Genomic DNA, 142,404 nt, shown 5'->3' with positions numbered 1-142,404 from the left:
GAGAGGGTCACAGCCCTCCCAGAATAATGAGGCTGCATATTATGTCATGTCTATGAAAACAAAAATTGTTCAAGGCTTTTCTGGTAAGATTTGTGCTTTGAAAAAGCAAAAGCCATGTAAAAGGCGATGGCTGAGATGTGGCAGGAGGCTTCCCCAGAGGCCTGGGAGCGCTGAGCCCACAGGCACAGCCAGAGCCTGTTCAGTGTCTGAACTTGCTGATTCACGGGGCTCATCCGTCAAGGGAGGGCCTCGCCTCCGGAGGGCGGGCAGGCGGCAGGGAGGGTGGGAAGCAAGAGGAATGGTGCCACCCAGGGGCCACCTTCCTCTCTCCGGGCTGGGGACCAGGGGAAGCAGGTTTTGGACAGAGAGAGATAAGGCTGGGTGCCTGGCTCTGGACAAGCCCAGAAATCCTGTCCTGCCCTGTTCAGTCAGCCACCAACTATGGAAATTCCAGACCCCAGGAGCAGCCAGAGCCCCGCCACCGACTTCACAGTCCAGTGTGAAGGGCGAGAGACGCACAGTCCTTTGATCTGGCGGAATTCCTCCCCTCTCCACAGTTCTCTGCTCTAGTTTCACACTGTCTCCCTTCCTTTATTCAACCGGCTCCCAGAGGGAACCTGAGAGGACAGGAAATTAACCCATTTCCAATCTGTTACTAGGCAAGGTCAGGAAAAGCGGGAAGGGGCAGGTGCCCAGCAGCGACTAAGGCACCGGCTCGGAGCAGCCCAGGACACAGCCCCTGCGAGCGCGGGCCCAGCCAGCCCACAGCAGCCACAGCAGCCAGCTTCCCAGGTGGCCATCCGTCCACGCAAGGCCGATGGAATTCCAGCATTCCTCTCTGCCCTCGTTTCCCTATTTGTAACTGAGATTCATTTAAAAACCAGAACCATGTCTCCTCATCTATGTACGTCCTGTCTCAAGACAGGGCCAGGTCAAAGGCCAGGAGCTATGAGAAGACTTCGAGGCCAGCCTGCCCCTGCGGTCAGGACAGGAAGGTAGCGCTTGACCTCTGCTGACCAATGGGCCCATTAACCCAAATAATAAACCCGGTTGCTGTGTACTCTGGGTTATACATTACCTCCTCACGGTCAGGAGATGATGGCTACATTGACTCGGGGTTCACTGTCCCTCATGAGACTGGACGTCAGGATCTAGGGCCAAGATGGCTGAGGTGTCTGGGGTGCTGTCTCAGGCTCCAGGCAAGCCTTCTGCACGTCTGCTCTATGTCACAGGTACTTGTCTCAGTCAACACAGAGGCCTTCCATCTCCAGAGCGGAGCCTTTCTGCAGAACTGACTTCGCGCTCTCTGGCCAGCGTCTCCACGCCGCCGCCCGGGAGGACTCTCGCAGATTTCACACCTAAGCAAGATCACCCCGCACTGCTCTCCACGCCTGGCTTATTTCATATGGCACAAGGTCCTCCACGTCCATGCACAGTGTCAGAAACGACAAGATCTCCTTCTATTTTAGGGCTAACAAGCATTCCACTGGAGGAGGTTTGTGCCACATTTTCTTTACCCATTCATCCACCCTGAGACGTTTGGGTTGTTTCTGTCTCTAGGCAATGGTGACTAATGCATAGCATGTTACTGATACTGGACTGTGCACCTGGGCTTTGCTAAAGATACTTGAAATGTTCTACACACACACACACACACACACACACACACACACACACACACGGTAACTGTGAGGTAACACATGTGTTCATTACTGTGTGTGGCAATCACCTGACGGATATATCAAAGCATCACACTGTATGCTTTGAATACATGTAATTTTTGTTTGTCAACTGCTGCCTCAAAAAAGCAAAAGAGAAAAAAAAAATCTATCAATCAACCAAACAATCAATAAAGACTGCATCACGGCTCCGTTACTGTGCTGGGGAATTTGATTAGCCCGAGTGACTTGGCAAATTTTCTCCATTTTCAAGATCTTCCGTGCCATTTTCATCCATGAATAATTGAGTGCTTACCATTCCCCAGGGGGAGAGATGGACGGGGAGCCAAGAGACCTCCTGAGCTGATCTTGACTTTTACCTTCAGGCACAAACATTTTAACGTGCACATTCTCATGAAGAAAACGCTAGAGACAATTCCATCTGAAATTTCAATCATGGCCTAATATATTTCTCCAATTACAGACACACGAAGGAAAACATAGGCCAGCAGGACCAGGGACACTTGCTTGCCAAGCATGCAGAGAATATGAGACATGGTTTCTTCCTCCCTAGCTGAATCCTAACCTGTGAATGGAGCTGGCTGACGTGGCCAATCTCGCCAGCAGTAGACAGATACAGAATAGTATCTTTCCTGGTTTAAAAAACTAAATGCATCCGGGCACCAGCAGCTCACACCTGTAATCCTCGATACCCAGAAGGCTAAAAGCTGAGGATCACGGTTCTGCCAGATCAGGCAGGAAAGTCCGTGTTATTCTTACCTCGAGTAAACTACTCAGAAAAAGGCAGAAGTAGAGCTGTGGTTCAAGTGGTAGAATGCTGACCTTGAGCGCAAAGAGGCTCAGAGATAGTGCTCTGGCATGAGTTCAAGCCCCACAACCAGCAAAACAGAAACAAAACCAAAAATATGTCAGATGCCTGGTGGCTCACATCTGCCATCCTACTCAGGAGCCTGAGGATCACGGCTCAAAGTCAGCTCAGGAAGTAAAGTCTCTGAGACTCTTACCTGCAATTAACCATCAGAAAGCCAGAAATGGTGCTGCAACTCCAGGTGGTAGAGTACTACCCTTGAGCAGAAAAGCCCAGGGACAGCACCCAGGCCCAGAGTTCAAGCCCCATGACTGCCTCCCCTCCAAAAAAGGAAAGAATTGAATTCCCAGAAGGATTAAAATGGAGATTTGTACCTAAGTTCATGATCTTCCTGCAATCAATCAATCATCAATCAATGAAGTGGCTTTAATGATCTCTTCCTTTTATTTTCTCCTCCTTTTTGATCTTTCTGTCCTAGAAGATGGTATTACAATGGCTGCCTAAGAAACAAAACTCCGTATTTAGTAGAATCTCTTGTAAATATACCAGAGACCCAGAGGCCACACTTACAGAACAGTGTCCTTTTGTATTTAACCTGATTTGAGCAATGGAACAGACTTCAATGGTCACTCAATAAAAGTAAATCAGTTCTGCCATCTGGGGTTCACTTCCTTATTAAAAATTAATGCAAAGGAATGAAGAAGGAACAGGGCAGTCTCCTAACCACTTCCAATTGTCTAGCTCCTCCCACCCCCCCTCACCCCTCAACAAGAGACCTGAAATCTCTGTGCCATTTCCTCAGAGAGCTTAGCATTGGTCGAAGAATTCCACCTTTTACTTATTTATCCATCTAAGGGATGGAGTTTCAGGCTTGCTTTGCCCTGGAATACTTGAATCACACTCACTGGAGTATGTGCCGTCTGGGAGTAGAGAAAGTAAATAGCATATTCCAGCTAAAATCAAGCCAGCTTTAAGGACGCCCTTAGCCCCAATTTTAGTAAGGTTTTCAGCCAACAGGCAACGCTAAAATAGAACCGCAAGGGAAACTGGCAGCCTTCTCTTGGGACTCTAATCGGGTGACTAACCATTCCAATCCCTTCCCACTGTGAGACTCCTAAGTCATGTTGGAAAGCTGAGCCCAGTGGTCCACACCTATAATCCCAGCTTCTCACAAGGCTTGCAATCTGGAGCCAGCCCAGCCAAAACAGAGCTTACGAGAACCCCAGGTCTCATGACCCAAGAAGCAAGTTAGCTGCGGCAGTTCACACCCATAAATCCCACCTGTGGAGAAGGGATGGATGGGGGAATCACGGCCCACGGCCAGGTCAGGCAAAAAGTGTGAGCTCTTATCCGGGAAATAGGAACAGGAGGAGGAGGAGGAGGAGGAGGAGGAGGAGGAGGAGGAGGAGGAGGAGGAGGAGGACGGGAGGAGGGAAGAGGAGGAGGAGGAGAAGGAGAAGGAGGAGCAGGATGAAGAGGAGGAGAAAGGGAGGAGGGAGGAGGAGGAGGAGGAGAAGGAGAAGGAGGAGCAGGAGGAAGAGGAGGAGAAAGGGAGGAGGGAGGAGGGAGGAGGGAGGAGGGAGGAGGAGGAGGAGGAGGAGGAGGAGGAGGAGGAGGAGGAGGAAGAGGCTCAAGCGGTATGTACCGATAGCAAGTCTGAGACTCTGGGTTCAAACCTAAACGAGTAGTATATAAATCCTCACACCTACATTGACAGCAGAAGGAAAGGTTCGCAGTTTAGAAAGGAGGGGAAGGCGTGTGGGGCCTGGGAGCTGAAGGAAGGAGCTGCATCACAAGCCTGGGAGCTGAATTTCCCCACAGCAGCTCCTGCGCCCTCACTGGCTCTGGGGCTGCTAGGGAAAGAACCCAATACCGAATGCCGCCCAATGCCAGCACCCAACAGGCAAAAAGGAAGAAACGTCTGAGGTTCCCATCTCCTTCTCAGAATCCAACACCACGGGGGCCTAAGAAAACACAGCCCTGACCTCCACCATCTTATACAGGGATCGCTTCGGAGTCCAGGACTTCATGAGAATGTCTTTGAGGATTCGGATTTCTGCAGAAAAAGGAAATTGTTCTAGAACAATCCCAGGGGCTTGGGCTCCCTCTAAGTCCCTGCTCTCCCCTCTTCCTCCCCCACCCCTACTTGAAAATGCCCAGAGTTCAAGGTCAAAGCCAAGTGGACATCCAGCTGACCCTGTCTCTTCCTGCTGACTCCTTGCAGGGCTCAGCCAGGAGTAGCCTATCGTCTGTCCCTGGTCCCCAGGGGGAAGCCCCTGTGGAAACGGCTGGTGGAAGCAAGGAATCTCACAGATGCAAGTGGCACATGAAAACAGCTCCTTGATCCCCAGCTTTGGGTACGTCCCCAGCTGCTGGGGAGGCCATGTCTCTCCTACCCCCCCAACCCCTCTGCACATCCCCTGAGCGACAAAGAGCTTTCACAGCCTCCGCCATCACTGCCAACACTCTCGTTTCACGTAACAATTCCTGGGTGGGTGGGTGGGTGTATATGTGAGAGTGTACTGGGGCTTGAACTTAAGGCTTTAAGCTCTTGTTTGGCTTTTTGCAAAGGGTTGGTGCTCTCCTTGAGCCACAGCTCCACTTCCAGTCTTTTGGTGGTTCACTAGAGAAGAGGCTCACAGACTCTTTGTGGCTTCAGTGATCCTCAGATCTCAGCCCCCTAAAGAGCTTGAGCATGAGACACCAAAATGCCTGCCAGATATCTTTGTGCGCTTTTGTGACAGGACTGGGACTTGAACTCAGAGCCTTGCACCCGCAGCTGACTCATCTACTGTTTGAACCACACCTCCAAAATGGTAGCACGCTCCTTGGCTACAGAGCACTCTGATTCAGGACCACTCTGACGTCGTGACACCCTCTGCACAAAGGCATAAGAGATTCCATTCCAGGATCTCCACACTGCCCCATCGGCGGAGCACAGCTCAACCCCACAGCCACGGGTGTGAGTCCATCGTCAGTGCTTGGTTACAAACCCAGCTTCCTGACATGTACAAGGCCCACGTCTGAATTACGAACTCCGAACCTCACAGCCGTGGTCTCGCGTGGCTCCTCTGGGCAAACCAGTAATGACTAAACCGCAACAGTCTGTCTGAAGACACCGTGGACGTGCCCTCTGCTTTTATTGTCTTTAAAGTCTGAGGAAGAAATAGTGCAGGAAGAAAAGGCCAGCGACATACACAGTATTTTTCTCCAACGTTTTAATCTGCGACTAGAGCCTGAAGCTGTTCCACTCCGCTAGGCCACAGACTTCCCATGACTGGGACCCCGAAACCACAACTTGTTCAATCAGAGGAGTTTGGTAGAAATCAAGTCACTTTTTGTCAATATTTATCGAGCACCCTGACATAGTGCTTGTCAATAAATAGCATCTTCACACTCCTACAAAATTTAAAAAAAAAAAATGTTCTTAGGCACTAGTGGCTCAAAGCTGTATCCTAGCTACTCAGGAGACTGAGGGCTGAAGACTAAGGTTCAAAACCAGCCAGGTTAGGAGAGTCTGTGAGACTCCAGCAGAAGACTCCGAGTTGAGCTGCGGATCAAATGGTAGCGGGCTGGTTTTGAGCAGAAAGAGCTCACAGACAGTGTCAGGCCCTGAATTCAATTCACGACCGACCAAAAATCAGGGGAGTGGGGGGTGCTCGTGGCTCTCAATCACCAGGGCGTCATCACTTCATAGGTGTAGAAGTCACCACGACCTGGACAAACCCCTGAGCGGTTCAGTCTAGAGGAGGAAAGTTCCCTGATGCCCCATGGTACCAGAGGTGCTGTCTGGAGAGTCGGTCACTGCTGTTGGGCTGAGACATGACAGAACCCCCCAGAAAGGCCAACTGGTGGTGCAAAGCTGCTCACCTTACGGCCAAGGGAAGCAGAGAGAGGAGAGGAAGAGGCGAGGGCCCAGATACACCCTTCCCAGAGGACACACTCCAGCACCCACCCTCCTGTAGCCACACCCACATCAGCCCAAGGCTGAGCACTTTCTCCAGAGCCCAGGGTCCCGGAATAGCACAGAGACCCTTCTACAGGAGGCCTCAGTCCTCAGCACTCACCCCGAGGTCAGCCCCAGGCCACCTGCATTCCCAAGGGTCCTGCTGTCCTGGTCATCACTCCTCTGGGTTGTCCTTGATCCCTGTATGCTACGTCTCAGACAGCACCATGTTATGAGGCCTGGTCTATTCTGAACTTACGTTCTGACCTTACTCCAACGTCTGTCTCGGCAGCTCCTTTCTCAGGGGACCACTGTATCCATACCTAAGGTCCATCCAGGCACCTCCTCCCCTCAACAGCCACTAAGTCCTCTATTCCGCTCTTCTTAGAGGAACATCACCCAGTGTGACTGTCACAGCCCCCGGTGGCTACCGCGGTGTACATTATTCAAATCAAGTAAGGCTGAAAATTAAGTTTCTTGGTAGCACTAGCCACACTTCCAGGGCTTAATTGCCACTTGTGGCTAGCAGTTCTTATTGCAGTAACAGCCCACTGCCGCCATGTCAGGGAACTGACAAGTCCAATATGAGACCCAGCACTGATCTGCATCAGGAACTATTGCCCTGGCCAGAGGACAGGCCAGCCCCGCACGCGGAGGCCGGAGGACAACAGTGTGACGCAGCAGGAAGGAGCCAAGAAATCCTGTAAGGGGATTGAAGTTCTGAAAGCAGAAATCTAGAGTGTTTTAAAGTGAAGAACTGATTTTTTTTAACTGGTGTGATCTCAGGTAACCGTTGATATGAAGTCATATCATATGCCCAGGAGAAAGAGCAGGTCCTAAGAAGACACGAGTTTTCTTTAAGGAAACAAATGTCTTTTTATCATGGGGGCTGTTCAGAATCGAAGTGCCGTTTTGATTTTGTCTAAGGATACTCAAGTGCTTTTATATTCATTTGTCTGGCCCCAACAAGACTGCCACACTTCACTGTACCCTGCTTTAGCCCAGACATGCACAGACCACAGCCTACTCCACAACAGAGCTTCATGGCATTTTTTTTTTCTAGAAGGACTCCCAGGCCCTGAGTTCAAGCCCCATGACTGAAAAAAAAATTAGGTTTTGGGGGAGAAAAAAATTTAGGCATGGAAGAGCAAGGCCTGTCCTTTCTGATTTCTTAATCCAAAACCCTTAGAGATTTGGAACCTCCTTGTGATGTGCCACTGTCACAGAAGTGGAATCCAGAGAAGACCGGCAAGACAGTGACATTATCACCACAGCCATTTTCTAGAGATTTCTAGAGGTTCTGAGAGCCTTCTGCAGTTAACCAGGTCCCAGCCAGCCATTCAATCACTTCCTATGCTATTAATGTCAATATCTTCCTCCAAGACAGGAACACTCCACCAGCCAAAACACAGCCAACTGAAGTGTCCCATGAGGGACGCACCAGGCCTCCATCACCAGCTCTGTTATAAAAGTAAATCTGCCTTTCTGCAATGTTCCTCCTCCTTTTCTTCCTCCTCCTTTTCTTCCTTTGCTCCTTCCCTTCTTCTCTCTTCCCCCATGAAATGGCATTCCTCGTGTTACGGTGTGGTAAGAAGGTCTTACCAAATCAGTCCCTGGACCTTAGACTCCCCGGCCTCCAGACCCAAGAGCCAAGAAAACTGCTGGCTGTTAACAAACTATCCTGTTCATAGAATATTCTGTTATAATCTCACCACATGTGCTAGATACCTCTCAAATATTTTCTACACCAGCATAAAATCCACAAGAGGAAAATTTCTGAGTCTCAAGGTTTGTTGTTGTTGTTTCCTGTTTGGTTTTGTTTTGCTTTGTTTTTGCTTAGGACCAAGGCTTGAACTCAGGGGCTCAAGTTCTCGATCTGCTTTATCATGCCTAGCTGTCTACCACTGGCGCCAAGCCTCCAGTTTCAGTCTCCCCACCCCCCCACCCCCACTTAACTGGAGGCAAGAGTCTTACAGATCTGCTCCTCAGGCTGCTTTCAAGCCCTAATCCTCACATCTCAGCCTCCTGCGTAGGTAAGAATTATAGGCATGGGCCGCCAGCTTAAATCCCTAGTTTCTCTTTGTCAAGTAATGGAACCCAGAGTGCAGGAACGGGCAAGGCACAGCCTTGGAATGTTGGAAAGGCCCACATACTCCGCGGGTGTGGTTTCTGATTTGAAAGTTGTGGGAAGCATTTATTCCACAGCCCACCGAACTTCTGGCAAGGAAGTTCTAAATAATGAGAAAAAGCAACATGGAAGCCACATCAAGCTAGAGGCAGATTTCTCAACTGGGAAGGAAGGCTCATTTTCAAAACATAGCTAAGGCCCCTGTGGAAGACGCCATGCAGGGAGACAAGCCCAGGCCGCTGGCCACACACAGACGGCCACTCAAAGAGAAACTCGGAGCAGGAGAGCTGCAGCAGGACGGGCCTCTCTGGGCCTGGTTTCTAACGAGACACAAACATCATTTTCTGCTTATTGACATCTCTGTGGGCTGATTTTTTTTTAAATGTGCTCGGTGCATCTGGTATTAGGAATAAATCTACCTCCACAAATGGTACTTGAAGAATGAATCATCCTTCGCTATACTTCTCACATTCTGTATCTCCATTTCAACAAAAACATTTACATTTTTTTAGCCTGATTTTGCTAGACTATAAAATCGGATGAGTCATCACTGGGATACACTCAGGTTAGGGAGAAGGGAGACCAGTGGAGAGAGAGAGGAAAAGGGGTGAAAGAGGAAAAGGACCAGGAAGTAAAGAAAGGGTGGAGAGGACAATGAGAAAAAAAGGAGAAAGAGGGGAAAGAAGAAGAAAGGAGGAAGAGTAAACATGAGAGGAGGAGGAAGAAGGTGAGGTAGAGGAACAAGAGGAGGAAGAGAGGGAAAGAAAATGAGGAAAAGTAAGAAGAGGGAAAAGGAGATGAGGAAGAGGAGGAGGAGGAGGAAGAGGAGGAGGAGGAGGAGGAGATGTTGGGGGGAAGAACTTACCATGTTTAAAGCCTGCAATTGAACCTACAAACAAAACAAAGGAAGCCTGACTGGCTAGGACCCTATCTTTTTGCCTGAAGCACCCCTCGTGGAAGCCGGCTGGCTTTCCCCTGAGAGGGCCCTCCTTCACACCTGTGCCACGAGACAGTTTCCACATGGCTAGGGCTGAAGATTTGAGGAACACAGCACGGCCCTCACCAGCCAGCCACTCTCACCCCAGAGCTGGAGACTCACACACACCACAGAGGCCGGCTCACCTTCGCCCTCCGGGACTGTACAAGTAACTTGTCTGTTGCTACCAGTGTCCTGTAACCACAGAACATAACTAGTGCTGCTGCCAGCCAACCTGGCTCCAGCTCTGATCGCAGGTGTGGCCCACGACCCCACCCCACACGCCTCTCCTGCCAGCAAGGTGAGCAGCAGGGGCCCCTGGGCAGGCTGGGCAGAGCCCTGGCTTGGTCACTCCATTCACGAAGCCAATTCCTTTGCCTTCCCTCCCCACTGCAGGATGAACGATAGGCAGGCGGGGATGCAGCATACAGGGGAGCCCCCAGGAAATGCCTACCTTGAGACCCTAAGGCCCAGCACCTTGGAATGGAACCGGATTTTAAGCCAGGGTATTAGAGAAGTTAAAATGAAATTATTAGCATATGGTGTCCCCAGCCCAATCTAATGACCCTCCTTCTAAGAAGAGATTAGAACATAAACCCACAGAGAGATGACTCCCGCTCCAAGCCAGGGAAAGAAGCCCACCAAGGAACCCGCCTTGGTGGTTTAACTACCAAGCAACTAAGCTTGTTCCACCAAGCCCAGACTACCTTCAGTTTCCCAAAGAACCGGCCGTGTGTTACCCTCCTGTCTGCAGCCCATGTGAGCCATAACAGGCAAGGCCTTGGCTTGCACCATGTGACATTCAGCGCCTCTGTGGCCCTACAACCCTGCCTAGAGTTCCTCCCTGGGGTTCAAACACCCCCAAGATCGCTCAGATCCAAGATGCACCCACTCTTCCCCAAGTAAAATCAAGAAACAGTGTATGTATTACAGTTTGCATGTGAAATTCTCCAAATGGCACTGAAGCCAGAATTGGATTTGTGGCTCCAATGCCCAGGGACAGGGATATTATTCAGGCCTTGAGTCCCAGAACCGGGAGAGGGAGAGGGAAAGAGACTGGGAAAGAGAGAGGGAAGGAGAGAGGGAGGAGTGGGCCAGTATTTCTCCTCCAACCCCTTTCTTCTCTTCCTCCTCTTCCTTCTCCTCCTGTCTTCCCCTTCTTTCCCTCCCTCTCTCTCCTCCCTGGTCACCATGCCTCCCCAATATGAGGCAGTAAAACCTCTGAAGTCCTGATCAAAATAAACCCTTTCTCCCTGAGGGTGTTTATGTCAAGTACTTTGTCCTTGCCAAGGGAAAGCTGGCTAATACAGTGACACACAGGTCCCCCTGGGGTCCCAGCCAGATGGGGACATAACTGCCCCCAACTCGAGTCCCCACCCCGCTGAGCTCCCTGCGAACCCCGCACACAGACGTGAGCAGTGCCACGGAGGCTGAGGAAGGAGGGACGTTCTCCGCCTGGCTGAGAAAGGAGCTTGGACCCTCCTGACCCAGGGGACACTAAGCACAGCAGATCCCAGTACCGGTGGCTGATCACAGAGGCCCCAGGACCCTGAAGCACTGCACACAAAGCCTGCAAGCTGTCGCAGAGCGCTTCAGCTGCTCCTCCTCCTACTCTCCAGCCCCCAAATAAATGAATTGTGAAAACAGCAACTGACAGCTATCTGTAATTTCTCAAGGATGACTCAGAGAAAAGCCAGACCCCTCCCCGGTGCACGCTGCAGGGCGAGGATGTGATTGTGAACGGCTGCAGGTCATTATAAGCACAAAATAGAAAGCATGCAAGTGTCGGGCACAGGTGGCTCTCTCCTCGAAACCCAGCTACTGGGAAGGCTGGGCCCTGAGGCTGGAAGCCAGCCTGGGCAGAAAATGCTCTTATCGCCAAGTAACCAGCCAAAAGTCAGAAGCATGGGCATGGTTTAAGTGGTAGAGTGCCTGCTTTCAGAGGATAAAGCCAAGTGAAAGTGCAAAGCCCTACTTCAAGCCCCAATACTGGTACACATGTACACATGCACACACACATACCCATACACATACACACACAAAGTTTGCAAGCGCTTGCAGAAGGCAATTCATCTGTCAACTTAGTAGAAACACCCAAGTCTTTATTTCATAAAAAGCTGACATCATCCAGGCTTTTGTAATTTCTCTGCTAGCAAGGGGCAGGAAGAATTCTTGTCACCGGCCCTGCAGGTGAACATGAAAATGTGTATTTCATATGGAAATTGCATAACTTAGGAACTTCCCCTATTAAACTCTCACATAAAGAACCTTACCAATAACAGGGTCCAATTTTAACATGCTTTTCATACAGAAGAGACTCAGAGTCACAAGCCCTCAGCCCACACACAAATCTGCTTCCTGGAGCCCCTGGCAGGTCAGTCTTCGGGAACTGAGATTCTGAAACACTGCAAGATTGCCTGAGGGACAGCTACCAGAGGCCACGCTCTCTGACATGGCCTCTGTCCATGGTAGTTTCTTAATTAGAGGAACAAGCTGGAGGGAGGGGTGGGGGAGCGGCTTTTAAAATCCACTAAGGTAATAGGGGCACAAAAGGCTCACCAGCAAAATCATACAAAGAAGGGCTAACAAGAACAACATTCATCCCTCATTCCTGGAATGTGAGAGTAGCCACAACTCCCCTCCCCGCTGGCTTCCTGCACAGGCGCTGAGGGAGAGCAGGCTGGCAGCTAGTGGCAGGCTCAGGCACAGGGTTTTAGTCCTGGCCTGAACAGATTGTGTGGCTTAAAGTGTCTTCGCCTCATTTGCGATGGGGCAGCCATGGTGCAAGCTGGGTTTGGAAGAAGATCCCCAAAACCCATGCACCAAGGGGTTAGCCCAGCACAGAACTAGGTGCACAGGTCACAGGTAAGCGCAGATGTTTGCTAGAACACCGATGATGCCACTTGGCAAGGGTTTTCATATTGGCATGCTCTGCCATGCACCGGAAGAAGGGAGCGGAAGCCTACCGCCTTTTCTCAAATGCAACACATCTCTAAATGCACTGGCGCTTGCAGTCTGCATCTCTGGAGGTGACAAGCCAGGAAACTTCTAGTGTTCTCTCCCCACTGTGCTTCCTACCCATTGGTGCACGGATGAAACAAAAGCAAAAGAAAACCACCCTGAGACTCTTGTCCCTCCCTGCCCAGGGCACCTGGGCCCAGCTCATGCCGTCCTGTCTCTCCTCTCTCATCCTCATGCCGTCCTGTCTCTCCTCTCTCATCCTCATGCCGTCCTGTCTCTCCTCTCTCATCCTCATGCCGTCCTGTCTCTCCTCTCTCATCCCCTCTGCCTGTCAACTGACTGCCAGGAGCCCCCTGGGAACAAACCGACCTGAGAGCCACACAGTTTCCCACAGAGTCCACAGACTGCATGTCCCACAGCTTCCTCCACACTGGAGAGCGGCTGCCACCGATGGTGAGCAGAGCCAGGGGACATGTGGAATACAAGAGGAAACCAGCAAGTAAGGCGACATAAACACAACCTGTCCAGCCGTGGCCCCACAGCTAAGTGGACAAGGAGGTGAGGTTAAAACGCCACCACTTCATTATAACGTGATAAACAGCAGCAAAGAATGTCCGTTTAGGAGGAGGAAAATAGAAACAACATTTATTAAATTCACAGCACATGGTCGATGCATTTTATTTCCAATATTAGGAGTCTTTTGTAAAAATTGAACTATTAAAATTCCTAAACACAAAAAAAAAACTTAAATGTAAGTTCCAAGTGTCCTCCACTTAGTATTACAGTCAAGAAAAAAAATGAAGGTGCACATGTTCCTTGAGAAAGCCAGAGTCTCTGGGTGCTGATGGCTCACTCCAGTAATCCCAGCTACCCAGCTACTCAGGAGGCTGAGATCCAAGGATTGTGGTTCAAAGCCAGCCCAGACAAAGAAAGTCTGTGAGACTCAACTCCAGTTAACCACCAAAAAAAAGCCAGAAGTGGAGCTGTGGCTCAAATGATAGAGTGCCAGCATGGAACACAGAAAAGCTAGGAGACAATGCCAAGTCTCTGGAGTTCAAGCCTCAGGACCAGCATGGGGAAAAAAAATCCAAGTAAAAAAACTTTGGAAATAAAATGACACTTAAAAAAATACCTGACACTAACATGGAAATTCTTTTTACATCCTTTACCAGCGTTATGAGAGGAACCAACTATTTCACTTGGACTTGCAAAACAAAATTATGGGAGGAGATGCTACACATTGCTGATAAAAAGAACATGATCAAGCACTTTCCTGGGGACTCTTTCTCTCTTAAGTGTTATATAAACACTCCTGATTTTCGTGGGCTTCTTTTAGTCAATCTAGATGACAGGCTTTAATAACGAAGTCAGTGCAAAAGTCCTCTCTGTACCCTTTGTATAAGCTATAAATGTCCAACTTGCAGTGCCTGTTTTGAAATAAATTACTTATGCTAGATACAAATAAAGCTAAAAATCATTCCATTCCCTAAAGAAGTCCATTTTATGTCAGAGTGCACACTTTAAAATCATGCCCTTTAATTTCCCTGCAGTCAGTTTCAGTACTACTTCACCTCCTCATTACAAATGTAGCCACATTATCAATAAATGGCTTGCAACCAAGACAAGCTACCATTTATAACACGGATTTTTCTGGGACCTCGAATCCAGAGCATGCCAGGAAAACCCAGAACAATCCGGGAAGAATGGATTACAAGTCCATGTTTTAAAATTATTACAAATCAGCCGGGTGCCCGGGGCTCACACCTATAATCCTAGCTCTGAGGATCACGGTTTGGAGCCAGCTGGGACAGGAAAGTACATAAGACTCTTCGCTCCAATTAATCACCAAAAAGCCACAAGTGGAGCTGTGGCTCAAATAGTAGAGCACTAGCCCTGAGCATAAAAGCTCAACAACAGGGCCCAGGCCCTGAGCTCAAGCCCCAGAAATCACAATGACAACGACAACGACAGGGGGTAGAGGAGGACAGACCCAAGGCAGGTGAGACTAAATTAACTAATGGGAAGTGGCTGTTCTTCGCCAAGAAGAGAGGCTTCCATCCACGAAAGCATGGTCCTGCAGACCATGACAAAGACTCTGTCTACATCTGTGAACTCTGGAAGGGACAGGGAGCCACCTATCACCACACTCTCACCTATCACCGTGAAAGTTACAAGACCATGGTGGACCCCGGCAATGCCTCCTGCTCTTGAGTCATGCTGAGAGGTCATGGCTCATAAAACAAACATTTTTGCTGAAGCACCAGTTTTGTCTGTTGGTGAGTCTGGGACAAGACGGTGAAACCCTCAGTGCCTGCTCTCTCCAGGTAAGCTCTGCCTCCATCACCTCCCAGCTGTGTCATCCATTAGCTTCCAATGGCTGCCAGGACACCAGTGAGGTCAAAGTTCCATCCCTTTAGGTCTCTCAGCCTCTACGGTCTCTCTGTGCATACCTGTTTATGAAAAGAGGGAAAGGAGCGCAGCTTATGATAGAGCTTTGTTGCTTAGTGTGTGCTAAACCAATACGCCTTGTCTCAAACATGCCCTTCTAGGCAATGGCTCTAGAAAGAAAGCCACCAACTGCAAGTGGCATGATAAGCAAGTAGAGAGGTGCAACAACAGACCAAGTCCTTTACTAACAATGTCAGAGCTTTGACTAAATGAAGGCATGGGATGCTGGCGTGCTTGATGAGCTGGATGTACACTCATCAATGGTTGACATGGCCAGTTACACCCCAACCTTCACTTTCACCCTGCAACGGATTATCCTAGGCAAGATCAAATATTTTAAAATTAACAAGCACGTTAACAGTCAAAAAGATTTAAAAGGGGGCCAGGAACGTGGCCTAGTGGTAGAGTGTTTGCCTAGCATACGTGAAGAACTGGGTTTAATTCCTCGGTACCACATACACAGAAAAAGCTGAAAGTGGTGCTGTGGCTCAAGTCATAGTCGTGAGCTGAAGAGCTCAGGGACAGCATCCAGGCCCCGAGTTCAAGCCCCATAACTAACGACAAAAAAAGAAAGAGAGAGAGAGAGAGGGGGGGGGAGGGAGGAGAGAGAGAGAGAGAGAGAGAGAGAGAGAGAGAGAGAGAGAGAGAGAGAGAGAAAGCAAGCAAGCCAGCCTTGAGCACAGAGAGACTCAGGAACAGTGCCCAGGCCCTGAGTTCAACCCCAGGACTGGCAAAAAAAAAAAAAATGAGCCCAGAATAGACCATTGGTTTAAACGTAAAACATAAAACGACAAAACCTTCAGAAGAAACAGCAAGGGCCCAGGGCTTGGCAAAGGTTCCCACGCAGCAGACCAAAACCACAACCAACAAGAGAAAAATAGCAACACATTGTACTTTCACTGAGATTTAAAACAGGAGTTCTGCAAAAGATCCTCTTAGGAGAAAAAGGAAGATGAGCTCCAGACGGGGAAAACGTATGTGTGAACAGCATACCTGATAAAGCTCTAGCACTAGGATTAGTGAGGAACTCTCAAAAATCAACAGGGAGGGGAGAAGGGAAATATGAAAGAAAGGAGAGGAAGGAAAGAAGAGAGGAAGGGAAGAAGAGAGGAAGGGAAGGAGAGAGGGAGGGATAAAGAGAGGGAGGGAGGGAGGGAAATAAAGGAGATAAAGAAAAGAAGGGAGAGAGGGAGGTATCAGGTAGAGAAAGAGAATACATCTAAGGAGAACTGAGCATGCACGGAGCTGATGGCGTCATCCACGCCTCATGAATTCCTGGAGACTATGAATTAGTACCAGAATAAAAAGCCTTCATCCCCATAATTCACAGCAGTTTTTACCCATTGGGAGAAGAAAAAAAAAACTGTTATGTTCTCCGTACTTCAATTCACAGCAGGGAAGGATCTTATCAAAATATCAAAAACACTTCAGCAAGAACCTTTCCTTGCCCATTGTGGGGGAAAAAAAAGTAGACTGAGGGCTGGGAGTGTGGCCTAGAGGGAGAGTGCTTCTCTAGCATGCACCAAGCCCTGGGTTCCATTCCTAGGTACCACGTACATAGAAAAGGCCAGAAGTGGGGCTGTGGCTCATGTGGCAGAGTGCTAACCTTGAGAAAACCCAAGGACAGTGAGCTTGCAGGCCTTGAATCCAAGCCCCAGGACTGGCAAAAAAAAAAAGGGACTGAATTTAGCCTTAAAAATAGATTGTTTATCCCCACCATATCAGGGGGCCCTACTGGGTAGCTGAGTTAGCAAACTAGGCAGAGTTCCTCCTCCTGATGGTACCACCAGCAAGCCAAAGACGGTACACAGTCCATCTTCTCTTACGTGACGATGTGTGTGCCAGATTCTGCCCTTGTCAGGTTTTCGCTCACTCCATTACTAATGCTCGAACACAATGCCATGACACGCGAACGCCGAGGTCTTAACATCTGTGGCACCATCCTAGCAGATCATACTGTATGATCCCCCCTTACCAAACTCTAGGTACCCACCAAACTGGCAACAGAGCCCCAGGCCCTGCCTCCCGCTCCTCCCCACAGCGTGGCTGCAGGAAGCTGCCGTGGAAACCACAGATATACCATGTTCTACTCACATTCAAAGCCCTAGTTGAGGTCTCTCCTGAATGTCTGTTGTGGTATTTGCCATATTTCTTGTTCTGTTAACCACGTGACATCCCCGTGGGATATTTGCTTCTGTAGGAAGATGTCCTGGACAGGACTGACCCCAGAAAAATCTTCTATGAATCACAGACACAGAAGTTCCTTATTATAATAACAAAATGCCAAGTGGCTCTCTCTCACCTTCTAACTGGCACCCAAGCCTCAGCTCACTGCCCATCTTCCTTCCCCAGAGCATTGTACCCAGGCCAAAAGATGGCCGGGGCTCCATAGCGGGCAAGAAAAGGCTGCAGAACCATTCCATCCCCCCTCCATCTTCCTCGTGGTCAGTAGTGTGTACTTAGAAAGACTGAGGCCCATTCTTAACATGGAAATGCAGAATCTTTGACCTTCACATTTTGAGGGTCTCTGGGTGTCTGGCAAAGTGCTCGTCCCTCTGGATATGCCAGGCACCAAGGGGAGGACAAGTGTCTTACCCATTCGTTGCCAGTCAAAGGGAGATCTAAAAACAAAAAAAACCCTACAGGACATCACGGGATTCTGCCCAGTGACTCACATCTGTAATCCAGCAACTTAGAAGCCTTTGATCTGAGGATCAGAGTTCAAAGGCAGCCCAGGAAGACAAATCCAGAAAACCCTTATCTCCAACTAAATGGTAAAAAGCTGGAAATGGAGATATGGCTCAAGCAGTAAAGCACCAACCATGGGTGTTTTCTTGCCAAGAACGGGGCCAAAAGTTCAAGCCCTGGTATGGAGGAAATAAATGTTCCAGGATGTGTAACTTTGATGTTTGCACAGCCATATCCACGTGAACACTGGGTAGACAGACGGTCAGGTGTCTGTGTCTGCTCTGATGGGTAGACAGCACCCAGTCATGTCTTTGATCCACGGGTACACGCGGTTTGGCTGCTTTTTGCACACGTCCTCTGAAAATTATTATTTCTAAGGAAGGCTCCTTTTATGAGAGTGGAGTGGGCACTGGTTCAGGGCCCTGAGGAAATGAGAACACACACTTTGCCATTCGGGGCAAACACTTATGGACAGCCTTTTCTTTTAAATCACTGGACTTGAGCACGAAACGCTGTGAATCTGCACTGGCAAGCACTGGATACCTTTACTGCTTCCATTTAGTTTTCACAACAGTGTATTATAAGCCATAAACCCTACATGCCACATAATGCCAATTAAACAAAAACAGTGAGGCACTCGCTATCTCTGAAAACACCATTGCTTCGTTTCTTAAAAAAATGCCTGACATTTGGTTAGGCAGCTAAACCATTCACCACAGAAGGAAAGCCCAGGGTGGCTGCCATTCCCAAGAGTATTTTGTTCCCTGTGGATTTCAGCATTGTCCCCTGCGCTGAGGGATGGGGAGGCCTGGCTCGCTCCAGACCCTCGTGGTGAGGGAACTGGCTCTACCTTCACTGCCTCCCCAGCACCTCCTGAACAAGGCTGCCAGCCAAGGCACCTTCCCGTCACGCCACCCACCTCTGGCCCCACATTATCCAGTACCAACCCCACACCAACTATCTCCTAAAAGTCCCCCCATCTCTCTGCAACCCCATTCATCTTCTAAATCGCTGCCACATTAATCTTCGGTGTAGACAGGTCTGACACATTTCCCTGCTGTGAGAAGAAAGAAAAGGTGGAATCTGATGGCAAGAATGCCCATCTAGTGACCAGCGCTGTGGGGACCCCAGCAGCCCCTGGATAACCAAGGGGAGGGCACGGAAGCCCAGAGCCTATGGTCCACTGGACAGAAAGCAAGGAAGGCAGCACTTTGGGGAGGAGAGATGGGAAAGAGCACACACTCACCCCCTCTCCACTGCTTTTACTCAACATCTCTTCCTCCTCAGCCATGCCCACCACAGCCCACACTCGTCTACACTATGGTAAATCCATTACCTAAACAAATAAAATGAGACACCTCTGCAGCAGGATGGAAGGCGTGTACAGACACAGGAACCCAAGGGCTTACAAGATCAAGGCTTGTCCAGGACAGGACAGCAGAGACCTGCCCAGCATTCCACCAGACGCAATCACAGCTGTCTAAGAGGAGGAAGCGAAGCCTCCAGAATGTCACCACACCTTAGCAAGAGGTGAAAAGCAGATCAAACACACATCAAAGGCAGAGATGACCCCAAAGAATGAGTTGGACAGGCAGGCCAGCCACACAGCTCGACTTTTTCTGACAAAGGACAGGAAGAGGGAAGCAGAGAAGGAAGAGGGGGGTTGAGTCACGATTCAGTTGGTAGAACGCCAGCCCATGATTGAAAACATCCAGTACCAAGTTCGAGTCCTGGTCTCAGACCAAAAAGGAAAAGAGAAGAGAAAGAAGGGAAGGAGAGATGGAGGGAAAAGGAAAGGAAGAAGGGGAGAGGGAGAGAGGGAAGGAACAAAGGGAGGGAAGGCAAGGGCCCTGGCGTGTGGAAGGGCCTAGCTTGCCAGCAAGTTCGCTTACTCATAAATTGTCCTTGAACAAGTCATTTCACCTCCCTACAGCTCAGTTTCCTGATCTGTAGAAGTGCAATTAGATGCTTTATAGACTAAATGAATTGTTCCAGGAATCACATGAATTATGGCGCTCCATCTGAGCTGAAGAAATGTACCTCTTCCTTTCCCTTCACTGTAAAGCCACAGGGCTGGACTGTGATTCTTGGAGCTCCTTTGCAGCCTGCAAATTCTTGCCTATAAATTCCCATCCTCCCCACAGCCTGGGCAGCAGAGCTATACACACCGCTGTGGCGGCCTTCTTGAACAGCCTGCCCCAGGTCAGTCCCTGCCTCCTCTGTCCAAGTGGAGATGAGATATTCAAGAGGATAAGGAAGGTGCATGCTGGGAGCTGTGTGTCCACTCTGGAAGCTGGGCCTTTCTCTGAGGGCATGGTTAGGGAGCGGGTGATGAAGCAGAGCCTCAGTTCCCGTCCCAGGAGGAAGTGGCCCCACAGGCTCTGCACCCACTCAACCCACTCTGCATTTCCTATCCAAACTATGGTCGCACAGAACCAGGCCAACTCCACCAACACCGCCCATGGAGCACGGCACCTGCCCTTCTAGAATTACAGAGGATGTGCTGGCAGATTGGCCATCACACAGTCGGTGACCCATGGCACCAGCGCGGGGCGTGAGTTCCTCTGGGTCTTGAGTTTTAGAATCCTGATCTCCAAACTCGGTTAGGTGGAGACGGGCATGGCTGGGCCATGGGTGGGGCATAGCTGGGCATGGCTGGGTATGGCTGGGCATGGCGGGGTATGGCTGGTCATGGCGGGGTATGACTGGACATGGCTAGGGTATGGCTGGGCATGGCTGGGTATGGCTGGGTATGGCTGGGCATGGCTGGGTATGGCTGGAGCATGGCTGGGCATGGCTGGGCATGGCTGGGCATGGCTGGAGCATGGCTGGGCATGGCTGGGTATGGCTGGGCATGGCTGGGCATGGCTGGGGCATGGCTGGGCATGGCTGGGCATGGCTGGGTATGGCTGGGCATGGCTGGGCATGGCTGGGCATGGCTGGGCATGGCTTGGCATGGCTGGACATGGTTGGCATGGCTGGCATGGGTCCTCCAAGCCTCACATTAAAGATCCCATGCATGGCCTCCTACTGCTGGCCTCCCACGCTGGCCTTCACTTGCAATGAGCACTGCAACACTATGCCACTCATTCTGATTCTCAACACCTGATCACATACCATGTGTACATAAAGGCTCAATGAATACTTTCCTAATAAGCTAAATACCCATGGTGCGGGGGTACCTGGACCCAAACGCGTAATATCTGAACCCTCTCCCCCCAGATCCATCTTGGGGCTGCTAAAGTCCTTCCTTGAAAAATTCAGCCTTCGTTAAGAAAAAAAATGTACCATAGGCCAGGAGTTTGGCCTACTGATAGAGTGTTTGCCTAGCATGCACGAAGACCCGGGTTCCATTCCTTGTACCACATACATAGCAAAAAGCCGGAAGTGGCGCTGAGGCTCAAGCGGTAGAGCGCTAGCCTTGAGAAAGTCCAAGGACAGTGCTCAGGCCTGAGCCCAAGCCTAGGACTGCCCCCCCCCAAAAAAAAGTATCTAAAGCCAAAATACAAATAAGACTGAATGTCACATCAATTAGTGCCCCAAGTAGTTTAAACCCCATAATCCCTGACAAATGTACACACCAATTTCTACATTAAAAGGGGGAGGGGGCCTAGTGAAGTGCTGGCCTAGCATGCACAAAGACCCAGGCTCCATTCCTCAGTGCCATATACACAGAAAAAGCCAGAAGTGGTGCTGTGGCTCAAGTGGCAGGGTGATAGCCTTGAGAAAGCCCAAGGACAGTGCTCAGGCCTTGAGTTCAAGCCCTAGGACAAGTTGGAGAGAGAGACAGAGAGAGAGAGACAGAGAGAGAGAGAGAGAGACAGAGAGAGAGAGAGAGAGAGAGAGAGAGAGAGAGGGAGGGAGGGAGGGAGGGAGGGAGGGAGGGAGGGAGGGAGGGAGGGAGGGAGGGAGGGAGGGAGGGAGGGAGAAGGAGGAGGAGGAAGAGGAAGAGGAGGAGGACAGGGGGCCATTCCCCAGGGCTCCCCTAGGAAAAGTGCGACAGGGTACAGATCTCTATCTCCCTGTGGCCTCACCAAGAGCAACAGGGGCATTTGAGTCAGTCCCCTCCTGGGTCCTCTCCTCCAGACCCATGGCATGCCTTGGCTGAGAAGAGAAACAGGGAATGGGTTTGCTGTAAGCCCACCATTGCTTCCAGCCCATCTCTTCCTGCACCTCCTCCACACAGGGCCCAGCACGGAGCAGAGAGCACTGCGCTGCCTGCTGCCCGCTGCCCTGGCTGGGTGAGTGGATTCCAGCTGAGCAGTCAACACCCTGTGCTTACCCACAAGGTGCACAGGCTCGCCGGGAGAGGGAGCCACGGGAAAACGCTTCCTATGCAAGGAGAGGCCGGGCAAGGCTGGAAAGCTTGTGGCCTGCGTGTAAATTACACAATCACCATACCCATATGCCGCAGGAGAAACTCCACTGGACCCATCTCAACACCCCAACTGCAGCCCTCAACCAAGGTCATCTCGTATCGTGGCTTTCTTTTTTTTGTGCACCGTTCCTGGAGGTACTGCAAGACCAGGTCGACGTGCGGAGCGGACAGAGCAAGCCTCTATTCCAAAAATCCATTTCATATATCGTCCTCGGATAGAGGACATATTAAACTGATAAGAACAGATACTACACTTGATCTTAGCCAAAAGGCCGAGAAGCGATACATCATGGCTCTCTTGAAGAGACACACTTTATACCTTCACTGAAAGTCTATAAGATTGCTTGAAAATTTAAAAGAAGAAAGCCTTTGCTGAAAAGACTCATGTTTTTAAGTAGCAAATGGTGTTTTCATTGCTACGTTGGCGAGTTCATAAAACCTTCTAAATAAAATAAACCACACATTTCAGCTCACATGTGTGTGGACAGGAACAAGTCACAAGGCGCTATTTTCAGGTGGAATCCACCGTGCACCCAGCAAGTCCAGAATCTCTCTGAAGATAAACAGGTTGGAGAAGGAAAGTGACCGTGTCCCCAGCTGCTAGAGAAGCCATACATCCCTCACTCACATAACCCCTGGGAAGGACGGTTGCAAGGCTGCCAGCAAAAGCACCATGGAACGGAGAAGGTGGGAGGACTGGTAGGCTAAATAGGGACAAAAGTCCCCAGAGATAAAGACCTCATTCATTCACAGCAGCGGACACAGCTCATGGAAACCATCCATCAAAATTTCACCTTTCCAGGCACCTGTAGCTCACACCTGTCATCTGAGCTACTCAGGAGGCTGAGATCTGAAGGCAGAAACGGTCTAAAGACTCTCATTTCCAGTTAACCACCAAAAAGCTGGAAGTGGGGCTGAAGCTCAAATGGGAGACTGCCAGCCTTATCAAAACAGTGAAGGGACAATGCCCAGGCCCTAAGTTCAAGCCCCAGGACTCACGTGTATGTGTGTGTACACAAAAATTTCATCTCTACTTCCTAAAACAGTAATCTAAGCCCTCATGCAGAAAAAGAGAGAAAAAAAAAACAAACAAATACAAAAGCTATAGTCACTGGATAGAAAGATGTCTCAGTGTGCTGAAAGGCTGATACACAGCCAACAAAATCTACTCAGGATTGTAACGAGAGGCTTTGATCAGAACACTGCCATACCCAGCTAACTACACGCTGACAGCATCCTCACAACTAACTCGTTCCCTTTTGCCATGTGCAGTGGCTTCCACTGTAAGCTGAAACCCCAAGTTTTCAACTTACGATTAGTTAAGATGCACAGAGTCTTGATAAATGATAAAATAACTCAAACTGACAAGGCTTGCACATACAAAGAAATAGTGCATGTGGAGAAATTAAAAATTAAACAAAAAAGAGCTGGAGGCAATGGCATGCCTGGTTCCTAACACCATGGATGCGTGTGAATTATCAACATTCTCAAGTTAAGAGAATAAAAGGAAAGTGGGTACCAATAGCTCACACCTGAAATCCCAGCCAATCAGGAGGCTGAGATCTGAGGATGGCTGTTGGAAGCCAGCCCAGCAAGGCTCATCTCCAATTAACCAGCAAAAAAATGAACCACTGAAAAGTCAGAAGTGATCCTGTGACTCAAGTGAGTGAGAAGTGACAGCACCCAGGCCCTGAGTTCAAGCCCCAGTACCAGCATCCATCCAGCCATCCATTCATCCATCCGTACGTACACACACACACACACACACACACACACACACACACACACACAGAATAACATGAAAGAATGGAGGCAGCAGACACAGGGACTGAACAAGGATGTGAGAATTTCCCCGTTACAATTACACATGCTGACAGAATGGCATATTCTCCTTTTAGATACTAATGTAAATTTAAAAAAAAAAAACCACCTTCCTCCACAGTGCCGCTTCCTCCAAGGTCATTTATCATCTGCACAACAACCTGCAGATGTTTTATAAAAAGAAAACTCGCAGCCCAGGCCTGCCAGTTCTTACTCGAGCCCCACTTATCAAAGGTGCTGCTTCAGAAGACAGGCAGCTGCCAGAGACACCCCGGCAACATGACTTTATATGTCCACAGGCCCATCCAGAGCCCCGGCCTGCGAGCAAGCGTTCCAGATAACAGTGCTCCGTGCGGATGAAGCTAGCCAGGACTGCATAGCTAATTTTAACCCTGTGGGGTCCGATAAGGAATTGAATGTCCAAGCCAAACATCAGCTGCATAGTTCCTCTGTCAGAAGATCCCTTGGTTCTGAGAAAAGTCTAATGGGGCTGTAATTGTTTTTTTCTCTAAGAAAAATAATAAATGGTATTCCTTTGAAGGTTTAAAATTCTTCCCCTGAGCCAGTAATTAGCCAAGATGGTCTGGAAGCCCTCGGACATGGGAAGCAAGGGTGTAGACGCCCTCGAGTCAGACCACTGCCCACCTGCCCTGTCTGCCCCGTATTTTGTCCTTCCGGAAGCTCCACACACACACACCATGCACCAATTATCCCAAGAATGAGGAGACAGAGCAAAAGAGAAGGATAACCCTAATAATTCTGTGCCGTGTGCTCAAGGAAATCACCCAAATGCCTCATCCAGGCTATTCCACACGGGAAAGTTGCTGTCTGGTTAGCATTTGAAAGCTCAGCCCTCTCCAGGGTCTTCGGGGATGTGTGAGGACGTCTGGACCGGGAGCTGCTGCCGCGGGGGGCCTAAGGCAGAGCCCAGGGGTCGGGGGCTGCGGTGGAGAGCCGAGGGCAGAGCCCGGGGTCGGGGTGGAGAGCCGAGGGCAGAGCCCGGGCGTCGGGGTCGGGGCCGGCGTGGGCCAGGCTCCAGCAGGGCCTCGGGGCCTCCGCAGCGCCCCCCCCCCGCCCGGCCGGCCCGCGGGGCCTCCCCACGCGCGCAGGCGTGGACACGCGCACGGACACACGCTGACGCGCGTCTGGCCATGCAGACAGACACGGAGCGGGCTGCGCTGGGGGTTCAGCGAACCTGCAGCGTGTGGAGAAGGAGGCGTTGTGGATGCCGGGCCCGCCAGCGCGCACTCCCACCCCACCACCCACACCCACATCCCACCACCCACACCCACACCCCACCACTCACACCCACATCCCACCACCCAGACCCCACCACCCACACCCACACCCCACCACTCACACCCACATCCCACCACCCACTCCCACATCCCACCACTCACACCCACATCCCACCACCCACTCCCACATCCCACCACCCACTCCCACATCCCACCACCCACACCCACACCCCACCACCCACACCCACACCCCACCACTCACACGGCACACACACAGCACCATAGACACATTCACTCACACACACACACTCCACCACTCACACCCCACCACCCACACTCACACTCACGGCGCACACACACCACCATAGACACATTCCCACACACACACACACACACGGCGCACACACACTCCACACTCACACTCACACACATTCCCACACACACACCCCACCATGCACACACACACACACTCGGTGCACTCGGGCGCACGGCGCGCACACACACGTGTGTCCACACACACCCTTCACACACCCACGGGCACACGCACGAGACCCACAGCACACATACGACTCGCAGGCAGCACCCACACACACGACCTGCAGCACACGCGTCGCCGCACACCCGGGACACGCGCACACGCGCGCGCACAGCCCCGGGACCCGCAGCTCCGCCCGCCGCGACCCGGCCTCCCCGCCCGGGGCGCCGCCCCGCCGGAGCGACCCCGGCCCGACCCCGGCCCCGGCCCCGGCCCCGGCCCCGCGCGCCCTCAGGGAGGCCCGGCGCCCCGCGACCCCGGCCCCGCGCGGCCCGCGGAGCGGCACCCTGGGCGGGCGGGCGCGGGCTCACCGTGCGCAGGAACTGGATCTCGTCCTCGCCTTCGCCCCCGTCGGCCATGGCTCCGCCGGGCTACCGGGGCCGGCGGCGGCCGCCCGTGCGCTGCCGAGCGCGGCCGAGCGGCTGCGGGTGGCGGCGTGGAGGAGGCGCGCGGCCCCGCGCCGCCCCGGGCACCGTGCAGCGTGCGGGAGGAGGACGAGGGCGGCCGGGGACGCGGCGGCGCCGCAGCCCAGCGCTCGGCCCGGGCCCTGCCAGCGAGTGCGCCCTGCGCGCCCGGCCGGGAGTGCGGCGCGGCGGCGGCGGCGGCGGCGGCGGCGGCCGGGGGCGGTCGGGGCGGCCGGGGGCGGGCGCGGGGCGGAGCTGCGGGATCGGCTGCGGCAGGTAATCCGCAGCCCGCGGCCAGCCCGGCGCGGGGCCCAGCGCCGCTTACTGGCCGCGCTGGGTATCGGGGCGCCAGCCTTTCCACGGGTTCCGGCTGGGCGCGGGGCGCACACGCCCGCCCGCCCTGACCCTTCTGGGTGCGGGGCGCCCGCTCCTTCCTCCTGACTCCTGCCAGGGCTCTACCCAGGCGCGGGGTGCCCAGCCCGCAGCGGTGGGAAGGAGGCTCGCGCGCGCTGCGGCGCCCGGCCCGTGGCGGCTGTGCCGGTTGCCGCCCGCAGCCATCCCCTCGCCAAGCGCACGGCTCTCGCTGGGTCCCGCGCCGCCGGGCCAGGGGGCCGCAAACCCCACCGAGCCACGGCCTGGCAGGGAGAGCGAGGCCATCGCCACAAGAAATCGTGGATTCCCCGTTCAGGGTCCACACCTGCGTCATCTGCGGGGGTCAAACCCGAAGGAAAATAAAGAAGAAACACAAGGCTGCAGCGCAGGGGGTTCTAACTCCAAGCTGGGGGGGGGGGGGGGGAACTGAACCCGGGCTGGCGAGGGCTCCACAGTGAGACCTTGTCCCAGAAGAAAAATATCTTCAAGAAAAAGAATTTCGGGCCGGGAGTTTGGCCTAGTGGTTAAAGTGCTTGCCTAGCAAGCACGAAGACCCGGGTTCGATTCCTCGGTACCACATACATAGAAAAAAGCCAGAAGTGGTGCTGAGGCTCAAGTGGTAGAGCTCTAGCCTTGAGAAAGTCCAAGGACAGTGCTCAGGCCCTGAGCTCAAGCCCAGGACTGGCAAAAAAAAAAAAAAAAAAAAAAAAAAAAAAGAATTTCAAAGGCTATTTAAGTATATGTAAATAAAAAAGGATATAAAAGACCCTGTCTCCGAAGGAAAAATGAAAATAAAAAAGTCAAGGACCAAGAGAAGTTTCCAACCCTGGAAGTATGCAGAAGCTAGGGCTGGATATATCGTAGAAAAATAAGAGCCTAGCGAGACTCAGGTCCTGAGTTCAAGACTCGGTGCCACCAAACCAACAAGGAAGATGCAGGAACTGCAAGCGAGCGTTGCCCGCATCCCCGTAGCTCCAGCATCCACGTCAACCTGAAAACTCACGAGTAAGCTCTGCGGGGCTGGTGTTTTATTTCTGGCACTCCTTGCCCTCGTCGTTGGTGGGCAGCGTGTGTGCATTTCCTGGGACGTGGCCAGCGCACCACACGGCGTGAGTGTTCTGCCCAGCCCCGCGCTGGAGTGCGCAGTCATCTCACGGAATCGGCGCCATCCTGTTCCGTGGCAGCTCTTACAGGTGGTTCACAGACCTGAGGTTTCACGTGCGGGTGCTTCTCCGTGAGAAACAAGAGATAAGATGGAAAGCATCCACAAGGGATGACTTCTGAACTGGGCTCATGCTTTAATATTACACCATTCCATCTTCCAGGCTTGAAACAAGTAAGAGCTGACCTGCTGGCCTTCTCTAGAGTTTTACAGAGAACTAAAAACCAGTTTCTTAACAACAACAAAAGCAAGCACTGACTCTGTATTCTGGAACTACCCTTTTCTCCCTCTATGCGATGTAAACACACTAGTCTTTCATATTGGTGTTTTAACAAGACGGAAACTTCCTAATACGAGTTGTGAGCTCTAAAACTCAGAAATATGATAATGCTTTAGATTTCTAAGCTGTACTAGGAGTACACAGGCAGGTTTGAGAATGAGATATAGTTTATTTTTAAAAGAACTGGCCAGGACAAGAAAGTCACTCATTTCCCCCACCACCACATACACCCCAGAAGTGGGGCTGTGGCACAAATGGCGGAGCACTTGTCTTGAGGTCAAGAAAAAATGCTCAGGGATGGTGCCCAGACCCTGAGTTCAAGCCCCAGGTCTAGCTTGTGCACACACACACAGAATTGAAACAAATACAAGGGTTGGTTTAAAGGTGGTGGCTGTCCAAGGCTCCGCCCTATGTTAGAGAAGGAATCGTGTTTTACTACTTTTGTGTTTTACTTCATAATTATAAATTTAGGTCGCAGTTATAAGAACCTGTATCAGTGAAAGTTATAGAAATAGCTTTTTTGTTTTTAGAAATGTGTGTTTATGGTACTTGATGGTATTTGATTGTCAGGGTGACGTATAGAGGGGTCATGATTACTTTGGTCAGGTAGTGGGTACATTACTTCTTGAACATTGATACCCCAGCTAGTAATATATTGTTTTTTTGTGATTATTTTTGCCAGTCCTGGGGCTTAAACTCAGGGCACTCTCCTTAAGGTTTCTCAAAACTAGCTCTCTACTACTTGAGCCACAGCACCACTTCTACCGTTTTCTGTCTATGTGGTACCGAGGAATGGAACCCAGGGCTTCATGTATGCTAGGCAAGCACTCTACCACTAGACCACACTCCAGGCCTCTTATGTGGTTTAACTTTTAGATTACTTAAGTTACAATTCTCTTATCTTTTTCAATTGACAATTGTAAGAAGAACTAGTCTTGAAGATGGAAATCCTAGAACTGCAATCGTAGAAGCAATTTCAAGTTTAACTATAATTTTAAGAGGAGTATGATGTTACAGATGTGTGTGAAGATGTAACAACAAAACCCTATCTTCCATAATGGACACAAGCTAATCAAAAAGCACAAAACAGCAATATCCTCCGGATATGAGACAAAATTTACACTCAGCGTCTTTCATTCCCAATGAGTTAAGCTATAATAAACTAGCAAGTGGACATTTTCATAGACACCAAAATACAGTTCACCAAATGGAGGGGGGTATTTAAGAGTTTTCATGAGCACCAGCACTTGTCATCTGAGGGTTGCCATTTTTTTATTCAACTTGAGCCACAGCTCCACTTCCAGCTTGTTGTTGGTTAATTGGAGCTAAACAGTCTCCCAAAACCATGACCCTCGGAGCTGTCTCCTGAGCAGCTAGGATTACAGGCCTGAGCCACTGGCGCCAGGCTCAGGGACCTTAGTTCAATTGTTTTTCTCCTCTCAACAATGCCAATTTTGAAAGAAGAAGCAAGGCTTAGAAAGTTCCTGGCTTGAAGACTACACAGACAGCCGGGCAGTGAGGCTGCACTCAGGATTGTACATTCTAATCCTGACTCTCTGCTGCTTGCCGACCGGGACCCTAGCGGGAAAGGCTGGAGGCGTCCAGGCCAGCACAGACCATAAAAGGCTCTGGCATCCCTGGAGATCCGTCCCTGGGTGCCAGCCCAGCCAGGGTCCAGCTCGCTCATGGAATGCCAAGTGAAATCTGGAAAGAGAGGCTGCTTTCTGTGCTCAGAAGTCAAGCCTGGCTTCTGCCTCGCCTTTGCAGGTTAGATTCCCAGCCAGAGACTTGATGGTTAGGATTCAGGCTTGGAGGTTAGGAGTCGCTGTGATACTGAGAAGGGCTGAGTGTGGCCTGAGGAGTAGAGCACCTGCCTGGGAAGCACAAGGCCCTGAGTTCAAATCCTGGCATCATTTTTTTTAATACATTCAATTTTCTAGAAAGCCCAGCTTGGGGTATTATACTTATTGTGACACTTAGAATTCCTTTAAATGCAGGAACTCTTCACTTAGAATTTCTGGACAAGTTACCATGGTAAAAAAGAAAAAAGAAAAAAAACTTGGCAGAGATTTAATAAGCAGGCAAGCAGACAGACAGACAAAAAGCAGACAAGCAGAAGGGCAGGGGCTCATGCTACAAGAGAGACACACACAGCTCTTTGGCTGCTGGGATATTTCATTGGTAAATAAAGGCAGGGGGTCTGGCTTCAAAGTTAGCAAAGATAGATACTTTGTCACTGCTGTTGTTACTTTCTGAGTTTCTGGATGTCTGGGCATTCCTTCCAGGTATGAGTGCCTCCTGACCGAACAGACCCTTAGCCCAGAGATAAGGAAGGCGCCCTACTATCTGCATTTTGGATGGGAGGCTGCTTAAGTTTGGGGAGGCGCATGTTTCTCAAGAGGCCTACATCCTGTCAGACCAGTGTTAATTCTTAGAGTGAGGAATGCATCCCTCTCTTTGAAGCAAAGAGAGTGCTTCTGTGTTTCTAAATATGTCTCTGAGCCACCCTTACCAGGCCTCATTTTCCCCTGGTCTATCCAGCTTCAAGCTCACATGCTTCCAGACCCTCCCAGCTACCGAGCTGTCTAACCCACAGCATCTCCGTGTATAACATGGAGGAAGTGAAGAGGACTTCCCCACACCAAGCCCAGTCAAGTGGTGTGCAAGCCCAGCGGTCGAATCCCAATTCATCTAACCACCCATCCATTCAGTAGGCACGTAGCATCAGTATGTGCCTGGCACTGGGGTACAGAAGGAGTAAGAAAGACACGTGGCACATGAGTGCTGCAGCCAGGACGTGGTGGGGATGGGACAGCCGGTGGAGTCAGAGTCTCCTTGGAACCAGGGACCTCTAAGAAGTTGCCGTCCAGCATTTGAGGAGCGGGGGAGTCTAGAAACAGCAAAAGTCCTGACAAAGGACACAGGTTTGGCCAACGCAGAGGGAGACGTTTCAGGGCTAAACCCAAGAGGTGGAGAAGAGATGGCACCATCCAGGCTATTCCACTTTAATTCAGAGGGCAGAGATGGGTGAAACAATCTGGAATTGCTCTATGTGTACATGTGTATATGTATATACGTGTGTGTGTGTGTGTGTGTGTGTGTGTGTGTGTGTGTGTGTGTCCGTCTAAGGGAAGCTAGAATTTAACAGACATTCTGTTTCCTTAAATCCCATCTCGGCATCGTCTGGGGAGTCTGCAGACTTGTCTTTCCCAGGCTAGACTTTGACACCCTCCATTGGGAGACGCCATCTTCTTTTCCTAGGGAAGCTTCTTCTTAAATTGTGTTTAAAAAAAAAAAAAAAAAAAAAAACTGCTACTGAGCCAGGGAGGAGTGGCTCACAGCTTTAGTCCTGGCTTCTCAAAATGCTAAGGTCCAAAGGACTGCAGATCAGAGCCACTCCTGACAGGTTCTTTTATCTTTAAAATAGCCAGCAAAAAGGAAATGGGACCAGAGGTGTGGCTCAAGGAACAGTGCGCCAGGCGAACAAACAAGCCAAGCAAGACCGGAGCCTCAAGTTCAAACCCGAGAACTGACAAAAAAAAAAAGGGTGGGGGGGACTCAATATCTACTGAAGTACTACCAAAAACTGGCAAAAAAAAAAAAAAAGAAGAAAAAACCCAGAAGTTCTGGAATGAGATAGTGAGATGGGAAGTGCCCCCCCTGCCTGCTTTAGCTAAGGCTCCCCAAGCCCCAAACCAAAGTGGTGACAGGACCCCACATTCCAAAGGGAAATTCTGGAAGGCCAGTGGACGACTGGCAGGGAAGGCTGGAAACAGACTTGGATCTAGGAAACCGTAGAAGCAGGAACAGATCCCGTGCTGTGATCATCGTCTTTGCATAGACCTAACGGGTTTATGCTGGACCCTCCTACCCCCTTCTCCATGCCCAGGTGAATGGACCGAGACGTGCTCAGACACAGCATTTCCCAGGCAGGGCCCCAGCCCCAAAGCCCTGTTCTGAAGTCTTCCCCTGGATCCAGCCACAAGGACAGAGAATGGGCTAGCCAGGACACGCCAAGGCCTCCAGCAGCAGGGATGGCAAAGGTGGCTGAGCAGCCAGGGAAAGGCCAGGGGGGCTCAGACACCCAGGCTCTCAGAGGAGCGGCCAGGAGCTGAACCCAAGCTGGCCCTGTCCCTGTCCGACCTTGAACTGGATGTTTACTCAGTCTGCCTGGCCCTGGCTGCTGGGGGCTCGAGCTTGGCAGTCAGATGGATGTGGAAACCCCGGGATGAGGCAGAAGCTCGTGAGGTTTCTCCAGTCATTGGCTTTTAGCAGGCATTGTTGTGGGGCACCTTTCTGTGCATGGAAACGAAGATTCGTTTTGTTTTTTTTCTCCTACTTTAAGATATCCTACAAACTGGAGACATCAAGGCTGAGGAGCAGATAAAGATATGCAAACTGAGTTAGTCGAAACTAAAAAAGGAAGCCGGAGGAGGAACACTGAATATGCTTATTTACATTCCATTAAGAACAGAAGTGACTTCCATATATGGAAAAAAAAGGGACAAATAGTAAATAAAAATGAACTACTAGGCCAGGTGCTACTGGCTCACACCTGTAATCCTAGCTACCAGGAAGCCAAGATCTGAGGATCGTGGTTCAAAGCCAGACCAGGCAGAAAAGCCCAATTAGACCTCCAATTAGAAAAAGCCAGGTGCTGTGACTCAAGGGGTAGAGCACTAGTCGAGCAAAAAAAGCGAAAAGAGCCCTCCCAAGATCCCTGGCATGCTAATAAAGACTCCCAATTTGACCTCTCAAAACGTGGCTTCTCAGTTTTCCCACCATATAGCCTCCTCTCTCCCATTTACCTTTTCCAGGGGAAGGGGTGGGAGTGCAAGGGTCCCCAGGCACCCATTCAGATTAACTGGCACCTCTGTTTGGTATATAAAATACGTTCAGATGGAAATCTCATCACTAATGGCACCGTTTCTTAAGAGCTTTTCGTGAAAGAAGCATGAAACTAGCAGCTTCAAAATGTGATGACATGTTCCCTCCCCTTAGCTAGTTTAAACTTGTGGGACATGTTAAATACCAAATTAATTCAAACTGTAACAAAAAGCTGTCAAAATGTTTTCTGCAAGGAGGAAACATGATCCCATTTTTCATGTAATAGGAGCATTTTTCTTATTTTTCTCATTTTTTAAAATTTCTTTCAAATAGTTGACTGTGTAAAGCAAAAGTAACAACAAGGGTTGTAGAGCCTCTAACATTCTAGAGTGTTCTCCTTCTAGTAAGAGTTTGGAAGGAAGGGAAGAGAAGCTGAAGCACTTATACACAGCTGTGCCATCCTTGAGCTGTGTGTGAAATGGAATACTGCTGTGTGACAGCTTAACTATGAGAAGAGGCAACAACATCCAGCAATTTGATTTTAAAATCTATGTGTGTGCAAGCTCACATACACACATACACACCCATACACATCAATGCACATAGGCATGCCTAAATTTCTCAGTAAAGTCATTTACTTATTGAACTGGCCTTTCTTATGTGCCATCGTGTTCCAGGCAGGAATCGGGCTCTTGAGTAAATGGAAGGATTGTTACAATTCTGAACTTCTGCACAGTCCTTGTGTCTCTCTCCTTCCCAAAGCAAGTCTCAGCCACAAAGGGAACTGCTTCCAGCCTTGGAATTCTTTTCACACGTTCGTTTTTAACATTAAAACACTAGTAAAGCGTGTTGACATTTCGTGCTGGGAGCGTGTGCAGTCGTATTTTTCTGGTTCCTCTGGTAACCTCAGAGTCCAGGGAGGGAGCAGGGCGGGAGCAGGGCAGGGGCGGCAGGCTGGCACGGGCTTCTGGGAGGTGAAGGAGCGATGGCCTCTCTGGCAAGCTGGCTCAGGTCCTAACTGCAGGGGCCTGAAGTCCCACCAGGGCCCAGCACATGGTCTGGGCCTGAGCCTTGGGCCGGGGATTATTTTCTCAAGAAACGAATGATAAAGCCAGCGGGTTAGGAATTAGGGACTCGTTCTAAAAAAGAACTGTTTACAGAGGCCCGGCCATCCCGCCAGCCCATACAGGGCGCTGGCTGGAGCACTATTTGTGGACACCCAGGGCCTCTGCCAAGTCCACCATTGCCAGTGTGCTGTGAAGGGGCCGTCGATGCGGAGGTGCGGAGCTGGGCACCGTGCCGAGTCCCAAGGCCTCTCCTGTCCCCTGTCTGTCCTAGTCCCCTCCACCCCGCCCTCAGCACGGCCTGCAGACTGAGCCAGGGGTGTCAGAGAGATTGAAGTGTGCAGATAAGACAAGCAATGGGGGGCCCCACAGCTCCCTTGAGGCCTAAAAAGCAAAAGGTAGCTGGGAGAAGAAAAGAAAACCCAAAATCCTATTGATAGTGCTGAGGGCTTGGCTTCCTGGGGCCCCTGGGCCTGATCCTCAGCTTGAACTTCGTGTGTGTGTGTGTGTGTGTGTGTGTGTGTGTGTGTGTGTGTGTGTGTGTGTGTGTGTATGTGTGTGTGTCTGCCAATCATGCTCTCACTCGGCGCTGTCGTTCAAGGCGGATGCTCTGCCTCTCGAATCACAGCTTCACCTCTGGCTTTCTGCTGGTTAACGATAGTCTCCCTTCCCGCCCAGGCTGGCTTCAAACTACAGTCCTCAGATCCGAGCCTCTGAGCAGCCAGGATGGGGGTGTGAGCCACCACGGCTGGCTCTTGGGTTGCTGACATTGCCCACAGGTTTTTCATGCATTGAAAGAAGGTGACAGGCTTCAGGGGTAGCAGGCCTGCCTAGCAATTGCGGGTTCTATCTCCAGGAAGAAGGAAGAAGAGAACGGGGGAGAGAATTCATGGTGAGAATTAGAGTTGATGTGCGACTCGCATTGCCTGCAATATCGAGATGTGGACACACGACCACGGTCACCGTTGCTGTCACTCAAATCCTCTCACCCTGGTGGGAAAGTGGGGGGGCTGGGCATGGGGTAGGGGAGCCACTGAGTGGACCCATGTGCAATCGCCAGGGAACCCAGAGTGCCAGGGCCAGCGGCAGCACCGTGGCCCGGCCATGGAAGACGGGAATGAGCCAGCTCTCCTGGCTCCCAGCAACCCGGCCACCCTGAGACCCTCACCACGGGAGGCCTGGGGAAGCTGGAGCCTGAGGCACCGGCAGGCAGGCGGGACGATGGCCCAGGGGTGGGAAGGACTTCTGTCCCTCTCTACCCAGCCACTCTGCAATGTAGTGAAATCAACTTGAATAAGAGTTGTTGGGCCCCTCTGTTAGATTAGTCACCCAATGAAAACTATTTTTTAAGATGGTGCTCTATTTTTACACACAAGAGCTAGATATGGAGCAGTGTGAGTCTACAAACACTCCAAAATTCTCCACGAATGTTGCAAAAAAATCATGAATAGTAAAATCAAGCCGGACCACATCCCTACCATGCCCAGATGGCGGAATACGGGTGCAGACGATACTGACATTTCCACGTTCCTGATGATGGACAGCACCACAGGAAGGAGTTTCTGTGTACTGATTGCTTTTTTAAAAAAAATGCTGAACACAGTTGGCTCACGTTTGTAATCCTAGCTACGCAGGAGGCTGCGATCTGAGGATCTCCTTTCCTTGGTAGGAAAGTCTGTGAATCCAATTAGCCATTAATAAGGAGCTGGAGGTGGAGCTGCAGCTCAAGTGGTAGAGTTCTAGCCTTGAGCAAAAACGCTCAGGAACAGCACCCAGGCCCTAAGTTCAAGCTCCCAGGACTCACATTAGTACGTAACTAAATAAACTACTCCAAATCATCGTCAGTGGATGAAGTCATTTCAAATATAAATGATCACTTTTTGGCAAATGTGATCTGATTTGTTGTAAGAACTGGAATTGCCTGGTTTTGTTTGGTTTCCAGTGAGAGAACATAACTCAGACTTCCCTTGACTAATGGAACTGTCACGTTGTCTGCTAAACATAGAAACCATCATAGAATTAGGACATGGGGTGCTGTGGCTTCTGGAACAATCGTGTTGTGGGGAGCAAGGCTTGGTTAGGTCCTGGGCTCTGGCTGTGGATCCCTGTGCCAACAGGACTCTGAGTACTAACGGGGCTGCTCTCGGCCTCAGGTGATGTAGCCTCTGGTTTGGGTCCAGCCCACAGTGGCGTCCCATGTGGACAAGCAAACAAACCAGAGAAAGAGGAAATGGGCGATGGGGCCTGGGGGGTAGGAAAGGCGGAAGCCGGACTCATGTAGGGGGGTAGGGAAACTGAGGCACACAGGGCCTGGGATGGAGCATCCCCATCAGTGGGAAAGGGGATGCCTTCCTGCTGAGGCTCAGGGAGGCTGGAGCAACGCGGCAGATGGGGAAGTTGAGGCCGACTCATCATAAATGCCTCTTCCCAAAGGCTGATTTCACCCTCCCTGCGTGCCAAGCAGGGCAGGGACATCCAGGAATGACAGAGACTGCAGAAAGAAGGACACGAATGAGCCATGGAGAACAGAGACTCGGCCCCTCTCCCTGCCTGTGCCACCGCTAAGTGACCTGGCTTCCCAGGTCCCCTGGGTTCTCGGGGGAGCTGAGGGCATGGAGGTGTGGGAGGCTGCTGGCCAGGGAGGGGACGAGGGCTGAGTGGCGAGTCAGCCTGCCCGTTGCTTTGTCAGGGCTGTCACCAGGCCCAGGCGAGGGAGGACGAGGGACAGCCGGCTGGCGGCCAGTGCCTCTCCAGGACACTCACCCCCGCCCCCCCCCAGCTTCCTCCCTTCCTCCTGGTGTCGTCTGCTCTTCCTCTTCTAACCCCAGTCCTCTCCCAGCCTCAGGACTTGGTGGCCAGCAGGACAGCACCCCTCCTCCAACTCTGACCAGAAACAAGTAGGAGACTGCTCCCAAAAGATAACTAAAGCGGAAAGGGGGCTGGAGTCGCGCTCCGTGGTGAAACACCGGCCTGCCGTGCGTGAGGCCCTGAGTTCAATTAATAGCTGACCGCGCGGCCGGTGCTTTCCCTCCCCTTAGCTATCCGCTTGCTAGTTCCGATCCTCTTCCGTTCGCGGGGGCTTTTGTTGTTGGTTTTGCAGTGCTGTTTATGAACTCGGGGCCTCGTGCGTGCTAGGCCAGGGCTCTACCACTTGAGCCACGACTCCAGCCGCCACGCCATTTGGCCATACATTTCCAAATTGCTTTTCCAAAGGAAAACGTTCCGCCTACATAGTGACAGCTGTCCCCGCGATCTGATCCTTCTGCAGCTGCTGGACAGGGTGGTCAACAAGCCTGGGGAACCAGACTACACAGCCTCCTGCTGCCGGCCTCCCCCAGCCCTGTGTTCTGGGGGCTCCGTGGAGCCCTCACAAACCTCTAACCGGGTCTAGATTGTTCAGGTCGCTGGTGGCTGGAGGCCACCCACGAGCCCCCTGCCAGCCGCTTTCTGCACGAGGGCTGTGAGCAGCCTTCACACACTGCAGCCTCCATCTGCTCCTGGCTGGCAGGACAGCCTCCGCTGCCCAGCATGGCCGGTGCACCGACGTGTCTGTAAACACGTGGCCTCGCCCCCCACCCCTGCGCAGCTGTCTGTGCCCCCAGCACGCGCCATCTGCTGGGCGCACAGGGTGCTGGCCCTGGAAGGAAGGACTCCAAGCCTGACCTTCCAGCTCAGTGTCATCAGAGGAGCTGTCACCATGCCGCTGGGCCCGCTGGATGGGCACTGCTGGCAGAAGTCCTCCCTTCTACTGCCAGTCCTTGCCAGCAGATCCCAGCTGGACTCCACGTCCAGCACCCAGGATGGAGCGTCCACCCTCCTTTCCTCCTAGGCAGGCATGGCGCCCCCATCAATTCAGCAAGGTGTCTATGGGAGCATGGCGGCCAAAACCCCACAAAGACCTGCTGCGAGCCCCCGGTCGGGAGCCCTCCCAGCTCCTTCCTGCTGCCCTGGTGTGTGGAAGGACACCCCCGACCCCTGCTCCAGAGCCTGACCATCAGCAGCTCCAAACCTGGCCACCTCCAGCTGGCCCAGCCCCTGGGGCTGACATCCGACAGTCTCCAGAGGAAAGGCCCCAGTGGCTCGTCGCCCGGCCATGGCTCTGTCCCTTTTGGTGACCTGGGGTGGGGGGAGAGTCCTGAGAGCAGTCCTGTGTATTATCTTCCTGTGCACAGGCTGGCAGTGCTCTTGGCTATTTATCTAGAAGTGGAATTTGAGCTAGTCAAAAAGCCAGCTAGCCAGCCTGCTGTCTCAGTACGTCCCAAAGGCCTGGCGCTCAGGCAGGTCCCTCCAGCAGCGCAGGGATCCCGCAGGCGTTTTCCCTCCGAGACGTGGTGGTGTTCCCCATCTCTAGTTTGCAGCCCTGGAGGTGGGAAGCAGTGTCTGGTGATGTTCGAGGGTCCCCACCGCGAGGTTCACCCTCGCTGGGGTGCGGGGCTTGATTACATGCATCTACATGGTTTCTGTCCTGGGAAATGTACTTTTCTGGGTTTGCTCTTTTTTCTATATGGAGCGGTCTTTTTTTTTTTCTTTCATTTCTCTGTAGGAATTTTTTTATTGTTATGGAATAATCTTTATGGCTATTTGTGGCCCAAATTTCCTGCCCTCTTCTCTGCCTCTCTCAAGAATGCACAATTGCTCTCACAAATAATCCGTACCCGTTAAGAAAGACAAAGAGAGATCTGGGAAGCCAGGCGCCAGGACTCACGCCTGCCATCCAGGCTACTCAGGAGGTTGAACGTCAAGATCATGGTTCAAAGCCAACTGAGGCAGGAAAGCTTCCGTGAGACTTTTCATCTCCAACTGACCACCAAAAAGCCAGAGTGGAGCTGTGGCTCCAGTCTGCGGGCATAGGCAGGAAAGCAATAACAAGCCAGGTGCTTTCATGAAAGAAGACAGGGCTGTCTGAATTAAAGGAGCATGACTGCTCTGCCAGTTGATTTTCTTTTCAGTTGTATATTAATTCACTCCCCCCCCTTTTTTTTCAGTACCGGGTTTAAACTTGGGGCCTTGAAACTGCTAAGCTGGGGCTCTATTACCTGAACCTTAGTCCTTTCGCTTTTAGTTTTCAGGCAGGGTCTCACTTTCCCCTGGGTAGCCTCCAGCCATGATTCTCCCACCTCTATCTCCTGTGTAGCTAGGGCTACAGGCATGGCCAGCTCCTTGCTTCTTTTTTTGAGACTTTTTATTTTCCTCGTGCTAGGACTCAAACGCAGGGCCTTGTTCATGCTGAGCGCTACCCAAGCCCTAAACCATAGCTTTCAGCTTTATAGAAAACCCGAGACATGAACACGGAGAGCTAATTTCTCACGTGTTCCTCAAAATAACAGCACAGGAGGTAGGTCGAAGGGACATCTGAGAAAGTAATTTCGGAGAAAGAGCATCTTGGATAAATCCCCCTTTTCAAAAATAATTTAGGAAAACCCACTCTCAAAAGAAGCACAGCAGAGCTGATGCCACAATTACAGAAACAAGCAAGAATGGGGAACTCTCTGGAAATTTATATTAAAAGGATTACTTCAGCCTTAGAACAAAAATCTTTGTTTAGAAAATGTAGCATGGTCACCCAGCAGTTTAAAGCACATAAAGAGCCAGGAGTGTCTCATTTTTAGGAGATAAAATGGAAATTCCATTTACTTATCATTAGATAGGCCAGCAATGCATGACTACTGCCAGCTAAAATCTAATTTATCTCAGCAAAGTAGGGCGTGGCTGCCACTGACAAAATGAAGTTATATTTGGGTCAAAATAGAGTTTGATCTCAATTTTCTAGGTCATTTAGATAGAGATTGGGCCACTGAATGATTCAGTAGCTTCTTTATGTCTGTTGCCTAGGATAGGAGATAATTACACATAAAAGCACAGGCTGAACTGAAAACAATGATGAGCATAGATTAGTTATTCATTCATTCATTTAATCGACAAAATTTTACTAGATACTACAGTGAATCCTGTAAAGGAAAGAAGCTCAGGAAGGAGGCAGAGATTGGAGGCCCCGTTTTGGAGGCCCGTTTCACCTGACATGGGGAAGGAAAACTTGCCTTTTGATGACCTGGGACCACATGTGACCCTAAAGGAAAGGTGCCTGAAGAAAGATGTTCCTGAGATTGGGGGGGTGAGGGAAGACAAGAACAAAGACAGAAGCACCTCAGAGTCCCTGAGGCTAGAAGAGGGGGGGAGATGGGTGGACATACAGAGATGGAGTTAGAGTGGAGTTATAGAATATATATCAACACTCTGCGCTCCTGGAGAGGACCCAAGAGAGGGAATGGTCCTAGAATAGGTAGGTATCTGGTCTAAGATAGAGAGATTAAACAGATGGATAGATGACAAAGGTAGATACTGAATAGATATGAAATCTGGTGGTGCCAGTGGCTCACGCCTGTAATCCCAGCCACTCAGGAGGCTGAGATCTGAGGATAGCGGCTCAAAGCCAGCCTGGGCACTAAAAAGTCCAGTTAATCACCAGAAAACCAGACCTGGCTCTATGGCTCAAGGGTAGAGCACTAACCTTGAGCCGAAGAGCTCAGGGACAACACCCAGACCCAGAGTTCTAGTCCTATGACCAACAATAATGATGATGATGAAATCAAATTGTTCTGATTTCAGAATGAATGGTTAGGCTTCTATTGTATTATGAAATAAACCAGACCCAGAGAGGCCTCCTACAGAAGAACCAGATAGCTTTGAATCTTCACAAGTTAAAAGCTTTTTCAACTGCTGCTTTGGCTTTGTGTGTCTTCGGCAATCCTGACGAGCTCTGTGTTTGCCAGGTGGGCTGCAGCCCCAAGCACGCCGCCAGCCTCTCTGCTCTACTTGTTTGTGCAGGAGGGTCTCACGTGGAAGAAACATCCTTCATTCCCATCCGCGGGGTGCTCCCCACAGCCCCGTGAGGCCCGCAAATGACCAGAGGCCAGGCACGCCACACTCAGAACCCGCCAGCCAGCCCTCACCAGCACAGCCCACCGGCCAGCACCCTGGCAAAGGCTGCAGTGGGCCTGGGTGCCTCACCCCTGGTTTAGTGAGCCTCGGTTGCCTGTCTGTGTGAACAAGGCCAGGCCTGGAGCCGAGGTCCCCAGCTCCACGTGCAAAATCAGCCGCAGGAGAGCGCGTGGAGATAGGGCAGCCAGATAAATGGCTGCGTGCTCCTTATTTTTGTCTCTAGGAGCTCCAGCTGTGCCTGAAGTCAAACATCTGTGCACTCACACAGCATATTTGCTAGGGAAAGGAGCTGGCAAGGCCCTGAGCTTTCGAGGCAGGGCCTGGGTCATGGCTGTCCTTTGAAGAGGTCAGGTGCGGCCCCTCTGTCCGCGGCCACTGCCCACTGGGCACAGCTGCTTCCTGCCAACCACAAAGTCCACATTCCAGCCAGGAGCCCTGCCCTTTTCACAGAAAGCCAAAAGGCTCCTCTCCCCTTCTCTCCCTCTCTTTCCACCCCCACTCCACTCCCCCCATGAAAACACAGCGAGTCGTTTCTCTCTCCACAGTTCCCCGCTTAGCTACTCAGCTCGAAGAAGCCTCAAGGCTCTGGCTTCCTAGGGGACCCAGATTCGTGGGGCTGAGCACAAGCTAAGTCTTCCAGGCAGAACAAAAGCCCTGTCCATGCCAGGAATCATTCCTGTCCTTCCAGGAGAAAGGGGGGGGGTGGCCTAGTGGTAGAGCGCTTGCCTAGCGTGCACAAGACCCCGATTCGATTCCTCGGCACCGCAGGTGGCGTGGGCTCCTCCTAAATGCTGTCACATGGCGAGTCTGAGTGGCAGTCCACGGTGTCTCGTGAGTAGAGAGGGTACCAGGGTCCTCGAGAAGCTGCGTGAACTGTCCACCGCCCCCCTCGGGGCCTCCACGGAATCTCGCCTCTGAGGCTGCGGGGTCAGCTGGAGCTTCTTCCAAACAAAAGCCCAGGTCTCCCTGCCAAAGGCTAGCCACCACAACCGGGGCCAGGACCCTGTCCTGTCCCGTCCTCCGGCCCCCAGCCCTGGCAGCCCGGCCCCACCAAGCTCGATGCACGCACACTGCTCCTGCAGGGCCCTGCCTCTACTTCCCCGGTGTGGCAGCCAGCCCGTCCATCGGCAGCACTGCCGGCTTTTCTCCTAGACCCTCCCTCCCTCCAGCCTGAGATCCTGCTGGGTCCTCTGTCCAGGCCCCAGCCCAGCCCTCCAGCTAGACACCCCAAGATCTCCTTCACCCCCCCTAGGCCAGGACAGCTTCCCCTTAAACAGGCAACGGAGGTCCAGGGGTGGGCTTCCACCACCACGGCGCCCGAGGTCCCACACACGATTACATCACTGTCCTTCAGTGGCCGCTACTGCTCGCACCACAGAGGCGCCCCACATGGGTTAGACCCAGAGAGAGGATCACCAACCTGAGCGAGCATATCCTGGAAAGCTGGCTGCAACCATGCAGGGTGGGAGTGAGGGGCCCAGAGGACCTGCGGGCAGTGGCTGGAGGAGGCGGTAGAACCCAGGCCCCTCCCCTGGTCCCCCAGGGAGCGGCCAGCATCGCAGGTGACCGCTGGAGCAGGTGAAAGGTTTTATGCCAGCTCGAGAATTGGTAGTAGTTTGCTTTGCTGTGGCTGTGGGGTGTGTGTGTGTGTGTGTGTGTGTGTTGGTGATACTGGGGCTTGAACTCAAGGCCTCACACCCTGTCTTAGCTTTTCACCCAAGGAATGGTACTCCACCACTTGAGCCAGGCCTCTTCCTCAAGAGTGTTGCTGGTTAACTGAATATGAGCCTCAAGGCGTTTTCTGACTTAGGGCTTCCTCTAAACCACAGCCCTCAGTGCTCAGCCGCCTGATTAGCTAAGACTCCAGACATGAAACACCACACCTAGCTAGCACCTGGCTTTTAAGTTTTGTTGAAATCCTAGAATTTAAGATGCGATTCATCATCAATGTTGTACTTAGATTTCTTCCTGTTAGAGTTAACAGGTCTCCCCACTCTCCTCCTCCCCCTCCTCTCTGTCCTTTCTCTTCCCTCTCTTCCAATTTCCATCTTTTCACCCTCTCAGTCCTCTGTGTCTTGCCCTGGATTTGGCAGGCTGGTGGTGGTGGGCAAGCCTCGGTCTCCCACAGAATCTAGTGGAAATAACTATAAACCAGGTGCATGAAAGTTCTGCCTCAAGAACTATCTGGGGTCTAAAGCCCATAATCCCTGCAGGCAGAGCAATGTGTGTGGATGAGCTCATCAGAAGACTGAAACTAGACCCCCAAACGGTGCTTTCCCCTCCTACGGCTGCTTCACAGTGCCCTTCAGGACACAGACACAACCCCTGACCTGAAATGACCTTGAGGAAGAGAACAGGGCCTTGTGGGAGACAAGAGAAGAGAGGAGGAGAAGAGGGGAAGGAGGAAGGGAGGAGAAGAGGAGAGGACACTGGACTGGAACAGCTGGCTGGCAGTAGCCCAACTGCACCTGTGAGTGTACACCTCCCCCTGGTGGTCATTGTAGGGTACTACAAGTGCAGAGGGTAATTCTCCTTTCTGATGAGCTTCTGTACAGGGCAGGCAGAACCCACTGCCTCAGGCACAGCCAAGTCTGGAATAGGAGAGGCACGTGAGTCGTCTGTACATGCATGCTTGTGTGGGGACGTGTGTGTAGGCATAACTGCATCCTTTGGGGTAGAAAAGTCCATGACTCTTATCTCCAATTACAACCAGGAAGCCAGAAGTGGAGCTGTGGGCTCAAGTAGTAGAGCCCTAGCCTAGGCTAAAAAATCCAATGAGAACACGAGGCCATGAGTTCACACCCCAGCACCTGCACCAAAAAGTGACGAAAGGAATAGGGAGAGAAGGAAAGGAGGGAGGAATGAAAAGCCATTTGCAACTTTCTTGTTTTGAGTCTCTGGGCACATTTCTGGCCACCCACCAGCTGTTGGAAGTATTTGGGAGCCGGCAGCAGGTGGACACCCAGTGAGCCAACCAAATCCTGCCCCTCGGCAGAGCTGCCAAAGGGAGCTGTTTCCACAGAGGCTTCACCTGGGAGCAGCCAGGCGCAAACCACAGGAGCCGCTGGCAAGCAGCTGCATCCCCAGCGCTGACAACGCTGCCCCTCCTCCCGCCTCCAGAATGTTCTGGAGAAAGACACGAGGACACCAGAGACCCCGCACCCCTCTCGTGCTTACCAGCCAGCCACAGAAGCAAGATAGAGGCCTGCCTCCATGTTTCTGCAGGCTGGCAAGGTCCTGGGGACAGGAGGCAGCGGAAGTCCTGCCCTGGAGCACAGTAGGGCAACATGCCAAAGCCCAGAGCACACAGCCAGCACATAAGGAGAAGAGTGGGAGCAGCTCTACTCACAAGAATACATTTATATAACAAATACAAATACTGAAGTCGGTCTCAGATTTTTTTTAACCAGCAATGTAAGAATTTTATTTTCATTATGTTTGCTTTGAAAAGTCAGAATTCACTTTCCCATGAAACAAATGGTATAAATAAATAAATATCAAAGACCATGGATGTGTTTACAATTGTTGATCCCCCTGGAATCCACTTCAGGGAATGTGGCCCCAGAGACCAGTTCAGTGGGGGGAGAGGGAGAGCGAAAATATTCAGTGATTTGTTGTTTTAAATGCAAGAAAAATGGTTTTGAGAAATGAGTATGTTGTGACATCAAGCAAATAGCAGACTGGTCACAATGTCAATTGTGCAAGGGGCAAAGAAGACCCAAAGCTACATCTGCTTTGTTCACGGGAATCTTATTCACACAGGAGTGCCCGGAGGACAGAAGAGACCAAGGAAACTTATTGTATTAAAATAGCAGGGATAGCTGTTGACCCAGTCACCTCCATCTGGGGACTCCTGGTGAGAGCCTGTGTGACCCCAGAGGCAACTGGACAGACATCCCTCCAGAAGTCAGGCTTCTGCTGGCTTCTCACTACTCCTTTGCAGTTAAGATTCAGTCACCATTTTTTTTTGCTAGTGTTTACTAAGGAACCATTCTGTGCCAGGTATTTTGCCCCAGAATGCAATGTAAGACCTATCCTTATCCACTGTGAGTTTGCAACATAACTTACTAAATTTTAATGACTCCAAATTCAAGAAAATAGCACCTCTCCACTACAGGTTCATTAATTCTTCCGTAATAGGTTCCCTTTGGGGGGCTACTATCAGGGTATGATACTTTACCACTCGAGCCACACATCCAGTCCGGCTTTTTGCTGGCTCTTTTGGAGATGAAGTTCTCACAGATTTTTCTGCCTGGGCTTCAAATCACAAGCTTCCAGATCTCTGCTTCCTGAGTAGCTAGGAACTGGGGCTTGAACTCAGGGCCTGGGCACTGTCCTTGGACACTTTTTACTCAAGGCTAGCTCTCTGCCATTTGAGCCATAGCTCCACTTCCAGCTTTTTCTGAGTATGTGATACTGAGGAATCGAACCCAAGGCTTTGTGCATGCTAGGTGAGCACCACTGGGCTACTCTCCCAGCCCCCATAACCATTCATTGATGAGAAGTTGCAGGCTAGCAGAAATAAAGGCCTAAGTAGGTGATTAAACAGGATCATGTTTCAGATTCATCCTTCTTAAGGCAAGGAGCCAAGAAAACCTTATAGAGGTACTAAGGCAGGACCCAAAGTGTAAAACACTTTCAGGTCTCCTTATTGGGGGGGGTGGGGGGAGACTGGAAATTATCCAGAACTTCCTGATGTGGTTCAAGGCAGACTCCCGAGCACCATAGCACACGTGCAATTCCTCCTAACCACTCCACAGGCAAGGCTAAGGAGAGGTCTGCTACCCCACATCAATGGCTTGAACCGATTCAACTGTAATTAGCACATTTAGGAGCTTAATATGAATCCATGCTTCTAAAGCCCCTGAAGAGAATTTAATTTCCACGATAAATTAAGCCCTCCCTATTACCTCCTTCAACCCATTAACATGACTACGTTTGGCTTCTTGGTATAAATCACAGGCATTTTGTGTAAAATAACTTCACAGCAGGCCTCCAAGAGGTAGGCTAAACGTGATCAGGCTTCATTGTAAATCATTCTCCGAGATTTCCTGCACACCAAGGGCGGGTGAGACCCAATTCTGGTGGACGGGGCTGAGGGAGCCGGGGTTTTTGGTGAGGCAACCACCTGCCGGCCTGGTGTAGCAGGCAGCAGGCAGAAGGCCAGGCGTAGCCCATGTGAACTCCTCGCAGGAGTTCTCAGGGTGACCGCTCCCGGTCTTTCATGTGATGGATACATCACACTGCCTGAACTGGGCGCTGAGAAGCTGCTTTACGTTACACATTTGATGCGTTACCATCTTCTACCAGATAAAAACGTTCCTACAAAGCTAGAGGAATTACTTTTCTGAGATCTGCTCTTGCTCTATAGAAACAGAAAAAAAAATATGTTTAAGAGGCTGAAGGCAGAAACGGGAAGACAATGCAGGCTTTACCTGTGGCCTACTGCCGCAGAATTCCCAGGTTCTGTACATATATTTTGAAAAGCATTATTTCTTTTTGGCAGGGAACATTTTTAAAAGGCACTCCTTAGAAGCTCAAATCTATTAAACACCTAGAATATGGTCTTAGAAAAAAACCCTAAGTGCGACACATTTCAAAGATGTAACTACCAAGTTTCCAGTGCCTTTTCCAATTTATCCAAAGTGTTTCTGATTTAATTCAGATTTAAATAACAGGATACTAAAGAATATTGGTTTGCGAGTTGCCTTTCATCCTTCCTAGATTTCTAACGACTTTCTCCCATGGCAAAAAGCAGATGTAATAAGAACAGTTTGAGTTGCTAATCGAAGGCTGGCGATATAGCTTTAGTGCTAGAGCTTGCTTGGTATACACAAGGTGTTGTGTTCAATCCTCAGTACCACACATGCACATAAATAAAATTTGTAACTTAAATTTACAAAAGGCAAATTTAATTCCTACAGTTCAATATTCTCCCTGGAGGTAAATTCTGCATAAAATACCATGCAGAGAGCTTGATGAATATGGAACCCACAGAATCTTCACTCCAGTAAGGGTACAGAAAAATACTCCATCACCCTAGAAATTGTTCTGTGTCTATTCCAGCCACTCCCAGCCCCCTCCACCCTCTACTCTGACTTCTTTTACCATGGACAAGTACAGACTGCCCTTGAATTCACATGAATAGAATCATATAAGCCCTACTTATAAATGCTTTCATAGCTTTGGCTTAACAGAATGAGTTGGTTTTTTGTCATTATTTATGCTGCTGAGTCTATGAGCACTTTGTTCCTTTTATTGAAGAATAATATTCCACAATCATTTGTGTGTGTATTTTATTCCTGCCAGTTGCAAGTGGTTTCATTTTGCCTTCCCTTGTAGAAAGGATGCTGGGTGTGAGGTCTACCTTTACCACAAGGCTTTAGTGTAGAATTCACGCGTTAGCCATGGGCACACAATACTGCAGAGCAGACCTGGGTCGCTCACCAAGATGCCTGTGGAATATCGGCCACCGTCTTCCCCTCTGCTCCCGGGACCACCATTCTGCTCGCCGCCCCTGCGAGTTTCATGCCTTCAGATTCCTCATGCAAGCCTATCTTGGAGGTATTGTGGATTGGGTTCTAAACCACTGTGAAATATGACAATCAAGTGAATCCTAAGAATACTTTTGTTTCTGTTTTGTTTACACTAACGTAACTGCAATCGCTCTGTCTAAAAAAGTACATTAATAAGTATAAAGCACTACTTTTCTATGTGGCTATAGCTATTAGGATGGCTGCCATCAAGATATCAAGAAAGCAGAACTGCTGCTTAAGATACAGAAAACTGGGACTTTTGTGCACTGACGGTGCATAAAATGTAAATGATTCCGTGTCTCAATGCCTCAAAAACTTTCAAGACAGAATTTCCCTACATTCTTTTTAAGTAAAAATTTATTGGTGACATTCAAAACCAAACCTCTTTTCACTTGCTGAAACGCAGTAATTACTGTGCTTTCTAAAGTCAGATAGTCTCACTGATCTGATGTAAACATCTAAAATTAGCACTTGCTCCCCCTCCATGCCAGCAGCTTCAAGTGAGTCAGCTGTGCCCTGCATCGGCCCCCTGGGCTTCCAGGGCTGTGCTGACGCCCCTGTCACTGTCCTGTCACGACACGCCCCCTCCCCCAATGTCAGACAAGCCATCCTCTGCTTTCCAGCTTAAACAGTCAGACCTGGCTCTTCTGCTAATCTGGTGTTACAAGAAAGAACTTAATCTACTTTGCAGCTAAAGAACCAACTCTGTGCTTATCAAGCTTGGTAGCTAAACTGCAAGTCACATGGCAAAATGTACTTAATAGTGAAGTGAAATTGAATTTTAACAAAGCTTGGATGACTCACAAAGTACTGCAAGAATACTGCGATACCTAGGATTCGCATTAACACACAGCCACCCTTGTTCCCTGATGAATGGCCCAGGTTTGTTTTCCTTGCACAGGGTGGGTCCTCTATGATCTTGCACCATGCGCCGTGATGTGGTTTGAGTGTCACATCACAGGCAGTGAGCCCCAGGCCTCTCTGGCTGTAAGGGTCTTGTCTGTGGGTCTTGTCCACAGGGTCCTTCTCTGGAGGAGAAATCAGATGGCTAGGAAAAGAAGTTTCCTGCTAGACCAGCCATTAAGACCTCTTGCAGATAACCATCCCTTTCTACAGAGTGGCATTAATTAAAAAAATAGCCAAGAATTTTGACACCATGATGTCCCCTGCAACCTTTCACTGTCTTCATGTTTGTTCATCTCTACAGATTTTTTTTTTTTTTTGCCAGTCCTGGGCTTGAGCTCAGGGCCTGAGCACTGTCCTTGGACTTTCTCAAGGCTAGAGTTGTACCACTTGAGCCTCAGCACCACTTCCGGCTTTTTTCTATGTATGTGGTACCAAGGAATCGAACCTGGGTCTTCATGCATGCTAGGCAACCACTTTAACCATAAGGTCAAACTCCCAGCCCCTACAGATTTTTTTTTTAAACAAGTGCTTGTTTTTATTTTTAGTAGTGCTGAGGATTTAATTGGGAGTCTTGGGTATATTAGCATACACACATACTACAAACAAGTGTGATACACATATGTAATATACACACTTACTTGTGTGTGTATATATTGATATATGTATCATACTTGTTTACCTAAAATTTCCCTTTATTAAAAAATGTATTTAATGTATACAAACATATTCAAAATAATCATAACAAACTCTGGATTATTTCATTTTGCCTTTATTTTTTGCAATATACTTGACACACTAAATACAGCATACGGAACTATTAAAAAGCAAAATACAGTATACAGAAAACACCATAACCCTTTACCCAAGGACTAGAATTTTCTCCCAACCTTCACTCACTCTCTCCAGCTCCTTTTCTTCTTTCCATGGGCAACCACCAAGATAAACTTTGGTTTGTCATTCAACTTTTTTCTTTCAACTGTTTTGAATCATATTCTTTAGTTTTTTTTGCTTTTATGCTCAAAATAAATAGTATCGCATATGTAGTCTCACTAAACTTGCATTTTCTAAATTCTCTCTCCTCCTCTTCCCTTCCCCCTTCTGGAGCTGAACCCAGAGCCTCACATTTTCTAGGCAAACACTCTGCCATTTGAGCCAGGCTTCCAGTTTTTGAGACAGTTTCTGGCTGACTTCTCCTTGGCTGGCCTCAAGCAATCCTTCTGCCTCTGCCTCTCACGTATGTGGGATTAGAGAAGCGAACCGCCACACCTGGCCGTGTCGCTCACCTTCTTGCAGGTAGGTGCAGCCGTAGCTCACTCACTTGCAACACAGGACGTACTTCAGACGAACGTGGATAGTACCCAAGCCGTCGCCCTGCAGACAGGCGTTTCACTTTCCCAGTCGTTGGCCATCACAAGGCACTTCACTGGGCACACCCCGCATACCCTGCACGCCCTGCACATCCCAACGCGTGAGGCTTGGCTACACAATGGCTGGGAGAGCGGCACATCCTGCAGTCTGAGGTGATGCATGCCTGGGAGGTGTGGCCGCGCTAAAGCAGGGGGCAGCGGACCCCCTTGTGTGGGGCTCAAATCTAATGGGTGTAAGGCAGAACCCCACTGTGCCTTCCTCAGTGCCAGGCAACACCAGTTTACCAGCCCTGGGTGAAATGTCTTCTCTTTTCTTCTAAGAACAAAGCAGACTTTCAATGAATTCTGATTACCACCCCTTGACAGTTCCATGGCTGAAAATGTCTTCTCCAGTTGGCACATCTTCTCATTTAAATTGTTCATTTGCTTCACATATGTCCTTTCATTTTGATAGAGCTGGTGCAGCCATCCTTTATGATTAGTGCTTTGGGTCTCACAACACCCTCTCCCGCCCTGTCGTTTCCCCTGAGAATGTTTGCAGTCGCTGCAGATGCAGAGGAGTGGCTTAAGTGTGGCCTGAGGTCGACTTCGTTTCCCAGTGGCTAAGCACTGTGCTGGCGTTATTCACGGGTCTTCCTGTCCTTCCACCCCCGTCTGCCTCAAACATCAACACGGGCATTCACAGGTCTCTTAGGCTGTTCTGTTCCACTGTATTCCACTGTATGTCACTATCTCTTCAGAGCCCACAGTCCTAGCCACTCCCCAGACAGACCCACACAACAGGCCCCTGCACAGTCTTCCAAAGCAAGGCCGGAGCCGGGCTGCCACAGAAAAGGAAGTGACCAGCAGGGGCGCACAGGCATGCACACACACGCATGTACGTGTGCACACACATGTACGCGAGTACATATGCACACACACAGGCACACACAGGCGCACACATAGCTTGAAGAACATGACTACTTGGTTTGCCACACCAGGGAACCAAACGAGAGATTTCTGACAGGCTAGTGGTGAGATCCTGCTTTTTGCCCAGAGAATTTCTGCAACTGTGTACCCTGGCCTTGGAAAATGAGGTTTCCAGAAACAGAGAGAGGGAGAGAGAGGCTCCCTGTCGGAGTGTACTATTGGAACCATTAGGGTTAGAAGGCCCAGTTCTCACAGTGAGTGGCACTCTGCCACATTTCTGTACCTTTCTCTGATGGATGGAGTTTCAGCTTTTTTTGGGGGGGGGGCGGGGAGGGATGCCCATCTAGATCCAAGGCTGAAAGGGAACAAAGCTAAAACTAGTCAGCCTGCTCTGAAACACACATCTGTCTCCAGGGAGCCTTGCAGTCATTCTAGCTCCAGCAGGGCCCTGCAGCCTCCAGAAGCAGCAGAGGCAGGGAGAGGCCCTGCTCTTAGCTGTCTTTCTAAGGCACTGTGGCTCAGACCTCCTTGAGCTCAGCAAGTATAAAGAAGGTAAAAAGACGTTAGTCTGTGTCATATCCCAAGATGGGAGCCAGCCACCTCTCCACCTCCTCCTCAGGCATGTTCTTCCTCAGAGCATAATCTGCGGTCTGCAAGAGATAGAGTATTGCTAAGTCCTTGCCAAGTGCTAAGTCCTTCTCCACGGAAGCTGCCACGAAGCTGCCACAGCTACAAAGGAACATGAAGTACCTCATGTTTCTTGTCTTAATAGCCTTCCACTGAGTTCAGTGGAGGTGAGCATTTTCTCTCTACCCCCATCTCATCTCTGGGCTGAAAACAACTTGCAGTAAATATGTGCTGTGTGTGCACATGGGTACTGGAGGGCCAGAGCAGTGGAGAAATAACATGAGGACAGTAACTGGAGCCCATTTCCTCCTGCTCACCCTTCACTTGATTTCCATTTGAAAATCAAAATGGGGGCTAGGAGCGTGGCCAAGTGGTAGAGTGCTTGCCTAGCATGCATGAAGACCGAGGCTTTATTCCTCAGTACCACATACACACAAACCAGAAGTGGTGCTGTGGCTCAAGTGGTAGAGCGCTAGCCTTGAGGAAGGCCCAAGGACAGTGCCCAGGCCCTGAGTTCAAGCCGGTTTCCATTTAAAATAAGGCAGGCGTCCGCCACAGACTTACCTGGTCCTTGGAAATCTTCCCCACGGCGAAGTATCTGGACTTGGGGTTGGAGAAGTAGAGGCCAGACACAGCTGCGGCGGGGGACATCGCCAAGGACTCCGTCAACTTAATGCCTACAGGGAGCACAGGCAGCACTCAGTCATCTGCGCCTGTGGAACCAGGGGGGCCGAGCAAGCGCTGCCAGGGACCCAGAGGCGGGACATCGGGATTTCACCAGCAGACAGGTCCAGAAGGGCCCATCTATCCTCTCCTTCCTGCACAGCTGAGGTCAGAGGCCCGTGGTGTCCCGGAGACTAGGCCGGCGGAGAAGAGCCAACGGCAGCCTCTCCACAGTGAAGTGAGAGCTGACCGCCAGCTGCTGCCACAGGCCCGCTTGACAGCACCGCACAGCACGTGTTATGCACGAGCCAACTCCACTACGGGAGACGTATGGCACAGGGACTCCTGACTCCCGCCCAGCCAGCCTCGGCTGACCTGGCTTCCACACGGCTCCCATTCCCCTCCTCGGCTAGCTTCCTTCCATGCTGTCACCAGCTGACCGCAGGCTTTGGCTCACTGCACTTAGCCTGAGTCATCTCCACAGCACGCATCATGCCTAGAATGCCCGTCAGAACCTGATCCCCTAGGCCCGGACCCGCGTGCGGAGGCTGGGCAAGGCTGGGCGACCAGGCCTCCGTCCTGGAGGATAGGTGCCAGTGCCAGCTCTTCCTGTCCTCCTAGGAGTCGGCATGAGATAGCGTGAGAACTATGACTGCAGAGAAGCACAAGCACGAGCAACGGAGCAGAGCACACAGCAGCAAGCCGGCTGTGAGGCCGAGCGGAGAGCACGCACACACGCACACACGCACACACGCACGCACGCACGCACGCACACACACGCACGCTCACACGCACCTGTGGCCTGCTCGATCCTGGCCAGGCGCCACATGGTGAGCTTCTCCGTGTGGTCGGGCTGGCTGGGATAGCCGGGGGCTGGGCGGATGCCCTGGTACCGGAGCCTGCGCAGGTCCTCGGTGCCCAGCTGCTCATCACTGCTGTAGGCCCACAGCTCACGGCGCACACGCTCATGCAGCTCCTCGGCGAAGGCCTGCACCCCGAGCAGAGGCAGGCTCAGGCGAGGCGGGACCCCGCGGATGCCCTGCCAGGGACGGGCTCGCCCGTGTCCTACCTCGGCCAGCCGGTCCCCCAGCGCCTTGACCATGATGCTGCAGTAGTCGTCGCCCTGGTCCTCGTGGGCCTTGCTCAGCTCCTCCACCCCGAAGCAGGCGACGGCGAACAGGCCCAGGTAGTCCTGGACGCCCGAGTGCAGGGGTGCGACGAAGTCCGAGAGGCAGAGGTGCGGGTCTGTGCCAGTGGAGTCCTTCTCGGCCTGGAAACCAAGCAGCAGGCGGAGCTGTGAGCGTGCACCGGGTGCCATCACGGAGGGAAGCCTCGGCTCGGGGCGGCCGCCTGCTGTCCACGGCCTCAGCCCTCGGCCAAGTGGCTGACCGTAAACCCTCCTGACAAGCAGACCCCAGTGGTGGGAGTGCCCGGAAGCAGGTGCTGGCCCTGGGTGGCTCTGGGTGCCGAGCTCCCTCTGCGGGACAGGCGCCCCACTGTGCTGCACACGCTCTCCCTGTTAGAGGGAAGCACCTAGCCCTCAGCATTTTGGACTTCCCAACCCCCAGGATTTCTTTCTAAGTGACTCAGTCTCCAATATTGTTGAAACAACAGAAGATGGACTAAGATGAAATGAAGTTGAACCCAGGGCCTGGGAACTGTCCCTGAGCTCTTTTATTCAGTGCTCTACCACTCTGAGCCACAGTTTTCTAAGTGTTAACTGGAAATAAAAATCTCATAGACTTTCCTGCCCAAGCTGGCTTCAAACCTCAATCCTCAGATCTCAGCTTCCTGAGTAGCTAAGATGGCACAAGTGTGAGCCACCCGAGCACGAGGATCCCTGAAACTCGCAACAGCCCCGTGACATAAACCACCCCATCAGCACCATTCTAAAGGCAGGAATCTTAGCACTGTCTGAGCGGTGGGTCCCTTTGGTTCTGACGGCAACAGGGCAGAGCAGGCCTTCATCTGGACTCCTCAGTCAGTTGAGGAGTGGCTGCCCACTCCTGACAGCCTGACCTGGGCAGAGGAGTGCAGAGCTGCTGTGGCAGGATGTCTGATGAAGTCACACAGATGTCCTACAGAACTCAGTGGTGCCCGGTGCCCTGCAGCCAGGGCAGGTGGTTCAGAAGGGATGGCAAGCAGAACAGAAGGCCCTGAGCCCGTGACTGTCAGTATACTGCGGAGAACACCTCAGTAGAAACACTGATCAAGGCCAGAAATGGACAGGGTGTGTGAGGCTGTTTCCCTTTCCAGGCGCTATGTGAGGATAGATGCTGCAGGCACCCTACACAGCACAGCCACCACACAGGAGAGAGCAGAGGACACAGAGGACGGCTCGGGGGTAAAAGACTGGACTAGACAGAAGCAACGTGACCCTGGCCAGATCTGTCACAGCGGAGTCTCTGATTTCCCAGTGAGGAAGGGCCAGAGCTTAACATTAAAAAGCCCTGCTCCGTGCCCTGGGCTTTCCCAGCCTGCGCCTCAGTGCACGTTGTAAGAGCACAGGGATCCTCGCTAATTTTTTACGGCATTGCTAAAAGCCCCCATCAAATAACCAGTTGGAGTCAAATGCTTCATGAGTGGCCCATGCCTGCAATCCTAGCTCCTCCGGAGGCTGAGATCTGAGGATCAAAGCTTGCAGCCAGTCCGAGAAACAAAGTCTGTGAGGCTCTTATCTCCAATTAACCATCAGCAAACCTAAGTAAACCTGTGGCTCAAAGTGGTACAGCACCAGCCTTCAGCAAAACAGCTCATGAGTTCAAGCCCATAACTGACTAAATAAAGAAAGAAAGAAATAACCAGTCAGATGTTCTGGTCAAAAAAACAAACTCACTGTGAATAATGTCACACACAGCTGTGATCAAAGGCAACACAATCACTTTTAAATGACTAAAAATGGTGGTAAAGCTAAAGAGTAATTTACTACAAATGAATCAGGACAAGTACCAGAGCAGCTATCGGCGTAAGACGCCTGTCTGCATCCCACGGGGCAGGGGAGTCGGGGAGTGGGAGGCAGTGCTTAGGAGCCCTTCCGGCACACCAAAGGGGGCCTAGAGAAAAGAACCAACAGCCAGCGGGTGCATCCTGGGGCTTAGCACCCTGCCTTCTGTTCAGATGGAAACACAAGCTACTGCCCACACAGCGCCCCCGCAGCTGGCACCCAAGGACGCTGCACGAATGCATGCTTGCCTGTCTTCCCTATGACAAACGGAGGCCCCGTCCACAGGGCAAGCCAGTGCCTCAGTGGAGGCGCCTGGGGCAGCGGCGGGCCCCCACACGCTTCTCACTCCCCTCTCCATTTCCTCCCCAGTGCCCAGGTCTGGCCCTGTGGCTTGCCAGTGCGATGAGGTAGAAGAGACTCCACCACTTACAGAGAGCCAGGCCTCTTTTTTAATCCTCACAGACATCACATTAAGCTCAGTGCCCGCAACCCTGCACGCACCTGCTGCCTCAGCCCATAGAAGGTGGCTATGGGCGCCGAGGCCTGGGGCTCCGCCCCCTCTGCGTACAGGTGGATGTCGTCCTGGATACTCTGTGCTGGCCAGAAGCCAACCAATCCCCTGGCCTGGAGTTTCTTCTCACTAATCAAGACATCCAGCATAGCCCGGGCATCGCTGTACACCTTTCTGGCCTCTTCACCTATAGGGAAAATAAGAAATCTGCTGAGAGTGCAAAGAAAGGGTCTTTATAAAACCCCTGCCCCTCCTCAGTCTTTGTCTCAGCCTCTGTCCTGGGCTTAGTGTCAGGGAAAAAGAGTCAGGGGCTACGGGCTCCTGGGAACCCCAACAGCCACTTCAAAGCTCATGTCAGCCATCTCCCGCACACTTGCACGCAGCCCGGGAGCACAGCGGCCTCTGCGGGTGGCACGGGGCGGGCAGGGAAGGGTGGGCAGGGAAGGGCGGCCCCTGGTTGTCCTATGAGGATGCAGCATCACTTCTGCCACATGGGCACTAAGCTCCAGTCACCTCCTTGGTTTCCACATCTGACCCACTGAGAGCCTGACTGTTCACCAATGGAGACACGGGAGGGAGGAGCCCTTGACCACCTGGGAGCACTGGGTGGGCTCTTCTCCAGTGCACCCCCAGACTTCTAGGGGTGAACCCTCCACCTGCCGTGTTCTGGCCATCTGAATGACTTCACTGTGAGTCTGTCTCTGGGGTGGGGTCAGGGATGAGCTGGATGTGAGAATGACTCACGTGTGTGCTCTGAGTGTAACAGATCATCTATCCCAGCCCAGCCTCAGGATCCCCCAGGATCTCCAAAGGCAGCTCACCACCACTCCTCGGGGAAGCCTGAGTGCCCCCACTCGCGCCTGCAGCCACCCCGGGGACAGGCAAGAATTTCCCTACCTCAGTTTGTGCCTAGTGTCCACCACAGAGCCCAGCATGGAACCAACACCAATACACACAGAGTCAAAGAATCAACGGACAAAGCGCTGGTTAGTGGCTTGATAAGGACCAGCCCAGTGTAAAAGCCATCTGGAAGCTGGCAGTGACCAGGAGGGCCAGCTCTGTCCACGTGACCTGAACACCGGTCATCCCAGCAGGCCCGCCACACGGACGTACCTACTGTCTTGTCCTGAAATATCTTGGGGAAGCCTCGGTTGGGGTACCTGCCCCGCAGCTGCCACACGTCAAAGAAAGGCTTCCAGTCGATGTAGTCCACCAGCTTCTGCAGGTCATAGTCCTTGAAGACACGGGTGCCCAGGAAGGCGGGCTTCACTGGGGAGACAACGGCAGCCATCAGCATGGGCCTGGAGCACCGAGCCCCACCCCGGGCAAGGGTCACAGACGCCCGCAGGCCTTCGGTCAGCACCGCTATCTTATACAGGGAGCAAAGGAGTGATTCCACACTGCAGGTGGAACAAAACGTCTTTCACACCTCAATGGCACAGGAAAATGGCCAGCCGTAACCTCATCTCCCAATCACCACCTACTCGGCTCCTCCCCACTAAAATGGCGACAGTGGCCATGAGGAGGGCTTGGCAAGCTCTGGTGGGTGTGTCTCAGCAGTGCATGGCCCACAACAGGCCCTCCTGCAAAGAGCAGGGCTTGTCTATTCCCTCTCAGTTATTATACTGAGAGTTGCTTTCATGGTAGTCAGGTAACTGCAAACATCTCCTAGCACATAGTTGGTTGCTGTCTCCAGCAACAGCCACAGACCTGGATGAGGTTCAGACAGCCAATCAATGTGGAAGCCATTTTTTCTGGCTTGACTTAATGATAAGTATTTCCTCTCCTGTTGAGGGGGGGGGAGAAAGTCATTTAGTTTTCCTCCTCTAGAAAGCTATTACAGAAGCTCTGTAAATAATTACAATAAATGTTCTTCAATAAAAGTCCTTATCCTATAAAGCTTTCTCTCTTCATTCAATATGCCCTCCCACTGGTAGTAGCCCAGGAGATAGTGCCTGCTGGTAAGCAGGCACCAGCCCCAGTGTGCGGCCCTAACAGTAGACACAACACACATGCCCTGCTGTTCCCTGGCCTGCCACCCATCTCCCTGAGCTCCAGTGCGCAGAGCTAGAGAAAGGGGGGAAGCATCTGGGGCCCACAAGCATCTTATACAAGACCAGTTCCTCTTCAAGTCCCCAGTAATGCCCCAAATCACCCCCACAACAGCCCAGGAGGCAGGTAACTGTAAGGAAATACCCCACTGACTTCCAGAGCAAACTGGAAGGAAATACCCCGCTGACATCCAGAGCAAACTGGAAGGAAATACCCCGCTGACATCCACAGGAAGCTGGAAGGAAATACCCGCTGACATCCAGAGGAAGCTGGAAGGAAATACCCCGCTGACATCCACAGGAAGCTGGAAGGAAATACCCCGCTGACATCCACAGGAAGCTGGAAGGAAATACCCCGCTGACATCCAGAGGAAGCTGGAAGGAAATACCCCGCTGACATCCACAGGAAGCTGGAAGGAAATACCCGCTGACATCCACAGGAAGCTGGAAGGAAATACCCCGCTGACATCCACAGGAAGCTGGAAGGAAATACCCCGCTGACATCCAGAGGAAGCTGGAAGGAAATACCCGCTGACATCCACAGGAAGCTGGAAGGAAATACCCGCTGACATCCACAGGAAGCTGGAAGGAAATACCCGCTGACATCCACAGGAAGCTGGAAGGAAATACCCCGCTGACATCCACAGGAAGCTGGAAGGAAATACCCGCTGACATCCACAGGAAGCTGGAAGGAAATACCCGCTGACATCCAGAGGGTGATCATGGAGTCCCTGACTACAGCATCTGGAAGGTTTTTCCGCACAGCAGGCAGGTTAGGCCTTTGGGAAGAGAGGCTCACACCGTCCTGCTCGCAGGACAACATTCAGCTCTTCATCCTGTTTTGTTCATTCTCGTACCTCTGGTATCACAGTAGCCGAGACCTGTGGAAGCCCCTTGTGTTTAGAGGAATGCATTCTGTTTCATTATGCAGCTAGGCAGACCTGGAGCTCCTACCTTCCTGCCCCAGCCTTTGCAGCCCTGGGATACGCACAATCATGTCTATATTGAACTTCATTTTAATAGAACCCCAAAAAGTGTGCGCGATTTGAACTAGGAAACATGTTTCCTCTGAAACGACCACCTCAAAACAGCTACTGACGTCACACAATATGTGGATCACTTTATCTCCCAATCAATCAACCCTGCCTGGTTCTGTCACTTACCTTGAGAGATTCGTAATGATCCTGTCTGATATCTTCATATTCTTCCATGATTTCCTCAAAGTACTCATCCTTCAGATTCTCATCTAACAGCTGAGAACACTGAAACATACCAAGTTCAATCACCAACGGAAGATAAAATCATGCTGTAGCCAGGCACCAGTGGCTCACACCTGTAATCCTATCTACTCAGGAAGCTGACATATGAGGATCCTGGTTCAAAGCCAGCCTGGGGAACTCTTGTCTCCAATTACCTACAAAAAGCCCTAAGTGGAAATGTCATTCAAGTGGTAGAGCACAAAAGCTCAGGCAGGAACAGCACCCAGCCCGAGTTCAGCACCATACAAATCTATGCTGTACCAGGCCTCTCTGGTACACCTTCCGGCAGGAAGCCCACCCCCACATCTGCTCCCACTTCAACCACTCCTGCTAGGGGTCAACAACAGGTAAACTTGGGGCTTGGGGTTCAACAACAAAAGCCTGGGCTAAAAGCGTGAGGAGAACACCCTCGCCTGCCACACTCCTCCTGACTGATCTGTCATCGCCACCTGTGCTCCCCTGTGCACACCACGGCCTCTGCCGGACGTCAAATTGTGTATTCTCACTGTAAGAAGCTGATGACGAGGACACAGTGCTCCTGACCTCTATGAGTCCATCCCGCAAACTCCAAGGCCTAGAAGACTGGGAACCCTACCCGGTCCCTGCCCCACTGCACCCACCACTGTGTGCTCACACATCTACTGCCCTAGAGAGCTCGGACCACGTGAACCCCTGGGGATGCAGAGCCTGCCTTGGTGTAGGCACACACCCAGTGGAGGGGGTCTCCACCACCTACACGAATCCCCATGGTCAGCTGCGAGCTTTTACTACAACATGGAAGGAAACTGGGATGAGCTAGAGGATGTGATGTATCAAGCTGGTAGAGAACTAGCTATTATCAACACAAAACTCAGAAGAAAGAAGAAAAGAGACAGCTGCATTGATCACAGAGGGCACAGAGAGGAGGGCACAGAGAATGCTGTGGCACTATTTCAGCCCACATCACACCCCTGGACATCTCAGATCAGACTCCCTGCAGCTCTTCTCTCCAGGGAAGTGCAGAAGTTGGGCGGTACTGGCTTTCCAGAAGAGGCAGGATGGGGTGGGGAGAGTCTCCATGTCCCCAGATGCGGTGCCATACTTTCTCAGCACAAACAATAGAACGCTAACCAGCTAGGACGTCACCAGCCTCACTGTGGAGAAAAGCAGGAAGGACAAGCAGAATCTGCTACTGGCTGGGCGCATGGCCCATTGTGATGGGAAGGCTCTGCCTAAACCCTGCCCTGTTTAACCTCCGCAGGGGCCTAGGGCATGCGGCTGTGCTCATGAAGGGCAGATATCCGTCTGGGTAGCTGTCCAGGTGGAAGGTGTCGGGGTGACCCCTGCTGCTGCCCGGGAGGTGCGCGTGGTGGCACCCCAGAACCCTAGGGCTGCTGTTCCTCTTGTCAGTAGAATGGAGCAAGATAAGTAGATCCTGGTGACGCCTTGCTTTCGACGCAGGCAGGCTTTGTTCTGAGAGAAGAATCGGGAACCTCGGAACGAGGGCCACACTTACCACCACCACACTCTTGGACGCATCCAGCACGTGGACGACAGGAGCACTGTACCGGGGAGCTATCTTCACTGCCGTGTGTGTTCTGGGAAGAAAGGCCGGGAGGAGCGCGTCTCCACCAGCTCGTGCACAACCCCTCTTAGAACCAGGACCAATCCAGTGTTTCCACAGACTCCCATGTTCCTCCTTACACAACACTCAATTTCCCTTGAAAAGCAACGTTTTCCATCCCAGAGTGGTAAACGAGGTGCCATGACCTGAGTTCACCGTCTGGGTGAGCAGACCTTGTCTCGGGCCCTCTGCCCACAGGGGTGAGCTCCGTGCAGCTGGGCCCCTGAGGGAGGAAGGAGCCCGGGCACCCGCACTCTGCCACCTACAAGCCCTGCTGGGCTCCTTCATGTCAACTGGGGGCGGGGGGTGGAGGAGGAACAACGACCACACAGTGCTCGTTCCCAGCTGCTGCTCCCTCGTTGTGGGGGGGCATAACCCGATCTAGTACTTGTAGCAAGAATCCCAGATCCAAAATGCAACACAAAACAAGACAAACAGAAGCCACAAGTCCCTACTGCCAAACCTGAAAACATTCATAGAGAACAAGCAATCTCTAATGTTTAAAATGACCAAATCAGTAAAGTATCAAACACACTGCCCTGAATCCACATGGTCACAGCAGAGGCGTGGCCCTATGTGTCTGCTGCTGCATTATGGAATATACCCGAGGGAAGAGGCACAGTGGCTCACACCTATAATCCTAGCTACTAAGGAGGCTGAGACCTGAGGATTAAGGCTCAAAGACAGCCCTGCGGGAATGTTCCTGAGACTCTTGTCTCCAATTAATCATTGGAAAATTGGCAGTTGCACTGTGGCACAAGTGGCAGAGCCTTAGCAAAAGAGCTCAGGGACAGTGCCCAGGCCCTGAGTTAGTCTCACAATCAGAGGGGAAAAAAAAAAATCAGGAAGTATTGAAAATGCAATAACATATGAATATTCTTATCAGGCCTCTCCTGTATGGCCCTAAAAAGTTTAGCCATAATGAAACAGGGGCAACAACCCTTTATCTGTTTCTGCAAAGTAATTGAAAAAAAAAAACAAAAAACTAAAGCTCAGGCCAGGACTGGACTATAAGGCCAGCCAAGCAGGAGCTGGCTGGTGCAAGACAGCGTCCAGACTGGAAGGCAAGTGCAGAGCGGCTGCAGGAAGCTGCACCAGGGCCGAGGGCCCAGGACCAGCTCCACAGGCTGCTCTGAGGCCCTGCCGCATGCCCCGCATGCCCTCGAGAAGAGGGGCTCCAACAGGAGAAGACACGTTGAAAATAGCACAGCCACACTCAACTGTCATCTTCTCCTGCAGACAGCGAGCTCCTGGGCAAATGAATCCACCTCTGGATATCCTGCCGGAAGCCATGCTCTCTGCAAGGACAGGGGACCTCCACTGTTGACTCAAGAGGGCTTCGCAGAGAACCAGGGCACTGCTTTCCATCAGTACAATTTCAAGAGAGCTAACAATTCTCAGGACTGAATTCAAGGTGTGAGGATTAAGGAAAAGATAACTGAGTGGAGGGAGTCAAAAAACAAAAACAAAATTAAGGACGGGTAGGAGTGTTCTTGCAGGGCACTCCACAGCGCTCTGGCCCAACCGAAGCCAACCAAGTTCACACACACACAAGCTCTGAGCGTCCGCAGAAAACCAAAGCAGAGCAGCTCTTATGCTGTTAGAGAACGGAAGGGGCCGGAGCTCGTGAGCGTGACACACCTGGAAGTGGTGGCACCTCCAATCAGCAACGGAACCTTCATAGCTAACCTCTCCATTTCCTTTGCAACGAAAATCATTTCATCCAAGGAAGGTGTGATGAGTCCTGACAGGCCAATTACATCTGTTGTTATTTTCAAAAAGAAAGGAGAAAAGGGACAGTGAAAAATAGGATCACAGAAAAAGTATGAAACATCATTTTAAAACTGTCAGCAAAACACAAGACCTAGCCACATACATGGCCAATTCCAAATCTAAGATGTCTTTTCTAACGGAAAGATTTCAAGTTTTTTTCTTTTTGGGGCATTCAACAAGATTTATAACTTAAGATTCCAATAACGTATCTGCAGGTGTTGGCAAGCCAGATAGTAGAAGTATCTCCAGTTCACACCTCAGACACGACCACAGCAGTGTTCAAAGGAACACAAAACCAGCAGGCACACACAGCATGAGACTGCCAGAAACCACCTGCCAGGCCCATCTCCAGCGCTCCGGAGAGCTATGAGCCACTGTGTGCCTCTTCCCAGCTCAGGAAAAGTGGTCACAAGGGCAGCCACGGGCCTGGAGTGACTGGGAAGGGACACTGGGGGACGCTGAGGGACACCTTACCTGCTTTGTGGTCAAGGGCAGCTTTCAGGATCTTATCGCAGGGGGTCATGACGCCTAAGTCAATAACTCTGAGGCACAGGAAAGAGATGGGAGAAAACTGATCAGAGTCCATCACACTCCACGCTGATTTCCACCACCAAACGCTGCTCTCACATCACTTGGAGATCACTGCAATGTTGCTGAGCGCTGGCTGTCAGCAACACACCATGTATTAGGCGCTTGTCATGTGCCAGTCACTGTGGTTAGCCCCTTCCCGGCAGCGGAATGAAATGTGTTCAAGGGGCACACCCATGGAAAGCACACAACTCCATGGTTTCTGCACCAGCCATGGACTCAGCCTCCAGGACAGTGAGCCAAGGGGCACCTTTCATCCCTGTGTGGTCATCTGTCTGAGGGCTGTGACAGACAGTGGACTAAGTAAAGCAGAAGCACTGGGGTGTGGCTTAAGCAGGGGAGGCCCTGGATTCAAACCCCAGTATCATAAACAAACAGACACCACCAACAAAAAGGAATCCTGGAGATAACACAAGTGTGGATCAACAGATGGATGAATGAATGAATGCATGGAATGCAGCGTTTCAGTCCTGGGACGAGCATCTCAGCCGAGAGGCAGAAGCCTGTGTGGCCTAGATTCCAGTGAAGAAGGTATCTTCATGCCATGCCAGGGGATCAGGCAGAGAAGAGCACCACAGAGGTCCAGCCATGAGCCAGCAGCTAGGGGGGCACAAGCAGACCCACCCCTGCCCCCGAGCCAGCTACCACTCTCCTACTTGCCCATGCCTGCACTCCACCTCCCCTCACCCCTGCTTCTTCCACATGGCCTCCTTCCTCTACTCTTCTCACCCTGAGCTATGCCCTATGTCTCTAGGTCTCTCCTTTATACAGTCTTGTATTTTGCTACATGAGTCTAAAGTGGGAAATAAAGAAAATTTACCCAGGCATGGTGGCACACACCTGTAATCTCCAAGTTTAGAAAATGAATTAAAGTTAAAATGTGTATCTATCTTCCTTCCTTTCAGGAACCTTTTAATTCGGATCCTCTTTGGTAGCAGCCTGCCTGCTGCCCCTGCAATTTACCCATCCTACCACAAGATGGCAGTGCTCAACCAACATAGGGCGCCAGCCAGTTTCTCACCTGTGGCTAAGCAGTCCTGATAGTTGGTGGCAGATTCCATTTAAAAAAATTCCTTGACAGCCTCTCTTCAAAATATAACAAATCAAACGCCTCTTAATCACCACTGTTTGCCTCTGAGAAATTAAATGTTTGCGTGGTGGCACACCTCTTTGATCTCGATACTAAGGAAGAGCAGCGGGAGCATCTTGAGTCTGATTCCAATTTGAGTCACATTGAGTTCCAAGTCAGCCTGAGCTACGCAGCAAGTCCTTGACTCCAAAACAGAAAAGGGTCAAGTGCTGGTGATGGCTCGGGCCTGTAATCCCTAGCTACTCAGAGGTGGCATATCACAGGTATACAACCAGCTACAGCAGACAGCCTAACAGGCCAAGCACATGCACAGGCAAGAAGAGACCCTACTACCTCAAGAAGAATGCCAGCAAAAACATGGCCTAGAGGCATGGCTCAGTGGTTGAGGCCCCAGTTCACTAACCTTTGAACTACGTCTCGTAAGGCCTCTGCTCTACAATTTTACCATGTACTGAGAAACCACAGGGAGCCCCATGTCCAACCACCAGCACCATTCTCAGGAAACGTCCTGCGCCTGACCTTCCCGACACATCGTCACTGACATGCTTGAAAGCTGTGTTCACAGGAGGCAGTGTAAAAACAACGGGTAAAAATAAAAGCCACCTCTGACACCCACTGCCATCCCACCCTTTCTACCATACGCTAACGGCTCAACACCCTAGCTCATGCCCGTCGTCCTCGTTATTCATCAAGCTGAGGCCTGAGAATCGAGGTTCAGCACCAGCGCAGCGGAGACTCCTATCTCCGGCCGGGAGTTTGGCCTAGTGGTTAAAGTGCTTGCCTAGCATGCATGAAGACCCGGGTTTGATTCCTCGGTACCACATACATAGAAAAAAGCCGGAAGTGGTGCTGAAGCTCAAGTGGTAGAGCTCTAGCCTTGAGAAAGTCCAAGGACAGTGCTCAGGCCCTGAGCTCAAGCCCAGGACTGGCAAAAAAAAAAAAAAACAACAAAAAAAATAGCAAACAAAAGTTTTGGCCCTGAGTTCTAGCACACAAGGACAAACAAAGCCCTGCCCTAGTGAGGCAGGGCCCAGGGAGGGGGAGCCCTGCAATCACCTGAAGTTATTGCAGCCTAGGACCACGCCCACGATGTTCTTGCCAATGTCGTGGACGTCGCCCTTCACGGTGGCCAGCACGATGGTGCCCTGGTAGGGGTCCTGGAACACAAGCACGGCGGGCACTGGTGAGGGAGGACAGCCTCATAGCCAGCAGAGGCTGCAGGCACAGGAACCCACTCGTGGACCCCACCACAGAACCAAGCCAGTGCAATGCGTGCTGAGTGCCTGCTTGAGCACACCAAGGGGCCAGCCTCAGGCAGCAGCAGTCCCTATCTAAAAAGTGACTGGACTAGAAATGGGTTAGGGACCTGGTTGAAGTGGGAGAGCGCCTCCCTCTAAACTCAGCTCAAAGCCTGCCAGAGTTTAAAAAAAAAAGTTAAGGAAAAGGAGCAGGGGAGGGGAGAGGGGGAGGGAGGGGAGCTGCAGCTAGCAGCTAGCTAGAGGATCCCTGGATTCTGGGACAGTCCTGTGTAGAGGGGGCCTAGGGTCTTCCTGTTTTATTTTCCGGCGTGGCTGTTCTACACTGTACTGCCAGCACAGACCCCTCCCCTGCCAGGCAGAGGTAAGCAGCTCAGTGTCTTCCATCCTTATGGTAAGAGCAGGAGAGGACCCGAAGCCCTGGGGCAGGGAGGGCACTGCAGTGCCCAGGAGAAGTTCCCAATAGGAGCGCTCGTCAGTCCGTCCCTCAAAGCAGGGACACAGGTGGTAGCTAGAGGGTCTGGCACAGAACGTGGCACACGCAGGAGCTTTGCAGGGGACCCATGGATGAGGAATGAACTGGTTTGGGCCTGCGGGCACAGGCTTGGAAAAACGATGACCAAATTTCCTGAAGCCACACTCAGAAGGAAGCCCCCGGGAATCCCGCCACCTGGCCCAGACGAGTGAGCTGTCGGATCCCTGCGCCATCCCTCTCAGCAGCCTCCTCGGAGGCTGCAGGCCGCGGCGCCCCTCCTGCTAGGCTGAGGCCTGGACAGAACAACTTGCCTCTTCCTCCATGGTGCCATGGAGTGCTCTGGTTTCTTCTCGTTCTTTCTCCATGAAAGGGATAAGGTGACCAACAGCCTTCTTCATCACCCTAGCAGACTTGATGACCTGTGAACACAACAGCAAGGCTTTGTCAGCAAACCACAGCGTGATGAATGGCCACCTGGTCACGCCAGCAAAATTCAATATGTGCACGGACCCTGGGCCGGGACGCCAGAGTGCGCTTTGATCACGCGCTCTCTGTGGGGAAGCCGGGGAGCACCACATGGCACGAGGAACACAAGACCTGAATGCAAGTGTGCGTCTGCCCACCAAGCTGCTGCCCGCCGTTCTGTCTGCTAGAGGCCCTTTGCTAGGTTTCTCTGTTCCGAGCAGCTTTCACGTTCCGCCCGTCTGCACCTCCACACTCCACCCCTTCAACTAAGCTCTGGCTGGCCTCAAAGCCTAGCAGACGGGCTTGGTGAGGGCTGTAATTTAAATGATGAGCTCTACTTGACTTGAGACGTGTCATTTGACAAGCCATTATTTACCAGAGCAATGCTTTTTCAAAGTACATCCTTAAATATGAACACTGGCTTGTCAAATTGAATTCTATATCAACCCCACAGTTATACTGAGTTTTATTTTATTCTTTTGAGCAATATAGGAAACAGCATGATTTTTTAGTGCATGTTAAATGTACAGGAGTTTTGTCATATGTATGATTTTTGCATACATGCATGTCATGTACATGGATCAAAGTCACCCCTTTTCTACTCTTTTCTTTCCTCCTGCTTCCTCTGATTGCACTTTTGAGGGGAAAGAGACACTGAACTAAGGGCATTACAGCCCTCAGAACTCACACACAGCTAATGAGACAAAGCATTTCTACAACACCAAAGCTCCACGCCACTCTTTATACCAATGTTTGCTACATGAGACTCCTAAACATCCTCTGTAAAGGGAAAGCCAGGTGAGGCCCCGAGCTCTTGCACAAAATGAAACCTGGGAACAACCTGAGAGAAACAGAGAATATTCAATCAAGCAAATTTCTCCCAACCTGAGGTAGAAACATTTTTCCTGCTCCAAAAAGATCACCAACAACTTTCATGCCATTCATCAGGGGTCCTTCGATGATATTCAGAGGCCGGGGGTATTTGTTCTGGTTTAGTCTGGCCTCCTCCGTATCCTCGATAATATGCTTTTCAATGCCCTTCAAAAAAAAAAACAAATACAGAGGAGGAGAAACATCAAAAACTGGCCTACATCCAAGCAGCCAATACAGAATGAAGCAGAGCAAGGCTTTTTAAAAGCATGAATTCCAAAGGGAGAGTGAGTTCAAATCCTGGTGCTAGGACTCAGTAGGTCCGTGTCCTCCCTCCCATACGAAGCCGCATCAGACAGTCCTTGGTCATCACCTTGGCTAACCTTCCGTGGTACGATGTAAACACTGAGAAAAGCAAGCTACTGCGAAGCACCCTGCTGCAGCAGGTGCTGGGCCCGGCGTCTGACCTCAGCAGCAGACCATCTGCTAATAAATGACCCCCCAACGAAGGCCGCTATGTTTTCTCATGATAACCTTACTGGGTAGAGAACAAACATCCGCTAGTGGGTCCCGTGTACAAAAGGGCGCCTGCCCTGACTCGCTGGCCTCCAGTGACAGCGTGACAGCCCTCCCCCCTCCAGCCCTGTGTGGGGCTGACCAGTGCCACAGAGTGACTGGTGCATCTCAAGTGGAGCTGAGATCTGGGGCTCTCCTGCTCCAGCTGCCATCGGCACCAACCCTCCAAGGATGGCAGGGAGCCACGCTGCGCCCCACACCCACCTTCACGAGCGCGTACTCGAGACGCTCCTCCACGGGGCCATTCCTCCACTCATCCGTCTGCAGCACCTTCTTTCCACCTTTGCCATGAGTCTATGGGAAAACCCAAACCAACACGTGAGCCTCAGTGGACTACTGCACAGCACGTGACAACCCTTCTCGTCACCTTTCACATAGTGGCGTGATTAGGAAATGTTAAAGAGAAGAAAGGAAACAGTTAAGGCTTCCACTTCCACTAGAATGGGTCAAGGTTCCTGTTTCTTTCTTCCCCTTTCTTAGAATGTAACCCTTCTGGCCTCCGGCCCTGGAAGGGGATGGCGGCCTCAGCAGCAGGGAGGTCCATGTTCTCTAGCAGAACGCACTGCCCACAGGCTGGAACAAAGCTGAGGGAGCCCCGGGCCCCAGGCCAGAGCTGACAGGCGGGCGACGTCTACCAGGCCGGGCTTCCTAGACCTGGCCCTAACAGAGGGAGGTGGAAGCCACAAAAAGGAAAGGAAGAAACGAGCAACACCTACACGGAGGACTAGGGTGGGCCACACAGACTGCACAAGCATTCTGAGGAAGAAGTACCACCACCAGCTGGGCGACGAAAATACCATCCTCCCAACCTCCAGCTCCAGCTCCTCAGCAGCTCGGATTCCAGGCTTGAGCCGCTCTCTGCCCCCTGGCATTCTGGCACCGCCAGCACTTGCCCCACTTATGCCGACACATCTCTAGTTGGGCGTGAGGGGCAGCCCAGGGGCTTGAACTCATGGCCTCGCACTTGCCAGGCGGGCGCTCCAGCTCCGCTCCACTGGTTACATTGGCAGCTCTCACTTTACCGACACAAAGCAAGCATGCAGCGGGTGGCACGCCACAACTGCTCTGAAGACTTCTCTCAGGAGGAGACAGCGATCCCTGCATAGTCTTACCTCCTTCCCGTCCCTAACCACAGCATCCAGAGTTCCCTCGGCAAATCTGCAGTGAGCCAAAACTCACGGACGTGTACTTCCATCACGCAGCAAATGTCCCCCTTGGGGTCTCCCTCAGCCCCTCGTGTACCTGGGCGTACCGCAGGAGCTTCTCGGTGGCCTCAGGGTCCTTGTTCCAGATGAGGTCTTCACAGAGCTGGAGCAGCTCCTTGTGGATGTCGTCGTATACGGGAAGGCTGCCGGCATTCACGATCCCCATGTCCATGCCACACTGCGGCAGGAGAAGCACAGTGAGCAGATCTCCATCGCGCCTGAACAGCAAGACCTGCCACGCCTTGCTCCCAGCCACACCTGTGTGGTCACAGCTCTTACACAAGGCAGGGGTGGGGCTTGGCGCTCCAGCTCCCCTGATGCCTGTGACAGACAGCGGCTGGGAGCCAATCACAGGGAAGGCTGGCTTCCACCCTACCTTGATGGCGTGGTAAAGGAAGACGCTGTGCATGGCCTCTCGAATGGCGTCCATTCCCCGGAAGGAGAAGGACAAGTTGGAAAGACCTCCACTTATTCTGGCACCCGGTAAAGTTTCCTGGAAAAAAAATTTTTAAGTAAAATATCCTATTTTCCAAAAGGTTGCACCTCTAAAACTACCTACAAGAGTAGAAAATAAAAACATGAAAGTCCAAAGTAATTCGGAGCGTGGGGTTACCAGACAGAAGAGAGCTGCCTCGTCAGCAGTTTCCCTGCTCTGTGTCTGTGCGCGTGTCCCTCTGCAGTGACAACGATGGCGTGGGTCTGTCCCTCAGCCTCACCTTGATGACCCTGGCAGCCTGGATAAAATTGACGGCGTACAGGTTGTGCTCCTCCATCCCTGTCCCGATGGTGAGGATGTTGGGGTCAAATATGATGTCATTGGGATTAAAGCCCAATTTCTTCACGAGGAGGTGGTAGGCTCGGGTACACACGTTAACTTTGATGTCTGTTTCTGTTGCCTGGGGAAAAGAGAAACCCAAAGCATTATCTACGTAACAGAGCTTGCTTACACAGCCACATCTGTCAGACTTCTTTTTCTCCAACTCCCCAGTGGAGCTGGGGCAGCAGAGATCACGCACCTGTCCTTCTTCATCAAAAGCCATGATCACCACAGCAGCTCCGAACTTCTTAATCTTCCTGGCCTTCTCCAGGAAGTCCTCCTCTCCCTCCTTCAGACTAATGCTGTTGACGATGCACTTTCCTTGGCAACACTTCAGTCCGGCTTCTATCACTCCAAAATTGGATGAGTCGATGCACAAGGGGACCTGAGAGAGAAAGGCAAGAAGACCACAGTCCGTCACCACAGGTCTCCTCCCCAGGACTCACAAACATGCTATTTCTTCTCCAGAGAAATAATAAACAAATAATCCCAGTGTGTTCAGAGATAGGATTTTAATGTACTTGCTTAAGCCTAAAGTAGGGGGAGCTTACAAGAGAATATATACGTCGGCTGACTTTCTACTCAAAGACCAGAATGCAATCAGATGGATCGGGTCAGCTTCTCTCCTGGTTTACCCTTCAGAGCACCTGAACTGCAAGGCCAACACCTCACACAGGAGTCAGACATCCCTGGGCCCAGCCAGGACTCACGTGAAGCCTCATGCTCTGCCAACAGCCCTCTACCGACTCATTCAAATCCAGTTTCCCCTTGAGAAAATCAAGTTCCTCAGTAGAAAAAGATGACTTTTATTATCAGAAAGAAATGTGGAATAACTGAAGGGCAAAACTGCAATGTGCTGACAACAGGCTCCTTTCTCATTAATACCCCTGTTCTAAGAAAGGGAAAAGGGAGGCTCTTGGTGCAAAGAAAACAGGCAGCTGGCTATGCTCCATATTTAAGGGACTGACACCATATTGGGTCCCCTTTTAGGACAATGATAAGGCGGACAGGTTACTGTCATCACTAAGCCTAAAAAGATAAATGATTCAACAAGTGACAATGTGAAGTACAGGACATGTGAGAACACTAAGCTCTCTCTGTCCATGAAGGAGGCAGGAGGAGAGGACACTGCTGATTTTGCTTTTTCTTGGCACTCTCTTAACAAGGAGATGTGCTAGGAAAAAGGTCAAATACGATGGTGCCACCTGACCGATGTTTTCAAGGGCCTGCTAATTGTTTGGTGTCCTAACCACACTGGTGGAACTGTGCTAGTAAAACTTGTTTCTTTTTAGGATTTTGCAGTATGGGGGCTAGAAGTTAGATTCTTAAGCACTCTACCACTTGATCCTCACCACAGAACTTTCCGACAGGATCTGAGGCCAGCTTTGCTCTGGATTGGGATTCTAACCATGAACCACCGTGGGCCACCACGGTTACATATTTTTATGCACTACTTCACTGGCTAACATTCGGCCTCCAGCGGATTTCAGTTATAGGTCAAAATCAGGAGATAGGAAAAAATGTTTGTGACCACTGGAACACTCAGTAATCATCTCACAAGCAACAGCACTTTCATCGTTACACGGTGCTGCAGATGTGGCCCGCCCACTGTCCCACTTGGAGAGGAGTAAGGGAACCAGATCAAAACCTTACCACATGCCTGGGCTCTGAGGAGCAGACTTCTGCCCAAAGCTGATGACTGGCTCTGCCTCTAACTCAGAACAGACCACTAAACTTGTGTGTGTGTGTGTGTGTGTGTGTGTGTGTGTGTGTGTGTGTGTGTGTGTGTGTGTGTGTGTGTTGTCTGTGTGTGCGCAAGTCCTGGGGTTTGAAGTAAGGCCCAGAGAACTCAGCTTTAGCTTTTCTGCTCAAGGCTGGTATTCTACTACTTGAGCCACACGTCCACTTCCTGCGTTTTACTAGTTAATCGGAGATAAAAAGTCTTAAGGACTTCTCTGTCCAGGTTGTTCTTAAAGCAGAATACTCAGCCGCACACCACTCCCTTGAGGAACAGAAACTTTGTCCAACCTTGGCAATATCAGGCTCAGCGGCAATGAAGTTGCAAAATCTGGTCATCGCATGCGGCCCATCCAACATGCCATCGTCCATGTTAATGTCCAGGACCTGGGCCCCCATCTCCACCTGCACCTTGGCAACGCTCAGGGCTTCCTGAGGAGGAGGAGGAGGAGGAAGAGGAGAAAGAGGAGGCAGAGAAGCCTAAGTAAGGGGCCGGGACTCTCAGCAGGCAAACAAAAGTCAACCCTCACCACCCTGGCACCAATCTCCAACTGTAACGCCCCAGCAGATCGGACTGAGTCTTGCACACCACCTCTGAGTAACCTTCCCCACACGTCGCTCCTCATGTCATTTCTACACAAGATCCACCAAGGCAGCTTTCTAACCAAGAACCTAAGCTTTCAGCGCAGTGGGCAAAACCTGAGCCGACCCCGCCTCTCACCAGCTGACTTCCCCATCTGCCCCTACATGGCACCGCTGTTGCAACGAAATCTCCTTTCCCTTCTACTCTGGTTTACACCCAGAGTAAGGTCCACCTCCTTCAAGTATGGTCCTCAGAGAAACCATCCAAAACTCATCTAACTCCTCAGCGCTCGCCAAAATGTATAAAGCATTTATTACAAGCTCTTGAGAGGAGTGACGTGAAACTGAGATAAATAAACTTCAGCACATCTTTATACTGGAAGGCTGTTCAAATCCTTGAAAACCCATGCTGTGTGTATGACCATCCAGGAACAGAATGATCTGTGTGGCCTGAAGACCTCACTGTCACGTGGTTTATCATGCTCTCACTTCCTGTTGGTTCTCCTGAGTATGCCCTAAAATAGACCTACAGTGCTTAGAAACCAAGATAGGTCTTATTAAGCTCCTACCCTCAACAATGCTGTGCAAAATATCTATACGTTCAATGATTCTTACTGTTGGACAGAGCACGTACTTTTTGTGAAATGTGAAAGTTGTCTATGAAGCAGTAGAGAAAGCCAGCTGGTGGGGTACATGGGAGGGAGCAGAGGACAAATGACATGACAGACCCAACCTAGGGTATCAGCATTCATGGAAACCCTCCACATAAGCTCAACAGACATGTCAAGAAGTCAGGGCCGGAACTGTTCGCAGGCAAGTATCTCTGCATGCAACCATGGCACCTCAGAGGATCCCCGAGTAGAGAAAGCTAGATCCACTGAGAACTACCCCCAACTCTTTCCCCTGCCCCCACCATGTCTGCCAGGCAGACTGCGGGCAGTGAAGGGTGTCAGCTTGGTCTACTAGGTTCTGTCACTTACTAGCCATGAAACAAGCTTTCATGTCCCCATTCGTACAATGAGGAATAGCAAGCAGCACCAATTCACAGGACTGCAGTAACGGGCACAGAAAAGCTCATTAAATGTATTACTTTCACCAGTCAGTTTCTCTCTAAAATGACCTGTGTCATGTCCATCAAATTGAAAGGAACCCTACAGAATGGGTTGAGGAACTCAAACAAAGTAGAAATAGCGATTGCTGAACATCATGTAACTATAAGTCATATAAGTCTGTAGACTTCATTATCACTTCAGAAGGAAGCAAATAAGCCAAGGCCTGGCAGCAAAAGTAAAACTCCAGAAAGCTTAGGTGACAGGCCTGGATGGGAAGGCTCTAGGCTGACGGGCAAAGGGCAGGATAACAGCCTCAAGACCGTAGACTGTCTCCTACATGACCAACAAGCCGCCCTACAAACTCTGAGCTGCTCCAAAAACAAACTGAATCTGCTCCGATACTGATTTCAGGAAGATGTATTTCTTAAAGATTATACAACCTTAAAGTGAGAAAAGTAGGTCCACAATAACCTTCACTAAACCTCAAACCAAATTCTTCCATTGTTAACTTGATATTTACAAAACAATAACACCTAAGGCCAGGGTGGTGGCTCCGCCTGTGATCCTGGCTACTTAGGAGGCTGAGATCTGAGGATGGGGTTTCAAGCCAAGCCGGTGGGATTCTTATCTTCATTTATCACTAGAAAATGGGAAGTGGGGCTGTGGCTCAAGGGTTAGGGTGGTAGCCTTGAGCTGAAGAGCTCAGGGACAGCACTCAGGACCAGAGTTCAAATCCCATTAACCCACAAAAAAATAAACAAACAAACAAAAAAGCAATACCATCTATTCAGATGTCTTCCTGCGGATTAAACTTGCTAAACTTGGCTCACACGCCCTACTAAGGTTAAGAATACCATGGCTGAAATGATTCCAACTTCTCAAGGCACACAAGTCTATATCTTGGTTTCAGTTTACATCGTCTAGAGTGAAGCGCTCATCAATCAGCCTTTGAGTTGGTCTGCAGGAACTCAACAGGAACTTTTTTGACTTTCCTGTTCCCTTTTCTGGGCAGCTAGGGTGTAAACCATTCTCAAGTACATAAACTTACTTCTCAGTTGATGCCCATAGCCTGGATCCCTACCTCTCCGGTGCCGGGGCTTGAACTCAGGGCCTGAGCACTGTCCTTGGACTTTCTCAAGACTAGAGTTCTACCACTTCAGCCACAGCACCACTTCTGGCCTTTTCTGTGTCTGTGGTTCTGGGAATCAAACTCAGGGCTTCACGCATGCGAGGCCACGCTCCCAGCCCCCCAGAACTTTTTGAGAAATACTGGCAAGAAGAGCTTCCGTTTCTCCAAGCGTCATCCTCCCACCAGCCCTTATCCTCACACCTGCTGCCATCTTTGCACACTCCCTAGCAGCCGTGCCAACAGCCCTGCCCAGGGCAGTGACACCACACAAACACTGCCACCCAGAGGCAGAGGGCACACGCCTCTGGGGTCTCATGAAGATGCCACTCACTTCGTAGTTTCCTGCCATGATGAGTTTAGCAAACTTCCTGGATCCTGCCACATTACAGCGCTCACCAATGTTAACGAAGTTTGTGTAGGGTCCAATCCTGAAGGGTTCGAGACCTTAAAAGGAGACGCATTTTGAAAATTTCCTGAAAAAGCATATGGATGACAGAAGACAGACACAAATCTTTTCAGTAAAAGGAAGCTGCTGAACTGGAGGCGTGGATCGAGTGGCAGAGTGCTTGCCTAGCAAGCACAGGGCCTGAGTTCTAAAATTAAAATAAAGGAGTTCCTTCTTATTTCTGTGCCAGAGCTCATCTGAGCAGAGACAAGTCTGCTAACATGGACACAAAGATGCTGCAAAAGCGCTGAGTGAGCTTGCTCCTTCTAGCCTCAGGTTGGAATCTGAGCAACAATCCTCTATTTCGTTACGACTACTACCCTCAGAGGCAAGGCTTCACTAGGTGACTCAGGCTAGACTCCCACTTGGGATACCCTGCCTTGCTTCCTGAGTTCCGGGATTCCAGGCATGTGCCAGCAGACCCTGCACTTTTGATTTTGACTCTCTTTAAGGTCTGCGTTGCTAAGTCTAAGGATAGCCCTGCGCCTTGCTAAACAACAGCATCCCAAGTAGTGCTTCTGACCTACCTATGAGTGGAAAACCACCAACACAAAGGTAGTGCCTCTCCTAAGTTTGTCATCTACTAAAAAAAAAAAAATGGTACAAACCTTGGCTCAGAAAGTGAGCTTTGGAGGGCCGGGAATTTGGCCTAGTGGTTAAAGTGCTTGCCTAGCATGCATGAAGACCCGGGTTCGATTCCTCAGTACCACATACATAGAAAAAAAGCCGGAAGTGGTGCTGAGGCTCAAGTGGTAGAGCTCTAGCCTTGAGAAAGTCCAAGGACAGTGCTGAGGCCCTGAGTTCAAGTCCAGGACTGGCAAAAAAAAAATCATTTTGCTTGAATTTATCATTTACAACTTAACTAATATGATGTGGTAAAAATATAAAAGTAAAAAGTTATTTTTCTAACAGTTGCGAAAAAGATGGATTTTAATAACATTCCTTGTTTGAATACGAAAACACATGCTGAAAAAGGAGGCTGCTCACAGAACTGTTGAGAAACAAATAGAAGTAAATACAACTCTGTGTGAAGTCCAAGACATATGGCAAACAGAAGGTGACAACAAATGAGAGGCAAACGAAATTTCCAGAAAGATGTTCCTGCCATTACCAAGCACAGGGCCTGGGCAGTTTGCAAAGTCCAGTTCACTAAATTTAACCAGACAATTCAAAACACTGAGCCCTGGCCAAGCGTGTAAGTACAGTACAGACCAGACCTGAGTCCTGCCAGCAAGCAGCCTTCCCTTGCAATCACCCACTCCTGCCCTGGGGAAACAGCACTCCCTGGCATTCAGGTAAGGGCTGAGAAACACATGCTCTCCTCTTTGATCAAGGGACCATGCCATTGGCACAAGCATTGCTTAGAATCAACCTACTAATACATTCTACAAATGGTTTCCAAAATGAAAACCACCCAGACTCTCAGACTTACCAGCCAGTAACATATGTCCTTCAAAAGCCGCAGCAGGGGGGACTCGAGGCTTACAATTTTTCACAGCTTCAGCAATTTCCCTAAGTTAAAACAGAAAACGTCATATTCATTCATTCATTCAGAATAAATAAAATAAATTTAATTCATTACCAGCTTTGAAATAAAGCCTATATTAACATTAAGCATGCACATAATTACATACCTACTTGCAAAAGTTCTGTAGCAATTACACCTTTTAGGTTTCTCAATACATGGAAAATTAATCCATAAACCTGAACTTTTAAGAGCCAGCCCCTGCTTTCCTCTCCCAAGCGGAGACCTTGACACCTAGACAACATTCTGAATGCTTTCTGTTTTTTGTAAGCACTTCAGAAGCATTTGTTAAATAAAGCAATTGGCTTTGGAGAAAGGATTTAGCCTTTTCTTGGTAGATGTGATATGCCTTGCACTGGCTGTGTTGTTTCTGTTTCTGGAGCTACAGAGGGTTTACGAAAAGCAAGCTCAAACCTCCTTACTGTAATGGAAGTCAATAGAAGCAATGCACTATCAGGTGATTCAGCAGCATGAACACGCAAGAGGAGATCAGAGCAATGTGTGATGACGCGCACTGCAGGGGATGGGGGACAGCGCAAGCTGTCCCTCGTTATGGTCTAGCACACTGACCACAATCCTACCTAAGGTCGGAGGCAGAGCTCTATCGTCTCCACGTGGAGGAGGGAACACCCAGGCAGGGGTGCTGGCATCTTTGCTCCCCCACGGCCTTGCCAGCGTGAACAATGAGTACCTGGGGCCAGGCAGAGCACGGGACTCCTCTGCACCCTGACATGCCCAACATCTCACTGCCCTGCTGCCTTGCCCTCCACTCAATGGAGGCCCATGCTGTCCACAGGACATGCAAGCTGTTAAGAAGCCTGGAGAGTTGAATTCTCCTGAGGTTGAGTTCGTCAAGGCCTCTCCTGGTGGCTAATAGACTACTGACCTCTCCCTCGTGTCCGAGTAGCCCCCTCACCGTGTGCCCTATGTCCCCGCTCTCAAGGACACCAGGCAAGCCAGAGTATGGACCGACTCACCCATATTGCCTTAAAGACCTTAGCCCAAACACAGTCACACTCTCAGCTACAGCAGGGGAAGGGAAGAGAAGATACCTGGTTTTAAAGGAAAAGGTAACACGTATTACCTGATATGCTCTGGTGTTGAACCACAACACCCCCCAACCACGTTGACCAGGCCATCCACGGCGAACTCCTGCAATTAAGAAAAATCTCAGGCAGCCAGGAGTGTGGCCTAGTGGTAGAGTGCTTGCTTAGCATGCATGAAGACCCAGGTTCAATTCCTCCATACCACATACATAGAAAAAGCCAGAAGTGGTGCTGTGGCTCAAGTGATAGAGCATTAGCCTTCAGAAAGCCCAAGGACAGTGTTCAGCCCCTGAGTTCAAGCCCCAGGACTGGCAAAAAAGAAGAAGGAGGAGGAGGAGGAGAAGAAGAGGAGAAGAGGAGGAGGAGGAGGAGGGTAAATTGTTTCTAAATACTCTAAATCTAAAATTATCTCTTACACAAGGTACAGGGATCTTAATCTTAACTACTTAAGAGGATGAGTTTCAAAAAACACTACAATTCTACCCCCCTACCCACCTACTCCCCCATACATACACACATACACACATATATACATACATACAACCCATCTACCCACCCATCCATCCACCCATCTACCCATCCACACACACACATCCATCCATCCATCCATCCATCCACCCACCCATCTACTCATCCACATATCCATCCACCCACCCATCCATCCATGTCTTAACAGCCCGAGTGAAAGGAAACGCCTGACCTTTAGGTGCTTGGCCATGATGGAAGGTGTTTCATCATAGTCACCAAACGTGTTGGGAAGACCTGAGGAAGGACAACGCAAGCACTATTCAAAAGTACCAGGACAGATGGTCGTTTGGTCTGGTTTGTAGCCTGGAGCTTGAACTCAGGACCTTATGTTTTCTAGGTAATCCTCGTGAGCTAAGTTCCAGCCCAAGATTGATTTTTTCTAAATGTTTTAAATTGAACATTTTTAAATTTTGGATTCATAATCAAACTAATTTCTTGTGAAAGCAGGTAACACACTTGGCATTGTGGCTCGTGACTGTAAGCACAGCTTCTCAGGTGGCAGAGATGGTGGGGATTATGGTGTGAGGCATTGGTAGGATTGCAAAAACAGGAGACCCTTCCTAGAAATAGTTAAAGCAGGAAGGGCAGGGGTATGGCTGTGGTGGCAGAGCACTGATAAGTCAAACCCCAATACTACCCAAGAAGAAATACAGTAACATATACAGATCTGAAGAAAAAAAAATCTCAGTCCTAAGTAGCAGACCAGTACTCACAAACATTCAACGTGGCTTCGACTGCAATCCTAGCTGCGCAGGAGAAAGTCTAAGGACTGCAGTTTGAAGTCAGCTTGGGCAGGAAATTGTGCGAGACTTATCAACAATTAACCACCAAAGAGCCAAAAGTGAAGCTCTGGCTCAAATGACAGAGTTCAAAAAGTGTCAGAGATCAAAAAGCTAAGGGCCAGCATCTAGGCCCTGAGTTCAAACACCAAGATAGGCACATGCATGTGTACAAACACACATACACACATACACACACACCTATAGCATAAAGTCTCCTAGTCAGGATCTCTTTCTCCATCTGCCACACTTATGTGCACAAATCTCTCCACACTTACGTGGCCGTGAAACACATACCTGCATTAGGATAACAGAGGACATAAGCTGTGGTACATTTTCCAATTGTTTCAATGAAAGGTCTCATTTCAGTGGCACCCAGAGCACAATTTAATCCAATGCTAGAATTGAATAAAACAGTGTAAGACGTTCATTGGAAGCAGCATCTTCCATTCACATTTTTGCATATAAAAGAAGTGGCCTAAAATAAGGCAGGCAATAATACAACTCTATTCAAAGCACACTAACTCAGCTGTAAATTAGCCCCACCACCCCCACCCTTGCAGCACCGCCTTCACTTCCAATGACCTCACAGCTAAAGGACCTTGCCAATGGGTGCAACTCCTTGCAGAGTAAATGTATTTAAACAGTCTCAGATTGGCTAATGGCTCAGACTTTCAGATATCCCCACTTCTGAATCCTAAGCCAAGACTCCTTTGAATGGCCAAGCTTTCTTCATTCTTCTGCAAAGCACTTCACATTTTATATTTTAACTGGTTTACGTATTTTCCAGTATTCCAAGGCATAGCAAGATTTCAATAAATAATAAATGAATAACAACGCAGGGTTTCATTCTGTTGTTCTTAGTTAGCATGTACATATTATGATAATCACAAATAAGTAAGCAATAGTTTCTATGCATTTACATGTTCATCTTTCACATATTTTTTGATGACTCTACCTTCCCCTTCAGCCAATCAGACTAACAAGAGATAAAAAGCTGAGTTTAGTCCATAAACGGGGATGTGCCAAGCTAAGGTGGAGGGACTCACCAGAGTGGGTCTGCATGAGACACACTGATGACAAAGGCCTCTCCAGTCTGTCCAGAAAGAGTCCGCCCACTCTTATCAACAATCGTCCCTGAAATCTGAATCAATAAAGAATACAGTAATAAAGATGACACCGGCAAGCTGACACTGTTCCTTCACCAGGAAGGAACCATGGAACTCAATCACCTGCTTTATCTCACACCTGCCATGTACTCACGTTCTGTCTTCTCCAAGCAGGCTCAGGCCACTGGGGCAGACCCGCTCACTCACAGGCCCGCTCGCTCACAGGCCCGCTAGCTCACAGGCCCGCTCGCTCACAGACCCGCTCGCTCACAGATCTGCTCACTCACAGGCCCGCTCGCTCACAGGCCCGCTCGCTCACAGATCTGCTCGCTCACAGGCCCGCTCGCTCACAGATTGGCCCGCTCACTGGGTTAATGGACGGTGTCTGGGGCCTTCCGCAATTGGTACTGGACAATCTGCAGGCAGGATCACCCTGCATGGCCCCGACAAGACCAGGCCTTCAAGCCTTTGGCTTTAGACAGGCTTTTTTTTAATAGTCTGCCTTTCATTGGAACAGTCTACCTTTGTTTCAACAATCACCTCTGGGTTCATTTTCTTGACCTACAAGTCACGTTACGAAGTTACAATAAAGGGTTTCTAGAAGGTAGTGCCAGACTACAAGTCCAGGAGCTGGGGAGGCATCTAGAGGAAAAATGATTATCCATAAGACAAAAGTTAGCATGCAACCACTTTGGAACTTACAAAAATAGGCCGGGGAGCATAACTCTCTTCAAAAAGATTTTGGAGCGCAAACAAAGCAGCCTGCCAGAGAAAAAAAGGAAGAGTATTCTGATTCCCAAGGAACTGTCCACAGTCAGTGCAACCACTCTTCTTCAATGCTTCTTCCCCAAGACACACACAGAACTCTGTGGAGAAGGAAAGCAAGTACCCCATAATGCACAACCCCAGGGCTTCTTCTCAATGATGCATATTAAAACACATGCTTGGAGCCAGGTCCTAGCAGCTCACCTGCAATCCTAGCTAATCAGGAGACTACGATACACAGATCATAGCTTGAAGCCAGCCCAGGCAGAAAGGCCCAAGAGATTTTCATCTTCAAAATAATCAGCAAATAACCAGAGCTAGAGGCGTGGCTCAGTGGTAAACTCCAACACTGGCTACAAAAAACAGAAAATGCTAACCAAGTTCACTAAGAACCAGCACTTCCTATGTGCAAGAGTTAAAGGCTAGCATTTTTTTCCTGCCTTCCTCACCTTTCCATACACACAGCAGACAGGTGAACCGGTATGTGTCACTGTCACAAAGCCACCAGCTCCACATCACTGTGCTAGTCACTCAAGGTTTTAAGCTCTGGGTAATAAACACACCTTCTCTTTTACCATTCTATTTCCTGACCCACTGGTGTGCATTTGTGTCCACAATTAATTTTCTGAAATCAGAATGCAACCTAGAATTAGTGTATACATTCCCTGAATAACTCTGCTTGTTAGGCAGTACTGAGATTTGAACTCAGGCTCAAGGCCTCAGGCTTACCAGGTAGGAGCTCTACGATTTGAGGCTCTACCCCTAAGCCCAGGTAGCAGCTTTTATTGAACGGAAACTTGTTAAACCAACAATATCAAAATTTCCTTTCGAGAATCAGAAAATTGACCTTCAAAGTCTTATGGAAAACGAACACAAAAGCATAGCCAGACACATCGAAGAAGAAAAAAGTGAAGTTAATAAAGGAACTCTGGCAGGTGCCCTGTCACCTGTCATCCTACTACTCAGGAGGCTGAGATCTGAGGGCACGGTTCAAAGCAGACCGGGCAGGGAAATGTGTGAGCCTCTCACCCCCCATTAACCACTAATGGGCTCGAATAGTAGAGCACCAGCCTTGATCAAAAAAGTTCAAGGCCAGAGCAGAGGCCCTGAGTTCAAGCCACACAACCGGCACCAAAGGAAAAGGGAAGGAAAAAAAAGGAACTACACTAAGCAGCTATATAAACATATTCTACACATGCCACGTGAACAGGACCGGAGAGCCATGCCCAGAGCCCTTGCTGAGACTAGACCACATGGCCCTTTATTCTCCCTCACTCACCTTGGCGTTGGCAGTATCAAAAATTGTTTCAACAAGCAGGACGTCAACCCCACCATCCAGAAGTCCTCTGGCCTGCTCTTGGTATGCTTCAACAAGCTCATCAAATGCTGTAAGAAAGAAATCACGCCAAGCACATCAGGACTCCGTACCTTCTATCAGTCCAGGCCACGCTGCGCATGTGCCTGGAGGCAAACACACAGAACAGAGCCCTGGTAATGGCGGACACATGGCCTCTCCTCCACGTCTGCGCTGGGAGTGAAAGGAACGTCTATGTCTTAAACCATGCACTTGACTCTCAACATACGTATCTCAATACACCACTCTTCCCATATGTCACTTTGGGGATATAAGTTTTATGCATGGAGTTGGTACCTCTCTATACACTGCTCAAGCTGGTTTTGAACCCTCGACCCTGCTGGCTCAGCCTTCCAAGTATTGGGAACAGGGGTGCACCGTGGCTGACGCCAGGCCTCACGATGCTGAGAGCCCCAGTCCTGTGCACTCAGCTCTGTCCTACACCAACTCCACCAGAGGGGACGGGGGACAGGGGACGGGAGTCCTCTCCAACAGGGGACTTCAGCCTTTACCAGAAGTGTTCATTTACTCTGATGTAAAATTTGGTCACAAATGTCTGGCTGTCCACCTGAGAAGTCAGCCTTCACCCCACTCTGTCTCCCAACGCAAAAAGACCCGCTCAGGTGTGTCCCACACAACACTAAACACAGGTGTGTGCCGGGGTGCGACCGCCCACGCGCACAGCCGAGGGGAGGCCGGCTCCCCAGCCTCATCACGCTGGAGGAGCGTGGGCTACATGCAGGGCAAAAGGAGGCTGCGCAGCACATGCGGGGAGCTCCAGAACTGAACCCCCCAGCTGCGCTGGCCAGAGCGGCTCATCTCCCTGAAGCCGCAGCACCAGCGCTCTCAGTCTTCATAGGAGAAATTAATCTAAATTCCTAGAAGCTTTGCTAGATCTCAACAAAACGTTCATACATACTAGTGTGTAATGTGTATGGTGCAAATGTGTTTAGATAGTTTGGGCTACATTGTAAAATATTAAATGAGAAATACAGTATGCTATTTTGTAGTAGACCAAGGGCTCCTATCCAAATTTATTTAACTTTTTACATTTAAACAACATTTCTTTGTTTCACATTTTTTTTGTTTCTTTTGAGACAATGTCTCACTGTGTATCTTAAGCTAGACCAAACTCCAAATCCATCTGCCTCTGCCTCCACATACTGAGATTACAGACATGCATCACATGCCCAGCATCATTTTATTTCAAGTAGGATTTGCCTGGTATCCGTGGCTCATGCCTATAATCCCAGCTGAGGGATTACAGCTGAGGGAAGCTGAGGTCTGAAGATCCTGGGCCAGGAAGTGTGTGAAGATTCTTACCTCCAATTAAGCACCAGAAAAACCCAGAAGTGGTGCTGTGGCTTAAGTGGTACGAGTACTAGCCTCAATCAGAAAAGCTCAGGGACAGAGCCCAGACCCTGAGTTCAAGCTGGTACAAAAAGAAAAGAAAAGGAAAAAAAAAAAAACCAAAGCAGCACTGCTACATCACTTCACCATAGATATCCAAAAGCAAGCTCAAGGAAAACCAGTAACGACAAAGACAATATCCCTCCGCCAGACCCTGCGGCTGGACCATAGCCCAGTCAGCTCTGCTGAGACCCATGTCCACATTCACAACTCCATGGGATAAATACTCACTGACATTCCTGTAATCTGGTCTTTCCACAGATGGAGACACAGAGAGGGTCTTATTGGTTGGACCCAAAGCACCTGCCACAAACCTCTTGATACCTTTGGGAAAAGGAGAGAAAGTATGAGATCCCCAAGGTGTTCAAGTATGTTTTGAATTAAAAAGCTTTAAGATTTTTCTGCAGAACACACAGCTATCTCAAATCCTTTGCCCACAACTCAGAAATGCAAAAGGCATTCAAAAACCCTATTTTGTTGATTCAAATGACAACATAACTTCACCTCTAATGAACTAATAAGTCTATTCATGCCTCTCTGTCATTTTGTGAGATAATTCAGATTCTGTAATATGTATTTGGTTATACAGTTCTCCCCAGGGAAATCATGTACTATGGAAGATATGCAAATATTAACTACCAAGCCAATCCAAAAAAAAGAAACTCAATTCTCCCTCCTCATCTCAATTCAAAGGGTTTTTCTGCATGCGAGTAAAAGCCTCCAGTTCCAGAATGAAGCAGACCAAAGGTTGCCTTAATAACCACAAAATCACCCTGTCTCTAGGCCAGAGTCTAGGTGCTGCAAAATGTCATGGCAAACTGAGTTCATTTGCATATAATGGCATAAACCAGGAGTAATAGTGCTAGTTAGCTACAGTGAACTTAACCCACTCAATGACCTGGGTTATACTTTATAGCAAAACTGGAGAAGACTACCAACTAGTTGGTAACTCAGTTTGTGAACAGCTTAAAGGCCCAAGTATTCTTTATCTTCCCTAAAGTTAAACAACATAGAAGGATAAGAAAAATATTCTTTCTTCCAGTCGTGGCTGGTTCACTATGCTTTCACCTGCCTCTTGGATGGATTACAGTCTACACATTTCTATGAATTTAAACTTCATCTCGCAGCAACAAAACTGTAAATTGCTTTGTCCCTCATGAGCATGCCTGGCTAACTTAACAATTTTGCTGTACGTGTTTCACACAGGCAATAATCCCATTTCCACATCTTTAAGGGGCTCCGTATTATTTATTCTGCACCTTTCCCCTCTCTCAGAATCTATCAGCCAGTGCCCAGTGTTCAGATGGCAGCCAGCCAGGATGAAAGTTATTTCAGGAAAGTTATTTTCATGTCCCAGCAAGACTCCCTCCTGTGTGGCAGAATCTTCAAGGTCACACCAAACTCACAAGGGGAAATGCTTGAAAGGCAATCTATCTGGAAGCAAGCCGCTCAAGAAGAAGAAGAGGGTAGTTTTAAAAGAATATGATCAGGGCCAGGAGTCTGGCCTAGTGGTTGAGTGCTTGCCTAGCATGCACGAAAACCCAGGTTCAATTCCTTGGTACCACATACATAGAAAAAAGCCGGACGTGGTGCTGAGGCTTAAGTGGTAGAGCTCTAGCCTTGAGAAAGTCCAAGGACAGTGCTCAGGCCCTGAGCCCTGAGCCCTGAGCCCTGGGCCCTCAAGCCCAGGACTGGCAAAAAAAAAAAAAAAAAAAAAGAATATGACCAAACACCCTAATGAGCTCCATCTGCAGCTAAATAATCACCCAATAATGTGGTTTCAAAGGGAGAGAAAAATCATTTCAGCTGTGAATACCCAGGGACGTCAGGGGCCTAACTACAAAGTCAGACGGTTTCAAGGACCAGCAGGTAAAAGACGCAGCCCTGAGTCCAAAGCCCGCAGGGACACACCACCTCGGGGAAATGAAAAACACTTCCATTATGCCACTGCCAAGCAAAAACCTGCTAACAAGTGAAATACACTATCTGCAGCAGCTCCTGAGCCGTGGGGCACGTACAGAGAGAGTGCCTACTATACACAGCAGGGGACAGGAGAGGCGTGGTTCTGTAACTCACGGCATGAGGTGTACCAATGTCCCTTACCTGTCTGGAGTGTTATCTCCTCTGCTGCTTTTCTGGCCACCTGGGCAGCGCATTTGTTCATCCGGTAAGCCTAGCACATTAACCACTAATGTTAGTTTGTCCTGCTTTTTCTCCATGCAAAATACAAAATCAACAGCCATCTAATATTTAGTTGTATTCAGCAAGGAAATGTCAAATGAATCAATCTGAAGTCTCAGTGAAATCCAGCCAGGAAGCCCTACCAGTTGCCCAACTTTGAAAGGCGGGTGAGAATGGAAATGCACCCCTGGAAACTATTTTCAGGGTCTTCTCACAAACCCTGAGGTGGCCGGCAAAGAGAACAACCTCCAGACACCTTCTAAGTCAAAGGGCAAGCCAAGGCAGTCAGACACTGCAAATTAAGAAGGAAGACAGCATAAAGTGGGGGAAGCCACAGGCTTCTGAGGCCTAGACCTGAGATCTAGTACTAGCTCCACTGCCACCTAACCAGTCAGTTCCCACCGCAACTGCAACTGCCCTGGCCTGGCTCTCCCCACTTCGCTGCACAACGCTACAGCAGCAGTTCTGAACACTCCAACAATCCTTAGTTATTAGCCTGCGCAGGAAAACCATGATACTCAACGAGAAGTAGAGGTATGACTCAAGTGGTAGATCACTGGTCTTGAGCAAAAAAAACTAAGCAAGAACGTGAGGCCCTGAGTTCAAGTCTCAGTACTGACAAAAAAAAAAACCCTACAGTTTAACAAGCTTCTGTTTTGTTTTGTTTTTGCCAGTCATAGGGCTAGAACTCAGGGCCTGGGCATTGACCTTGGACACTTCTTGCTCTTGGCTGGCTGTCACTTGAGCCACAGTGCCGTTTGAGGTTTTTCTGGTCGTTAATTAGAGATAACAGTCACCCTGACTCTAGTGCCCTGGGCTGGCTTTGAACCACAGTCCTCAGATCTCAGCTTCCTGAGTAGCTAGGATTACAGATGTGAGCCACCCACCCATCCCAACAAGTATTTTTTTACTTTGCCTATCACTTGTCCATTAAAGCCAGTTATAAAGTGAATAGGTTACTTTGCTCACAAGCAGCAAAGATTCAAAGCATCACCCTATCTCTTCATCAGCTGACTGTAGTTCTCAGAGTTTTCTCACGAGCTCCCTTCCACGCAAGAAGTGCTCGTAAGCATCCTAGAAATGGGAAAAAAGCGAATCCTCACCAAGTGTTCAAGGCCGTAGTCAGCTTGGGCAATGCTGGTACTGCTGAAAGTATTCGTTTCGATGATATCTGCTCCAGCCAACAAGTAATCCTGCAACAAGAACAGCAATACCAGCTCCTGTGCATTTGCCATCCCTCCCACTGACAATAACTTCCTTCTTTCCTCACCATCTCCGATCCCTCACCCAGTCACGCAGCACACAAAACACTGTCACAAGCTCAAGTTTGTATCTTCCTTCCTTGCACAAGACCAACAAACACGTTGGTGCATGGGACCTTAAGACCTGAAGCTGGCAGGAGGCTACGGGCCCCCTGGTCCCCCAAATCTCAGTTCCCCGGTCCGGTGTCCTTGCGGCCTGGCTCCCAGGTGCATGGTGGAGTAAGGGACACAGGGCAGCTCCAACTGTCCTTTTGTTCATTGAACTGCAGAGACTCAGCTCAGATCCTCAGGTGTGGCAATGAAATGAGGGTAGCAAGCACACAGCACCACTCCAGGAGCCAAACCCTGGAGCACAGGGGGAGGGTTGGGAGGGACTGGCTCATTACAAAGGAGGCTGGAAGGCTGTGAAGAGCTGGGTGACCTGCGGAATGAGTGGATGCCGACAAGGGAGGGTAACCTACCCTAGCCTGCCTGCCCCAACCAGGCGCATCCCCTCCAGCCCCATTCTTCTGCCACCTTCACTGGCACACCCACCTTTCCCAACCACCCCCTCCATAACCTGCACTACAGCTAGCAGCACTTATGCCTACTGCTCTTGCTAAGCCTAGGGTCGAGGAGGAAATGAAATACAGCCACTCCACCTTGGCACTCTTGGCCACTGAGCCCAGAGACAGGCCAGCATCAGCCTGCGATACAAACTTTAAAGTCTGAACATGAAAACTGGGCCTCTTTTCTAAAACTCTAAGCCAGGTGCCAGTAGCTCACGCCTGTGATCCTAGCCAGTCAGTCAGGAGGCTGGGCCCCACAGGGCTGACATTCAAACCAGCCCAGGCAGAAAAGACCAAGAGACTCCCATCTCCAACACCTACTATGTATCTGGCCTTTGTGTTAAGTGCTAGATAAAAAGGGTAGATCTGGGTTGGACGCATCTACATCCGCCATGTACATAAATTTTAAAAAGCAGTGTCAAGCCAGTGCAGTGGCTCACACATATAATCCTAGCTACTCAGGAGGCTGAGATGCGAAGATGGAGGTTCAGCCTAAGCCAGCCTAAGCACGAAAGATCATGAGACTCTTATCTCCAATTAATCACTAGAAAACTGGAAGTGGGGCTGTGGCTTCAGGGGTAGGGTGGTAGCCTTGAGCTGAAGAGCTCAGGGATAGCACCCAGGCCCAGAGTTCAAGCCCCATGATGGACCAAAAAAAAAAAAAAAAGTTAAGCAAATAAGAGCAAGAAAAACTGAAAATCTTAATGCCTGAGAATAAGATAAGGTAATAAGCATAAAATCTGAGTGTAAATGCCTTAAGGAAAGAACTCTACTTCATCATGTTTATCCCAAGCACCAAACATAGTACTTGACTTTTATTTGTCTAATACCTCCTTCCTAATAAATCATCTCTTTCTCTTGCATTCTCAGGAGCAAGCAATAGGGGGGGTGGGGGGAGCGTGGCCCATGGTAGAGTGCTTGCCTAGCATGCATGAAGCCCTACGTTTGATTCCTCTGTACCACGTACCCAGAAAAAAACAGAAGTGGTGCTGTGGCTCAAAAGGTAGAGCTCTAGCCTTGAGGAAAGCCCACAGACAGTGCTCAGCCATGAGTCCAAGACCCAGTACTGGCAAAGAAAGAAAGAAAGAAAGAAAGAAAGAAAGAAAGAAAGAAAGAAAGAAAGAAAGAAAGAAAGAAAGAAAGAAAGAAAGAAAGAAAGAAAGAAAGAAGGAAGGAGAAAGGAAGGAAGGAAGGAAAGAAAGAGAAGAAAACTCAGTAATGCACCTTCTATCTGGCAAATATCATGTAACCCTTCTATTAATTACAATAAAAAATATATGAAAAAAAATAAGAAAATTCAGGAGCAAGCACAGGTCACAGGTATGTGATGTGAGTACATGAAGAAACTTCAATGAAAGTTTTAGAACCTGGGAATGATTTACCTTATGGATCTGGTAAATGACATCGGGTTGAGTTATGCTTAAAATGTCGTTGTTGCCTTTCAGAGGCCTGGTATGGTCTTTAAATTCCGGACCTTGGAAGCTTTCTTCGCTCAGCTTGTACCGCTGGATCATTGTCCCCATCCCTCCATCCAGCACCATAATCCTCTTCTGAAGAATGGCTTCAATCTCATCCCGATGGGCTTCCTTCACCGCACCTTTAAACAGTGTGAAAATCTGACTTTAAAGAATGAAAAGTGAAAATGGTGTGTGGAGAGGGAATTTAGAGTCAACTATAATGGAGCATTAGAGAACTGTGGCTTCTAACACCACAAACACTAATGCCAAAAAAAAAAAAAAAAAAGAAAGAAATGCACACAGCACAAAAATCTCTGGTAAAGCATCACACCAAGGCAAAAGCAGCTTCGTGAGTTCTGTTCCTGAGAAGAGAAAAACTGGCAGCAAGGAGCCAGAGGCGAGGCCAGGCCAGCGGAAAGCCCTCGGGGCTGTCTGAAATGGCCTGTTCCTCCCCTTCTTGGCTAACCCCAGGCGGACCTCGGAATCCTGGGATCGCCACGCCCCTGGCAGACCCGGGATCTAGTAAAAGTGCAGGGCCGGGAGTGTGGCCTAGTGGTAGAGTGCTTGCCTAGCATGCTCGAAGACCGGGGTTCGATTCCTCGGCACCACCTACATAGAAAAAAAGCCAGAAGCGGTGCTGCGGCTCAAGCGGTAGAGCTCCAGCCTTGAGCAAAAGCAGCTCACGACAGTGCCCGGCCCTGAGCGGCAGCCCAGCACGGGCGGAACCGGGGCCTGGCGGGAGCAGAGGCGCGCACTCGGGGCTCCCCCGCCCTGGGCTCCCGCACCCCAGCACCCCGGCTTCCGGGGGAGCCAGTTCCCGGCAGCCCGGCCTGCCACCTCCAGTTCCCGGACCCGAGGATCCCCCGGGCCCGGCGGAGCCCCGGGCGTGGCGGGGGGACGCGGACGGACCCCGCCCGGACGACAGCCACACCCCACCCCGGGGACCCGAGGCCCCTCCGGGCCGCCCGCAGCCACAGCCGCGTTACCGGGTTGCGACAGAGCGGGCGACATGTCGCCGGAGTCCGTCTCCGGGACCGGGAGCCGGGGGTGCAACGGGGAGGACTCGATCTCCACAGACGGCCTCCACCTGGCCCTCGTGGCTCCGGCGTGCGCAACAACTTGGCCGCTGGCGCGACCGCGGCGCGACGGCCCGGCCCACGACCTGCTGGGGCGCCAGGGCTGCGCGTGCCGTTAGGTCGGCGCTCAAGCCAGCGTCTGGCGGGAGGGCCCGCCCTCCCAGACCTGTGATTGGGCCGCAAATGCACCTCGCAGGCCTATTGGCTGGAACACCAGCCAATTGCTTTATGCTTGACCCGAGGCCCTCTGGGAGATGTAGTCCTCAGCACAGTACCTAGTGTGTCCCCGCTGTCATCAGGAAGCACTGCTAGTGGTGGGTGTTGTGGAGGTGAAGATCCAGGTTCCTGGCGTCTCCGATGAAGAACGGATGAACACACACGCACACACACACACACACGCACGCACGCACGCCAAGTGGCAAAGCAAGGCGAGCAGGTCACCGCGCTAGGTTTGGGAAGTGCTGTGGCAGCTGGGGTGGGGGCTGAGCTTGGGGGAGTCCTGGGAGGGGTCTGCGCGTGGCACGAAAGTTGCACATGGTTCTATTGGACAGGTGCCCCTCGCCTGGAGAGAACTGGCTAAAGAGTCCTAGCACCAACCCACCAACCCTCAGAGCCCTGCAGATCTCTGTGTCCATCTTGTCAGGTCCTGAGGTCAACTGAGTCAGGCCTGCAACGAAACATTGCTACCTCTGGAGTCCGTCAGAGTGATGACTGGGGTTCCCAAGATGCCCCTGAGTTTGCCACAAAGGTGAGCCCCTCAAACTCGGTCATAACCTCAAGATTTGGATCTTCTTCCCAGAGTGCTCCAAGGACAGATGGGCAAAAACTGAGGCTTAAAGATATTCACAAGCCAGGCCAGGAGTTTGGCCTAGTGGTAGAGTGCTTGCCTGGCATGCACAAGGACCAGGGTTCGATTCCTTAGTATCACACAGAAAGAAAGCTGGAAGTGGTACTGTGGCTCAACTGGTAGAGCTCTAGCCTTGAGGAAAGCCCAAGGACAGTGTCTAGGTCCCGAGTTCAAACCCCACAACTGGCAAAAAAAGAAATCATAATAATAACATTAACAAGTCATGCTGGTGGCTCATGCCTATAATCCCATTTCCTCAGGAGGCTGAGATGTGAGGATTTCAGTTCAAAGCCAGCCTAAGCAGGAAAGTCCATGAGACTCTTATATCCAATGAACCACCAATATTCTGGAAGTGAAGCTATGGCGCCAGCCTTGAATGAAGAAGTTAAGAATATCTAGGTCCCTGAGTTCAAGCCCTAGCACTGAAACAATATAAAAGAAAAAAAATACAAAGGGCATAATGAGAAGGGCTCCTACAGCCTGGGTATACTGAGGGGGCTCCAGCAGCTGGATACCAGTGCCTAATTGTTATGGAGGCAAAAGTATATTTCCAAATACTGAAAACAGCAATGTTGAAAAGACAGAGGTGTGTGGGGGAGAGCGTGGTTTAAATGGAAGGATTTTGTTTTCTAGTTGCTTAAGAACTTCTGCCTACGAATGACCTTACCTCCAATCCCCTCGATCTGCGAGGTGTTATTAGAATCCCCAAGGAGCTTGATGCCCAGATCTAAACGCAGACCTTCACGACTTGAAAGCTGGACATTAGGGCTGAGTTGGCATGCAATTAAATTACATGTATCTACTGGGAATTCTGAGGTGCCATGTCAGGTAAGCCCATCTTCCTACTTCATCTATACCACTTACCTGTAATTGGGTCAATAGTACTAAAACCCATGGCAAATTCAACCACACCCAACAAACTAGTCCATCTCTCATTCTTTAAGGGATGCACATACTACACCAAAGGAGAGTTTTAAAATACAATGTGAATTTTTAATTGACAAGTTTACCTGGAGTCAAAGCATCTGGTTGTATGGAATTTTCAAAAAAACAAAACATGTTATTTTTCTTTTGCAAATTCAGTTTAATTGGTAATTCCACCTCAGAAACAAAAATAACTCCTAGAATCAGAGTCTGAACATTGTTATTCTCCAAACTTTCCTTTCTTCATTTACCAGTGAATAATATGCTCCATTCTTGTGATGGATGTTAAAATTTGGGGTAGGTGAGTTATCAAACCCAGCCTAAAACAGAAGTCCCAACCCCAATAAATATCCTCAAATGAGAAATGACTTCCTAGTTTCTCCCAAGGGTTTATGGATGGAATATATAGCACCTGCTTGAAATAAAACAAGTAAATCAACAGCTGCTACACACTACCAGAGAAGCGTGTGGCACAAAGCCATATAGTACATGAACGGCAGGAAGGTTAAATGCTCCCAGAAGGCCAGTGTTGGCATAAGTATCAGAATAAGGAACACATTACATTTCTGACTGTGTGGAAATGTAGAACAAGTGGAGAACACGCACAGGTAACAGGCACATGGGGCCGCTTCTCTAGCAACACTTTTATTGCTGCTGTTTTGCTTCCTGAAGGATCCAGGGATAAAGAGAGCTACTGATTTCTTCACTACCTGCCCCCAATGAGGTGAAAAGCTGGCTGCGTGAGGGCACACAGCACCCCAGGTGGGAAATTGAATAAATGTCCAACAGATCAAGACTCCATGTCAGGCCAGCAGTGCCATCCTGGGTCACAGTGTGGCCCATCCCAGAAGTACATCCCCAGATGCCAGCACAAGCCTCTGCCACTTCCTCCTACCCACAAAGAACCACCCCAAGCTCTGAACTTCCTTGTACCATCATTGAATTAGCGCTTAATCCTAGCTTCCACTGGACAGCTCCTAGAGCACCAGGCCTAAGCGAGTCCTGCTCCCAGCTCTACGAGTGCGGGAGTCTCCTACCAAGAACTCCTACCCAACAATGTGCTCATTTAAAAACCGAGGGCTTCCCTACTAGACAGAGCAGGAGAATCTGCAATTGGCAGATGATCCTACAAAACTCACTTTGCTTTCAACTCCACTTTTGTGTCTGGCATGAGCTGTATGTTTCCTCAGGTCCCTTCCCTGGGGCACACAAGTAAGGCATCAAAACTCACTAATCAGACAAGCCTTTCCTAAATAATAAAGAGCTGCCTGTAGGCTCTATTTAAAATGAATATTGCTTTTCAGGTAGGCTCTCACTACACAGCCCAGAATAGCCTCAAACTTATCAAAAATTGTGATTACTAAAATCCAGACACGGGAGTATAACTCTGTAATCCCGGCACTCAAGAAACTGAGGCAGGAGGATCACGGAGATAAGTCTGAGCTACAGAGAGATTAGGAAGAGAATGTGCGCCTTCAATGCCTTGCACTCCCTTTTGAGTGTTCTGTTTCTTTTCTTGGCAAATCCACCTCTTAATGTTTAATTCCATGAAGACACACAGTGATATTTATATACGAATCAAGCTAATCTTTGGACAACCAAGGAAATAAAGCACTAGAATCCCAAATATTTCTCCTAGACAAAAGCACACAAGCATATTAGATATAAAGACTATTTCATTTGAAAAGAAAAATCAAACCTTAACCTGTGATTCTAGCCACTCACATGAATCCTGGGTATTTGGGATCTTTCACAGTTTCCACTTTTCTTCTGTTCTTAAATCTTCCTAATTGCATAGTATTCAAGTAATTTGATCTGTTTAGCCAAGGAAATAAACTGACCTGATGCTCTATTCCATTTAGCTGTAAAAATCAGAATTGAAGAATGCATCTGTGTTTCAAGCCTGCCATGTCAGACACTAGGGAACTAATTTAGGTCATGTGACTTCTCTGGCAAAAAAAAAAAAAATTTAATGGGCTGCTACAGAATCTTTTTTCCTTTCTGAACTCAGCAAAGCTTGTCAAAGTTTCCAGAAACCACCGTGACTTCAGCTTTTATTGGTTTGGATGGGATCAAGGATTACAGATCGCTCTCTCCATACAGGGCGGAGGAGAAGGCGGTGTAATCCAGGGCTCCGGGCACACTTCCGGGGCCAGAGTACGCTGGCATCCTCTTAATGCAGTACTGGGCCTGATCAGGAGGCAGCTCTCGACGCAGCTCATCCGCCAGGATGTAGGGCTAAAAAATAAAAACATACACCACACACATACATGCGTGTACAAAGTTAGTCTCAGAACACACTGAAACACCAAGAGTACATTTTTTACATATTTGCTGCATTTGCTTAGTTTATGAAAAGGTCTAAAGGCAGGGAGAGTGTCCCTGGGAACGGGAGATTGAATATGCATCACAAAGAAAAGTGGGGAATTATTATCACTGTGTAGGTGTTACTTCATGACCTAAAATCCTGCCACACAAGAACAGTTAGTTGGTTTATGTCATATACTCATGAGGACACAGTGATACTCCATTCACCATATTTTTTGAAACCTAGATGTTTCATATGCTTGTAGACAATAAAGACCTTTCTTTCCCTACCTATTTTTTAAATCTAGAAATACATTGCCATTGGAGAGAAACATCCTCAAAAAGAAATAAGAATGCATTCAAAGATGGAGATGAAGCTGGGCCCAGTGGCTCACACCTGTAATCCTAGCTAGTCAGGAGACTGAGATCTGAGGATCCTGGTTCAAAGCCAGCCGGGGCACGAAAGTCCATGAGACGCTCATGTCCAATTAACCACCAGAAAACCAGAAGTGGGTCTATGGCTCCAAAGGTAGGGTGGTAGCCTTGAGCTGAAGAGCTCAAGGACAGCACCCAGGCCCAGAGTTCAAGCACCACGACCGACAAAAAAAAAAAAAAAAAAAAAGATGAAGATTAAAAATAAATAAATGAAAAGCCAAGGGCTAGGGATGGCTCATTTATCTAACAAGCACAAGGTCTTAGGTTCAAATCCACGTATAGAAAAAAAGTAAATTACCAATAATAAACACTTTTAGCCTGGTGTGTGTTGGGGGGAGAGGGGGAGTGGCTGTTGAAATGATGCAGTGGACCACAGCTAAGAGTGAGACCTGTCGATGCAGACCTTATCAGAGGCCAGGATCCGGAAGGACGCGATGACCTGCTCGGCAGTGTCCGTGTCCGCTGTCTCTCTAGTCATGAAGTCAATGAAGGACTGGAAGGTGACCGTCCCCTGTCCATTGGGGTCAACCAGGGTCATGATGCGGGCAAATTCAGCTTCACCCTGAGGCAAAGTGACAAGGAGACACTGAGTTCCTTTGGGTTTGAAAACTTTATTCCTAAAATGGGTGATTTAGAACCTTCATCTCTGGGACCCACAGAGCCTTCCTGGGTCCCGAGCATTGTAATGGTAGCTTCTCTCGGGCTACCGTGTAACGCCAACACTGCGAAGCAGTAAGGCAGCTTGGAGACAACACATGATCTACTGTATACCCGCACATGAGTTCACTGCAGGGCCTGCCCATGATAGGTGATAAAGTGTCCCCAGCCACTATCATAGCCACAGCCAATGTCAGCTCTTCTTAGAAAACCCATTACTAAAAACACATGTTTGCCTTCTAAATTTCTGCAGGAAAAATGACCTTAAAAATCCTTAGGCAGGAGCATGGCCTAGTGGTAGAGTGCTTGCCTGGCATCCACGAAGCCCTGGGTTCAATTTCTTTGTAGCACATACACAGAAAAGACCAGAAGTGGTGCTGTGGCTCAAGTGGTAGAGTGCTACCCTTGAGAAAGCCCAAGGACAGTGCCCAGATCCTGAGTTCAAGACCCAGGACTTGCAAAAATAACTCAATCAAGACAGCTGCTGGGAACTGGTAGCTCAGGTCTGTAAGTCTTAGCTATTCAAGAGGCTGAGATCTGAGGATCAAAGTTCAGAGCCAACCCAGGCAGGAAAGCCCAAGAGACTCATATTTCTAACTAACCACTAAAAGAAGCTGGAAGTTACCAGATACCAGTGGCTCACACCTGTAATCCCAGCTACTCAAGAGACTGAGATCTGAGGCCCAAGGTTCAAAGCCAGCCCAGGCATACAAGTCCTTAAGACTCTTATCTCCAATTAACCATCAGAAAAAAAACAGAAAACAAAAAAACATGGTCCAGGAGTTTGGCCTAGTGGTAGAGTGCTTGCCTAGCATGCATGAAGACCCAAGTTTGATTCCTCAGTACCACATACATAGAAAAAGCTGGAAGTGGTGCTGTGGCTTAAGCAGTAGAGCTCTAGCCTTGAGAAAGCCCAAGAACTGGCAAAAAAAAAATGGCACTGTGGCTCAAGTGGTAGGGTGCCAGCCTTAAGCACAGAAGCTCAAGGATCAGTACTCGGCCCTAAGTTCAAGCCCCAGGACTGGCACATAAATAAATAAATAAGCTGAATGCCATTCAAGTGTACATCTTAAATGGGTGAAATGTAGTATAAGAATCATAGCAATACAGCTGTCAAAAATTACCAGGGCAGCGCATGTTCTTGATTCCTTACTAGAAAAATATCTGACTAAACCCCAAATAAAAATACATGTTTCAACCCTTCAGACTTAGTTTTACATAGTGAAAGACAGATCTTTAAGGAAGGAAAAAATCTCCCTTATGATGTACAGGAAGCAGCCTTTCCTGAAAACCTCAGCCCAGTGAAGGATCCCAGCTTAGTCACAACCTCAGCTTGCGTCTCACCAGATCATAGCCCATGGAGATGAGGCAGGCTCGGAAGTCCTCGTGGTCCATCAGGCCATTCTTCCTCTATTGCAGATGCAAAGAACAGAAAGGAGTTAGGGGCCAGCTGAGCGATGCGGCTTGATAAAGCAGGCCAAGTCTGCTTGATAAAGAAGGGCCATACTGAGCAATCCCAAAATCAAAGAGGAGACAGAGCCACCAACACCACAGTGTTTATACTTTCCTTGAAAGGAAAAAGGGGCTAGGAGCTCTGAAGACTAGACAAAAATGAAAAAGACCTGAATTCTGGAAAGTGACAAACCCAACGCTGGTGGTCCCCACCTGCAATCATGGTTACCAAGGAAGCTAAGAACGGAGGGTCATCGTCCAAAGTCAGTGGGGACGGGAGAGCCCACGAGACTTGGTGATTGGCCAGAAGTGGAGGTGTATAAAAGCTCAGGGACAATGCCCTGGCCCTGAGTCCAAGCACCAGTACTGGCATTAAAAAAAAAAAAGTTACAAAGGGAGGTAGGCTTACTACTGCCACCTACTCGTTAGAGAAGGTACTGCAAACGTCCCGGAAACCAAGCTCTCCTGGGTCTCAGCTAGTCACCCAATGAACAATTCCAAACAAACCTAACTAGAGAGCCTCAGGCCAGAGGACAGAGTGCCTCTCCCCACCCCACCACGCGTGGCAAGCTCAGCCGCTCCGAAACACCCGGGGTCTCCAGGGAGAAAAGTTCCAAGTAAGAACAGAAATTTAACCAACTGTTAAAATGGGAGGCAAGTTCTGAGTGGTTTTGTTCACTCAGTAAGAGAGCGAGGTGGGGAGGGAGCGGGGGGCATGGCAGAGCATTTGCCCACAATACTCCAGGACCTTGCTCTGGGAGGCGGGGAGAGGAGGCTAACTTTCCATCCGGGTTTACTCTAAACATTACTGGAAAAGTTCAGCAGAGTTCCATCCTGGAGTGTCGGAAGTGACCTAGAGGGAACACGCAGGCGTGCTCAGGGCCTGCTCTGCTGTGCACGGTGAGGGAGAGGGCGGTACCCTGTCGAAGTGGTTGAAGGAGGCTCTGAACTCGTTCATCTGCTCCTGGGTGATGCCCTTGGCGTCCCTGGTCAGGATCTGCGTCTCCACCTCGTTGATGGTTCTGGCGACGGTGGTGAGGAGCAGCTCCCATCCCACGCGGATGTGCTGGAGGAGGAGGAGCCGGGTCAGCCGGGACCTCGGGCAGCCACACAGGCCTCCCATACAGACTCTCCCAGCTGCCCGAGGGAGCTCATGCCAGGAACCCTCGCCCCCCGGGAGGCTGAGGTCTGAGGATCCCAAGGTCTCACAGCCCTTCCCAGGCCAGAGCAGCAGAAATGGTGGCAGCACAATTTCTCTCCAAAGAGGTGTCATACATTCACCATGGTGGCAGTAACTGTGTCACTGGCAGTGACCATTAAATGGTGCTCAACACCGTTTACACAGCTTCTCCTGGCAAATATTGCAATGAAAAGGCTTCGAAGCCCCTTACATTCACCCTGGTAGAACTAGAAGGAGCAAGGAGACTTGGGGGAGGGGTGCAGGGAACACCCGGAGACAGTGCAGCCAGCCCGTGGCGTCCTACCTCCATGGTGTAGTTGGTGTGCTTGTTGTCGAAGACCAGGGCCTCCTGGATGAGCTGGTGGTCTCCCTCCAGCTTGTCGATGTTGTTCTTGTAGTTGATGATGTTGTGCTCGTACTGTTTCAGCTGGTTCATCTGGTCCTCCAGCGCCCCGGTGATCTGGATGGAGCTCCGGGCAATCTCCTGGGGGTCGGGGGGAGGGAGAGAGGGGAGGGGCAGCGGCCATGGCTCTGAGTCTGCACCACAGGCCACACCAGACTGCAACCCAAGTCACAGGTATTCTCAGGTAGTGGGCAACGGGCAGGATCTCAGGGCACACACAGTCTAGCTCTAGTCTGTCTAGACAAACTGGGCATGGTGGCTCATGCCGTCACCCTGGCTCCTCGGGAGGCTGAGATCTGGGGAGCCAGGCCAGGAAAGAGCACGAGAGTCTTATGCCCAATAAACCACAAAAAGCCAGAGGTGGAGCTGTGACTCAAGTAGTGGAGCACAGCCTTGAGGGAAAAAAAAAGAGAGAAGGGGTGGTGGGAGAGTGAGAAAATGTCCTTCCTGCCTTCTTGAGGAACAGAAACCACCCTCACATCCTCACTGTCCGGGAGAAGCCAGGGCCAGGACAGAACTGGCAGACAGAGATACAGACAAGACAGCTGCACAACCCCGCCTGCAGAGAACCGCTTCTAATTCTTGGTGCTCTTCCCCAAGGGAAAAGTGAGCACTTTATCACCAAAAGGGAGATGGCAAGAAATGTCTCCTGGCTGGTTTTAGTGATAACGTGAACCCAGAGCCATTCACAGCACTGATCTTGAGAATGTTCTGAAAGGAAAAGAACACGTGCAGCGTGGCTAGCTTAAAGTCCAGCTCCTGCCAACAAATTGACCAAGAGCCTTGCATGAGTGTAACAATGATGAAATATGGCACAGGCGCCAAAATCTCCTTGCCCCACCCTGGCACACCCTCCACACTCAAGCTGCCCCACCATACCGACTTCAGTCTGTGAGCTCCAGGGAGGCACCTCCTACCTCCATCTTGTTCTGGATCCAGGGCCCAATGGCATTGGCCTGGGCAGCGAACTGCCTCCGCAGGCGCTCGTTGGCGTGCTGGCGGGCCAGCTCCTCCTGCAGGGACTGGTCACGGACTGGCACCAGCTGCTTCACCTGGGCACAGGGAGGATGGGGTGAGGGACAGGCCTTGGGGTGACAGGCCAGCGGTGGAGGTGGAAGGGCTAGGGTAGGGTCCCCGTTCTAGGGACTCGCTCTGACTGCCTCCTGGTGGTCCAGAGCCTGGCTGAGGGGAGGGCACTGGAGAGCTGGCACTGGGGACACCAGATAGCAGCCATTCTCCCTCCACTGGGACGTCCTGCCCTGTTCCCCAGGCCTGCACATCCAGTGCAGATCTGTGAAGTTGGGTGAGTGCGAGCTAGCGTCGGAGCACGCGCACACACACACGCACACGCACACACGCGCGCACACACACACACACAGAGTCCAGAGGCCCTGCCAGTGAGCCTCCACCACCCACCCACCTTCTCCCACTTGTTGCGGAGCTCGTCCATGGTGACCGTGCTGTAGGGGTTGCTGGAGCTGATCCTGATGCTGTAGCTCTGAATGACCTTCTCCACCTCGTTCTGGATAGCCATGATGGACTGCCGCTCGCCGTCCGCCTCGGGCAGGGTGGCCTTGAACTGCTCGTGGGCAGTGATGAGACTCTGCCCAAGAACGCGGAGAAAACCGAGGCATGTCAGTGTGAGCGTCCCGGGCGTGGAGGGGTGCACCACACACACGGCACCACACACGGCACACCAGCGTCTGATCAAAGGCATGGGAGTGGGGGGAAACTTCCAATGTTTCTAGAAAAGCTCTCTGCCGCCTGGAGGTCAAGTGCCTTGACAGAGGGAGGCAACCACCAGAACCAGGACATCAAGACTGTCATCCAGAGTGGAACAAAAACCGTGTCTGCTTCATTGTGTCTGGCTGTGGCTACAGTGCCAGTCGCTTTTTACCAATTATCTGGAGCTTAATTATTCTCTCTCTCTCTTTCTTTCTTTCTTTCTTTCTTTCTTTCTTTCTTTCTTTCTTTCTTTCCTATGTAGCTGAGGCTGGCCTACAACTCTTCTACTGCAGTGTCACCTTGAACTTGGGATCCTTTTATCTTAGCTTTCTGAGTGTCAGTCCTGGGGCTTGAACTCAAGGCCTGGATACTGTCCCTGAGCTTTTTCACTCAAGGCTAGCACTCTATCACTTTCAGCCACAGCTCCATTTGCAATCTTTTGGTAGTTAAGTGGAGACAAGAGTCTCATAGAGGCAGGGAGCGTGGCCTAGTGGTAGAGTGCTTGCCTGGCATACACAAAGCCCTGGGTTCGATTCCTCGGTACCACATACACAGAAAAGGCTGGAAGTGATGCTGTGGCTCAAGTGGCAGAGCACCAGCCTTGAGCAAAAAGTGTCCAAGAACAGTGCCCAGCCCCTGAGTTCAAGCCTCACAACTAGAAAAAGAGGAGGGGGGGAGAGTCCTTTCCTGCCTAGGCTGGCTCTGAACCTCAATCCTCAGATCTCAGCCTCCTGAGTAGCGAGGATGACGGGTGAGAGCCTGTAATTTTAAGCTAAGTTTCAAAGGCTAATTTGAACTTTGAGTTGCATATTTCTTTTTTTTTTTTTTTGCCAGTCCTGGGCTTGAGCTCAGGGCCTGAGCACTGTCCTTGGACTTTCTCAAGGCTAGAGCTCTACCACTTGAGCCTCAGCACCACTTCCAGCTTTTTTCTATGTATGTGGTACCGAGGAATCAAACCTGGGTCTTCATGCATGCTAGGCAAGCACTTTAACCACTAGGCCAAACTCCCGGCCCCTTGAGTTGCATATTTCTAAGTGGCCATACACGTGTGAGTGTGAGTGTGTGTGTGTTGTATACACACGCGTGTCCTCAACAGAAGTAGGTGTCGTGCTGCCCAGCAGGACCATACACGTGTGTGTGTGTGTGTGTGTGTGTGTGTGTGTGTGTGTGTGTGGCACGCGCGCGTGCGTGTATCCTCAACAGAAGTAGGTGTTGTGCTGCCTGGCAGGGCCATACACATGAGTGCGTGTGTGCGTGTGTACGTACACACGTGTGTCCTCAGCAGAAGCGGGCGTGGCGCACCTGGATCTCCTCGATGCTGTGGACGATGAACATGTCCTGCAGGTCCTCCATGGCGCCCTCCATCCAGTTGTTGAAGGGAGCCGCTCTCTTAGCGAACTCCAGGTGCAGCTGATCGATCGTTTCTAACAATTTCTCTGTTCTCTAAAGGCAAATTAAATGGAAACAGGTTATCATAGCTGAAACACATTAAAAACCCCTCTGGTGCGCAGGTAACTGTAAATAAATATGCAACTTGCAACAACGTAAGGTTTTGTCTCACATTTAGCCACCAGGTCCAGGAAAGAATAACACATACTGCGGCCCCAGGCCTGGGAAACTTCTGCATGAGAAGTGGGCGGAATAAAAGCCAGCGAGCTCGGTCTGTATAGCCCTTGAGTCCTCTACTGTGTGCTAGCTTGGGGGACAGTTTTTAAGTTAAAGGATTCACCTTCCCTTCTGAGCCTGGTGACAAAATTCGGGTCACCCTCTGTATCCCCTAAGTCAGCGAAATGCTGCTATCATTTGTCTGCCTTTCTCAAAGCCACTGCCCTATGGAGGACTTCTGAAACAAATGCGTGTATACCATAAACCTGCAGATGTTTTTCAAATGCCAAAGGACGTTTCGCTTCATGAATGCATTGTAGCATAAAGCTATCAACACCCACCCCCCCAAAACAGGTAGTCTCTTGGGTGGGGACTCCATTCATTAAGTAATTATTTGGTTTTAGAGAGGCAGATCATTGAGTCCTCCCTCTGCATTAAAGAGCCTCTATTCAGATAGTCATCTGGTGGCTTTAAGTCTTTTCCTCCAGTCACAGGCTGGTGGCTCTTGCCTGTTATCCCAGCTACTCAGAAGGCTAGGATCTGAAGATCCTGGTTCAAAGCCAGTTCTAGCAGAACAGTGCGTGTGACTCTTATTTCTAATTAATCAGCAAAACGCCAAAAGTGAAGGTGAGGCTCAAATGCTAGAGCGCCAGCTTTCAGTGAAGAGGCTGAGGGAAAAACCGCCAGGACCCTGAGTCTGAGAAAAAAAGCTTATTTTTGGTGTTTAAAAAGTCATCACCTCCAACGCCTCTCTCCTCTTCTGAGTGAGGGTCCCCAGCCGGTCCCACTGGTCGCAGATCTTCTGGCATCGGTCATTGACGTTCGCAGCATCATGGTAATCCAGCTCACTGTGAAAAATAACAGTGAAGCTGAGCCTTCCCAGGGGTGAGGGGCACGGGGTGGGGCTGAGGGGCGGGTCTCTCCGGGGCCTGGCAGTGCCACCCTTATGCCCACGGCCCTAGATAATGTGCAACCGCCGTCTAGCCTTTGGCCAAAGATGACCATGATTTTTAGAGCTATCTGTTCTCACCACACAACCCGCACACCGAGCCCCACAGGCCAAATCCTCGCAGCGCACCGGCCCGTGGCCGTGTCGGGGCACCGGCTCGTACTTGAGCTCCTGGGCGATGGCGGCGATCTGCTCCACGCGGTCCTGGTGCGCGGCCAGGTCGCTCTCAAAGGCCTCGTGCTTCCGCAGCAGAGCCCGCACCTCCGTCAGCGACGCCGACTCGTAATCCTTCTGCAGCAGGATCTGCTCTTTGCCTGCAAAGAAGGAGCGTGAACCCCTCGTGCCACCCATCACGTCACGGTGCCACCCACCGGGCTCCCTCGCCAGCCAAGCCAGAGGGAGCAAGGGAGGCTGAGAACCCACGACTGAAGGAGCAGGTCGGTGTGGCCCTGGGATTCAGGCTATGGTCATCCATCAACATCCAGCGCACCTAGGGGCGCCAGGGGCGCGCGCTAAGGAACACCTATCTACTCTTCCAGCCTGAAGCTCGGTAAGTTAGAAGTCCCTGGCTCCCATGAGCCACTGGGATGGATGAACAAAACACTTGTGCTTAGCCAGGTGTGATGGCACATGTCTGCAGTCCCAGCACTCAGGAGGCAGGAGCAGGAAGATCATGAGTTCAAGGGCAGCCTGGGTTATATAGTAAAACCCTGCCTCATAAAAACAAAAGGAAAGTTATTCAGGAGGCTGAGATCTGGGGATGGCAGTTTCTTATCTCCAATTAACCAGCAAAAAAGCCAGAAGAACAGCCAGGTGCCGTGGCTACACCTGTCATCCTTGCTACTCAGGAGGCTGAGATCTGAGGATCGAGGTTCAAAGCCAGCCCGGGCACTGAAGTCCATGAGACTCTTATTTCCAATTAACCACCAGAAAATGGGAAGTGGCGCTGTGGTTCAAGGGGCAGGGTAGTAGCGTCGAGCTGAAGAGCTCAGGGACAGTGCCCAGGCCCAGAGTTCATGTCCCACAACACACACACACACACACACACACACACACACACACACACAGCCAGAAGAGGAGCTAGGGCTCAAGCGGTAGAATGCTAGCCTAGAGCAAAAACAGCACCCAAGCCCTGATTCAACCCCAGGACCCACACACAAGGAAAGGAGGGAAGGAGGGAGGCAGGAAGGGAAGGAAAGAGTTTGTAGGGGGAGGGAGAGAGGGAGAGAGGAAGGAAGATAGGAGGAAAGAGAAAAAGGAAAAAGGGAGGGAAGCAAAGAAGAGAAAAAAAAGAAGAGCGACGGGAAAAGGGAGAGAAGGAAGGAAGGACAGAAGGAAGGAAGGAAGGAAGAAAGGAAGGAAGAGAGGGAAGGAGGGAGGGAGGCAGGCAACAAAGCCAGTACATTGCATTCCTCTGGGTTCCGCATAGCTCAGCTGTGATTTCTCACAGTGGGAAGCCAAGAGCAGGCGCTTACCATAGGCCCAGGTCTCATGCGTGGAGGCTTTCTGCCTAAACTTCTCCGCCAGGTGCTCCAGGCGCTCCAGTCTCCGAATCTCATTGAGCAGCCACTCCTCGTAGCCCTTCTCGGCCTGCTCCAGCCTCTGCCAGGCACCGGCGATGTCCTGAAGATGGGGCAAGAGAAGGCATCTTCCTTATATTCACAACTTGCTGCAGGACCAGCAGAAAACAAAACAAAACCCTGAAGCTGAGTGCTGGACTCAAAAAAGTGTACATGGAGCTTTGGCTCAAAGTGGTAGAGCACCAGCCTTGAGCCGAAGAGCACAGGGACAGTGCCCAGGCCTTGAGCTCAAGGCCCACAGCCAAAACCTAAAATAAACCTGCCCATTGGAAGCCAGCCAGGGGCTCACACCTCGAATCCTAACGACTCAGGAGGCAGAGAGCTGAGAATCAAAAGTTTGGAGCCAGCAATGGTAGACAAATCTGAGGGACGCTTGTCTCCAATTAATGAGAAAAAAGCTGAACGGGTGGCATGCCTCAAGTGATAGAGCACCACCAGTTACGATGAACAAGAATGCAAGGCCCAGAGTTCAAGCTCTACTACTGGCGTGCACACACACACACACACACACACACACACACACACGGATGAAAATAACTATCAGGGAGGAGAATCTCAGTGATAAATCGGGTCCAGGACCAGCTGTCTGCTGTGAAGGCCTCTGCCCCGCCGGGGCCACTCACCGACACCATCTTGCCCTCGGAGGGCATGAAGGCCGGCCGGTTGCTGATGCGCAGCTTGGTCTGCAGCGTGTTGAAGTTGATCTCCAGCTGGCACTTCTCCTGCACCTTGGGCGGCTTGTGTTTGCGCCGGTAGTCCCGGAAATCCTCCAGCTTCTTCTGCATGGCCTGCATCGTCTTCTCCGGAGTCCGATTCTCCAGCCAGGGGATGGTGCGCCGAATCCACTCCAGAAGCTGCTCCGAAACAGAGACGCTGCTGCGCACCGGCCAGGCTCCCCCGAAACGTGGAGGCGCCTGAGCACCTGGAATCGGGGAGGCCCCCACCCTGCCATCTGGGAGGGGTGTGGCTCTGCGTGGTGGCATGCGTGAAATGGTCAACACCCAGAGTCACCAGGGACAGCCCCAGGGACCCACACAAGGGGGCAGACTTCCGGTCAGCACGCGACTTCATGGCTAACAAAAGAAGTGTGACAGCCACAAGAAACTCAGGGAGCAGACATCAGCGGACACATGTTGGAAGGAGCTTTCAAATAAAAACAACAAAAACAAAACAAAAAAGTCCCCCAAAAAACCAAAATCACAAGGAAAAGGAATCCAAACTCGCCAGAGAAAGTATTGCAATACATTCCGTTAAAGAACTAAATTTCACTTAATGTTTTTTGTTGCTGTGGGGGGTGGAGGGGGTGGGAGTGGTAGTGGTTGTGGGGCTTGAACTCAGGGCCTAGGTGAAGTCTCTAAGCTCTTTTTGCTCAAGGATAGCCCTCTACCGCTTTAAGCCACAGTGCCACTTCCACTTCTCTACTTTTCTGCCTGGATCCTCAGAGCTCAGCTTCCTGAGCAGCTGGGGTCATAGGTGTGAACCACCGGCATCCGGCCCCTTAGTAGTTGTTTTAAAAAAAATAAGCTCAAGTCAGATGAGCTTATTCCCTAGATGAAGGTTCTGTAAATCTCAGACTAGCTCTGCGCCTAAGTATATTTTAAATCTAATTTGTGAGTCGGGACAGAAATTGTGGAAGATGGTTCCCAAAAGCCCAGCTCTACCCTTCTCCTGCCTTGAGACCCAGGCCTCGGAGTTGACCTTCCAGAAGCCTTGTCCTCTGCTGTGCCTGCCGATACTTGCAAAACAACATCAGCCTGGGTGCAAACCAGCTCCAGCGTGACAGCCCTAGCTAGCGTGGGGGTCCCAGGTCACCCCGTGAAGGACGATGTGGGAAACAGAAGGTTCATCACCCAGACTCACGCCTTCCTCCAGCCTCCCTACTCTTCATCCCTGGCGTTGATGGCTTTTAAACAATGCTGTCAACTTGAATTTTCCCACAGCAATAATGAGGACAAAAATAAATAAAATAAAAACAAAAACCGAAGAAGCTAGGGCTTTTCTCCATAGCAACAGGGTGAAAATAAAAACTTCCATTACACTGGATTACTATCAAATACTATCGAAGATCTGAGTCCATGTGGCTTGATCCAGTTTTCTAAATACTGGGAAAATCAAGTCAGAATGACATTTCTTGGGTATTGAACCACATCACTGTGCCGCACTGAGCCTCAATGGACGTGGCTGTGCTCACGCCAGGCAGCAGGCTGTCACCTGTGCCACCAAAGGCCGCAGGCGGAGCAGGGACAGTGCTGTTCTACCTGTGGCTCTGGCTGTAGAGCTGTGCAGAGGTGATTGAGACTGGGGCTCTGCTGTGTTGGGGGCCGGTCTCTGACCCCCAGCCTCCCCTCTGAGGACAAAGAACGGCCTCTGCAATCTCCCTTGACCCTGGGTCACTGCACAGGGCCAGGCTGTCCAGGGTCCACCCTGGAGGGGACAGACCTGATGCAGGCCAGCATTTCAACACAGGCCATCATGCCCAGCGCCCGGGACCTGGCCGGGGCCTCCAGAGCCGCATGCGCCCTATACTTCGCCCTCTACCACGTGAGCCACCGGAGAGCCGGCGCCGTTTCTGTTTCCCTTCTCTCTGAGATGAAGGATGCAAATGACGTGGGCGGCCCTGGGGAGGGGTGCGGAGCCGGGGTGCCCCCTTTACCTCACTCGCTAGCCTCTCGTATTCTTCCATCAGCCTCTCATTCTCTTGATTCACAGCAAGAACCTTACATATCCTGTTAGCTGCTGTCTCAGCCTGCAAAACACAATAGGAAAACAGGACGGCCGGTCGACAGGGAGGCGTCACGCAGCTGGGCATGGCGGGGCGGGAGGTGATGGGGGGACGGCGGGCTGGACACCGTGCAGTGTGTGGGTGAGACTCAAGAGATGGCTTTTCCACACTGTCAAATCATTAGTTTCCACACAGACTCACGTGGCAGGCAGAAAATACCACACGACATACCAGGACACAAGCTTTGTAAGACACTGAGCAGGTTAGTAACAAGAATACAGGGACCCAAAATGTCCTGCTACCTAAACACCCCGAACATCAGGGCCCTGGCCAAGGGTGGACGCTGCCAGAAGGACACTGGCCTTTGGAAACTGAGGCAGAAATGATTCCATCACTGTGCTTGGATCCACTGAAGATGGAACTTTCTAGATGCCATCATGTGCTGGGGCTCTTCAGGATCTGGCGATCCATCATGGAGAGGATCGAACCAACCACCCGTGTGCCCGCCCCTCGGTCTCCTGTCTAAAGTCACCTCCCAGTGACAGCCTCCACGCAGGTCTAACCCGCAGGCGCAGGCCCGCGGCGGGAAGTGGAGCACCCATCTCCCAGCGTCCCTCAGGCCGCATGTCTTGTGAGTTCTCTGGAAGTTGTGGCTTTGTTTAAACCCTACCTCTGTTTTACTCAGAGAAAGACTCTTCTGGAAAGATGTCAGGACAAGTGACGGAACAGAGGAGGCGCTTTCCAGAACACAGGGAGGGCAGCCATTCCTCCTCCTCACCCTCCTCCATCCCACACTACCTCAGACGGATGGCTCAATTTTCAGGGAAGTCCTGCCCTCATCCAACCTTAAAATACAAATCTTTTCCTCGGCACTAATGAAAATGAAAACAGCACTTCTGGAACTATTTAAGTGATGGCTATTGTTTTTTATCATGTCCCATGGTTATAACACACTTAGGGAACAAGGTAGGATGTTAAGCACACACACACACACACACACACACACACACACACACACACACACACACACACATCGGGTACACACAGCACACGGAAGATGAGTGTGGGCAGCGGTGCACACGCGTTGAATACCTGCTCCGCTCCCGCAAAAGCATGGTAGAAGCAGGAAACGTAAGTCATGATGGCTCTTTCATCAGGTTTGGGAGTATTCACAATGTCTGAGGGGGGAGAAAATAACACAGGACACACACACGCACACACACACACACACACACACACACACACACACACAGAGGAGAAACCAAGGTGAAGGAAGGAAAGACAAGTGGTTCACACTGACCACTGCCTGTGGCTCATGGGCCAGTGATTCTGAACCTGGGGAAGGCTGACCAGCACTGAAATGATTTGTGAGCAGGAATCTTAGATGAACCCCTGAGGCTGTGCCCTGTGCCCCTCGGGTGCTGATGAGAAGAGTGCCTGGCTGTGGCACTACACGCCTCTATTCCTCCTCTTCCGACCTGAGGGCTGGGGGATGGAGAGGCCTGCCTGGCTGGCTGCCATTTCCTTTCGGCCCCATGACGGCGGGGACTAACTTTCAACGCCTGCCTCTGTACATATGTACCTACCAGGCCTCCTACAGAAAGCACAAGGGTCATGAAACACCAGGCAGAGGGGACTACACTGCTGTGACTTGTCACCATGGACAAGCTGCTGATGAAACCAGCTGGAAGATAGAAAGGGAAGCACAAGAACACAAATCCTTTCTGCCTCTACCTGGGCAATGCCCATTTCTGATAAGCTGCATTTTCACTGAGCAGGCGATACTCTGCCATTTATTCCCTGCATTGAAACCAGAACCTTCTAGAAGACAAACACAGATGGAATGCCAGTGCCTGACAGTCTCAAAGAAAAGTAGATGGCCGGGAATTTGGCCTAGTGGTTGAGTGCTTGCCTAGCATGCATGAGAACCGGGGTTTGACTCTTCAGTACCACACCTTAGAAAAAGCCAGAAGTGGTGCTGTGGCTCAAGTGGTAGAGCTCCAGCCCAAGTCCATTGCTCAGGTCCTGAGTTCAAGCCCAGGACTGGAAAAAAGAAAAAAAGAAAGAAAAAAAGAAAAGTAGACTTACAAAACAAAACAAAAACAAAAGGACTACTGCTCAGACCCAGATGGATGACCTCCTTCCTCAGAGGAGATGGGGAGAAAAAGAAACAACAGGATATCATCGAAGACACAGAAGGCGAGAGGGAGGTGGGGACTCCTGGCTTCCATCCTCACCTTCTGGGAACCCGCAAAAGCATGATAGTAACAGGACACATAGGTCATTATGGCTCTTTCATCGGGTCTGGCAGTAGACACTAAATCTGTGTGGAGAAAAGAAGGTTAACTATTGGACACTCAAATACCACATGCCTTAAGAGAAAGCTTCCTGGAGAAGTCAGACCCTCACCCACCTCCCTGCTTCAACCTCAGCTCAAGTCCAAGGAATGGCTTCTGAAAAGTCCTTACTTCCTGGGTACTTTCACAAAGAGAAAGGCACCAGGGCCCCAAAGAGACCAAACTATAAGAACATATATCCATGGCCAGAATGAAGCCTTCAGGATTCTAGAACATTCCCGGAGCCTTTCTATGGTGAGGCACATGGAGCCAGCACCCGAGGGCACAGGACAGCACAGCACAGCTGGAGGGGACAGGGCGGCAGGGCAGTCACAGGGATGGCTGTCCACTGGACGTCCATGAGAGACCACTCCAGAGTTAATGACCCAGTGTGCAAGACTGGGAGCCCTTGGAGAGGGAAGATGAAGAGGAGGAATGGAAGACAGGGACGCGGAAAAGACAAGGGAACCGATGCCCTGTCAGCTACCAAGGACAAGCGCGGGGACACCCGTCCCAGGACTTAGAGCATCAGGAAAACCTAAGCATCCGAGAATGGGAGCAGGGCTCGAGCCATGATGCTGCTGATAATCAGGGGGGAATAAAGGGTTCAGAAATGAAGCTTGCCCTGCATTTGGGAGATGCGAGAGGCATTAATGAACTGAAAGATGAATTCACTAATTCATCCTGGATATTCATTCAGGAACTCTAGGTAGTTAGGTGTCACATGGAAAGGATAAACGCGGCTGGGAGAGACCCAGTGGAGAGAATCTTCTATGCTTTGACTTCAGCATTGTATTGACTGTTTCTCAAGATCTGCAAAAGTCACACCCAGGATGCTGATGGTCCACTCAAGGAGTGGTGCACAAACAGATGTTTGGTGGAGGGCGAAGGGGCGGATAATAGTAGTGTCCACTGAAGACCACTGTCAGGGGTTGAGTCGTGGTGTCCCATCCCCAGAAAGGCTGAAATCCTCACCGCCGGGTATCCTTCGAGAGGGAGAAGATGCCCAGAGACAGACCAGAGCGATGGATGGGCAGACACTGCCATAGCTAGGGAGTGCTGGAGTCCTACAGAGGCAGGCAGGGTCTCCTCTAGAGCCCTCAACCACGCTGACGCTTAGAGCTCAGATGCAAGAGACCACGCCCTAGCTATGTGGGAAAACAATCTCTGTGGCTTTCAAGTCTCCCATTGGCCCTCCAGAACCATCGAGATGAGGAGAAAGGGAGGGACGACAAAAACTTCTGTCATCAAGTTCTTTACTTTTCCCCAGTAATGCCAACTACTAAAAGCTGTGGACCCCCAAAGAATAACAACGAAATAGAAGAAATAATACATCTCATTATCTCCCACCGAACTCAACAGAACATTCTGCTCCCAGCAAGTGTCCAGTGTCCATTGGCACAGAACTGGGTCAGAGACAGGAAGTCCATGACCTCCACACACCACGTGACAACTCACATGAACTTTCCCTATGAACGGCCCAACGCTGAGGCTCACACCATTTGATCCTACCTACTCAGGAGGCAGACATCTGAGGACCAAGGTTTGAAGCCAGCCTGGACAAGAAATCTATCAGATTCTTATTTGCAATTAATCAGCAGTAGAGATGTGGCTCAAATGCTAGAGTATCATCCTTGCACTGAAGAAACAGAAGGACAGTGCCCAGGCCTTGAGTTCAAGCCCACATAGAAGGCAGTGGGGAGGCCCTCAAATGACCACTGACAGATTGTAGGAGCAGCAGAAGAGCCTTCAGATCTATCTTAATCAAATTCAATTGAGGCTAATTAAAAATACAAACGTGTGGATGGTATGCTGATGACTCCATATTTTAAATTTAACTTGGTAACTTCGAAGGGGTTTTTTTCCTTTAAGTGTGTCACACAGATGTTTGTGTGCTAAACTTACTTCTACATTATGCTGCTAAATAAAAGAAACACATCATTTACAAAATTATAAAACAAAGTATCCTGCTTTCTAGCTGAAGCTGAGCTCTTCCCCATCATTTCACAATATAGCTTTGCTGTATTGTTTCTCAGTGCAATTTAAATGTGTATATGCATAAGTATATATATATATACATATACATACATAATGGATTAACAAGCTATGTCTGAAACCCTAGTGCTGTGTCTGAGGACAGAATCTGTGAAACATAAATCCTTTGGCTGGAGTTCAGACACAGAAGGCCTGGAGTCTCCAGAGTGCTGGCTGTCTATAGAGTTTCTGTGGCTGACTTGGGGAGCCAGCGCTCATCTCACCTTCAGCATCCAGCATTTTCGGAATGTCCAGGTGCTTCTCTGCAATCTCCATGGCTAGGTTGATGTTTCCTATGGGGTCATCCTGCAGGGAAAGGAAAACAACGTGACCCAGCTTCCAAGACTGCTCCAGCAGGACTGACTTAGGACCGGTGTACGGAGAATGTGGACAGCACCCACCCACCCCCAGGCGCCAACACCGCCCAATACCCCATCGCCCAATCCCTCCCAACACTTTGAACACCAGAAATCACACAGCCATGCAGCCTGCTGCGCATACACTGTGAGTCAACATCTATCCTGTGGCCCAGAGGAGAGATGTCAGCAACATTCTCCTTGATGGGAAAAAACCAACACATACCCTGTACAAAACCACAGCCTCTTCTCCAGCATCTGGAAAACATACCTTCAGTCGTTCTGGACAAATCATGGGAGAGGTATGTTCCAGGTGTGGAAGGCAGTGGGGAAGGCTCATGCCACATGCAGGTTTTAAGCGAGAGAAACTCTAGAGGGCGTAGCAGTGAAAGGAAGGGATGGTAGGTGCAGTTCACAAACAGGTCCCAAGAGGGTGACAGAAAGCAAAACCCATGTCAATGTGAGTTAAAGGCTAGAAAAGTCACACCCGGAGTGGCTTGTTTCTGAGGATTCATTTATCTTCCTCTATAAGCCTGGTTGTACTCATATATAACCAATTTTTATCATAAAATTAGCCGGAAGTCGATAATAACTAAAATACTATTATAAATCTGAAATGAATGAGGCTAAGACCAAAAACCCAAACTAAAAAGTGACATTGATCCAGGGATGGCGTTCACCAATTGTATCAGCAAAGTCATCGGAAGGTCTTAGAACCCAGGGTGCTTTGCACTGTCCCCAGTCATCTTAACGCAGCGGAGAACCTGGGAAGCGCAGGCTGCAGAGCCGCATGGCTTTCTCCCAAACACAAAGATGTCCGCCGCCTGGATTCACAGACCACACCTAAAGCCTGGTCTCTTCATTTGAGAAATAGGCTCATGGGAAAAGTTTACATTGTCCATATGGGTGTGTGTGTGTGTGTGTGTGTGTGTGTGTGTGTGTGTGTGTGTGTGTGTGTGTGTGTGTGTGTGTGTGTGTGGTGCAGGCAAGGGCAGCATGCAGCAGGCCCAGCTTCCACACCCCAATACACCACACACATGCACTATCCAGCTAAGCACATCAGCACCAGCTGCGGGGGGGTCCGAGGTAGGGGGGGGAGGGCAGGCCAGGCTCTCACCCCAAATCCTCCAGAAGCACAAACTACCCACTCAGTAGGGCTCTGGTTTCTTTCTGCCTCTCTACCCACACTTTATAACTTCTTGTAAAGAATGAATTGAAACATTAATTTCAAGACTCTGCTACATTAACCTTCAGAATTGAAGGGAACACTCAAGCTTTCAAAGTTCAAGTTTTCTGAAGAAACAAAGGAAAGAAGAAAACAAAAGCTGTAAACTTCTAAGATGACAGCTACTTTTTCATGCCAATGCTGGAAGTGCTATGATGGTCCACTGCGTGGGAGACCCGTTATTCCAATACTCTTGGAGTCTTTGGTTTTTGTCCCCGTACCGGGGTTTGAGTTCAGGGCCTGGGCGCCATCCCTGCATGCCGAGCCCGGGGGCGGGGGCAAGGGCAGGGGGTGGCTGAGTGCTGATGTGCTCGCTCGCCGAGGCCCCCACAACAACCTTGTTGAGCTTGGAGTAGTCGATGAGGTCGGGCCGGTGTCGGTGGATGAGGGCGCAGAGGCCCAGGCCATCTTTCCAGCTTCACAAACAAGGAGCAGAGGCCCACGGTTAATGTGGAGAACACAGCGGCAGTCTCTGGAGCATCCCCTGCAAATCCCTGCTCCTTGCCCCTCCAGGTAGGGGGGTGTGGGGCCCAGTCACTGTCACTGACTGTGACACAATACTGGCTCTGCACACTCGCAGTCATGCAGGGCAGTGGCAGGAGACCGAGACAGTACGCGTGGGCCAGTCCACACGTGCTGCCAGGGGCCCCCAGCCCTCTCAGCCCCAGGTCAGCGGCCTACAGGACAGGCAAGGCTGGGCCTGGCTCATGGGCCTGCTCAACACAACTGTCTACTGGAAGCACTATCCATTTTTGTCCTCCTTCCTCCCATATCTGCAACCCACAGCGTGGAGACACAGCCCTCAGCTCCCCTGACGAGAAGCTGCCTGCGTGATTAAAGCACCCTGCTCTCCCGCCACACCTGGATGTCTCTGCCTGTCCCTGTCATTTCCAATGGGATTTCCCTACTTCTCAGAACTCAGCCGAGGCCAACTGGTGGCACAGGTGTGTCTGGGGGTCTCACACACAGGGGCTCCAGGGGCACAGTGCTTACCTGGTGTGGAAGTTCTGGATGTTCACATTTCTGTAAGGGGCTGTCTTTCTCTGGCACCACAGCAGCAACCCTTCTTTGGCAGATGTTTCTGCAAGGATGGAAAAGAAAAGTGTCTTCCTGGCTTACTCCATTCCCACTTGCTTTGTAAGCACACCTCCCAGCACCCCATCGACACAGCACCCTCTCCACAAGCATTGGAAATCCAGGATCCTGGTCCCAGGGGCAAACTCTGGGGCTTGATTTAGGGTGTTCAGGCTCACACTGGGCTGTCCAGATCACAGGTGATGCTCTACCATCTGAGCCACACCTCCACTTCCAGTGTTTTGCTGGCTCTTTGGAGATAAGAGTCTCTCCAATTTGTCTGCCCAGGCTGGCTTTGGACCTCTATTCTCAGACCTCAGTTTCCTGAGTCCCTAGGATTACAGGCATGAGCTATTAGTGCCTGGCTTCCAGGGATATACACCTGGTGACATTTAAGGAAATTCAAAAGGACAATGTGAGAGCAGCTACAGGTCACAGCATTAAAAAAGAAATATTAAAGCTGGACTTCAGGGTGAGTAGTAACTTCCTATCTTTCAAATGAAAATAATAGAGCCTGGCATTGGTGTCTCACACCTGTAATCCAAGCAACTCAGGAGGCTGAGAACTGAGGATCATGGTTCGAAGCCAGTTAGAGTAGGAAAGTCCATGAGACTCTGATCTCCAGTAAATTAACAAAACATGCCAGAAATGGAGCTGGGGCTCAAGTGATAGCCTTGAGCAGAAGGAGCTCAGGGACAGCACTTAGGCCCTGAGTCAAGCCCCAGGAAGAAAATAAATGAAGGACGGAAGGAAAGAAGGAAGGAAGGAAAGAAGGAAGGGAGGGAGGGAGGGAGGCAGGAAGGGAGGGAGAAAAAGGAGAAAGGGAGGGAGGGAGGAAGAGTAAGAGGGAGGAGAAAATAAAAGAAAAAGAGAAAATGAAAGAAAGAGAAAGCCGGGCACTGTGGCTCATGCCTGTGGTCCTGTGTACTCAGGGGGCTGAGATCTGAGGATCATGGCTTCAAGTCAACCCTGGCAGAAAAGTCTGTTAACCTCTTTTACTCCAGTTAACCACCAGAAAGCCAGCAGTGGCGCCATGGCTCCAGCCACAGCGTGCTAGCCTGTGCAAATGAACCCAGAGTTCAAGCCCTGCAACCAACAACAACAACAAATATGACATAGAAATTTTAAACTCAGACTATTAATCCAAGCTGGTTGTCATTTCTGAGCCTTGTTCTGTCTTAGTTGGATTTGTAGCTGACATAAATGGGTCTCTGATGCTAAATTTGAAATTGTGTATGTGAATTCAAATCTCCCTAAGGGCACAAAGGTGTCAGTTTCCTGTCACCCAGCACAGCACTGAATTATGCACTTAGAGGAGTTAAAGTGGGGCCCAGAGTATGGCCTAGTGGTAGAGTGTTTGCCTAGCATTCCCGAAGCCCAAAAAGGTAAAGGGTCTTGTGCTTGGCTCCTTCACTCAAAGGTGGTGTTCTACCACATGAGCCACGCCTCCACTTCTGGCTTTTTGCTGGTTAATTCAAGATAAGAGTCTCACAGACTTTCCTCCCTAGGCAGACTTTGAACCTGACCTCTGATCACAGCCTCCTGAGTAGCAAGGATTACAGCCATGAACCGTGACACCCAGCTAAATGCTCATTGTTAAAAGCAATTGCTTCTCTGCTCTTCTCTTCCAAAAGAACCCCACAGCCCTGAACAAAAGTGGCACTGCAGTCCTCCACAACTCATCTCCCACACCTGACGTTCTTGCACCCTGGAGGTGACTGTCCCCCGCTTTCAACATCCACCTGACACCAGGAGGCCCTCAGCCTCCTGCGTCCTTTACCTTCCACAGAGATGTCCTGGATGGCGAAGCGAAGGATGATGGTCCAGATCATGCCCAGGGTCATCTTCACGTTGCCGTCGACGATTTCTGCCGTGGGGAGAGACCGAGAGACCGTGCCGTCAGCCCGCATCCCTCCCGCCTTCCCCGGTGTGCTCTGCCTTCAGGGCTGCGATCCAGCTGACTCGAACTCCCTTGGTCATCAGGAGCAGAGATCTCGCACACCCATCACGGCGGAAAACCACCTCAAGACATGAGCCAAGGTTTCAAATAATACGACAGAACATGGCCTCATCTGCTCCCCATCCTTCCCAGAGCCCTCCCCATGGGGCAGGAGTCCCAGCTCCCCGAGATCCCCAGATCCCCAACACCACTTCAAGAACAAGGCTGCCTCCTTTCTAGAAGTCAGTTCTAGTGAGGAGTCCCTGCTCCTGTTGGTTCGAAGGCACCCGTAACTCCACACGATCTCCCCATGCCCAACGGCCCAGGGTGGAGGGGAGAGAGAGGGCAGCTGTGGCGGGCAGCGCTGGCCGCCCCTCACCTTCGGCCCCGATGGACACCAGCTTCACCCCCTTGCTGGCGATGTAGTCCAGGGCTTTGTTGACGTTGGCAATCTTGTGGAAGCGCATTTTGCCCCGGTCGGGCTTGGGCAGCCTTTCGCCTGAAGATGACAAGAGAATCAAGAGGCCCAATGTCAGCGAGTGGTTGCTCCCCTACTCCTAAGGCGTCTCCACTTTCTTGAAGTCACAGGAGAGTGGGAACACGCTCGAGACGGATCTGGCCACGTGGAAGGCCCGGTGTGGGGCCAGAGGAAGAGAAGCAGGGTCTCGGCCCGGGGCACTGGGATCAGATGACCAGCTGGGAGAGGCCGCCAGGGCCCACTGCAGACACTTGGCTAGGAAGATTCGGATCCCTCCATCCCGCCAGCAGCCACTGGACCCCAACTCAACCAACATGCCAAGTCACGTCTATACCTACACTGACCTTCGGCTAAGTGGAGGTTTCTTGACTAGGCATGGGCTGGGCTAAGCAGACAGGAGAGTGGGGTGGGGTGGGTAGTCACACACTTGGTAATTTTTTTCCTCTCTTGTTTTTGGGGTGGGGAGGACTAGAAATATTATTTTAATAAATCCATGTTTAACAGACTCTGTTCCTTTATTCAGAACTGAAAAGGAAAGGCAGGCAGGTTGTTCTCTGCAAAGGCTTCCCTTGCCAGGGATACAGTATCTCGGCCAGTCTAGTTCAGGGGGGGTTCTTGATGCTGCCACTCTCAGGTTGAGCCCCTGGCCCTCCCTCCCTGTGCATGGTGGGGGGAGAGGACGGGGGACGCCCACCTGAGATGACCTCCAGCAGCAGCATGAGCTTCAGGCCGTTCCGGAAATCCTCCTCAATGTTCTCAATCTGGGTGCCCGCTTTCCGCAGGTGGGAGTTACACCAGGCCGTGAAGGTCTGCGGGGAGAAGCAGATGTGCTGAGACACCAGACGCAACCCGAGGGGGGGAGGCTGTGTGCGTGTTTCCTCCCATGGGAACCAGAATGGCATTGCAAGAGCGAGGCGGAGAGCTGGCACCCAGGGTTCACGCCTGACATCCTCGACCCTCAGGAGGCTGAGATCTGAGACGGGCTGGGCAGGAAATTCCATGAGACTCTTACGTCCAATTAACCAATAAAATGACAGAGGTGACAGTGTGGCTCAGTACCAGCCTCGAGCAAAAAAGCCAGCAGAGAGCCCCAAGTTCAAATCCCACTACTGGCACCAAAACCACAAACACATTCCTCTTCAGAGTCAGTCATCCACTGGCATTGCAACTTGAAGACTTGCTGTCTTTGTCAAGACATCACAGCCTTCACCTTCTAAAGAGCTTCTCAAAGCAAACAGACTACGTCAAGATGGGCTTTATTTCCTGCATTCAACAAAAATGAGCTTGCTTGCGAACAGATGCATAAATCATATCCTTCAGAGCAGAGGGTGGTTGACATCCAACCTGTAGTAGAAAGGAGGGGACAGCAGAAGAAGGGAGGGGACTCATGGCCACGAATTACCAACAATGAGTTTATTCCCATGAGCAACAGTTTTCAACTCAACTAAAGTAAATAAAGTTGCAATGTGATTAATCACTTAAAAACAACAAAAGCCTCTCACTGGCTCATTCCCGGCATCAGGCTAGATCCTGGATTCTAAACATGACCAGAGACAGCCCTGCTCCTGACAGCCTTGTGGACGGGCGTCCCAGCACAAACCTCAGTGGACAATCAACTACATTAGTGGCACCCGAAGCTGCTCTGAGTGTTTCTCAAGCTCGTTTTCACCAGCGTTCACTTGTGCACTATTTCCTGACAAAACCAGATGGAAATGCTTCTGGCAGCTGGTAGCTAAGATTGGAAACTGTCTCCTTGTCTCACAACAGCTGCTGGGCCCAGGAACAAAGTGACTAGCATGTTAAACTGGGGGACAGGCAGGGGACACACAGATAGGGGTTGAGTTCAAGATGGCAAAGCCAACCTCTCAAAATGCTGTGGTCACTGCTGTGGCGTGGTCAGCAGGGTTTCAGGAGAAAAGGGGGGTCAGCACTGCCCAGCGATGGGATCCGCACCCCCTCGCATGCAGAACCCTATTTCCACCGAGCACATTTTCCGCTCACTTTTCTATCTGTAACCACCACCACGTTACTGCGCTTGCCGTCTCCTCTATGAGCTCCTCCCTTGTCAAGCTCACATCCAGTCGCCTTCCTGGGTCTTTGTAAGTAACCAAAGGGGGCAGCGAGCCCCCTGACATCCACACAGCTGCCTCACTTGCTGTCTCCTGGCCAGCAAAACCCTGGGTGAGTTTGCAGCACGAAAGCCCCTCACCAGCACTACAGCACCAGCGCCGTCCACATCTGAAACCAGCAGTGTGACCCAAAACTTAAACATCCAGATGCTCAGACAACACCTTAGGAAGGTCTGGAAAAGTGTTTTCACTGGCCTCTACTCGGCAGCCAGATAGATCGACAAGCTGCTCAAAGTAGTGACAAAAGTGCTCTCCACAGTGGAGACTGAATAACCACCTAACAAATGAACCCCAGACCCTTAGGGCTGCCAGGCGCCCAAACACACCTTCCTACAAAGCCCACAAAATGTTTTTCTTTTCTTTTACTTTTTGGTAGATTGCGGGACTTGAACTCAGGACCTGGGCACTGTTGGTGAACTTTTTTACTCAAGGCTTTACTACTTTGAGCCACAGAGCTGCTTCCAGTTTCCTGGTGGTTCACTGGAGTTAAACGAGTCTCACAAACTTTTCTGCTTGGGCTGGCTTTGAACTGCAATCCTTGCATCTCAGTATTCTGAGTAGCCACCAGCGCCCAGCGAAAATCTTAAAAATCTAACCAGAGAGTGAATACATGTAGGTAACCCCAAAAATCCTGCACATGCTACTGCTACTGTAGGTTACAAGAAGATCTAGAAGTCCACTCGGGGTCCTGATGGTCACATAACACAGAATCAGGCATCCTGCTCCATCATGGGTACAGATATCCTGAGCCCCAAATCCCTGCTTTGTCTCCATCCCTGAGCATAAACGCCCGCCAGCCTGCAGACAGGCTATGACCAGCTTAGTACCAGGCCTGGGCGATCGGCTCGCTTTTCTACACTTGGTTGCTCCCCTAAAAAACTCACTTATGCTAGGAGGCATGGTAGATTTATAAGAGTTTAGAAATATTTTGTAAACGTAAATGTCATTGATGCTCAAAAGAATGGCCCAACATGGTGACAAATCAAAGGACCAGAAGTGTTTTGCGCTTGCTCTAGAGACTGGAAGACAACTCATAGTCACAACTGAAGTGTGTTTGAACACAGGAAACAGGCCGCCTCCGATAAAGGATAAACATGCTGTTGCTTAACAAAGTTCCCAGGGTATTTCTTCAGAAGAAGAGGCAATGTAAAAAGGTCTATGATTTTAAAAGTTTGTGTGGCTGAGTGCTGGTGGCTCTTGCCTGCAATCCAAACTACTCAAAAGACTAAGGCCTGAGGATCAAAGCTAGCCTGAGCAGAAAAGTTCTGCTCTTATGTCCAAGGAACCACCAAAACACTAGGAGTAGAGTTGTGATTCAAGTGGCAGACCGCTAACGTGAGCAAAAGAGCTCAGAGAAAGCACCCACGCTCTGAGTTCAAGTCCCAGAACCAATACACACACACACACACACACACACACACACCACCAACACCACCACCACCACCACAACTACCACCACCACTACCAACAACAACAACAACTTTAATTTTCTCCCTTTCCAGGCAAGATCATATGGGATAGAAAGCAGATTCTATCTGATTAGCTGAAAACATTAAGAACGAGACACTAAAAATGTGTATTTTAGAAATTATGATGATCATGTCGACCTTAGAGGTATGAAATCCTTCACTGTGAAGAAAGACTCTGTACGCTTGCCAAAAAGAAAAAAAGAAAAGAAAAGAAAAGAAAAATACCTTGCCAAAATAATAGGCAGCCTCACTGGGGTGGATGCCCCAAAATAGAATCCCGCTAACAGTAGTGCGGGAGCTGGCAGGATCAGGATGCATCTCCAACACTTGAAAAGACAGTCTTATCCCCGCTGACCTCATCAGAAACTCTCAGCCAGAGACTTAGGTAAGCTCTGAGGTCAGGCTGTGCAGAAGACAGAAAGGAAGGGGCTAAACTCTACGAATGCATGGCAAGACCAAAAAATAAGTAATGATAATAATAAATATTCTACCTCAGGTTTTCCCATTTAGCTTTAAATCTAGCCCAAACAAAGAACGGCCTCTCTGATCTGTGGAACCCTCCCTCCAGACCTCCAGGAGGATGCAACAGCACCAGAGCTATGGATATGGAGGGGGCAGTGGCATGACACAGGGAAGCACTGGGCCCAATGGGAAGTAAGGCCTGGTCCGTGGCCGCCCCTCCATGTCCCTTCTCTGGCTCTGCAAGCAATCATGGACCACGGGCCAGCCACGCTGCTCAGGTCAACCAGCCTGCTTCGTCAAACCTCAGGGGTGCTCTCAAGATGACTGGAAGGCCTCGGGAGCTTTCACACCAACAAGTTCCACAATACCTGGAGGGCCGTGAGCTCAGAGAATCGCGTGGCAGATACTAGTGTCTGGCCACGGGGAGCCTCTAGCTGGGTATTCTGTGTGGCTACACCTGCGTCCCCGAAGCTGGCACAAAGCACGTGGCAAATTCTTGTGGGGACTTTCTGTAGGCAACCATATGAAGGCTTCCTCAAGGGCGGCGCTCGGTTCCATCGATCCTGCGCCTCCCAAAATAACCTGTTTCCTAGGAGCAGGGCAATTATGCAGGCACCCCCGCCTGCTGCTGGGGGGACGACGGCAGCGCCTCCCGAGTTCCACACGCACCGCGCTTTCCCTGCGGGTGGGTCTCAGAACCCAGCCCAGACACGAGCCCCCTGCACCTGGAACCCTAGCTTCTGTCCACAGGGCCTCACCCACGTACTGGGTGCCCAGCCCCTGGTTTTTGTCCTCAAACTGTCCATCCTCCTGCCTCTGCCTCCAAAGCACTGGGATCGCAGGTGAATTCTACCGCACCCAGTTCCAAAACTGGTCTTAAAAAAATGTATTTTACATGATTTGAATCAAAGGCAGCCTGGGCAGAAAAGTCTGCAAGACTCTTATCTCCAATTACCCAGCAAAATAAACTGGAAGTGAAAGCATAGCCCAAGGGGTGCAGCACCAGCCTTGAGGGAAAAAGCCAACCAAGAGAGTGTGGCCCCGAGTTTAAACCCCAGTATTGACACACACACATATGCACTCACACATGCACATGTATGCAGACACACACACACACACACACACACACACACACACACACACACACAATCTTGGGGGCAAACAATTCAGGAAAAAGATACCTTTTATATATAAAAAGATAAAATCTGTTAGCTAATATTCACAACTACTGTGGAAAACATGTTATTAGTAATAGTAGTTACGCCCTTCCCTGATTATCTACAATTACGCCATCTGAATTTCTGGCATTAGCTGTCTTATCCCTAGCCAGGGGCCGGGGAGACTACTCAAGCTGGAGGGAGTCCACAACGCTCACACTCTGGAGTTCATCACTCAGTGAAGTGCCACTTGAAGATTTTTTTCAGCTTCCCATGAAAACTCCTACTCCAAGATCAAACTTGAAACCCTAACGAAGAAGGTGCCCACTGCCCGAGCACTGGCACCACGGAAAAGCAGCCGTCAAAGCCCTCCGTGTCCAGGGACAAGGCACCAGTTCCAGCAACAGAGGCCATGTCCACACACCGGGCAATTCCAACAGTTTTTCTTGCTTCCCGACCAAGTCCTTAACAGACTTGCACGGGGGCGGCCCCACCTGTCTGATTAGGGCCACAAGGACGGGGCTCGCCGGCTACACTCCAGGGGCAGAGGAGGGAAATAAAGACGAGAAGTATCGAACTCAGCAACCTCAGCTGCCGGCTTCATCTGTCACTGCCGGAGTCCTCTCAGAGCATCTGAATGCCTTACAAGAACAGTTGGCAGCACAAGGGAAGTTTTCCTTTTCCATGGCTTTCATCTGAACAGTGCTGATGTTTCCTATGGATAAAAGCTGGCCTCGATCTAGCACATGTTAAAAGGTCTAGCCTCTGCCAAAGTGCTTTTATTCATTAATTGTTTCCAAGGCCTCATGCTCTTGCTTGGATTTTTTACTCAAGGCTGGCACAGTATCACTTGAGCCACACTTCCACTCGCAGCTTTTTAGGTGGTTATTCGGAGACGAGAGTCTCATGGACTTTTCTGCTTTGGGTAGCTTTGAATCTCAGATCTGAGACTCCTCCCATGACCGACCAAAAAAATTAATTAATTAACTGAATAAATAAAATGACCTTGGCAATGGCTAAAACCAGTCTTAGGGACATTTACTTTTCCATGAATGAAAATATAAAATATAAGATGAGATGTGAGGGGCAGGAGGAGTGATTATAAAAAATGTGGGGGGGCAATGGATACAGGAAATGTGGTGTATATATAATGGAATTCTACATAGCCAACAGGCAAAATAAAATAATGGCATTTGCAGAGAAGTGGATGAATCTAGAATGAATCGTGTTGAGTGAGACAAGTCAAGACCAAAGGAACAAAAGGCCCATGGTATCCTTAATATGTGGCTATTAGGTCCACACAGTACAAGAGCGAGGACTCAATATTTGCATACTCAATGCTATGGGCATGGTATTGGAAATATAAACATAACTACATAGACATAAAAACCTATGACTCTATAGACATAATGTGTATCTATGATATATAAACCCTTAGCCTAATTTTGATTATGTTCTAAAAACTAAGTACAAATGATTATAGAGAGAGAGTCCCTTCTTGAACACTTATTTGTTAAACATGTCATTTGAAATATGATGTAAAAATCAATGTTAATAAATTCTTCAATAAAAAAATTGTGGGGGGCCTCAGGTAGAAGAGAAAGAAGCTGAGGGGCACAGAGGGAGCAGTATGAAATGGGGGCCTCAGGGCAGAGCCAGGGACTCTGAACAGGGGCCACAGCCAGCTGTACCCACCACCTACCATCTCCCAGAAACAGAAAGCACTTGGGGCTATAATAAGACGCCCTTTTCTTGTAGACTCTGACACTCCCCAATCAGCCAGAGAAGCTCCAGAAGAATATCAGTGTGCCCCATGAGAAGAAACAAAACAGGAGAGCTCTTGGTCTGCCTCCGGCTGTCTGCTCCCTCTTCATCCCTGGGAGGCAGCTGGACTGCGACCTCCTGACCCTGGCTTCTTTTGGACCTAGTTTGACACATGGCACTTATTTCTGGGCTCTGGGCTCTGGGCTCCGTGCTCCAAGGCGCTGCCTGGCTTCTCTTGTGCTCCTTTCCCTCCCACGCTGTTCCGTTGGACAAAGTGCTGGCTAGAGCTGTTCCTGAACTCAATATGTTTCCTGCCTGAAGATTCAGAGACTTCATTCTAATCAGATGCTCCCAGTCTCCAAGGCAAGAAATGAAACAGGCCCTTCATGAGGGCAGGAGGACTGAGACGTGAAGCCACACTTGGGGCCTCCTAAATGCCAGGCTCTGCTCGGGGACCCTGATGACACAGCCCAGCAAAGTCACAAAAGCAGAGTGAATTCAGCCTGGCCTTGATCCCAGGAGCCGTGTATGAAATCAGCTCTACCACTACCCACCACAGCCTATGTACCAAACCTCTACTCTTTAAAAAGTTGCACTGTGGGATGGAATGGTATCTTTACCATTTAGGCAAAATCCTAGAAGCATTTCCCAAATGAAGACACCAAAGCTCAGCTTTCTTGACTACTGTAGAGACAGAACTGCATCTACAGTTTAAATAGTGTCAGGCAGCACTCTTACTCAGTGGCAGCTGCTTCTCTGCTTTATTCCGTGAAAAGTGTAGAATACCAGGAATGATATGACAAAATTCCTTCCCACACACACCTTTTTTAAACCCACTGGCAAAAAAAATATTCATTAAAATACCACTTCACTGTCTGAGCGGAATCCCTTAAGATGATGCTGTTCAGGGGAAAGAGTCCTCCACTGAAAAATCTAACAGAAAAGAACGAAGGGACCACTGGACACCAGTGGCTCATGCCTGAATTCCTAGCTACTCAGGAGGCTGAAAGCTGAGGATCATGGTTCAAAGCCCGCCAAGGCAGAAAGTCTGTGAGACTCTTAACTCGTTAACCACCAAAAAAGCCAGAACTGGCACTGTGGCTAAAGTGGTAGAGCACCAGCTTTGGGCAAAAAGCCAGGACAGCGTCCAGGCCTTGAGTTCAAGCCCCACAAGTGACATACACACTAAAAAGTTAAGAAAATAACAGACATCTTGATAGCTCCAGTTGCCTATGACATGCGTGCTTTCATCCAGAAAAGCGAAGAGACTCTCTTCCTGGGTCAGCCTTGTCCATCCCTACAAATTATATTCCCAGTTCCCTTCCCCCAGTTTTCAACCTCTGCTTATCTGCCTAACTCCTTTACCTAAGTCTCGGGGTACTTCCACTTGGCTTTCAAGCCCTCAAACCAAGTCCTACCTTTTTAAAAAGCCTCCACAGTTCCCTTGCTTTCTCAAATGACCATCAAAGGCTAGAAATGATGAGAATTCAGCTTTATTTCATGGTTTCGTTGGGAGACCTTGGATAGACAGGACCAACAAGGCAAACTGGTTTCCTTGGGTAGGAACACAAGAAACTGCAGTGAAGCCAGGCACTCAGTAAGTGACTCACAACTATAACCCTAGCTTCTCAGGAGGCTGAGAGGTGAGGACGGAGGTTCAAAGCCAGTCCAGGAAGGAAAGCCTATCAGGTTCTTATTTCTAAATATTTTTTTTTTGCCAGTCCTGGGCTTGAGCTCAGGGCCTGAGCACTGTCCTTGGACTTTTCTCAAGGCTAGAGCTCTACAACTTGAGCCTCAGCACCACTTCCGGCTTTTTTCTATGTATGTGGGGTACCGAGGAATCGAACCCGGGTCTTCATGCATGCTAGGCAAGCACTTTAACCACTAGGCCAAACTCCCGGCCCCCTTATTTCTAACTATTAAAAAAAAAACCCACAGAAAAAGCCAGAGTGTTAGCCATGAGTGGAAAAGCTCAGGGCTCTGAATTCAAGCTCTAGAACCAGCACCAAGAAAAAAAATGTTGGTGTTGGGTCAGTCAAAATAGTCAATGATGTTTCCAATTTTATTTTTAGAGATTTCCTTCCTGAATACTTGTTTGTTAAACATGTCATTTGAAATATGATGTAAAAATCAATGTTAATAAATTCTTTAATAAAAAAGCATAAATAGGGCTGAGAGTTTGGCCTAGTGGTAGAGTGCTTGTCTAGCATGCACAAAGACCCAGGTTCGATTCCTTGGTACCACATACTTAGAAAAAGCCAGAAGTGGTGCTGAGGCTCAAGTGGTAGAGCTCTAGCCTTGAGAAAAACCCAAGGACAGTGCTGAGCTTAAACCCAGGACTGGCAAAAAAAAAAAAAAGCATAAATAAAAAATAGTCAATGATGATTATCTCACATAGTTCTACCAAAACATATGAAATACCTCCAAACACTGATGAAGAGCCAAGCATTCATCTATCTTCTGAATAATCAAATGTTCGTATCTTGCTTGGCCATCATAAAGTAACCTAAAGACTCCTTATAACTCTCCCAATCATCATTACGTATTAAATATTGTTTCCAATCTCCCCAAACCTTTTTCTCTGTGCAAGTCTCATCATCACTAAAGCTAGTGATTGTGCCAAAGTCTGTGCTAGTGCCTGTGCTCAAAGGCCTGCCAATTCCAAGGCCTTCTGATAAGGAAGTCCTAACAGACTTTACAAAGAACCATCAGTAGTGGGTCAGCTGCAGAAACGCTAACACATTTATTTCCTGGCAACAGCAAAGAGGACAGGGCAGATCACAGACTGGCTGACTGTGAGATAGATGTCAGCCAGGCACGATCACAGCTTATGCAGCTTCTACTTCAAGCCCGCAGACATTCAGCACCCTTCCTGGAAGCAATTTTCTAGTTCCCAAACCCCACTGCTGTGAAGAATCTTGAAGCTGTTCCTATGTTTTCTACAACCAAGACAGGAATTTAAATGTATGCTTTTTTGAATCATAAAGGAATTTGGATTTGCTTTAAATTGGAGGGGAAAAGGGTCATTTCAAATTGAACTGGAGGTTACTAGAACTTTCTGAATAAAGATTGCTGACATATTTTATCATATATAAATGAGTCTACATGGATAATTTTTCCAATTCTAAAAACTCTGAATTCCAAGTTTGGAAATATATGAGCAGCTTGTCTCCAAAGGCTCAGCATGAAACAAGAATCCAGTCAGAGTACTCTATTGCTTTGGAGACTTGAGAAATTTTTTTTTAATTTTAAAAAGCAGGGCCAGGAGTTTGGCCTAGTGGTAGAGTGCTTGCCTAGCATGCACATAGATCCTGGTTCGATTCCTCGGTACCACATACACAGAAAAGCCAAAAGTGGTGCTGTGGCTCAAGTGGTAGAGCTCTAGCCTTGAGAAAGCCCAAGTCCAGTGCTCAGGCCCTGAGTTCAAGCCCCAGGACTGGTAAAAAAAAAAATTTTAAGCATTATGCATATAGTTGGAATTACCACATCTATAGCCCAAGGAGTCACCAAAACTATGAAAATTGTTTTAAATCTCTTAATTAAAAAAACTGATTGCACTACTTTTTTTATAGAAAGATGATTCATCATTTCTCCAACCATCCATTTCTCCAGTCATCCAGGGAGCTCATTCTCCCAAAGACAACAGCCAAACCAGGGACAACAGGACTGGGGTGTGGGGAGAGGTACTGTGCAGAAACTGCTTAGGAAGAGAAAGGAACAGAGGAGGGCTGCAGGGGCAGACCCCCGCCACCCCCAGTATGGAGGAGGAGGTAAGGGTGGGCCTCCGTGAGGCACCAAGGGCAGGGTGGACCACAGAGGACCTCCTGGGCAGGACACGAGCCTGGCCTCACCCCCCCCCCCATCTAAGGTGAGAAAAAGGAAGAATGATGGAAATAACGCAACCATGCCTTTTCTAGACTATTCTTGACAGCGTCACAGGAAGAGGCTAACGACAAGTACAGTCCTGGGAAGACACCAGCCTGACCCAGGCAGGCAATGAAGAAAGCATGAAGACGTGAGGGAGGAACGGAGGAAGGCACGGGTCCCGGGGCCGGGGAGCTGGACCCTGGGAGAAGGGCCTCTAGAGCCACTCTCCAGCCTCTGGTGCTTAGCATCATGTCTGCACACTTCTAAACAGGGAACCCGGGGGAGCGGGCCTTAATGACACCCCTGACCTTCTCCTACCTGAACCCGGAGGGGCTCCTCTATGTTTCTCGGGACCTCTTCTGTCTCTTGAACTAGGCTACAGAGCTCCCTCAACGCCAGAGAGCCTGGCCTTCCCAACCCTTAAGGGACCATCATGACTGATTGTCAGATGATGAAGAAATGAACAATCATTTATTCATAATCATTCATTCACAAATAGCTTCTGCTCGTGTTTGAGCGGCTCTTCAACAGTGCAGGTAAAAAACACCTCGTTCCCTTCCGATCTAGAAAACTGGGTGGTTGTGGGTTACACACCTGGCCTCAGGCATGCGTGTGTACACAGAACTTTTCTCAAACTCCTCGACCAAGACCAGATCCTGGCACTTCAGAATTGTCTTCCTTTGAAATTGTCTATCCCAGCATTTAGTGAGCTTTCTCTCCCTCCTTACTCCCAGCCTCTGCTTCTGTTCTTTCTGGAAGAATCGTTCTTGTTCCCAGGGAAACGTGGCAGAGTTCTGCCTGTCCTCCAACGGAGCCCTGATCCTATCCCAACTCCTCTGCACGAGGCGGGCACCCACGCCAGCCTGCACCTCATCTGTGGGTGTCTCCAGCTGCAGAGGCGCTGCTGACAGCTTTCTGAGGCTGCCTTAATTAAAGCACCCAGAGAAGACTTTTAGTCTTCCTCCTACTCACAGGCAAAATCTTATTCGGGGGCTCATGTCTCTCACTTGGTGAATCTGGCTATCAGGGCAGAGGCCAGGTAGGCCTCCCGACACAGCATTGCGCCCCCATGGAAGTATACAAAGAGAAAGCAGGTGACTGTACCTTAGAACTCGCCCACTTGGGACCCAAAAGGCAAGGTGAGCATGTATTGGTAACAACTCTGCCTTCTCCAGGTGGGCGCAGGCCTTCTTGCTCTTCCAAACCCACACAATTACGTGATGTGTCCCTGCACTAACCAGTGTGCGTGCGAGGTATTCATATTTCACGGCCTATGTAGGTGCAACCTCCCAGTAGACATGAACAGATTCTCCCCACTAGGTGTGTGCTGTCACGAGAGGCCCAGGGCGCCAAGGTGGGTGCTGGGATCCGCTCTACCATACCTATGCAGCGGCCACTGGGGAAGAGCATTCCTGTCATGGCTCCTGATCACTTTCCAACGGCCCCTTCCTTGTCCTAGGTCCCATCAGCTCCCTTTTGGACCTTCCCGGCTCTACCTGGGTGGCCCCCTGAAACAATAAACCACAGTGGGCAGTACAGATCTTCCAACATCAAAGGCCTGCAAAGCCCACTCACCCAGCCCACCAGGCCTGGCCCAGTCCCTCTAACCTTTCCTCACTATTAGACTCTGCATGTTCAGCTCCCAAAAGCCTCGCTGCTCTTCCCATTGCCTCCAACACATCGAGCAGCAGACAAGCCAAGAATACAAAGATAAGCTGGGGCGGGCGGGGGGGGGGGGGACTGTGGCTGACTTACTCTCTACCTCTGCTCTGAATGGGCTCCCCATCTCTATGCGAGGGGGGAAGAGAGCGCCCTATGAAATGCGAGGGTAAGGCCATCTTGTTAGTGCAACAGCGGGGCACATTCAGCCAGTAGTCACTATTCCAGTGAACTTGGTAAACTCATTCCTCAGCCACGTTGATTATCCTCATTTGACCTTCCAGACTCTTGGTTCTTCAAATACACACCCAGAATTTAATTTTCTTTTTGAGGTTCTATATGTTTCAGTACATAAATCTTAAAAAGTACATCAGAGGAGGAAGGAACAGAAGGCAATTTTTTGAAGTGGATAGTGGTGGTAGTTGTTGCAGTAAACCACCACAGTAGTTAAAGTGGGGCCAGGAGTTTGGTAGAGTGCTTGCCTAGCATGCACCAAGACCCAGGGTCAATTCCTTGGTACCACATACATAGAAAAATCCAGAAGTGGTGTGGCTCAAGTGGTAGAACTCTAGCCTTGAGAAAGCCCAAGGACAGTGCTCAGGCCCTGAAGTTCAAGCCCCAGGACTGGCAAAAAAAAAAAAAAAAGTAGTAATTAAAGTCAGGAAAGTTAAGATCTCAGGATCACAGTTCAAAGACAGTCCAGTCAGGCAAGTCCATGAGACTCTTATCTCCAATTAACCACCAGAAGTAGAGTTGTGGTTGAAGCAGCAGCCTAGAGAAAACCTAGCCTAGAGAAAAGAAGCTCAAAGACAGTGCCTATGCCTTGAGTTTAAGCCCCAGTATCAGCACACAAAAAATAATTGTTAAAGTCAGGCTCGGAGCCCTGGGTTTGAAGCCCAGGCTCCGAGTCTACATCCCAGTACCGCAGCAAACAAGCTGGAGACACTAAGTAGTTTTATTTCCAGAATCACTAAGGACCAAATCTTGTCCTTCATCCTTCAGGCCCAAGTGCTGGCTCATGACCGTGGGACTGCTCACTAAAAATAACCAGCACTGTTACACAAAGATAATAACAAAATAGTTACAGGTCACCTCACAGCGTGTAAAACCCCTTCAACACCAATCAAGTCAGCCATTTGACCCAGAGAGAGGAAAACCCTAGAAGTAAGAGAAGCTGAATTTTATCTTCGGTCCCAAGATTCCAAGATAAACAAATTGAGAGTAAAGATTTAGGGCCTGAACTGCTGAGCTGAGTTCATGGGGGACTCCGGAATCTGAGAAATTCCTTCAGCTTGTTAATGGGTCCTGACAATTAGTTACAACCCACAACTCGGCAGGGGAGGAGCTCCCACAGACAGCTGTCCCCGGGACAAGGGAGGGGCAGGGGGCAGGCCCTGAGATCTCAGGCAAAACCCCACCCCGTGGGCAGCTGCTTGGCCCCCCTCCCAAGCTTCCAGGCCAGTGGTCAGCTGGGATCTGAGGAGAGCCCAGCCATACAGATGGAGAGGACAGCAACAGACCTGGAACTTCCACAGGGAAGTTCATGTCATCCGACCATACACAGAGGAAGGACGTAAGGACTTTTTCTAGGTAGGGGAATCAAAGGGTGCCTCCACGAGGCCAGGGCTCTGTGCTTCAGGGGGACAGGCCACACAGCAAACACTTGTGATTCCCACATGCCCCCCGCCCCCGCCCAGGCCTCCCTGAAGGTGGAGGCTCAAACTTAGTTCTAAGCTTCCTGGAGAAATGCCAGGTCTACCTGAAATTTGCTGTCCCCAAACTGTGTCCAGGCACCAGCCTCATTCCGTCTTCTACTACATCTACAAAATTGAAGATTTTCTCTTCTGCGGGAGCTGTGTGGCATAAAACGCAGCCCTCTTTATGGGCCACTCTCCACACATTCATCCCCACGCAGGGTGGACAGACATGGGAGGGGCCTCAGCCCGCCCTGCACACACCAACCAAGTCCCACATGAAATGCACTCCATTTATTACGCCCAAGGCCCTTGGCATGGAAAGACCCTCCCCACCAGGGGGCAAGGATTACCACAGTCCCCAGGCCTCTCCACTGCGGTAAAATTAGGCACTGCATCCATTAGAGCGTGCTACCCACGTCATCAAGTGTCACCAGCATCTGTTGATGGATAGCATGCCCGGCATATCACTGAAATGGCAAGCACGGAGAGAGTGGCCCACAATAGAAACAATGGCATCTCATCCCGCGTTCCAGCAGTGCCTCATCGGACATAAATAGAGGCCCGGCTCTGGTGGCTCTGACCTCAAGCTTCCCTAGGATTCCACTGAAGGGAGCAGGTTCCATACCAAAAGTGGAAAGAGCACTCGCTCTGAGCTGATGAGGCCTAATGAAGTTTGGGGCTCCCCCCTTCACACGCATTATCTACAACACTCAATCTAAAGAAAAACAGGAGCTCTCACTGTAAACGCTACGGCACTATTTTTGAACTGGTATCAGAAAGTATGTCTGTTTTCTAAAACAACATATTTCAAACCCTATAGAACGACAATAATATAATTACAGGGGGATTCCAAACCTAGAAACCATTACAACAAAACCACTATATCCAGGGCTGGGAGTTTAGCCTAGTGGTAGAGTGTTTGCCCAGCATACACAAAGACCAGGTTCAATCCCTTGGTACCACATACACAGACAGAGAAAGCCAGAAGTGGTGTTATGGCTCAATGGTAGAGCTTGAGAAAGCCCAAGGACTGGCCAAAAAAAAAAAAAAAAAACCACTATATCCAAATATAAATACAATAAAAAATAAGTACAACAACAAAAAAATATCAATATGGCCTTGGAAAACTAACACTGTTTCTACCCACTATTAAACTACTTTTTAAAAATCAACAGAAATCTCTAGAGTCAAACCTTCTACAAGCAACAGGCCCTATTCTTGAGCAATTTTACTGTTCCTCATAAAGAAAAAGAAAATCTTTGGAATGAAGACAAGGGACTTGAGACTTTTTTCTTAAATCCATGAAAGATACAATAACCAAATTTGTTGGGAATTTTTTTTTAAAGAAAGCAATATACTCAATGCTACAGTCACTTTTTTTTTCTTGCAGACAGTATACTATGCACAAGCACATCCAAGTGACACAGGAAAATCCCCAGGACATGTGTTTTTTAACAATCCTTTTTAGAAGTTTTGGGGTGGTGTAGAGATTCAAATAGTATACCCAAACAGGTGTGAGGTCCTACGTTCAAATACCAGTACTATTAAAAAAAATTGTGAAAACATTTCAACAGTGTTGAAAAAAAGTTAAATTTTCATAGACTCAGCTTCTATCACACCCAACCTCTTGTTTCCAAGAAAGGTAGGGGTAGGCCAAAGCTTTACTAAGAAGCTAAGACAGAGACCAAAGTATAGCTAAGTTATGGCTTGTTTACCATTTTCTTTTTTTTTATTGTATTTTATTGTCGAGCTAACATATAGAGGGGTTACAGTTACATTCGTTGGGTACTGGTAAGTTTTTTGTTGTTGTAGTTAATGAAGGTAAATTGTTGTATAAAGAAAGTAGACAAAGAGAAATCCTGATGTAAAAACAGTGCGTGGGACTGATCAAGATATACTGCATTCATAAGGTTCCTTGTGAGATGGCAATTCCTCTGTATAACTACTTAAGGATAAATTTAGACCATTTAAAAGTTACTGCCTGTTACCTGGCAGTAGCCTCCTCGCCCCTCCTAGCCACCACCAGTATGGCGGTCTTACAGGAATGCACACAAGTGCATCCCACACCGTCACCTGTCACCCCCATGCATCCACGGACTCACCACGGACTTCCACCCGAGACCAGGCCCTCAGAAGGGAAGTCCTGGGCGCCCATGCCTGGAGTATCCCGGGGAAAGCTCAAGGTGCTTGACTCTTTGCCAGAGCCTACTGTCCCAAGCTTGGGTGGGGTGGGGGGCCTGTCGTCTGCGTCCACCCAACAGAGGCGGAAGGGGGCTCGGCGAGCACCCCGACTTGTGCCAGCCAAGAAGCTCAGTAAGAAACCTTGCAGCGGTGGAACGTCGGGCTGGGCCCCAGCAAGGACCTGGGGGGGGGGGGCTGAAGCCTCCCGCCTCCTTCCTCCCCACGCGCCTCCTTCCTCCCTGCGCCCCCTTCCTCCCTGCGCCCCCTTCTTCCCTGTGCGCCTCCTTCCTCCCTGCGCCCCCTTCCTCCCTGTGCGCCTCCTTCCTCCCTGCGCCCCCTTCCTCCCTGCGCCCCCTTCTTCCCCGTGCTCCTTCTTCCTCCCTGCGCCCCCTTCCTCCCTGCGCCCCCTTCCTCCCTGCGCCCCCTTCTTCCCTGTGCGCCTCCTTCCTCCCTGCGCCCCCTTCCTCCCTGTGCGCCTCCTTCCTCCCTGCGCCCCCTTCCTCCCTGCGCCCCCTTCTTCCCCGTGCTCCTTCTTCCTCCCTGCGCCCCCTTCCTCCCTGCGCCCCCTTCCTCCCTGCGCCCCCTTCTTCCCTGTGCGCCTCCTTCCTCCCTGCGCCTCCTTCCTCCCTGCGCCTCCTTCCTCCCTGCGCCTCCTTCCTCCCCGTGCGCCTCCTTCCTCCCTGCGCCTCCTTCCTGCGCCTCCTTCCTCCCCGTGCGCCTCCTTCCTCCCTGCGCCTCCTTCCTCCCCGTGCGCCTCCTTCCTCCCCGTGCTCCTTCTTCCTCCCCGCGCCTCCTTCCTCCCCGCGCCCCCTTCCTCCCCGCGCCCCCTTCCTCCCTGCGCCCCCTTCCTCCCCGCGCCTCCTTCCTCCCCGCGCGCTGACCTCAAGGGGCTATAAATAGCGTGGAACTAATGATTCCTGGATGGGGACGCCCCTGTCCTGAGGCCTCTAGAGAGAACAACACCCGTACGAATGACCGTCAGCCCGTCCAAGGCGGACGGCCAGGGCCCAGAGGGAGGAGTCGTCTCCAGCTCTGCGGCCAAGGTCACGGCCTGGGGGGGGACCCCGACCTCCGCCGCGCGCAGGGGGCGCCACACACAGAAGAAAGGCACTGGGGCGCCCGCTCGGCCCTCCCCTCGGCTTCCCGTCCTCTGGTGACTGCCGCACGGGCCCGCGCGCCCCTCCTCCCAGGGCTCGAGCCCCCCCAGGCGCCCCTCCCCAGGCGCCCCTCCCCAAACGGCCCTCTCCTGACGCCCCCTCCCCAGGGGCCCCTCCCCAAACGACCCTCTCCAGACGCCCCTCCCCAGGCGCCCCTCCCCAAACGGCCCTCTCCAGACGTCCCTCCCCAGGTGCCCCTCCCCAGGCGCCCCTCCCCAAATGGCCCTCTCCAGACGCCCCCTCCGCAGACGCCCCCTCCCCAGGCGTCCCTCTCCAGGTGCCCCCTCCCCAGGCGCCCCTCCCCACGGGGCTCGCGCCCCCCCAGGAACCCCTCCCCAGCCCTCTCCCCCTCCCCCCCCCCCGTGCGCCCTGGCGGGCCGGCTGACCTTCCTCTGCTGCTTCTCCCAGGCCGGGTCCAGCAGCAGGTCGCGGTCCCACTCCTCCTCCTGGATCATGTACTCGTCCTCGTCGTACACATAGTTGTACTGCACGCCGGGCTCGATCTGGTTCATGGTGCCGGGGGGCCGTGCGGGGCTGGGGCTGCGGCGCGGGGCGTGGACGGGCGCGGCGGGCGCGGCGGGCGGGTGACCTTCGCGGGCGGCGGCTCCGGGGAGGGCGGCGGCGGGAGCGCTGGGACTCGGAGAAGCTCCAGCTCGAGACCCGACCGGCTGTGCTCCGCTTAATAACCCACGCCGCGCGTCACGTGCTGCTGGCCACGCCCCTCGGCGCCCCGGCCACGCCCCGGCCCGCGCGGAGCCACGCCCCCGGCGCCCCGGCCACGCCCCTGCCCGCGCGGGGCCACGCCCCCGGCGCCCCGGCCACGCCCCCTCGCGGTCCCCAGGCCTGGGGACTCCCCGGACCGTGGAGAGCCGCGCACAGCCGCAGCCACCCGCCCCACACTTCCATCCGCCCTGCCTGGCCCGGCGGTGGGGACTTGCGCGACTCCAGGCCCCGGGGCGGGCAGGCCGAAGCCTTCACCATCCCGGGCGTGTTAACCACCAGCTCTGCACAGAGCGGCCCATCAACTTTCTATCTGAGTCCAGGGAGAGCTGCCTGCCAGCATTGTGGTTCAGGACCGCCGATCTGTGGAAAGTGTGCTTGGATGACCCTACCTCTATTGTTTTGGAGAAAAACTTTGACAGCTATAGCTGGTGAATATAATGTAACCCTTCTATTCATTACAATAAAAATACATGAAAAAAAAACCCTTGACAACTTGCAAATACATTGTGTAAATAGGGTTGTTGGTGGGTTTGGGGGAGCGCTTACTGGGACTTGAACTCAGGACCTTGTGCTTTCACTTGGCTTTTTTCATAGGTATGTTGCCAGTCCTGGAACTTGAATTCAGGACTTGGACGCTGTCCCTGAGCTTTTTAAAGCTCAAGGCTGGCACTCTTATCACTGGAGCCACAGCTCCACTTCCAGCTTTTGTGGTTAATTGGGGGTAAGAGTCTCATGGATTTTCCTGCCTGGGCTGGCTTTGAACCTTGATCCTCAGATCTCAGCCTCCTGAGTACTGTTTGGGAGGGTGATAGATGGATTCTCTCTTGTTTGCGGTGGTAGTTTCTCAGGTGTACAAATGTATTAGAATTTAACAGATTGTACATTTTAAATACAGTTCATTTTATGCCAGTTATAGCTCAACAAATCTGTTTTAAAATTAATTGTGTGTTTCTCTGTGATCTGAACAGTTTGGACTGGCTCAGCACCTACAGATGGTGGTTCTTTCAGTCATCTTACAAATTTCTGAGTTTAATATTCTGCCTCTGTATGGAGCTGTGAAAGGCCTTTCCTTCCCAGCCAAAAGTGACTCACCTCCCTATTCCAAAACCTTTTAACATATTAGTTCTATGTGACTCAAAATGGTAAACTTGGTACAACACGTCCCTCAGTACACTATGCCCTCCCTAAAGATAAAGACTTTATCCTGCATGCTTCAGTACCGTCATCATATACATTGAAACAGTCCCTCGTGGACCCTTCCTCCTATTTGCTGGTTCACACTTGAGCCGTGGGCTTACACAGAGGAGAACCTGCACTCAAATTAAACCTCCTGGACACAGGTGTGGTGAGGCGGATGGTTCTGTCTGGGCGTGGCCAGGTGGGTGAAGAGCCCTCTGCACGGCTGGCATGGCGGGCATCCAGGAAAGGAGCATGTCAGTCCCCGTGGCTCTCGGTCTCATGAAGTGACTGATCTGAAGAAAATTGACTCCAGCCTTTGTTTAGAGACCCCTCGTCCTTCTTGTCCTTGCCCCAATGTGCCAAATTTGGAATGCACAGTTTTTATTTTCTTCCACTTTCTATTTTATTTACTTATTTATTGGCGCCATCAGTAGAGCTTGAACAGAGATAGGATCCTAGCACTCTTGCTTGACTTTGTCACTGTAGGTGAGTTCTCTACTACTTAAGCCACAGCTCTACTTCTGGCTTTCTTTGCTGGCTAATGGGGGATGAAAGTTTTCTGATCAGGCTGACTTTGAGCCATGATCTTCATGTCCTCAGATTCCAGCCTCCTGAGCCACTAGGATTACAGATGTGAGTCAGTGGCTCACGGGCAAATTCTGCTTTATAAATCTACCCTTGTTCTAGGGGCAGATAAAGAAGTCTATGGGACATCGCTAAATTCATATGTCCATCACTTAGACACCAAAGGTGAAAGCAATGTATTTTGTGTAAGAACATGTTATCCACCCATAGAATATTTGTACTGGGGTAGAGGGGAGAGGGAACAAACTTCCAGATGATCCAGCCAAACACAGGAAACGGAAAGACGGGGCAGGACCGTTTCGTTTATACAATTTGTACTATTTTTACAGTGAGCATGATACATTGATAATAAATGCTAATGTTTATTGTTCTAGCTGTGTTCCTATGCACATCAGCAACTGAACATCGCCTCCATTAACGTAATGGAGGTTTTCACCCACCTACCATAGCTTCTATTGAATCTGCCAGTCAGTTAAAACACATGGGGCTTTTTTTTTTTCCTTCACAGAACCAAAATAATAAAGTGGGGAAAATCATAAAAGATATGATTCAATCCAATTATTGTTACTTATTCTTGAGAACAGACTTCCGACCACAGGAAATCGGTGGTGTTTTCAATACCCATTCTTACATAAACCCACTTTCACTTTTCTACTGATGTTTACCGTTTTCTTGTTGCCTTTAGGCTCAGAGCCCCTTTAAAAAGTGAGAAAGCTCAGGTGGGTTGGTATGTGGTACCCACTATTTACTATGTGGGAAGGTATCGCAATTTGTGTTTGATAAATGCACATTGAAAGCATACTACTTCTTTTTTTTTTTTTTTTTTTTTTTTTGCCAGTCCTGGGCTTGAGCTCAGGGCCTGAGCACTGTCCTTGGACTTTTCTCAAAGCTAGAGCTCTACCACTTGAGCCTCAGCACCATTTCCAGCTTTTTTCTATGTATGTGGTACCGAGGAATCGAACCTGGGTCTTCCTGCATGCTAGGCAAGCACTTTACCACTAGGCCAAACTCCCAGCCCCCATACTACTTCTTTCTAACTCTGCAACCAACCCATGTTAGCTGAGACTTGGAGAACACTTTGAGAAATTGTCTATGCATATTCAGGCTTCTCTCTCCCCCACCATATAGCCCAGGACTGGGGCTTGAACCCAGGGCCTCATAAATGCTAGTCAAGTGCCTTGTCTCTTGAGCAACATCCCTAACCCTTTGTATGTATTTTGTTTTTGATGATAAAATCTTACTAACATTGCCTGGGATGGCCTCAACTGGAGATCCTCTGATCTCTGCCTCCCAAGTAGCTGAGCTTACATGTAGCTTATTGCTATACCAGTTAAATAGATTATTTGGGGGATTTTTTTGTTCAATTTTAATTCTTTATACATAAGGTTCTTTTAAGAATTATTTATGTATTTGACCCCAATTCTTTATGAGATGTACACTTTGCAATTACTTTTATCCTAGTTGATGGCTCATCTTTTTCATTTCTTAACATTTTCTTTTTTTTTTTTTTTTTTCCCCCAGTCCTGGGCTTGAGCTCAGGGCCTGAGCACTGTCCTTGGACTTTCTCAAGGCTAGAGCTCTACCACTTGAGCCTCAGCACCACTTCCGGCTTTTTTCTATGTATGTGGTACCAAGGAATCGAACCCGGGTCTTCGTGCATGCTAGGCAAGCACTTTACCACTAGGCCAAACTCCCGGCCCTCTTAACATTTTCTTTTACAGAACCATCATTTAAATTTTAATAAGCTTCCAGGAGCTGTGGCTCAAGTGGTAAAGCAGTAGTCTTGGGCGAAACCACTCAGAAACAGCATCCAGGTTCTGAGTTCAAGACCCAAGACCAAGATAAAATAAATTTTAAAAATGAGTCATCAAAACTAAGGTTACCTAGATATTCTCCTTATTACCTTATAAGAGCTTTGCAGTTTTGTATTTCATACTTACTAATTTAATAGACTGATATATTCCATTTTCTTTTGGAACTGTCTCCACACTTTTCCATTTTACTTGGGGTATTCATATTTCCCATTTTGCAGTCTTCTAAGTTACACTCTGAAAATTAGGTCTCTCTCTTTTTGTCCTGCCATGCTTCCTTCTCTGTAAAAAGAGCAATAATAATAATCTATTACAGCATATCCCAGCCTCTGCTTCCCTTGGACACAGGAAGTAACTTCTTTAGTATCAGTACATAATGTAATTAGTGATATTATCACACAATTCCTAACTGTTCCTCTTTTACCAATGGCAATGACTCAGGCCCAGGAGGGGCTGTCAGTCTATGTCTAACTTAGCCCAAACCAAGACAGCACTGCTGGGGAAACCACCCCCGGGGTCCCTAAGAGGGGTTCAAAGAAAGCCCAATGCTGTAAATGGCTGGCTGCTGGCGTTATGCTATTCAGGAGGCTATGCGCCGTGTAACACATATGGTGACAGGTGGAGACACTACAAATAGCCATGGCCTAAGAATGGAAAAAATGATAAGCCGTGGCCAAGGCCTTCAAAGTGACTTGGTGAGAGGAATGCAAGGGCCGGGCCTGAGGATCCAGAGGGCGGATCGCAGGCTTCCCGACCTGGGTGTAGAGACGTGGGCTACATGCTACCTCCTGCTCCACTTAGCCCAGGATGGAAAACCCCAGCACAGCAGTGTGGTCCGTGTGTTCATGCCCTGTGCCTCACCCACTTCCTAGACACAGCCAGGCTGGCCTGAGTCCACGCTGGCCCGCAGAGGGGCTCCTTTTCTGAGAGATCCAGGCTGTGCTACCAGGAGCTGGGGCTGGAAACGCACTAGGCCCCACCTGTTGTGTCTCATGTGACCTGAAGCTGGAAATGGAGAGGGGATTGAGGGGCTCTGGGTTTAAATCCCAGCTCCACTTGTGGACTCCTTGAACACTTGTGGCCTGATGATTTCCTCATCTTTAAATTGGGGGATGGGCTGGCTTTACGGGTGGGGCAGCATTCTGCTAGGAAAGAGGAGCTAAGGACCCTGCACAGATGGCTGAGGTCAGCAGACTGAAGATCAGGAGCCCCAGGAGACCATGCTCCTGTCCAGAGACAGAAACGGAGCAGAAGAGATGGCAGAAGACAGTGCTGGCCCAGGACCAATCCTGGGTGCAAGTGGCCCAGCCGTAAGCTCCGCCCCTGCCTCCCCTGGGCTGGCCTAAGGCCCTGCCTGAGCAAGGCCTAACTTTCTTCCTTCCTCCCTCCCTCCTTTTCCCCCTCTCCCTTCTTCATTTTTCTTCTTTTCTTTTTCATTTTGCTTTACTTTGCTGCTACTCAGGCCCTCATACATGTTAGGCAAATACTCTATCTCTTGAGTTAGGCCCTCTCCTGCCAGAAATTCTTCCTTTAAAAAAGGGGGTGGGGTGGGGCTTTGTGTTTTTGTTTTGCACTCTGAACACCATAATTAAGTAGCTGGCTCTGTCTGTAGTTCAGATGTGTCAACTAAACTTTGGGTGGATGAACAAATGTCATTATCTTGTGTGTATTCCAATACTGGGGTTTGAACTTATGGAAGAGTGCTTTCTCCTGGCTTTTTCTCTCAAGGTTGGTGCTTTACCACTTAAGCCATACCTCTACTATAAGCATTTTGCTCGTTAATGGACGATACAAATCCCACAAACTTTTCTGCCTAGACTGGCTGAGAACCATGATCTTGCAAATCTCGGCTTCCTGAGTAGCTAGGATTACAGGTGTGCGCCACCCTGTCATTTTCATAAGGAGCCATTCTTACACCACATGAATAACCTGCTTGCACTTCATTCCTTTAGTCCAGGGTGGAAGCCTTGGACTTGTCCTCTGTCATCCTTGTTGTGCGTAGAGGAGTCTGTCCTCCATTCCCTGTGCATGGAGCACTGCCTGTCTGCCCTCCCGCCCCAGGTCGTCCCAGACGTGGGCGCCCAGTGTGAAGGCTCAGGAGGAGCCTCCCCCCTTCGTGGCCAGGCTGACACGAGTGGGGTCAAGGCCATGGGCATCGACTGACCCACTGACGCCATCCAGGTCTGTTTTTAGAACGGGATTTCCTACTCTGGCACACCATTGGGGCTCGTGTTCCTTTCTGTCAGCACTAGTGCGAGCCCTGGGCTCCAGAGAGCTCTGTACTGTGTCGAAAGCCTGGGGAACCAGAAAAGCCTGCATCTATTTCCACTGCTTCCCGGGATGTGTGACACTGAACTTACAGAAACAGAGAACTCAGTAAGCTTTGTCAGGGTCCAGAAGAAACTCCTGAAAGAGCCATTGACTATACTGATGCTTTACCAAATTTGAGTTCCCAAAAGATAGTCAGGGAGTCACAAGATGGGATCCCAGCAGAGGGTAGTCCCATCACACCTACTAAAGATTGTCCAGAACCATGAGATGCTGGCAGACAAAAAAAAGGGCTGGAATTGTGATTTAGGTAACAAAGACCCTGCCTAGTAAGAATGAGGCTCTGAGTTCAAATCCCAGTACCATGAAAAAAAAGAGAGAAAAGGAAAAAGGGAGAGAAGAGGAAGAGAGAAAGGAGAGGAGAAAAGGGGAAGGGGAGGAGAGGAGGGGGAAAGAGGAGAGGGGAAGAGAGGAAGGGAGACAAGGAGGGGAAGAGAGGGAAGGGGAGAGGCTGGTTTCTCAGGAAGCCCTGTCTCTATAGCCATAAGCCAAAGACTTGTCACATCACCATATAAAGCTGTCAAGCAGAATCACAAGTGAATTAACACGTTTCAGTTTGTCTCTTCTGGGACAAGATTTGTCCTCTAAATGAACAAGGTATTGCTTGGATTTCAGCCAAGCGTTGACGGCTCCCTTGTGTTACAGGGAGCACAGCTCGCCTCTGAACCTCGTGCTGCTTCCCAAACCATATCTCCGCGCTCGGCACATGGCACCTGGCTACCTGCCTTGTTCTTACTCCAGGGGACCTGACCACCAGTGCCACATCCTGTCCATACATTCTGCCTTTTCCAAGACAGAACTTACCATGCTTCTCCCTCAGTAGACACTGATAATACACTATGTAATAAGAAATACACATAGATGGTCTTCCTATCAGCTCCTGACACAGCTTCTAAATGTTCGTAAAAAATGCTAAGAGAATCAATGCTCCTAGGACTTGGCCTTTGCCACAGCTTCAGGTCCCTTGAGATGTCCCAGCTGGCGGAGGTGTCTTTTGTTTTAATAACGTGATGGCTCTTAGTTGGCTCCAAGATTCGGGTGGGGGGGTGGTCACCAGCTAAGTGATGTGAACAGGGCCTCAAGGAATGAATAGAATTCTATTCTTCAGCACCAAGACCCTGAGTTCAAGCCCCAGGCCAAGCCCTAAATGTATCTAGCTGTACTAGAGAGAAAAGAAAGGAGACCAGGCAGCCAAAAGAAGCTAAAAAAAAAAAAAAAAAAAAAAAAAAAAAAACGCTCACCAAAGCCAGGCTGCCATTTTCCCATTGCCACGACCTGCAGGCATTTTTTCCCTGTGGGACCACAGGAACATGGGATGGGAAAGCAGAAGGGGCAAGTGGGGATTGAGCACCCTTCCTGCAGCACCTGTGCCACGTGTGTGATATGCTGGGGACAGAGCCACGCCATCCCGTCCCCCACAGAATGCTAAGACTTGGCAGGAAGCAGGAGACATCACAGGAAAAGAAAGACACCACAATATGGCTGGAGAAGGGCCTCAGCGGAGGTTGGCCTGGCCATTAGACTTTGCAACCGGGTGGTTATTTATACTTCTCTGAAGACCTTTAGCCTTAGATCACTTGCTCTTCTTAGCAGCCTGGAGCACTGGCCAGTGGCTGCTATTTCACCTGCCTCTACTGGACCTGTCCCTCTAGGCTGGGAGAGGTGGGCGGGGGCAGGGCTGGCGCCGAGGTCCAGCTCCACAGCTCCATTTCTGCCCTCCATACCCACAGAAGAGGACAAGGACTCCCTGAATCTCAGAGCAAGGTTGCAGACTAGGAGGAAGCTGGCACGTTCTACTAGAACACCACTCAGGAGAGAAAGAAGAAAGGGAGGGAAAGAGAGAAAGAGAAAGGGAAGGGGAGGGGAAGAAAGGGGGGGGAGGGAAACCTCTTGACTTGAAATAAACCCACAGACTGCATGTGGCTCCTGTAACCCTAGTCACTCAGAAGGCTGAGATCCAAAGATCACCATGCAGAGCCAGCCCAGACAGAAGAATCTGTGAGACCCAAAAATGTCAGAAGTGGAGGTGGGGTTCAAGCGCTAGCTAGAGTGTTAACCCTGAGCACAAAAGCTCAGGACAGCACCCTCAGATCTGTGTGAGCCAACGCGCTGGGCTTGACTGGTTAATGTAAGAGCCACAGCTCAGGCAAGAGCACGCACTGCATGTGGGCGCAGTGCACGGGTCCCGCTCATAAAAGGGATTCCTGAATGGCTGAATTTTTACTACTTCCATAAACACAGGAAAGCCCTCTGTGGTTAGAAAAGAGCTCTAAGTCAACTTAAATTTAACATGTGGGGTTGTGAATAAGCCTATCTATGTTTAGCACCTGGCTATTGTACCTCCCCCATCTCCTGGTCAGCTGCTGGGGAGGGACCCCCCTCCCTGCCGCAGGCAGGGTGTTTAAGCCAGGGGGGTCCAAGACCCAGAACTCCACAGGATCACACAAGGCAGCCTGAACTTATTGTAGATGGTCCTGAGGATTAATCAGATGGGAAATTCCAGAAAATCCAAGAGTACTTAGAGTATTCTTTTCCATCGCCTTCTTTCCTGGTCCTTCAGAGTCTATCTCTGTATTTCTCTCTGGATGAGGCTGGATCTGGAACTGAACAGGCATAAAACCAAAGTAAGAACTTCCTAAGTAGAAATATGGCTGCCATCAATCCCTTCTTCCACCAGGCAGACAGCCATCGTGGATGGACTGCAGACACTGTGCAGGGCGGCACGATTCTCACCTTTCCTCCCAGGGGAGAGGCATTGTGGCCCACAGCTACCTGGGAATGGTGGCCCAATTTGCCACTCAACATGAGGAAACTGCCTCGCTCACATTTTCTGTTGGATGTGTTTGCCATGAGCAAAGCCCTGACGAAGTCACAGGCC

The 142,404-nt window shown here is 50.3% G+C and overlaps 2 protein-coding genes and 1 pseudogene across 4 annotated transcripts; all 3 read right to left on the bottom strand.

Moving 5' to 3' along the window:
- Positions 1 to 22,125: 22,125 nt before the first annotated feature.
- On the bottom strand, positions 22,126 to 22,296 carry LOC150045840 (U2 spliceosomal RNA; annotated as a pseudogene).
- Positions 22,297 to 50,765: 28,469 nt separating this feature from the next.
- Mtr (5-methyltetrahydrofolate-homocysteine methyltransferase) lies at positions 50,766 to 89,228 on the bottom strand. Its single transcript, XM_090318783.1, has 33 exons — positions 89,041 to 89,228; positions 87,980 to 88,194; positions 85,891 to 85,980; positions 84,710 to 84,779; positions 82,838 to 82,930; positions 81,122 to 81,228; positions 79,780 to 79,839; positions 79,018 to 79,112; positions 78,266 to 78,366; positions 77,362 to 77,423; positions 76,700 to 76,767; positions 75,523 to 75,602; positions 73,977 to 74,089; positions 71,174 to 71,314; positions 69,345 to 69,530; positions 69,045 to 69,224; positions 68,705 to 68,821; positions 68,366 to 68,506; positions 67,328 to 67,417; positions 66,563 to 66,715; positions 65,524 to 65,631; positions 64,538 to 64,638; positions 62,278 to 62,345; positions 61,672 to 61,792; positions 59,923 to 60,004; positions 58,332 to 58,430; positions 56,828 to 56,903; positions 56,231 to 56,386; positions 55,108 to 55,304; positions 52,732 to 52,932; positions 52,458 to 52,650; positions 51,564 to 51,676; positions 50,766 to 51,022 (listed from the first exon to the last, which is right to left on the bottom strand). Exons 1-33 carry the CDS (start codon positions 89,063 to 89,065, stop codon positions 50,936 to 50,938), a joined length of 3,789 nt encoding a protein of 1,262 aa, XP_090174909.1. The 5' UTR covers positions 89,066 to 89,228; the 3' UTR covers positions 50,766 to 50,935.
- Positions 89,229 to 91,064: 1,836 nt separating this feature from the next.
- Positions 91,065 to 133,538, bottom strand: Actn2 (actinin alpha 2). Of its 3 annotated transcripts, none has more exons than XM_090318780.1 (21): positions 133,287 to 133,538; positions 116,053 to 116,167; positions 115,260 to 115,379; positions 114,722 to 114,808; positions 112,861 to 112,948; positions 112,205 to 112,283; positions 110,511 to 110,592; positions 108,154 to 108,239; positions 105,848 to 105,940; positions 103,818 to 104,048; positions 103,090 to 103,237; positions 101,778 to 101,928; positions 101,405 to 101,513; positions 100,363 to 100,503; positions 98,756 to 98,938; positions 98,253 to 98,387; positions 97,237 to 97,416; positions 96,672 to 96,818; positions 95,645 to 95,710; positions 94,047 to 94,205; positions 91,065 to 93,139 (listed from the first exon to the last, which is right to left on the bottom strand). In XM_090318780.1, exons 1-21 carry the CDS (start codon positions 133,410 to 133,412, stop codon positions 92,981 to 92,983), a joined length of 2,685 nt encoding a protein of 894 aa, XP_090174906.1. In that variant the 5' UTR covers positions 133,413 to 133,538; the 3' UTR covers positions 91,065 to 92,980. The 3 variants fall into 3 exon arrangements, with proteins under 3 accessions (XP_090174906.1, XP_090174907.1, XP_090174908.1); XM_090318781.1 differs by lacking the exon at positions 108,154 to 108,239 and adding an exon at positions 107,009 to 107,094 and having other exon boundaries at positions 133,287 to 133,537; XM_090318782.1 differs by lacking the exons at positions 108,154 to 108,239; positions 112,205 to 112,283; positions 112,861 to 112,948; ... (2 more) ...; positions 116,053 to 116,167; positions 133,287 to 133,538 and having other exon boundaries at positions 110,511 to 110,595.
- Positions 133,539 to 142,404: the final 8,866 nt, after the last annotated feature.

This window comes from Megascapheus bottae, chromosome 26 (assembly GCF_031878675.1).
Source record: "Megascapheus bottae isolate mThoBot1 chromosome 26, mThoBot2.hap1, whole genome shotgun sequence".
Lineage (NCBI taxonomy): Eukaryota > Metazoa > Chordata > Mammalia > Rodentia > Geomyidae > Megascapheus > Megascapheus bottae.
Note: the sequence above shows the minus strand (reverse complement) of the source record. Positions and strands in the feature narration are given on the sequence as shown.

Excerpts from the sequence above, each read along its gene's own strand:
- Mtr (XM_090318783.1), bottom strand. The coding sequence starts at position 89,065 with ATGTCGCCCGCTCTGTCGCAACCCG. Across the intron at positions 82,931-84,709 it reads GGAGATAACACTCCAGACAG|GTATCAAGAGGTTTGTGGCA; the intron begins GTAAGGGACATT and ends CTTTTCCCAAAG. Across the intron at positions 68,507-68,704 it reads TCCTTTACCACGCCATCAAG|TGTGGCATGGACATGGGGAT; the intron begins GTAGGGTGGAAG and ends CTCCTGCCGCAG.
- Actn2 (XM_090318780.1), bottom strand. The coding sequence starts at position 133,412 with ATGAACCAGATCGAGCCCGGCGTGCAGTACAACTATGTGTACGACGAG. Across the intron at positions 114,809-115,259 it reads GGTGTCCATCGGGGCCGAAG|AAATCGTCGACGGCAACGTG; the intron begins GTGAGGGGCGGC and ends TCCCCACGGCAG. Across the intron at positions 93,140-94,046 it reads GGATCCTGGCCTCTGATAAG|CCCTACATCCTGGCGGATGA; the intron begins GTCTGCATCGAC and ends TTTATTTTTTAG.